Below are 144,179 nucleotides of genomic sequence, written 5' to 3'. Positions count from 1 at the left end.
TCATGAGTCTATCCGCCTGTAGTTCAGCTGTTAGATTACCAAGGGCATTTGCAGTAATATTAGCAGTCGACTCAACTACACGGGTCAACTGTCTTAGGTTCCTACTATTAACCATAGGTCCCCAAAACGGCAAGAAACCTTTAAAGAAGTCTCCTGCTTCTTGACCAGCAGTGTCCTCTTTGCTAATAACGCCTCTCACGACTCTAGTTCTGTGGTAGTCTGAAGCAACTGTGAAAGTCGGAGGTAAAAGATTCGCAATATAACAGGTACCCGAAAAGTCGCGGGGTAACCATGTATATGCGCGTTCATAACATACAAAATAGGTGCCCTTAGCAGTCAGAAAAACAGGGGAGGAGAGCATGGGTAGAACATACGTATCAGTGCAAGCACTGTTCCCAAGTTGTGCTCTCGGATTTCGACCCAAACCTTTCAGGCAGAAATTACCAAGGTGCGGTACAATCCATATCGGGGACGAGCTCTTAAGCTGTCTATCACCCACTGACGTACTATACTCAGTCTCACTCAGATCCTTATAGGCCTGCACTTCTTCATCTGGAATGAGTGATGCATCAAAAACATCTCTATCCAGATCTGCTATGGCTATCGCCAAAGGCTTGTGGTACGGCCCAGGACCAAAATTGACAGACCGTGGCTCTCGACTAGGGTAGGAATCTAGTGCACTACGGAACATAGTTTGGAATGCTCGAGCTGAACCCTGGGAGCTGTAAGGAAGGACCAAATACGGAATACCCCTATCCATAGTGTGTGGCATTAAACCACATACCCAACAATTGGTAGTATTCACCACCAACTGATGCTGATGTAGAAGTTGAACAAAGGAATTATTCATGAATTCCGCACGTCTAACCTGCTCATGCTGAGGCAAAGGATGAAAGGAATGTGGGGAGACAGTGGTGAGGGAACTTAGGTTAGGAGAAAAGGTAGGTGAAACAGAAGGCAAGAACAACGATACTCCAAAATACACTCCACCCACCAATAGCATAGATAAAGTCAGAAACAGTAGAAACACCTGAAACAAAAAACATTTTGTTCGTACAACCCTCCATAACTCTAATCTCTGTGCCGACACCCTTTCTTCTTCCAACAGCTTAGAGAATGCCATCCTCTACAAACCGTCCGTGACGTACTTGACGCACTTCGTTCTGAATAGCGATTATCAATCCCCAGGAGTTCCCAGAGATCGACAAAAGTAACCGACCTAGCGTCAGAAACCTGCTAAACAGAAAGAAGTACCCGCACGGCCCTACGGTAACCCGGATGGAGAGGTTTCCTCGAAACTTTCAAATTTATTACAAATCTCTTAGCAGTGGAAAGGCACATAAAAACTCAAAAAGAAAGGAGGTAATTGTCCATAATATTCGTAACGTCAAAACCATCATACTATTAATTTTTATTAGTCCTTGAACGAAGAAAGTATCGATTTCTTCCTGGTCGAGTTTGCTCTACAAACAATTGTTCAGCTGGCGCAACAGGATTCGATGAAGTGGACAACGAGTCAGACCTTGGGTTTTCTGCTACTGATGACTCCACATATGGGTTTGGCAGTGACGAATCCTCATCCACAAGTTGAGCGTCACTAAACGGTACAAAGTGCAAAGGAGTCTCAGTTTCTGTGGCCGAAATCCCAGTCCTCACCCAACCGTCAGTTGGTAAAGGGATCGGTACCTTCTTTGTGTGGCTGGCATGGACCCAGTTTTTCCGGCCCTCCAGTCGAACCGCTGTCCTCGTCGTCAACAAAACTTGAAAGGGTCCAACGAATCTTGGCTCCAAGTTACGTTTCCGACCAAAATTTCGGGTAACCACCCAGTCCCCTGGCCGGAGCTGGTGTCCAGAACCCTCTGTCTGCGCCGGTAGAGCTTCAAAGACCTGTTGATGGATTAACCGTAGTTTAGTGGTCAAATCATGCAGATAATCAATCAACATTGGATACTCAAGACTATCAAAAGCCCTAGGCCTCGGGACTCCCCAAATATTCGCAGGGCGACCGAACACAATCTCATATGGGCTAAGCCCTACTCGAGAGTGTACGGTTGCTCTGGTCGATAGGAGAGCCAGAGGCAAGGCATCAGGCCATGACAGACCAGTCGTAGCTTGAATCTTAGCGAGTTTCAGCTTCAGGGTACCATTGTACCCTTCAACCAAACCCGCTGCCTGAGGATGATTAGCACTGTGGAATTTCTGCCGAATTCCAAGGCCCTTACACACACTCTGCATCACACTTCCCACAAACTCGCTTCCATTATCCGACCACACAATCCGTGGCATTCCGTACCTAGGAAAGTACTCCTTCAGCAGGATTTTTGCTGTGGACAGGGCAGTATTATCCTTAAGAGGATAGGCCTCAATCCATCTGGAGAACGCGCAAACCACAACCAAAACATACTTCAGGTTATTGCATCTCTCCATATGGATAAAATCCAACTGGATAACCTCAAAGGGACAAGCAGGAGGAGCGAAATGACCAGGCGGAGTGGGGGTACCTTTTCCGGGATTGTGCATCAAACACACCATACAATTCTTAACCACTCTTTCGGCACACTTAGCAATACCCTCATTCCTCCATACAGGGGACAAGAACTTACATATTCCTTTCGCACTAATATGTGACAACCCATGAGCCATCGTCACAACAGCTAATACATACGCATCTGGTAACATCCACCTCTGACATTCCGTCAGGTCAACCCAACATCCATGCATATCCAATTTTCCTGTACTTTCTTCCCACTTGGTCTTTTCAGCTTCAGTAGCTTCATTCTGAATTGCTTTCACACTCTCAACAGTATTCTCACACATACCAGTCTCCGTCGGCCACCTCACTGAACTCGTGACATACATTCGAGTCGCAAAATTCTTAGCCGTTTCCTTAGCAATCTCATCCGCAAACGCATTACCACGACCAACATCATCCGTCACTTTCCGATGTGCACTACATTTAACGATCGCCACTTGTTTAGGCAATGTAAGTGCATCCAAAAGATCATTCACAAGCTGCCCGTGTTGGATCTTCGTACCATGCGATGTCATAAATCCTCTTTCTCTCCACAATCTTCCAAAATTATGCGCAACACCAAACGCGTACTGACTGTCAGTAAACACATTCACTCGCTTTCCCTTCGACAAAACACACGCTCTTGTCAATGCAATTAACTCTGCCGCTTGTGCGGAATTCTGATTCAATCTCGCGGTTTCCACAACCGTGCTCAACGTCACTACAGCATACGCAGTCGTCACATCGCCATTCGGCAATTTGAAGCAAGAACCATCCACATACAAAGTACCATCGGGATCTGCCAAGGGAGTGTTTTTCAGGTCCACACGACCTTTTGTTTCTTCCTCAGTCCGTAAATAACAATCATGTGGCAGCACATCATCTGATTCCATATTAATCGGCAACAATGTCGCCGGATTCAGTACATTACAACGTTTAATCTGTATATGACTTGCCAAAAGGGTCAGCTCGTACCCAGACAACCTTGCACTCGCCAGATGTTGAGTCTTTGTCCGATTCAAGAGCGTATCAACTGCATGCGGAACCATTACTATGAGCATATTATCCATGACCAGGCCTGCGGACTGTCGAATAGACGCCGCCGCTGCCGCTGTCGCCCTCAAGCAACTCGGCAACGCTCTAGCTACCGGGTCTAAGGTCGAGGAAAAATATGCACACGGACGCTGTTTATCACCAAATTGTTGCGTTAAAACACTCAACGCACAACCGTCCCTCTCATGGACGTATAATGTGAAAGGCTTACTGTAATCAGGAGTACCTAACACAGGAGCCGAACACAATGAATCACGTAACTCAGAAAAACTTTTCTGACATTCCTCCGTCCAAGGCAAAGGAGTCGAAACGTCCTTGCACGTGAGAGCTACCAATGGCTTCGCTAACAGTGAAAAGTTCGGGATCCACTGTCTGCAGTATGACGTGATACCTAGAAAGGCACGCACATCTCTCTGATTTGTTGGCACAGACATTCGAGCAATTGCTGCAATTCTTTCAGGGGTCAACCTTCTTCCCGCCTTTGACAATAAGTGACCTAGATAGGTTACTTCTTGACAACAATATTGCAGTTTGGAAGGTGACACTTTATGATGTAAGTCACAAAGATGCTGTAACAGTGACACTGTAGCAGTCCTACAAAGCTGTTCGGTGTCAGCAGCGATCAACAGATCGTCAACGTACTGAATCAAGGCTGCACCAGCCGGTAACACAAACGCATCAAGTTGGCTCTTAAGAGCTTGGCTGTAGATTGATGGACTCTCACAGTAGCCCTGTGGTGCGCGCTTGAATCTGAAGCTGCGACCACCTAATGAGAAACCGAACAAATCTCTGCTTTCCTCAGCAATCGGAATGCTAAAGAACGCATTCTTCAGATCGATGACCGAGAACCATGACGCAGTGGCTGGAATCAGAGTCAGTAAAGCTGTAATGTCTGGCACCACAGGAAACTGCGGAACAACGACCTTATTCACCTCCCGTAAGTCGATAACTAGACGGTACACAGGAGGCTTGGAGGGATCCGTTCGTTTCAGAATAGGCAACACGGGACTATTGCACACATTACCCCGTGTCTCCTCAATAACATCTTTACCGATCAAGTCGTAAATGATCGCTAATAGTGCCCTTTCACCATCAAGGGAAATACGATACTGGGGTATGCGTGGCAAACGCGCACCAACTTTCAGTTGGACAACATAAGGTGGTATATCCAACAGGCCCACGTCATTGGGACCTGTCGCCCACAAGGAGTCCGGAAGAGATCTCAATTCTGGTGGGAGCTTGTCGATCGATAAATACATAGGGGAAATCACGCTCTTACCCAACGTAAGCTCCACACCCGTAGGAGAACAGTACAAAGTCGCATGTAACCTTTTCAACAAATCCAGACCCAAAAGATTCTCACCACAACCAGTAGTCAAAATCAAAGGAGCCTCTAGCTCATGAGACCCAATTGTAAGGGGCAAAGGGCTAGAAACTGGATTGCTAACGGGGGCGCCAGAAAATCCAACGGAAACATTTGTTAAGCCAGACAAAGGCGCGCCAGGGAGTTTCGAATGCATGATGGAACTTTTTGCTGCACCAGTGTCCAACAGAAAAGGCTCAACGACGCCCAAAGTGGCTACTGCAACATAAGGCCCTCTCTGATCAATCGGAACTGATACTTCTCCCTTCCTTTGTCTATGGCTGTCCTAGTAGATACCATCCGTATCAACATCACACTCAACATAACAGTCATCCACATGATACTGTGCAGACCGACCGGACGATGGTTCGCGCCTATCGAAACAATTTTGCGAGTCCGAAGACGTTGCAAAGCGTTCGGCCTGATTCTGGGTAACTCCACGACCTCTACCACGGGAAGCCTGTTGAGGGCCACTACGTCCTCCTCGAGCCGACACACCATTGTTCCTATCACGGAGAACCGGACAATCAAACTTCAGATGGCCCTCCCCACGACAATATGCGCATTGATTATATCCCAGCACAAAACGAGGTGCGGGGGAAGCATTTCGCGTCTGCGATCTGGAGAACTGTGATTGTGATCTATTTTGCTGTTGTGTATCACTGAAATGCGAACGCGGAGGATAGGCTTGCTGCAATAAGACCTTAGTTTTAAGATCCTTCGTTTTCTTATCTGCACGCTCACTTTCCTCTTTTTCTCTGTTTTCGTAATATTGGGCCGTAGCCAATATTTGGGCAGTGGTAGAAATAGCCCACGAACTCTCAGAATTCTTCAACTTGTTGCTAAGGTCGGGCAGCAAGTTCGATACAAACTTATCAACAAACAGCCGCTGACCACCCTCAGATCCCATGTCCTGACCACTATGATCAACAAACGCTTCCTCGAATCTCGTAAAGAAATCAGAAACGCTTTCATCCCTCTTTTGCTTGCATGCTGATAATTTGTCCCAATTGACGCGCATCGCTGGCATAAGCGTTTTCATGAGGGTAATTATCCTCTGAGGCAAAGCCACAATAAGCTGTTCAGGTTTAGCCCCACCGACCTGCTGGGCATCTGCCGCCGTAAGGGCAGCCCAGTCACCGCCTAACTCGGCTGCGTGATTCTCGTGACGAATTTTCGCCCAAATCGGCTGAGGCACCACATTGCCAAACAACATATCAATATCGGCTAGGTTCATAACAGTAGCATCCACCAATTGGGACAGCTCCTTATAATAACCTGCAGGATTCTTACGGGGATCGGGCAAAGATTGCTTCACTTGTAAAACTTCCGATCGTTTCCAAGGGAGGTGTATCCACACTCTCTGGAAACGGCCTGGAACAGGAGGGTTAGCAGCAGGATCACCTGGCATCCATACCGGAGGAACTTCTCGCATAGGATATTGACCAGGTTGTGCCATCCATTCTGCAGTCTCGTCCTTAAACAACGCACGAGGTTGCACTGTACATCGAAAGGATAACAAGCGCTCTAAAGCCTCTCGAACTTTGTCGCCTACGATTACACCCGAGGCAAACCGATGCTGCAGCTCAGAAACCTCTGACGGTACATTATCTGTCACATCATCGTCCCACTCCTCCTTCAACGAGTTACACAGTTCTTCAAACACAAATCGTTGCGTAGGCACATTAAACTGGGAGAACGTTTCAAACACTACACGTGAGGTGTATTTAACAGGGTTACGAATCCATCTACGTGCCGTTTTCACCAACGATTCACGTTCCCTACCATCAGGAAGCTGACTGCGCCTTTGAGCGACATCTGAAAGAGTCGAGCCAAGTATCGGCCCAAAAAGCGGAGAATAAAGAGAAGCAACAGCAGTCAAAAGACGACTACGAACAGAAGGAGAAGAGGAAGAAGATGCGGGCGCAGCAACAATAGGGGTGGAAACAGTAGAAGTAGACGCAGCAGCAGGAGCAGCGGGAACAACAGGCTGTGGAGGGACTTGGAAAGCCGCAGTAGGGAGAGAAGCCGGAACAAGAGGATGTATGATCTGGGGCCCAAGGGGATTCGGGAGTACGAGAGGAACGGCGGGCTGACCAGCAGCCGCAAAAACAGCGGGTTGAGGAAGAGGTGGACGCACGGGACCCATAACATCGGGAGCATAGGGAGGTGGCGATTTCATCAGATAAGACAAGAGCGGATCCTCCATCGCTTCTTCTCCTGTCTTATCGATATTAGAAGGTAGCACCGGATAACACTTATCCACTGCCATATGGTGTAGCCGAGCACTAACTTCCTGCTCTTTCTCATCTTTGTCTAATTGATATTGTTCTGCATTTCGCATCACTGTAATAACACCTTCTCTTTTATTTTTCTTATTCGGTTTGATTTCTTTCTGCTTGGCCTCTTTCCGCCACAACCGGAAGGAATCAAACATGGCCGGCCTAGCTTTCTTTTTAAACAATTTAGCTTCCAAATTATCTAAAACGGCAGTCTCGAAACTACCATGAGATGGCCAACTGAGGACGCCATCCTTTTTAGTGTAGCGGACCCAATATTCATTATATACGATAGGACCCACGCCATGACGACTATAGAGCTCGTAAATCGGAGTTCCAACCGGAGGTATCGGACATGAATCCTCCAGCCGGGAATCCATGCTGCAACATTTGAGAAACCCAAACAAAGTACTACGGCCAGGCATCGTGCACACTAACCGAGTTTACAAACTTCAAGGGTTATCGAATTACGATGTCCTCACAAAAATGCAAGACCCTCGGTTTTGGCAATTGCAATCGTCAAATAAACCCAACTACTAAGAACCATGAATGCTATGGAACCATGCAAACAACAAAGCAACACTGGGAGCGACCCACAAATACTTAACTGAGAGAACAATGGCGTCACCAGGAAGGTCCGTCGATCGTCTCGCCGTACAAAGGACTACGCCAGGCGCCAAAACAGGTCGACAGTCAGGGCATCGGTCCGTCGCAGCCGTCAGGAGGCGGGGATCTTCGCGGGAAAAGACGTCGGGCCACTTATTTCGACAACTGGATCGATGAAGCGGGGTGCACCTTCCCTCGGAGATTTCACACGAAGTTCCTCACGATCGTCGGGCTTTGGACCGGTACCGTTGATGTCGCCCCACGTTGGGCGCCAACTGAAGGACTGGGTTATTCTTAAGACCCAGCGGTGCCAGGGAACAACACCTGAAACCTTCGTGGGTTACCTGTTCTGGCGTACTAAACACAGAGACACGGAACACTTCCAGCGACGTCAGAGATCAGCGTTTATTTACTGCAGGGATACAGAGGTCACAAGAAGTACACAACGTGTAGGTTCTCGGAGACTGCTTCAAATTCGTAGAAGTGGGTCGGTCCTTTTATACAGGTTTTTGCCATAGCGCAGTATGGCGAACAAAGGTTACAACTCAGTTCCCACAATAAACTTCAAAAGGGTCGCGTTCATGTCTCAAGAGGCCGGAACATAATTACGACAGTCTTGCCGGTTCCCAACTGTAAAAACATATTTCCTCCGCAATAAACACATTCCATCCTAACCATAAACACATTAAGAGGAAGGACGAAAAACAGATGCAAGGAAAGGACAAGGATGCACAACAGGTTAGAAAAGAGTGTTGGGGGCAATAAAGGAAACTTGATAGAGGGGTCAAAGACCCCATGTCTAATGCATGCATGGCTGAAACAATAGACCGGAGCGGCAAGATGAGCCTCGAGCGGGGCCATCTGCCTTAGTCGTGTCGTTTCCCTCATCGTAAAAGTCACCTCAAAGAAACACGTGTCCTTCGTGTAAGCTTGAGAGTCCCAGGGTCACGGAGCGGACAAGAAGCCCGTTCGCTGGCTACCTGAGGGCAAGAAACAAAATGGATGCCGTATCTAAAATGGAACCCGAGGGTCCAGATGAACGAACCCAAAAATGAGACGAACCATACGTGGCTGTATAGCGAAACTGCGTACACCCATTATACTCGTCATTTGCGGTTCGTAGATACCAAACTCATCCATATTCGTTACCACTCAAAACTGCGGTCCCGTGTCATACGGAACCTCAGTACCCCCACCCGCGTATGCATGGAGCGTACCCCCACCCAAACCATGCATGTATGGCCCATACCCCCACCCGCGTATGCATGGAGCGTACCCCCACCCCAACAGTGGACGTACGGACTGTAACACCACCCCCTGTATGCATGGAGCGTACCCCAACCCCAACAGTGGACGTACGGACCGTAACACCACCCCCGTATGCATGGAGCGTACCCCCACCCCAACCGTGTATGTACGGCCCGTACCCCCACCCGCGTATGCATGGAGCGTACCCCCAACCCAACCGTGCATTTACGGCCCGTACCCCCACCCGCGTATGCATGGAGCATACCCCCACCCCAACAGTGGACGTACGGACCATAACACCGCCCCCGTATGCATGGAGCGTACCCCCACCCCAACAGTGTACGTACAGCCCGTACCCCCACCCGCGTATGCATGGAGCGTACCCCCACCCCAACAGTGTACGTACGGACCGTAACACCACCCCCGTATGCATGGAGCGTACCCCCACCCCAACAGTGTACATACAGCCCATACCCCCACCCGCGTATGCATGGAGCGTACCCCCACCCCAACCATGTATGTACGGCCCGTACCCCCACCCGCGTATGCATGGAGCGTACCCCCACCCAAACCATGCATGTATGGCCCGTACCCCCACCCGCGTATGCATGGAGCGTACCCCCACCCCAACAGTGGACGTACGGACTGTAACACCACCCCCTGTATGCATGGAGCGTACCCCAACCCCAACAGTGGACGTACGGACCGTAACACCACCCCCGTATGCATGGAGCGTACCCCCACCCCAACCGTGTATGTACGGCCCGTACCCCCACCCGCGTATGCATGGAGCGTACCCCCAACCCAACCGTGCATTTACGGCCCGTACCCCCACCCGCGTATGCATGGAGCGTACCCCCACCCCAACAGTGGACGTACGGACCATAACACCACCCCCGTATGCATGGAGCGTACCCCCACCCCAACAGTGTACGTACAGCCCGTACCCCCACCCGCGTATGCATGGAGCGTACCCCCACCCCAACCGTGTATGTACAGCCCGTACCCCCACCCACGTATGCATGGAGCGTACCCCCACCCCAACAGTGTACGTACAGCCCGTACCCCCACCCGCGTATGCATGGAGCATACCCCCACCCCAACAGTGTACGTACGGACCGTAACACCACCCCCGTATGCATGGAGCGTACCCCCACCCCAACAGTGTACGTACAGCCCGTACCCCCACCCGCGTATGCATGGAGCGTACCCCCACCCCAACCGTGTATGTACGGCCCGTACCCCCACCCGCGTATGCATGGAGCGTACCCCCACCCAAACCATGCATGTATGGCCCGTACCCCCACCCGCGTATGCATGGAGCGTACCCCCACCCCAACAGTGGACGTACGGACTGTAACACCACCCCCTGTATGCATGGAGCGTACCCCAACCCCAACAGTGGACGTACGGACCGTAACACCACCCCGTATGCATGGAGCGTACCCCCACCCCAACAGTGGACGTACGGCCCGTACCCCCACCCACGTATGCATGGAGCGAACCCACACCCGTGTATGTTCCAAGCATACATATCCTGAAATAGGAGGGTTGGGTGCAGAGTCCTCCCAGCAGTGCCCAGACACAGGAGGGGTGTGTGCAGAGTCCTCCCAGCAGTGCCCAGACACAGGAGGGGTGGGTGCAGAGTCCTCCCAGCAGTGCCCAGACACAGGAGGGGTGGGTGCCTATCACTCCCAGCAGTGCCCAGACACAGGAGGGGTGGGTGCAGAGTCCTCCCAGCAGTGCCCAGACACAGGAGGGGTGGGTGCCTATCACTCCCAGCAGTGCCCAGACACAGGAGGGGTGTGTGCAGAGTCCTCCCAGCAGTGCTCAGACACAGGAGAGGTGTGTGCAGAGTCCTCCCAGCAGTGCCCAGACACAGGAGGGGTGTGTGCAGAGTCCTCCCAGCAGTGCCCAGACACAGGAGGGGTGGGTGCAGAGTCCTCTCAGCAGTGCCCAGACACAGGAGGGGTGGGTGCCTATCACTCCCAGCAGTGCCCAGACACAGGAGGGGTGGGTGCAGAGTCCTCCCAGCAGTGCCCAGACACAGGAGGGGTGGGTGCCTATCACTCCCAGCAGTGCCCAGACACAGGAGGGGTGTGTGCAGAGTCCTCCCAGCAGTGCCCAGACACAGGAGGGGTGGGTGCAGAGTCCTCCCAGCAGTGCCCAGACACAGGAGGGGTGGGTGCCTATCACTCCCAGCAGTGCCCAGACACAGGAGGGGTGTGTGCTGAGTCCTCCCTGCAGTGCCCAGACACAGGAGGGGTGTGTGCAGAGTCCTCCCAGCAGTGCCCAGACACAGGAGGGGTGGGTGCAGAGTCCTCCCAGCAGTGCCCAGACACAGGAGGGGTGGGTGCCTAACACTCCCAGCAGTGCCCAGACACAGGAGGGGTGGGTGCCTAACACTCCCAGCAGTGCCCAGACATAAGAGGGGTGTGTGCAGAGTCCTCCCAGCAGTGCCCAGACACAGGAGGGGTGGGTGCCTAACACTCCCAGCAGTGCCCAGACATAAGAGGGGTGTGTGCAGAGTCCTCCCAGCAGTGCCCAGACACAGGAGGGGTGGGTGCCTAACACTCACAGCAGTGCCCCTGCAAAGAAAAGGGTGGAGTACCCACAGATCCAATGCCCACAAATGTCAGTCAGGTGTACAAAGATCCTGCAGTACATGTACCACATGTGTGCAAGGCTGGGAGTATACACATGCATAGCGCCGAAAAGAAAACATGTCCACATGAAGTCATGTCAACAGTCTACATACACAAGTACAGTGACCACCAAGGACGCCACGAATGATGCAGGTGGAGACATCGCTCAGCATGCATGGCCAAAGTCTAACGAGTCCGTCACACACCCAGCCAATGTAGACACAGCTCAGCACCACATATTGGAATGACCCTGCAGGGAAGATGTCAGGTTACACAGAGGAAGGAACACACCTTGGGACAATGTCACCATGCAGTAACTGCTCACATGAACAAAGTTATGTAGCCAACAGCTTGTGATGGCACACAGATACCAGGGTCCACCCTATGACCAGCACAAGACGACAATTTCCACACACCCAAAACATTATCACCACCCAAAATAATGGAGCAGGTCCACCAACAGCAATACCAGATAGACAGTAGTGTACTAAGGAAAAATAAATTGCTTTATTCAGCATCCAAAAATCTGTTTGTCCCTTGAAAGTTTAAAATGTACAATGCCCATAGGCCAATCCAAAGTCCAAATCCAGGTGGGGGACACAGTGGGACGCGTGTCCCCTAGCTTGTCTGCACAGTCAGACTCCTTTGTCTTCCAGAGGGGGGGGGGCATCATGTGGGGGGGAAGGACCAGGCACCGCAGGGACATGAGGGCGAAGGGTAGGCGTCGTGGGTGCAGGGACGGAGGACTCCACCACAGGGGGTGGGGCAGCACCAAAGGCGGAGGTCAGGATGGCGCTGCACACCTTAGCAAGGTCCTCCAGCGACTCCCCTGCACCCGAAGGAACCACAGGCCCCAAGGAGGGGGGGGGGGAGGGTGGAATGGGTCGCAGCGCCACTGGGGGAGGGTGTGGACAGGGGGAGGCACTCAACTCCCCTGCCGGTGTCCTGCCTCCACCGCTTGCGGGGTGGTGCCACACTGGGGCTGATGGACAGACTGGGCAGGACTGACCCTGTATCCGAATTTTTGCCAGGAGAGCTGAGGGGAGGGGATTTGGAGGGAGTGGATTTTGTGGAATGCGGACTCCCACTCTGGCTGCGTGTCCTACGTTTGCCCCCTGACCCAGTGGGTGTGCCTACTTCACCCTGTGTGTGCGTGCCAGGAGGTGTGCGTTTGACCTTCCCTGCTGGTGCGGTGCCTGTGTCTGTTGTGGTGAGTGCATGCTGACGTCTGGGTGTACGTGGGACAGGCATGGGAGTGGGAAGTGTGGATGGGTCAGGGGTAGGGGGTTGGACGAAGCACTGCAGGATACCCACTGCTGCAGTCAGTGTCGAGTCTATGGACCTCAGCAAGTTGCGTTGGTCAGCCTGCGATGAGAAAATGCCCTCCAAGTATGCCTCCATGTTGTTCAGCACTTGGCTGTGGCCATGGAGGACATTAAGCATCGCAGCCTGGCCAACCTGCAACTGCCGCTGGATGTCCACAGACTCGGCATTGGCGGCAGCAGTGGAGACAGGGGCAGGGGGTGCGGTGCCTGGCAGGAAGGAGACATGTGGTGACCGGGCACGCTGGGTAGGGACACGAACAAGTGGGAGGCGGCTGATGGTAATGGAGGGGGCGGGGAGAGATGTTGCTCCGCTGTCAGCTGGTGGTGCAGCCTCCGCCCACTCGGAGAGCTCAGCCTCGGACCCGTCAGCTTCATATTCCATGGTGGCAGTGGACAGGTCCTCCGCCTCACTCTCCTCCGCCTCAGTTCCACTCAATGTGCCAGCCAAGATGTCACCGCTGGCACTGGTGCTCGGTCCCTCCGCTCGGTCTGTGCTGATGTCTCCATCCGTGTCCCCCGACGATGCTATGGGCAAGGCGAAGAGACAGGAATTAATCATACACCTGTATACATATGTCACATGAGTCCAATCTACATAGGTTACAGTGCATAGCCTGAAAAGAAAGATGAGTAATATCTACAAAACAAGGTACATATGTAGGCCCTGCAACACACAGTTGGTTGACCCACCATGCCACAGATAAACTATGGAGAGCATGACACAATAGCAAATGACATGAAATGGATTTAGACAGAGGAGCTAGGCTCTGGGGACAATCCAGCACTGCATCTGCACCACACAGCGTTGCCGAAACTAGGGATGAGCAGGGGCCATATCCATGAACTTTAGGCACATGCTGCCTAGGTAATACTGAAAACATGCCCACCATGACTGGCTCACTGCACCTTGAGTGTATGTCCAGACAAACATCACACACTGGCCAGACCTAGCAAGGAGATTTCAGGTTTGACATGTAGGTTTTGCCCGCACCAACCACCCCCTACATGAGACAATTTTTTGAGACACAGGAAGCACTTACATCTCTTAGTCTGGGTGAAATACACTGGGCTGGAAAAATGCAAGATTGGACACAAAATACTCACGGTGCGCCTGTCCAAATAATCATGTACAAATGGGCATCATCAGATGATTGTAACAAGACACACAGGCACTGGCCACCGTGAGTATGAACAAGGAAATCAGGTCAGGCTGTACAGTGGACACTTGTACTACATTTTACGTCAATATACATGGTGCCAGGGGACAATGGCACAGAGCACAACCTATGCTGTAGACACTGAGAGTGTCCACATTTTGTGATGACACACATGACACCTAGGAAAATATGCCCCAGGGGACAGTAGTGGCCACACAACTCCATGGTCCTGAATGGTAATGACTGCAACACACGCCACCATCCCTGCACTATGCGTATCGCACACTCATGCACATCATGTAACAGGCCACAACATAGGACATGCGTGCTGTAAGGCATGACACTTGAGAGACTAACTCCCATGTCTGGACTCAGCATCAGTGCCAACTGACATGGAACCCACAAGTTCTGAACTGGACAGGGCACAGGCAAGGTCCCAAAACCTGTCACACACCACCCCCACACATGATGCTACAGGCATTGTTCACATGGATAAACTGCCAGCCTAGATAACCTTGTGAAGGAGTGACTACACACAGACCAGGGAACACATTGCAAGGAGGGGAAGGGAGGCAGGAGAGCACCGCTATACTGTGGGTAACAGGATCTGCACAGCACCTTTAAACCCTGGCAGTGTATCCATGCAACTGCGCACTTACAAATGCTGGTGACACACAACAAACACACATGTACCTACCCCCTTCCTGCTGCTGCTTCTCCTGTAAGTGCCTGTCCAAGTCTGGAAAGACCACGGCCAGCACACGCTTGTGGATGTGGGTCAGACGGCGGCGCCCACGGTTCCTATGGGTCTCAGGTGAGTCCCCCAGCAGGACCCGTGCGATCCTCCACGTCCAGCACCGGATATCCTGCCAGCGTTTTCTCACCTGGGCTAGGCGCCGCTTGCGACCCTCCGTCCTCCTCACGGCACTGACGGCGTTCATCCAGATCTGCTTCTTGGCAGAGGCGCCTACCTGTGAGGATGAACAAGTGACACTACATCAATACACCTGGCACATGTCACAGAGACACATATTAGAACAAATTTGCTGGTTACAACAAGGCATAGTATGCATCCAACGCATTGCACCTTTGTCATAGGGACATTATCCTCTGGGGAAGGGCAAAAGCAGTACGTGCCATTGAAAGTACACAGGTGGAATGAGGGCAACGACACAATCAATGATCCAGGCTCACACCGTGCATCAGAAGGTACACCAGGATTATGTGCAACACCTCAAAGCAGTCACATGCCACAGGCCACTGACGCTACCTCAGCAGAGTACACAGACACACACAGGCACAGGACATTCACCTGCCATTGCCAACTGCAGCTACAAACCTCACTCTGCACATGTGCCACTAGACGGGGGGGGGGGGCTCACAGGTGTGGGGCTGGCTCTGCACGTCAGACACACAGCACTGCTCCCTGCTCACATCAGATGGGCAGGGTACATCCATCCCTCATGCAGCTTAGGTGCTACACTCCACATATGCACCCACCCACATGACAGGGGACTTACACACACACCGATGTCCAGGGTACGAACACATCATGTGGACACTCTCAGCACAGGTACAGAGAACTAACACACATCTGTGGGCACAGTCACCTGTCACACCTGGACACAATGCCAGAAGTCACAGTCACCAAAAAGGGACACAGTCTGTGCTAGTGGACTATGCACTCACTTGATACCCTGGTCGCCCATACAGCAGGGGGTACTGTGGGAGGATCACATTCAGCAATGCCAGGTTCTCCTCCAGGGTGAAAGGCTGTGCCCTCTCCACAGCCCTTGACATGGTGCCAGGGAATCACGAGCAGCAGCAGTGTAGTGGAATCAATAGATGTGCAGGCAAGTGCTCTCTCATGGGACCTGGCTGCCTTATATCTGCCTTGCTGGCCTGTTTCATGCACAGGAGTGCAGAGTGATTGATCACTCACATTTGCATCCTATGTTTCCTCCAATCCATTTAAACCTACCCCTGTGAGCGGCTTAGGATTTTTTTGAATTCAGCATGATGTAATGTCAACAACAACTTTGCAACAATGTGGATTCTTCCAAACCGACTTTTGCTGGGCACCTGATGAAAAAAATTCAAACTTAAAACTTGGTCTCCATGACAACCAGCATGCATGTAGGGCTTTTTACTCGTCCCTCATGTGTCCCCTATGTAATTTGTAGATTCACACACAGGTATGGTGCGTTCAGGGGCCCTAGGGTACCTCAAATGCATTGTAACAGGTCGTACAGGCGTGTGTACGGTCCGTATCACTATGGGTACGCATACGCAAGCACACCCATAGTGATAGTGAGCGTACATGCGTATGTACGGTCCGTATCACTATGGGTACGCATACGCGAGCACACCCATAGTGATAGTGAGCGTACACGCGTATGTACGGTCCGTATCACTATGGGTGCGCATACGCGAGCACCCCCATAGTGATAGTGAGCGTACACGCGTATGTACGGTCCATATCACTATGGGTACGCATACGCGAGCACACCCATAGTGATAGTGAGCGTACATGCGTATGTACAGTCCGTATCACTATGGGTTTGCTCGCGTATGCATACCCATGGTGATACGGACCGTACATACGCGTGTACGCTCACTATCACTATGGGTGTGCTCGCGTATGCGTACTCATAGTGATACGGACTGTACATACGCGTGTACGCTCACTATCACTATGGGTGTGCTCGCGTATGCGTACCCATAGTGATACGGACCGTACATACGCGTGTACGCTCACTATCACTATGGGTGTGCTCGCGTATGCATACCCATAGTGATACGGACCGTACATACGCGTGTACGCTCACTATCACTATGGGTAGGCCTACGGCACAACTCCCATAGTGATAGGGAACGTACACATGCCCTCTGAGCGAATGTACGGTGCCTTTCACACATAACTGTGGTGACAGGCAGCACACAGAAGGGAATAGAGCTGACATACTTGTCCATGGATGGACATCAAGGCATTGTCTGTGCAGTACTACATGTGTGGGGCACAGGTGTGAAAGTCTGTGATGTGGCACATTACTCCTGAGTTGTGAATGCAATAGATGTATGAAGAGATGTGTAAAGATGTTATGTGTGATGGTGCACTATGTGCCAGACATGCCCTCCACTCCTTTGACATGTGTGCATGTCGTACAGAACACTTGAGATGAGCGTCACTAGCACGGCACAGTCAACAACACACGCAAGTGTCCCCTGATGGCCGCTACAGGGGTTACCACACCTGACATGTGACTACCCACATTGCAGGATGTGACTATGTCATGTATGTGTGGTGTGTTCCCATTAGCTTGATGTTGGTGTTCCCTCAAATGCATCTGCAGTTGCTGCAACCAACATGTGTCTGTGTGTAGATGGCCATGGCACACTGTTACGCACACCAGGCCACATGTGGTATCGGATGTAAGGTGTGTATGTATGCATGGGACACGGAGTAGCGTAACAAGGACCTGTCTGCATCCTCTCAATGTATGTGTGGTCAGTCATGACATGTACACCTTCATGGCAAGGTGTGTGGGCTGTCCTAGTGTAATGTCATGTGACCTGTGGCTCTAGTGTTCCGCTACCTGTCTCTGCAATCAACATCCTACTTCTGCTGATATGTTGATGTATGTCACTCCTGTATTGCGTCTGGCTGTTCACTTACACTGGGACACAGTTAGTCCCCATGCCATGGGATGTGGAGGTTCACAATCTCCGTGTGTAGCTGGGTCTTGGTAGGAGTGTCACCTGTCAGCCATACGTGTCCAGGCCATGTAGCACATACCTGACTCCGTATGTAGCATATGTGTATTGACAGATTAACATGTGCTCAGTACATATAAATTGTTGTTGTAGTGCACTCACTCTTCCTTGTCACTTCCAAATTACTGCAGAGCGCCGCCTCTTCCCCGAGCAATTCCGGACTTGGCTGACATGCGGGAGAATGACTGTATACGCTGCTACCGCTTCCCCCAACCGTTGATTGAGGAGTTGACGGCAAGGCTGGCACCACACCTGCAACCGCTGCACAGGTATCCTATGGCACTGACACCCAAGCTGAAGGTAATGGCAGCCCTACATTTTCTTGCCACGGGTACCTTTCAATATACCATAGCTCATGTTGGTGGCATGTCCCAGAGCATGTTCAGCCGTGTGCTGCATGATTTTTTAGAGGCCATGTTGCTTCACCTGGATGAGTTCATCCATTTCCCAACTCCTGAACAGTTGACTGGGGTCAAGCGTGGATTCTATGCCCTGGGAGGGATGCCCCATGTCATTGGGTCCATAGATGGGACACATGTGGCTTTGGTACCACCACAGGCACAGGAGGTAGCGTACAGGAATCGCAAACACTACCACTCCATCAATGCCCTTGTGGTGTGTTTGTCCAACATGGTGATTTCACATGTCTGTGCTCGTTTTCCAGGATCAGCACACGATGCCTACATCATGAGGCGTAGCAGGGTGCCTGAAATGATGACGCAGCTGCGCAACGAACGAGCATGTGTTGTTGGTGGGTACACTCTGTCTGTCCTGTATTTTGCGTAGACTTCCAGCCCAACTGCTTCTCCTAACCTACTTATGTCCATGTGGTTTCCATGTAGGGGACGCTGGCTATCCCAACATGCCATGGCTGCTCACACCTCTCCGCAACCCCAGCACGACGGCCCAGCTCCGCTACAACCCCGCCCATGGCCGGACAAGGCGATTGATAGAGAGGACATTTGGCCTCCTGAAGAGCCGCTTCAGGTGCCTCCACAAGACCGGCGGCGCCCTCCCATATGCCCCGGCGAAGGTCTGCAAAATCTTCATGGTCTGCTGCATGCTGCACAACATGGCAGTTGAGAAAGCTGTGCCACTCATCCTGGATCAAAATGATCAGGACCATCCACCCGTGGAGGACGAAGGGCTTGGCAATGGGGCTAGTGATGTGGAGGATGTGGTTCCGCAAGAGGACATCCGGAGTCGGCTCATACGCAACTTCTTTGCTTAGTGGTGAGTACCTGTGTCTGAGTGTGCACGCATTGGTCCCCGTGTGGCATGTGTTGCGATTTGTGTGTCCATCTGCATGTATGCCACGTGAGTCAGAGGTGTGTGTGGATGTGTCACTCGAGTGATGGTGCCAGTGATGAGTGTATTTCCACAGTCATAATTGTGACCTAGCATGTTGTCATCCTTACATGTGTCGAGTACATGCACATGCAAGTGGCTGTGCTTTTTGTGGCTGACTTCTTGTGTGTCTCTCATCCCCAGGTACTTGCGCATGCCGTCTGCTGGTTGCATTGGTGTGGCACTGCTATTCCTCATGGACACGTCATCGTGTGCTGACTCAGCGTTACACGCACGGACAAGTTTGGAAGTCTTCTTAGGGTAAGGGATGCATCAGGGGTGTATTGGGTGTGGCAGTTGTTTACGATGTGTGCACACTGTCCCTGTCGATGTTTGGTTCCTCTGCAGACATGTCGCATCACCATAGGACACATTACATGTAGCTGGATACACCTGAATAGATGGTCAAACTTGTTGACAGTCATCTGTGATGGGATAGTGGATTGTGATGATGGCATCAATGTGTGTAACACTGCCCTCGGACACATACGGTTTGCATTGGCTTGACATGTTGTGTAACTTCCACATCAGAGGATCGATGGTGTATGGCAGCCTCTCCGTGAGCAGCAGGGGGTGTTTAGCTGTTACCCGACACTTGTGTGCCAGTTCCATGGCTATCACGCATTTGTGCTGCAGAAGGGGGGTTCCAGTGTTGGACCCACATGTTACTCCACATGACCTGTGTATGTGTACTCCGAGTTGCCTCTGCATTCCGGAATACATGACTAATAAAGGTGTCCCTATGCCTCCAAGGTGCCTCTTCTCAGTCAATGCTGGTGTGTTGCCACGGTGCATACGGCATGTCTGGCATGGTTTTCCGTGATAGTGGCTATGTGTAGAGTAGCAAGATGCAAGCTGTTTGTGTGGGATTAGACTCTGTATTGTGCATGATGTCCATGACTGTGTGGGTATTGTGACATGTGCCATCCCCATGCATCCAACGTTGGCCAGGCCACCATTCTCTGCATCCACCTGACTCAAGCTTGCAGGACATGGTTCTGCCACCTGTCTACACATACCTGGGTGCCCCCCAGGACACTCCACATGATCCCTGACCTCTGCGCATAACTGTTGCTGTATTCAATATGTCTGTCGGCACGGTTGTGCGGCTACCCCCTCAGCTGGTTGGGCCCATCACAGGTGTGTATGGTGCTCCATGTCTGTCTTGCCTAATACATTGTGACCCATGTGTGTCCTGTGCCAGACTCAGGCCCCAGGGTATGGATGGTTGAAGTCATATGAGAACTCAGGCATGGTTAGACTTTACAAGACACATGTACGTTAATAATGCAAAATGTAGCCATCATCTCTTGATCGTGTAACTTTTTATTTGTGTTGGGGTACGTGTTGGGGGGGGGGTATGACAAGAGGGGCTTTCCGGGTGTGTGGAATCCAAAGTTCACTGGGGGAGTTGGTGTCCTTGCCATTGGAAATCATCAGAGTCCATGCCACAGTCTTTGTCAACATTGGTCAGACAGTGACCAGCAAGTCCATGTGGCAGGGAATGTCTTTTGCTGATGTGCTGCTGTTGGTCCAGTGGGCCAGGTGCCAGGCCAGGTGTCCTGGGAGATGGTGCTGTTGCGCCGACCCTCACGGTCTTTTCCGTGGACGACCCGCCCTCCTGCGGGAACCCTCAGAAGCAGGCCGTGACGATGTTTGGGATGCTCCGTCGGATGTCTCCTCCTCCTCCTGATCACTCCCTGTGGGTGGTGATGTTCTTGGCCTGGTGGCACAGGGAGGGTTGCCCATGTTGTCGGCTATCCGACGGAGAGTACGGTGAATTCCCGTGAACACTGTCACGAGCTCAGCCTGTCTGTCCTCCATCCGCCCTTGGTGTCCCAGTAGACAGGCATGTTGCTCCGCATGTTGCTGGGCCTGCTGGGTCTTGATCTCCTCGAGGGTCCCTTTCATCTCGTTGAGGGTGGACACAACCTGGCTCATGCCGGTGGTGTCCTGCCGGTATGTGTCCAGGATGTTTCTTACATGGGCATATACCGGTTCCGCAGCCAACTGGTCAGGCTCACGCCTCCGCGGTCCTCCACTCCCACCACCCCTGCCCACTTGCACCTGGCCTACCCTTGTGGGCACATCGGGTCTCCTGAGGGGTGGCATTTGCGTTGTCGCCTGCCTCCTCCTGGGTGCCCGGTACACCGTGTCCCTCCTGGTCAGCCTGGCTGCGTTGTGTTGGTGGGGCAGGGATCCTGGGTGTCTCCTGGGATGTGGCAGGAGTGGGGGTGGTGGTTGGCCCAGTTGAACCTGACGCAGGTGCTGCAGGTGGTTGGACACCAGAGGGGCCAGGTTGGTCGGGGTCGTCCACAGAGTGGTGAGAGTCGTCGCTGCCGGTGGGGTCGTCATCCCGCAGAGCCGGGTCCTGTGAGTCTTCCCCCCCGTGTTGGGGGGTGATCCAAGACGTTGACCTGTGTGTGAGAGAGACAATGTTATTTTTGTTCCATGCAACATCCATGTTTCATTTGTTTCAAAGTTGGCACATTTCCTCTGGGTATTTGGATATGTCTTGCATTCCACTCACAGTGCACTTGTGCATGGGTATGTCCCTTGGCCATAGCTTTTGAGACTTTACCTATGTGTGACACAGTCTTACTTGCTGCGTCAATTGTGACTGCAGTCAGCAGTGGAGTGAGCAGGTGTGGCGAGCCATGCATTGGCGCCTTCCGTGTTGCACTGTACGTGGGCACATGGAGTTGTTCCACACACTTATATAATGCAGGTAGCTGTCGTTGTGCTCGTGCACAGGTTGAGACATGGCCCAGTGTTTTGCCATGGAGAAGAGAGAGGGATTCAGGCACTGGCCACCCTTGTCTACATGCACGCAGTCCACCTGCTGACGAGCAGACATTCCCACACCACCCAAGGCTGAATTGGTCTCCCTGTGTCTCCCTTTCTCACTCCCTCTCTGTCCCCCTCTCCCTCCCTCCCTGTGTCAGCCTCCTCCCTCTGTCCGTCTCCCTGTGTCTCCCTCCCTCTCTCTCCCCCTCTCCCTCCCTCTGTGTGTCACCCTCTGTCACCTCAGGCCAGCTTCCTAGGCACACACTTTTTGCAGATCTTTGAATGGCCCTTGGCTTGTTCATGTGAGTTTGTTTCTGATCTCCAGGCACCCATTGGGTGTAGTGTCTGTGTCTGCGCTGCTGCTGTGGTGGTGTGTGCTGCCACTCTTTCACAGTGTTGGCTGTTCATTAGCTGCTGTGATGTGCAAAAAGTGCCTTCACCCCCATGTCTTCATGCAAGGCGTCCGCCATTTGCTGGCAAGTCTTTCCTGTGTGGGGACACACTGTTTGTCTGGCTGTGACCTAGGCCATATGGGCAGAGGGCATTGTTGTCTGCTTCTGAGTTGCACTATGTGATTTTTGAGGCCCACACTCCCGCCATCCGGGTTACCGTGTCTTGTGTTGGTGTTTTCTGTGGCCTGTGACTTGGGATTGTCCAGCTGGGTGCATGGGGCATGGTGGCGCTAGTGGCATGTGCGTGTTTATGGAGTGTGGTTGAGTCATGCGATAGCTTGGGGTGGTTGCGTGCATGATTGTGAGTTTGGCTGTGGATGACGTTCCCCCCATGTGAGGTGAGTTGTTTGTGTACTCACCAGGCTCTCGGAGTCCTTCTACTCCGTCCACTGCCACCACCGGCAGTATGGCCATCACCCTCTCCTCCCAGGGATGGTATTGTACGCGTCTGCGGGGCGGCCCTCCTCCAGTGATGTTGGCCTGGTTGTGGTCGTCGGTCATTTTGGCTCGGACCCTCCTCCGCAGATCGTACCACCTGACTTTGCATTCATGCCTGGTCCTTCTGGTGGACGCAACAGCATTCACAGCATCAACAATCGTCTGCCACATGGCTGTTTTTTCAGAAATGCTGATCTGTCTGACCAATGTTCCAAAGAGGTGTGGCTCGACTCTGAGGATTTCGTCGACAAGGACCTCCAACTCTTGGCTAGTGAACTTTGGATTCTTGTTAGTGGGCATGGTGAGGGGTGTGGGTGTGGATGGTTGTGGGAGGTGTGGGTGTGTATGGTTGTGGGTGTGTGGGTGTGGTTGTGCGGGTGTATTTGTGAATGTGATGAGGGGGTGTTTGTGAAGGTGGTTGTGTGAAGGTGTGCAAGTGTAAGGTGTAGTAAAGGTTCAAGTATGGTGCTGTGGGTTGTCTGTGGGGTCTGGCAGCAGTGAGTCTGTTGCAAAGGCTCATGGTTTGTGTCTGTGGGCCCTTTTTATTGGTCCATTGGTGGGTGTGGTTGTGTTTGAACTTTGGGTGGGTGTGTTATAAGGAGTGGTTGTGTTTTTGGCCTCTGTTTGGGAGTTTGCAGGTCAGTGAATTTGTTGTATTTGTGCTTGTTGGACATGTTTTGTGGCTTTGTGCGATTCGAATAGAGTATTCTTGTGTCGTGTTGCTTTGTCCTGGTTGTGTACGTGTGTTTTTTGCGTGTGTACGGTGTGTACATCGGCCATTTTGTTGTACAGTGCTGTCCTTGTCTCTGGCTTGGTACGACTCCTACATGCGCGATGTTGGGTGAAGGTGCTGGTGTTGGGGCCTGGGGTGCGCTCCGTACTTAGACTGTTGGGGTCGGGGTACGCTCAATACATACGCGGGTGGGGGTACGGGCCGTACATACACGGGTGGGGGTACGGGCCGTACATACATGGTTGGGGTGGGGGTACGCTCCATGCATACGCGGGTGGGGGTGCGGTCCGTACGTACACTGTTGGGGTGGGGGTACGCTCCATGCATACGCGGGTGGGGGTACGGTCGGTACGTACACTGTTGGGGTGGGGGTATGCTCCATACATACGGGGGTGGTGTTACGGTCCGTACGTCCACTGTTGGGGTGGGGGTATGATCCATGCATACGCGGGTGGGGGTACGGTCCGTACGTACACTGTAGGGGTGGGGGGTATGCTCCATACATACGCGGGTGGGGGTACGGTCCGTACATACAGGGTTGGGGTGGGGGTACGCTCCATGCATACGCGGGCGGGGGTACGGTCCGTACGTACACTGTAGGGGTGGGGGGTACGCTCCATACATACGCGGGTGGGGGTACGGGCCGTACATACACGGTTGGGGTGGGGGTACGCTCCATGCATACGCGGGTGGGGGTATGGGCCGGACGTACACTGTAGGGGTGGGGGGTACGCTCCATACATACGCGAGTGGGGGTACGGTCCGTACATACACGGTTGGGGTCGGGGTACGCTCCATGCATACGCGGGTGGGGGTACGGTCCGTACGTACACTGTAGGGGTGGGGGGTACGCTCCATACATACGCGGGTGGGGGTACGGGCCGTACATACACGGTTGGGGTGGGGGTACGCTCCATGCATACGCGGGTGGGGGTACGGTCCGTACGTACACTGTAGGGGTGGGGGTACGCTCCATACATACGCGGGTGGGGGTACGGGCCATACATACACGGTTGGGGTGGGGGTACACTCTATGCATACGCGGGTGGCGGTACAGTCCGTACGTACACTGTAGGGGTGGGGGGTACGCTCCATACATACGCGGGTGGGGGTACGGGCCGTACATACACGGTTGGGGTGGGGGTACGCTCCATGCATACGCGGGTGGGGGTACGGTCCGTACGTACACTGTAGGGGTGGGGGGTATGCTCCATACATACGTGGGTGGGGGTACGGGCCGTACATACACGGTTGGGGTGGGGGTACGCTCCATGCATACGCGGGTGGGGGTATGGGCCGTACGTACAGGGGTGTACATACACGGGTGGGGGTTCGACTCGTACATAGGAGGGCTGGGGGGGTGGTTGGGAGCGTACATACGGGGGCTGGGTGGAGTGTTGGGCGCGTATGCGGGCACATGTCTCCATGGTTGCTATGGGAGTTCGGTGCGGATGGTGCTTTCTCCATCCGGTTGTAACATCGGACGCACGGGATGGATCGTACTTGCGCGGTCGGACTTCACTTTTCACATTTGTACGGTAAATCATCCGGGGACGTGTCGGACACATTTTCCGACCCGAGGACGTGTGGGGAATTATTCCCAATGCGATTCGTATGGACTTTTTCCCATGCGAATCGTACTTGGCAGTTTGTACGGCACTTGTACAATTCGTACGGTAAAAAGACCGGATACGAGTCGTACGGGGAAATTTTTTCCAGGATCCGAATCGGCACCTTAATGTTTAGCATTGTACACTCTCAGAGTTGATACGGTTGCTCAATCTCTGAACCTCACGGAAAATCTCTTCAGAACACAGCGGCATATCAACAAGCGGCAGCGATAATTATCGCTGGCCGCCCTTAGCGTGAGGAATTTTATCGCCGGCTATCACAGATAATCATCGCCATGCTAGCGCTGTATTACCAACGCATAGCGCAATGGCGATAATTATTCCTGTGATAGCGATTTTTTCCATGGAACATCGCTGGTTTTCCAGCGATGTTCCATGGAAAACGGCGATATCCTTGTTGATAGGACTGGGTGGTCTCAACCCTATATTCCACCACCCATTGGCTAACGTTGTTTAGTCAAAGGAAAAGCAGGCGTAAGGAAAGCAGCGATAACCAAGGTTAGCGCTACTTTTCATATCCCTATGCTTGTTAGCGTGCCCATTGATAATTGGAGAAATGTTGGTTAGCGACATTTCTCCAGTTATTTTGGGACAGAACGCCCACTTTGCATCTCATTAGAAATGCAAAGGTGGACGTTACGGGAAAGGGTGCTAAGGCAAGGATTCACGCGATGGCGTGACCTTGCTGATACAACGATAAAATTATCGCCACTTTTCGTCCGAAAACGGATGCAAAAGCGGCGATCATTTTTCAACTCCCCTTTGTTGATATGTCCCACAATCTTTTGTGAAAGTTTCACCAAACGAGTCTGCTTCAGCTTCAACTTTAAAGCCATCTAGAGATTCAAGGACTGGACCCAAAAAGACCTAATCAAGGAAGGTGTCTAATATGAGCGAAGAACAATATATTTTAAGGTCTTTAAGATACTAGCTCCATCACGGCCAAATAAAGGAGCGGTGACTAATTCCTCACCTAACCATTGTGCATGTGCCGCATCAAAATGCATTCTGCCTGTCAGATTATTCATAAGTAAGTAAATCTAGGCCTGTGTGAGCACAGGGCATTGACTGTATCCACTTTAAGTAATAATGTAATTGTGACTTTAACAGTGGTGTCCTAACTTACCCAGGCATAATTCTCTGAGCAGTGGGAACTCATTGCTTCCGGGTGACTGGCAGCACTTTCATACGCCAACACATCCCATTACCTGAGTCAGAAAATACTGTAAAAGGCAAATTTGAGGTCCACAGTAGAACAAATAAGGGTGATTTTCTATCGGACACATATTTAGAGATCAGTACACTGAGTCGTGAGACTAGGTCAGAACTGACTTTAGCCTAGAAGAACCCCTGAAACAAACATATAATATAAATGAGCTACTTTCATTCTTCTAGTTTAAATAATAATTACTTTTCATATATTTTTCTTCAGAACCTATCACACATATTGGGCAGTAATCTGACAGGTCATTCATTGTGAGCTCACTTTTTATATGAATTAGAACTAAGCTCTTATATTTTATCCTTATTTATGTATTTTTTAATACTTAAGAGGGACATTTATGTAACTGTGACAGTGTGAGTTAATATGGCAGAAGCACATCAGATATATGTTAAAAAAATCTTTAGTAACATACATTTGAATCTGAGAGGCTGTGGCCTAAAACTACATGAGTAGAATGACCTGAGAAGATGTGGGATAGATAACAGTGATTTTCTAAGGGACACAAATTTAGATATAAGTGCACCTAGACAGAAAACTTGGTCAATCCTGACTTCAGCCTGGAAGTCCCTCTGAGACAGATATATATTGTTAATTAACTGCATACATTTCTCTAGTCAGGATAATGTTATGTTATGTGTAAATAAATTATAAAGGGCTAAAATACCCATATGTGTCTTGTCACTAGCTGAATTTAAGCATGCAGAATTAGGACCGTTTAAGGGCTTAATTACGTCATTGTTGCGAACTCAGGACCGACCAACCTCCTGTCACTGGTCCTGACACCCCCATTACAATGGGACCGCACAAAGCACGGTTGCATACCCCCATTTGTCCATGGGAGCTTGTGCTACTGCTGTAAACCGGCCGTAGCGCAACCTCCCATAGACAAATGGGGGAATCTGTTCATCCCTGCACCATGATGCAGGCACCAACTGGAGAAAGCAGGGTGAAGGGGCCTCTGCTAGGGGCCCTTAATATTGCTTCCAAACAGGCTTTCCATGTCAGAACGACTGACATGGAAAGCCTGTCGGAAACCGACATTGTAATCCCTACAATGGAAATGAGGCCCATAGGGATTAAGTGCCAGTCTTCAGCTGGCCGACGGGAGGAATAACCGTCCGGTTTCACTTTTGACCACCTGGGTTGTAATTCGGCGTTCCAAACTGAAATCGCAATGAGGCTCAGAAAGCCTCTGAACTGTGGTTGGAAACTTTCTGCCTTTCATCGTAAGGAGGGCTATTGTTGTTAAAGAGCCTTGTCTTGATCTCCTTCCTTAAATGCAAGAAGGATGGTATAGGTCTGAGGTGGACAGGAAGACTATGCCATAACTTGGATTTAAAGGCAAAAAAACTCCCCAGTTAGCTTTCCTGACTCTGGGGATCATCTGCATTGTACATGCAGCGGAACGCAGGGGTCTGTTGGGAATGTACCACTGGAAGGAGTGCAATAGGAGTTCAGGTCCTGCGTGGTGCAGGCCTTTCTGCACCAAGCAAAAGGCTTTAAATTATGACACGGGTGTGGACCAGGAGCTAATGCAGCTTTCGGATTCCGGAGGCAATCAAGTGAAATTTCGGGAGGTCAATAATCATTTATATAATGATATATATATTTATGAATAATAATTACTTTTCATAGATTTTTACTTAGAATCTATCAACCTCGGTTAGTGATAATTTGCCAGGTCAATGTGTGCTCAGGTTTTATATGAATTGGAATTAAACTCGTATATTTTATCGTTATTTTTACATACCTAAGAGGGACATTTATGTAACTTTGACATTGTAAGTTAATATGACAGAAGCACCTCAGATCTATATTAAAAAAAATATTTAGCAATATAAATTTGAATTTGAGAGGTGGTGTATCTAAGGCAATAGGAGAAGGGTGACATAAGAAGATATAGCTTAGTGGATATTTTGAAAATTTCAGTTTCAGCACAATATCGTTGGCTCTTCACTCCTCACTTGACAAAATTGTGTGATCCTTGGGAAATCACGTTGTCAATTTTATTTAATTTGGAGCAGCGAGAAGGGCATCAGCTTGAAGTATGTACTTTACAATGATTAACAATCATTTAGGCAAGAAGCATGTATAATACAAATGGTTAAGTGCAGAAAGGTAAAAAGAATATTTTGCAATAGTCTTGCTTGCTGCATATATGGCATTTTAGCTAATGATAACAAGATTAGGGAGTGTAGAGGGAAGACCCAACGCGGGCTCTAGTGATGGATGCGTCCTCCACTCTGAATTAGTTACTAGACATAAGAATCCATCTCTTTGGAGGAAAAAACAGAAAAACAAAAAACCTGGGTCCAAAAAACTGAAATAAATGGGTTTATGTGTCTCACATTGGTTGGACACACACAAAGGTGTTTAAATACCCCTCACACACCAAGAATGACCCATGGTGTCATGCTTCATCATAGGGTTCTTCCCGCCCCGCTGCGGGACGGGGCGTGCTACTACCTGCAAGTATGCGGGAGCACTGATGGTAAAGTGCTATGTGTAATGCAGAGGGAGGGTCTGGGGTAAATGTGAATGTGAAATTAAAAAGGACCTGGCCCCTTTGGACAAAAAAACTTTAATAAGTCTAGGGGGGCTGGTACGAATAAAAAGGTGGTGCGGAGACTCCCTACTTAATGTGTGGTTACTTCTAATATGTTGTCAACATGTTTCGATGCAAAGCATCTTCGTCAGGACAGAGTTAAGATCCCTCCTTTATGTATGGTATATACTTATGAAGGTACTACAAACATAAGTGAAAAATGCAATTAATCATGCATAGATATACAATATCTAATAGTATGCATAAATATTCTGTAGAGGGAAGAAGGACATGTACTGGTTTAGTGTCCCAGGAAATACGAACATTGTACCTGCAAACATAAGAAGTGCGCCACAAATGTGACAAAAACGTGATAATTTAGCCAATAATCTTAATTTGCAGAAAAAGTGCAGTGACCTGTAAGGAAATAAAGACAATACAAGACACTATAAACAGATAACAAAAAACACACACTCTATAAAATGCGTGGACTATTCTCAAAACTAGAGAACGACCCTGTGGTTATATGAATACATACTTAAGTGTATGTGAGGTTTTAGCCTCATGAACTTCGCGAGTGGAGGAGTCTCAATGCTAAATAAACAAAAGAGAAAATGGACAAAGGAGAAGTAGCTGTTATCTCCTGAATGCTACTAGAAAAAATGCCTTGTCGGTCTCCTCGAATCGCTGCGCAGTACTCACGTATCCTTGTACTGCCAATAGCTTAGTGTGCATCCATCCCGTGGTTCCGCCGATATGCGGGACACTACCAAGCGTGCTCTATTTAACTACAACCAAACATTGGGGAACTCGTTACACCTGGTGCACTGCACTGGCTTCCGGTGTCGAGGACAAAGGGAGACTAGCCTCGTATGAGTAGCATTTTACGGGAACCGGAAGTGAGGACCGGTAGTGAGTGGTCGGCATAGTAACTTCAATGTAAACATCGAGACCAAAGTTATTCCGATGGTGCCAAAAATAACACTGACTGTGAAAATATAGGAATTAAACCACTCACGAGGTATGTTACCAACCATCGATTGACACAGAGGGTGGTTGCGGGCAGTGTTTACGAACGTGCTCACGGAGTTAAATAGTCATATGGACGATTGAGAGCAAAGTTACACGGATGTTGCCAGGAGTGATACTGACTGTGGAAAAATAGAAATTTTAAACACGTGTCAATCCAAGGAGTTCCGTTGCCAGCCATTGAATAACACGGAAGGTAAATGCGGGCAGTATTTAAGAAAGTGCTCATAGAGTTGAATAGTCATTCGGTCAATTGAAAAGGGAGCGGTGAATGTTAACGCCCACTGCGTATTGTGTTAAAGGAAACGATCCTGACAACAGACTCGTGGGGAACTACATAATACAGTGGAAAAAATAAAAATAAAAATAATAATAATACAGTCTGTGGTTGACACTGGTAGTCAGAAAAGACAGATAGACTGGTTCTGAGCGTCCTGATGGTTATATTAGAAAAAACAAAAATAAAAATAAAAAATAAAAAATAAAAACAAAAATCCACATTTTTGGTAAAGGGTGGTACCAATATTAAGATTATGTTGCTCACATAGTATCAAAAAAGGAAAGTCGCTGTTTCTGATTAGGTGAGTCATTCAGAAAAGAGTGATCTCGCAGAATGTTTTGAGGGAACTAGAGATGGTACTATGTCAACTGTGACCATGGTATCTCATCGTTCAGACCCATCACATGTGTGCCCAGACGGAACACCCACCGTTGTTCTTTCTCGAAGAGTCCATGGACGGTGAGTAGTTGTTCTATGACCGTCCATTTAAGGTCATTCACCCCATGGTTCTGAGTCAAAAAATGGGTTGCCATCTTTGTCGTGCTCTTCTTACAGCGAATATTGCTCCTGTGTTCGCCAATTCGGATTTTTAAATGTCTCATGGTCATGCCTACATATTCCATCTTACAGGGGCAAGTGATAAGGTACACAACATTTTTGCTGTTGCAATTGGTAAACTTCCTTTGTTCCCATGAAGTGCCATTAACGAAGGTAATGTGGGTACTCTTTGCAGTTAGAGCACTTGCGCTCACTTGCAACCCATTTTTTGACTCAGAACCATGGGGGGAATGACCTTAAATGGACGGTCATAGAACAACTACTCACCGACCATGGACTCTTCGAGAAAGAACAACGGTGGGTGTTCCGTCTGGGCACATATGTGATGGGTCTGAACGATGAGATACCATGGTCACAGTTGACATAGTACCATCTCTAGTTCCCTCAAAACATTCTGCGAGATCACTCTTTTCTGAATGACTCACCTAATCAGAAACAGCGACTTTCCTTTTTTGATACTATGTGAGCAACATAATCTTAACATTGGTACCACCCTTTACCAAAAATGTAGATTTTTGTTTTTATTTTTTATTTTTTATTTTTATTTTTGTTTTTTCTAATATAACCATCAGGACGCTCAGAACCAGTCTATCTGTCTTTTCTGACTACCAGTGTCAACCACAGACTGTATTATTATTATTTTTATTTTTTCCACTGTATTATGTAGTTCCCCACGAGTCTGTTGTCAGGATCGTTTCCTTTAACACAATACACTGTGGGCGTTAACATTCACCGCTCCCTTTTCAATTGACCGAATGACTATTCAACTCTATGAGCACTTTCTTAAATACTGCCCGCATTTACCTTCCGTGTTATTCAATGGCTGGCAACGGAACTCATTGGCTTGACACGTGTTTAAAATTTCTATTTTTCCACAGTCAGTATCACTCCTGGCAACATCCGTATAACTTTGCTCTCAATCGTCCATATGACTATTTAACTCCGTGAGCACGTTCGTAAACACTGCCCGCAACCACCCTCCGTGTCAATCGATGGTTGGTAACATACCTCGTGAGTGGTTTAATTCCTATATTTTCACAGTCAGTGTTATTTTTGGCACCATCGGAATAACTTTGGTCTCGATGTTTACATTGAAGTTACTATGCCGACCACTCACTACCGGTCCTCACTTCCGGCTCCTGTAAAATGCTACTCATACGAGTCTAGTCTCCCTTTGTCCTCGACACCGGAAGCCAGTGCAGTGCACCAGGTGTAATGAGTTCCCCAATGTTTGGTTGTAGTTAAATAGAGCACGCTTGGTAGTGTCCCGCATATCGGCGGAACCACGGGATGGAGGCACACTAAGCTATTGGCAGTACAAGGATACGTGAGTACGGCGCAGCCGTTCGAGGATACCGACAAGGCATTTTTTCTAGTAGCATTCAGGAGATAACAGCTACTTCTCCTTTGTCCATTTTCTCTTTTGTTTATTTAGCATTGAGACTCCTCCACTCGCGAAGTTCATGAGGCTAAAACCTCACATACACTTAAGTATGTATTCATATAACCACAGGGTCGTTCTCTAGTTTTGAGAATAGTCCACGCATTTTATAGAGTGTGTGTTTTTTGTTATCTGTTTGTAGTGTCTTGTACTGTCTTTATTTCCTTACAGGTCACTGCACTTTTTCTGCAAATTAAGATTTATGGCTAAATTATCACGTTTTTGTCACATTTGTGGCGCACTTCTTATGTTTGCAGGTACAATGTTCGTATTTCCTGGGACACTAAACCAGTACATGTCCTTCTTCCCTCTACAGAATATTTATGCATACTATTAGGTATTGTATATCTATGCATGATTAATTGCATTTTTCACTTATGTTTGTAGTACCTTCATAAGTATATACCATACATAAAGGAGGGATCTTAACCTCTTCAGTGCCCCGCCCTTTCCCCGCCCTCTGCCGGGCGTTGAATTAGCGGGCGGGTTTCATGACGAGATAGTCTCGTCATGGGCACAGCGCAACCGCGCTCCATGACGAGACTATCTCGTCATGGGCACTGAAGGGGTTAACTCTGTCCTGACGAAGATGCTTTGCATCGAAACATGTTGACAACATATTAGGAGTAACCACACATTAAGAAGGGAGTCTCCGCACCACCTTTTTATTAGTACCAGCCCCCCTAGACTTATTAAAGTTTTTTTGTCCAAAGGGGCCAGGTCCTTTTTAATTTCACAGTCACATTTACCCCAGACCCTCCCTCTGCATTACACATAGCACTTTACCATCAGTGCTCCCACATACTTCAGGTAGTAGCACGCCCCGTCCCGCAGCGGGGCGGGAAGACCCCTATGATGAAGCATGACACCATGGGTCATTCTTGGTGTGTGAGGGGTATTTAAACACCTTTGTGTGTGTCCAACCAATGTGAGACAAATAAACCCATTTATTTCAGTTTTTTGGACCCAGGTTTTTTATATGGCATTTTATTCAGGCTACCTGAAAGTTACCAGGAGAGCGGTTGAAGATTGAGGTTTGCATCTCTGTAATATTTAAACTTTTTTTAAACTTTATTTCGTCATATGACCTGCCACAATAAATTTGGTTCATATTTTTGAGGATGTATTTGTGCATTTTTTCCCTCTCACGTTGGTGTCAAATTAAAATTGGCGATAATATATTATCATGCTTCATCTAGATAAAGTGGGTCATTCAGATTATGGAAGGTGGAGCACAATCAAGAGGCAGTTGGTTGACTCTCGCTATTTTTAGTTGACTGGCATAAGAGTGGCCTATTGCTGGTGGACGTGGTCTTACTGAGTCTGCGGACGTCCAGCCATCAGAAAAGAATGCTGAGTGGGCGCCATGTTTTTGGCCCTCTCTGCTTTTATTATTTGTTTTTCACAAACACACTCCCAGACCTGCCAACTCATAAGGTGCGACCGTGTGTCACACGATTTTAGCTCTCAAGACATGAGGACACTGAGGAGCTAAAATCACACAGGCAAGAGAAACTGGGAACCACAGAAAAGTGTGGAATTCTAGCATCTCTTTGGAGGCTCTAAGGAGCCTAATCAGTTAAGAGGTGTAAAAACACCCCAGGACATCAGCTGCAGTCCCAGAAACCTTTGTGTTTTTATTTGAGGAGAAAGGAGGTCGATGGGTGTCGAGCGCTGGGGCAGACGGGTCTCAAAGGTAGTTCTCAGCAAAAGTCCCCCACCCTTCTCACACCTCAAATTTTATTTTCAATTTGGTATATCTGCACTCCCAATTCGAGAGTTTGTTTGAGGACACCAAAACAACAGAACAGTCTTGGTTGCCTGTTATGCATTTTCTCATTCAAGGCTTCATTTACTAAGCTATTTTTGTAAATTCTACATGTTACCATTCAATAGCCTATACACTTCACGTTTTATGTTATTACATTTCAAGATCCTAACACTTCATGTTAACACGGGAAAGGGTTATACGCGGGTGCGCTCTAAATGTGTGATTATTTTGCACCCCTACAATTAAGACGTGTTTTCCGCTACATCAGTGTCATTTTAAAGACAAAAATATTTTCTATTTTTATAAATTGGTGTAGGATTTTTATAGTGTGTCGTTCCTTTATTATTTACTGAATTGGTGTTTTTAAATGCTTTACATATCTGTCTTTGAAGTTAAGCCTGCCTGCCTGCTCACTGCCAAGCTACCAAGGATTGAGCATGGGAATCATTTTCTAAGACCTATTCTGAGCCCTATATTATGTTAGTGGCCTTATTGCCTGTGGTATATGCATATTTACTACTGCTACTAACCCACTTTCCAATATATGGGAAGAGCAGTAAAACATGCCTGGGGACCAAGCCAAGGAAGAGGAAATAATGGATAAGACAAGACACATTGCAATCTATGTAAGAGTTGAGGACAGAAAAAAAGAAACTCACTGAGGCCAAATTTGAGAAGCTTTAGAAGCAAACAAAAGAATGACAAAAGAATGACACGAGCAGAAAAGCGGGTGCATCTGGATAACCTTGCAAACCAAGCAGAGGAGGCAGCCAATAAAGGAGAATCTGAGAAGATCTTCAAGATCACAAGGATAGTCTGTATTAACACTCATGCAGCATACTACTCCCCTATCATGGATAAGCAAGTCAACTATCCACAACATAGAAAGAGTCAACTATCCAACTGCATAGAAATAGCAGGAAACATGCTGGGTGAAGCATTTCAAAGAAGTCTTGAACAGACCAGTACCAACAAGCGCAGTGGACATCCAAGAAGCAGAGATAGACTTGAATATAAACATTGTCCCACCATGGAAAGACAAAATCACGAATGCCATCCAACCTCTCAAGAATGGAAAAGCTCCTGGCACAGACAACCAAAATGCCAAAATGATTAAGGCAGACCCTGAAAAACAAGCCAAGATCCTCCATCCACTGTTTACATCAATTTGGGATGGAAAGAAAGTATCATACGGCTGAAACCAAGGCATCATCATCAAGAGTTCAAAGAAGGAAGTGTTATCCAACTGTAACAACTGGTGCGGAATCACCATCTGTTAATCCAAAATTAAATCCTGGTGAAAGTCATTATACAGCACATTTGTGATGCAGTGGACAAGCAGTTGAGAAAAGAACAGTCTGGGTTCTGCAAGGGTTGATGGTGTTTTGATGAGATCCTTTAGGAAGCTGGCTCTGTATATGCTATACCAAAGTGAGGTATAGTGTGGACAGAGTCCAGTGGAACCCAAAAGGTAGGCAGAGGTAAATTAGATAGCACCTCACTCTCTATTTGTGGTAGTGTGGTCTAGCAGTAAGGCTTTATCAGAGGACAGTGTTAAGCATTTGTTGTACACACTCAGTCAGCAAATGAATTCACACACAGCGACTGAACTTCAGACCAATTGTTTTTGTAGAAAAATATTGTTTTAGTTATTTTATTTTCTAGAACCAAGCAAGCTTGGCACAGGTAAGTGATAAAGGCTTTTCAATAGTAATGTGGTTGTAACACAGTTTGGATTGCAATTGTAAATGTACTTTGATTTGATAACACTAGTGTTACTGATAATGCAAGTCTTTTCAGAATACAGTACATATGCTTTGTATAGGATTTTGAGTAACATATCATGTGAGTTACTTTTCAGATTACTTTTCTTACACAGTGCAGTATACCTGGATACTGCACTGGGACATTTCATGTGAACAGGTAAGTAGAAGCGTTTTGGTTAGTTAGTACAATTTTAAAGGATTTCTTTAGATTTTGCAACTCCACACTTAGAAACTTTTCATAGAAAAACAGTCACTGTTAACCTATGGAGGAAAATATTGTTATTGGTTCAAAGGTATGTAGGGGCATATTACAAACAACGAGCGATAAATATCATTATCGCCGGATCACATCGCCATGTTAGCGGCGTATTTGCAACGATTTGCCAACAGTTGTCAAATCCGGTGATATACGGCGATTTCCATCTATATCGCATGAAAACCAGCGATGTTAGAACTGCGCAGAAGAAAATGCTGTAAATAGGGAGAAGTGGATTTAACCTTATAATCCACCTCCCATCATGCACATGGCTAAGTCGAGAATTTTGCAGACGTTATTTTTCGGCGATATCCGTGGTTAGAGGGAGTTTTGATATTGCTCCTCAAGTCCAGGGCCGCCTTGAAAATACAGCGCTGTTGTGGTGGCGCCCTCTTCCACGTTGTATTTTCATAGGAATGCCTACTTTGCCTCTGAGAATGCCTACTTTGCATCTCATTGGAGATGCGAGGCGAGGCGTTAGGAATCCGGCTGCTAACATGCGCTAATGCATGTTAGCGCCACCTAGTAAATAGGGCGATGTAATTTTCGCTGCTTTTTTGGCTTTTAAAGCCAAAAAAGCGGCGAAATGGCCCTTGATAATATGCCCCGTACTTTGTTGTGAGAATTGGTGTTCTGGGGTTAGACTCAGGGGTCCCCCAAGGTCAAGGATGCACTCTTATTACACCCTCAGCTGCACTAGGGCGGCAGGGTGCAGAGTGCTGAGGCCTAATTTTATCCGATAGAGGATAGGGGGTCTCCAGTTGGTGGCTGCTGACGGGCAGGCCACTGGGTTGTGGGAGCAAAGCTCATGGAATTAAGCACAGGGCAAATGGGGGTTTAGGCCAGCACAAATGTTGCATCCTCAGTGGCACTGGGGGCCAGGTGCAGAGTGCTGTTTTGATGTTGGATGCCCTGTAGCTTTCAATGGGGAGTCTCCAGTTTGCAAAAGCACAGAAGGCTCAGGGACGAAGGTCGTCTGGGTGCGACCACCACTTGGAGAGGTAAGTTGGGATCTTGGGGGTTGGTTAGGCACCATTGGTTGGGCTACCCAAGGCTGTGGGTTGTCTGGTGCAGGGGTGCCTTTTAGGGTCAGATCTTCTTACCAGCTCTTGGTCGTGGTTGGGGGGACCTTCCGGTTTGAGGCTTCAAGTATCGGCTGGAGGCTTGAGGCAGGTCAGGGGTCATATGATCCTGAGTCAGGATTGCCAAGAAGACCTCCGCTTGGTGTTGGACCACTCGAACTCGGGCTGTGGGCGTCAGGTGCAGAGTGGTGCAAACTCGCTGATTCTAGCAGAGCTGGAGTCTGTTGTTTGAATAAATCCGATGTTCATGGGAGACAGAGTCTTTGGGATTGAAGGCAGGCAGGTCCTCCGGGTTTCTCAAGGTTGCTGGCTGCAGGCCACACCAGGATTTTCCTGAAACAGGTTTGAGGTGGGGACAGGCCGGTAGGGCTGGGGCCAAGTCAGTGGGCGTCCTCCTCTTGTTAGCTTCGGCACGGCTGTTAGGTCCTTCTTCTTCTTTTCTTCTTGTAGTTTCTTGTCTGACTGCTTGGTTCAGGGCTGCCCCCTAAATACTGTATTTAGGTGGCTTTTTAGTGGTCTCAAGATCAGTAGCCAATGGGCTACTGACCTTAGGGTGACTACACCGTTGGTGTGCTCACCCCACGTGGGGGAGTGAGCACAAACCCTAATCCTGATTGGGGAGTGGCTGCCATCTTCAAGATGGCTGGAACTAAAGAGTGGGCTTCACCTCGTCCCCCCCACCTGAGGGGTCGGGTTGGTAGAGGTGGGCACACCTTCTGGGCTGGCTAATTTTTCCTGCCCATTTTCCCGCCGAAAAGGATGGGAGACAGGAAGGAGTCCTGCTCCTGATAGCAGGAGAGTCTGGGGTTCGCAGTACAAAGGCAGCAAGGCCTTTGAAGCTCCCCTGACACAGATGGATCTTCCTGGCCTAGGGGAGGTGCGAACACCTCTGCCCAGGAAGGGCTTTGTTTCTGGACTCAAGGAGTGAAGCTTCCAACCCTAGGGGTCCAGAAACATGTCTTGTGATGGCAGGCTGGTGTGTACCAGTCAGGGAACCCACCAGAGGCTAGTCGTTTTTCAAGGGGCATCTCTAGGTTGCCCTCTGAGTGCATTTTTCATTAAATCCCACAATGGCATCAGTGTGGGTTTAATGTGCTGAGAAGTTTGATACCAAACTTCTCAGTTTTTAGTGTAGCCATTATGGTGCCGTGGAGTTCATAATGACAAACTCCCAGCACAATATACTCTTAATAGCAGCACTGCACTTACAATGCCTAATAATGGAATAGCCAGAAACCGGTCCCAGGATGCTTGTTTACGGTCCAGGGAAGACATTGCTTGGCAGTTCGGGCTGGACTGTTCCCATGAGGCACAGGGTCAGACTGATTTGCATATGGCCATGTCTGAACTGGGGTGGCGGAGTGAGCTAAAGAATGATGATGGATTAAACCCAGATCAGTTGACTGGGGGTGAGTGCTTGCAATGTTCAACACTCCGTCCATCATCCCCTTTGATTTGCCCTAATAATGGACTTAGTCACTTTAGGGGTACAGGGCTCATGCACCTGTACCCTCACCACTGGTATAGGGCACCCAGATGGAGGGGTGACTGATCTATGCCAGGGCAGTGGGTTGTAGGCATGGTACACAGGGATGTGTGCCATGTCGACTCTTCACTTTGTTCTGCACCAAAACAAGCAGCCTGCAAAAGCAGTGTGTGAGTGTAAAGGTGCAGGACCTCTAAGGGTGGCACAATAAGTGCTGCAGCCCTTAGAGACCTTTCCTGGTCACAGTGCACTGGGTACCTGAGGTACCATTTACCAGGGGTTGACCTTTGGCCAGAGAGTGCCAATTGGGTGTACAAGGTACAGTTTTGGGAAAAGAACACAGGCCCTTGGAACCTGATTGGCAGGGACCCAGGGAACATCAAGTCAAAGTGCATCAGTAGTCTGGCAAAGAAGTGGAGGGTTACTGCAACAGAAACCCAGCTTCCTACAGGTCCTTACTATATACAACATCATAAAGCAGTGCACAAGGTGGCAGAGACAACTATACATCAACATCATTGACTTTGAGAATGCTTTTAACAGTATCCACTGTGACAGTCTCTGGCTTATAGTGAGAGGCTATGCATACTGCAGTAGATAGTTCTCCTCCTCAAGAGCTTCTATTAAAATTTTACCTGCAAGGTAGTTATCAACTGGATGATGTGACACACAACAGAAGACCAAGCCAGAGAAAACAGATGGACCTTTTTCTCTACAATGGAGGACTTTGACTATGCCGCTGGCCCGGAGTCTGATTACGAGTTTGGCGGATGGGATACTCCATCACAAACGTGATGGATATACTGTCCGCTGTATTACAAGTTCCATAAATTATAATGGAATAGTAATACAACAGACAGGATATCAGTCACGTTTGTGACAGAGCAATCCTGTCCACCAAACTCATAATCAGGCACCGAGGCTTGTTCTTTCACACCCACCAGCATATGTAGGAAAGGACGTCTTCACTAAAAAATCATGCACAGCAAGTGGGCAGGAATATCAACTGGAAAAAATCAGAAATCATGCTACTCAACATCCCAATCCCTTTGCCAATCAAGGGGGATGGAGTAAACATAGCCAGGACTGAAGGGTTAACCTAGTTAGGCAGTGCTATCAGACATCATGGTGAGCAGGCAGTGACATCAAGAGCATATGTATATATATAACTCTAACCACTTGTATATGTAGTACACCTTTGTCCTTTCTACCACTCCTATGTGATCTTAGAATTCATCTGTTTGTATCTCTTCCTTGAGTGACTTTACAACTTGTACATTTGCAATTTTTTCTGTTTGTATCTCTTATGTAACTCATGCAATCCAAAGTCCTTATGTAACGCAACTGGTTCTTTTATAAAGTCCTCTGACACCTTCGGGTAATGTTCACGCTATATATAATCTCATTAAATCAAAAAAATAAAAAATAAAATACTGAAGCTCGAAATTCTTTCAAGCTGCTGAACAATGTTGAAAAGTCATCTCCAAACACCACAAACACTAAGTTGATGCTTTTCCACAGCTGCGTTCTGTCCACATTCTTGTGTGGATCAGAATGCTGGCAGATGACAAAAAGGGACATCATCAAACTGTCAGTCGTCCACACCAGTAACCTGAGAAGAATCTTGTGCATTTTATGGCCACAAACTATCTCCAATCAGGAACTGCTCACAAGATGAAAGGAAGTCAGCACCCACATCAAGGCAAGAAGATCAAGATCTCCACTGGATCCCAGAAGACAAACTTTGAACTGTAGAAATAGAAATGAAACCGTGAACCATAGCTGCGGCACCATACAAAAATGCGCCCAAGACACATAGAAGTGAAGGTTCTTCATTGCTGCCCCACATGCCAGTGAGCATAAGGGGTAATAAGTAAGTAGGTAATCTATGTATGTTGTACCTTCCAGTTGCTGGTGAAAATTCTTGGTTGCCTGATATACGAGTAATTGGGAAGGAAATTGTCTTCAGGTCCTTATATATAGTTACTCTTTCTAATCTCTCCATAGTGGCTCTTAGTACCGGGGTAGGAGTGTGCACCCCACAGTCGGTGCTTCTTGGCCAGCCAGGGGACCTTCCAAATATGGATACATGCAACTGTCTTGTCCATAAAGCACCAATATTTTTCCGAGGATGGATGGTACCGTTCTATAATATGTCTAAACAGTGTAGCGTGGTAATATTTTAGTAGGTGAGGGATCCCCAATTGACCTCTATCCAGAGCAAGATGTACAGTCTTTTTTTTCAATTTGAAGCATCTTACCCTTCTATATTAAATGCTCTATGTGTCTCTGTATTTTATCTATTTTGCGTGGAGGAGGCTGCAAGGGCACCATTAGCATCACATGCAACATTTTAGGTGACAAGGTAATCTTGATTGCTTCAATGAGGCCCCACAAAGAATGCACCGGCATTTGCCAGCTCTGTAGGTCTCTATGTGTGGTTTCCAAGGTGGCATTATAGTTCTGAGAGGCAGTTTTCTGTGTGGTGGGAAAAGGATAATACCAAGCTGGTGACTTTAATGTTGTTTCCAGGCTAGGGGAAAGAGGCTTTGTAATGTGTTGCGCATATAGATCAGTCAGTTTAGCGAGTCGCAAATTGCGCAGAATTGCAACTCACAATTTGCGACTCGCTAAATTGGATGTTCAACAGTGTCTCAGACAAATTGCATGCCTCATCAATATTCATTAGGCAAGTGCAATTTGCTCCCCCCTTGGGAATGGCTACCACTCACAGGGATGGTGGCCTGCTGGGGTCAGCAGACCACCATGTCTGTGACTGCTTTTTGAATAATATTCAAAAAATAAGTAGGGGTTTACCCAAATTTCCCTCCTATACCTGGGCAAAATACTACACAAAGGTAAAGAAGAAAAGAATAGCAAGGAGGAAAAGATATATTCATATCTATTTAACCATAGGGATCTTCTTATTAACCTATTAACAGTACATAGTCCTGTTGTTAGTTCATGTTCCTTATTCCAAACAACAAATCATACCACAGATACATTTTTCTACGAAATTTTAGTTATCGTTGTATTGATTTTTTTAATCATCATTATGTTGATATTATCTTTTCGAACATACAAACATATATGCAAACAACAGATATATACAAATCACAAAACAACACAATTCATAAATTCCTTCTACCCACTTGATAGAAAAAACAGTGTTCGCCTATTAAGTAAAGGAAATACACTTTGAGGTCGTCTTATACGCACACGTGGCTATTACCCCTCTAAAGACCTTAATTCAAAAATGTGCATTCAATCGTCAAAAGATTTATCAATTATAGTCGGACTCCGCTAGTCAAAAACTGTCGATGCAGATGCATTTCGGCATTCATATACATCTTGGCCTCCTCAGGACAAGGGTGAGGAAACAAACTTGATGAACAAAGTCCAGATGCCCTGCAGTCAGAACCCAGTTCAAACCGTATGTCAATGTACAGGGTATATCGCTTCACTACTTGTTTTCAATTCAAAATTGACTGTTGAACGCAAATTCCTTTCTTAATACCCACTCCTGGGTATATACGACGTTCCCCGCTCTATCTGCTTCAACACGCGTATTGTCATCAATCTCCTTATATTCTGCCGGCATGATTTGAACTGGTTTCTGACTGCAGGGCATCTGGACTTTGTTCATCAAATAACGACGATTACAAAAATCTATACAACGATAACTAAAATTTCGTAAAAACTTTATCTGTGGTGTGTGATTTGTTGTTTGGAATAAGGAACATGAACTAATGACAGAACTATGTACTGTTAATAGGGTAATATGAAGTTCCCTACGGTTAATTAGATATAAATATATCTTTTCCTCCTTGCCATTCTTTTCTTCTTTACCTTTGCTTTTTGAATAAAGCAGTTTTTTACAAAAAATGCAGCCTGTTTTCCTTAAAGGAAAACGGGATGCGTTTTAAAAAGAAAACAAACTTTTCAGTTTCATTTTTTAAGGACAGGCAGTGGTCCCTGGGACCACTGCCTGCTCTAAAAAAAAATTTTTGCACCCATTTGCAAAGGGGAAGGGGTCTCCTTGGAACCCCTTCCCGTTTGCGAGTGGTTTACTACCTACTTGAAGTAGGTGGTAAACTGCGATTGTTTTGCGACCGCAAACAATCATACATTGGCCCTTGGCACGCCCCTTCCTAATACTGAGTTGCAAACCATATTTTGCGAGTCGCTAATAGGTTAGCTACTCACAAAATATGGTTTGTGCATGGGGCAGCCCAATTTTGCGATCACAAATGGGCCGAATTCCTGTTTGCGACCGCAAAAAAACAGCCGTACATCTGCCCCATAGTGCGTTGTGCATATCCTGTGGAATGTTAATATTCATGAATTGTGACTTTTGCATGTTCATCCTAAACCCAGAATTTTGACCAATATATATATATATATATATATATATATATATATATATATATATATATATATATATATATATATATATATATATATATATATATGCCACAAGGAATCGCCTCACCAGAGCACGGATGGTATGTGCAAGAGACGAACACGGACCCAGAGTAAGTGCTGGTGGTTTTTATTGAATCCAAAACCCAAAAGCCGCCATGACGCGTTTCGGCCTACCAGAGGCCTTGATCACATGGCGCTGTTTCGGGAAGCCTGAGCTTTTAAAGTGCAAGTGCAAAGGTTAATCATGACATCATCACTATGAACATAGTAGACAGAATAACATATCATGTAAAATCCATCTGTGCAAATACGCCAATAATTGTAAACATAATTTCATACTTCCTCCATTTAACTTGTAAAGCCTGCCAATGCGTGTAAAATACAAAGACATGTATAACAGCACAAGTAATGAAAAGGAACGAAAAGTAAATAGGCCTTTAAGGAAATAATGGTATCTGAAACATTTCTTGCATCAAAGAATAGGACAGAATGTGCCGTACAATCAGACCAATGAAATAGCCCACAGTTTTAGTTTTTTTGTGTTTATGTGTACAAGTGCCCGTGTCGGAGGTCCGTCTGTAAATGTAATACATAGATGTCACATGGACTCCCGAAATTGTTCGTAATCAAGACGAAGGCATAAATTAAAGAGCCTACATCGGGTCTTATCATGAGTGGTCTATCTTTTGACATTTAACTGTCAACGGCGTCAATAGTTAGCAGCTTCCTGCATGTGTAGATCTGAATAGCTGGATCAATCCGTTTAGAATCTACACTGTTATGTCTCCTATCAACTTCGTGAAAAGGAAAGCATTAAAAAGGCCCTATGTGCGTGATAATGTACAAAGTGATGGTCCAATCATGATAAAAAGAATACTTAATAGCTATGTGCAATAGTGGTGACTTGTGTAGAGGAGGAAACACAAAAGTTAAACGACAACGTTTATAAAACATATGACAGACAGATGGAATTTACTGTCATTAAAATCAATGTATCAGGAGGAAGATATTTCTTGTCAAAGATTTGGAAATTGAGAAACCAAAATCAACAAAATGTAACGATAGTCAAGCGCAAACAAATGAACGAATGAGCAGTCAAACAAAGCACTCAGAGCCAGGTATAAAAGTCTTCACTTGAGTTTAACCCGTTGGGTACCTTAGAGTCAAGCTCAAGGATATACCTTGTCTCCAATCTTCTGAGCATCGCTTCCCTGTCCCCTCCCCGCCTAAGTGGGGGTACTGTGTCGATGACAAAGTAGCTGAGGTCGTCTAAATTATTGTTGTGTTTTTCATTAAAGTGCCTCGCTACCGGGTAATCTGCATCATGGTTAATGATGGCTCTCATGTGCTGGAGTACTCGTTTGTGCGCCTGCAATTTGGTGCTCCCAACATATTGCAGGCCACACGTGCACTCCAGCACATAAACTGCAAAATCGGTCTTACAGGTGAGTTTCTTGAGGATTTTGCAGGGAATGCTGGAGAATGGAGAGATGTAATTTGACATGCTTTTACCTAAGGAACAAGCCTTGCAAGAGGAGCATTTGATGAATCCCTTGCTGGCTTGTAACCAGTTACCTGTGTTGCTTTTGAGCTCAGGACTACTTTTGACCAACATGTTGCTCATAGAGCGCGCCCTGCGGAAAGTAATGGCGGGGTTATTTGCCACACTTTTGCCAATCACCGGGTCTTGTCGAATCAACGACCAATTGTTCTTGATAATTTTACGTAAGATGTTGTGTTGACGACTATAGGTGACAATTAGTCTAGGTGTATCATCTTGGGTACGTGCCGTACTTGGACTACTCTCAGGATTCGAACTGGTGGTATTGAGATCCAGAATCTGATCCCTGGCTAGAGCCCTAGTCCGGGATATAGCTTTCTCAATGATGGTTAGTGAATAGCCCCTGGCGAGAAACCTGAACTTGCTATGTTCCTGAGCAATCCTACAATGTTCATCAGTACTGCAGATCCGTTTTATGCGCAGCATCTCCCCATAGGGAATGCTGCATATAAGATGGTCGGGGTGATGGCTGAGTGCGTGCAACACGGTGTTACCCGCAGTTGCTTTACGAAACAGTTTAGTCTGTAGTTCGCCCTCCGAGATAAAGACCTCCACATCTAGAAAATTGACTCGGATTTGACTTAACTCGGCTGTGAAATGAAGATTAAGCTGATTGACATTGATGGCTTGGATGAACTCAGAGGCTGCAGTCTCTGACCCATTCCAGACCACGAAAAGATCATCTATATAGCGATGCCAGGCAATGATGTTATTAGCCATGACATCTCTATATTCTTTATGAAGGACTTGCTCTTCCCACATGCCCATGTGCAAACACGCGTAGCTTGGGGAAAAGCAAGCCCCCATTGCCACACCTCTCAGTTGCTGGAATACAATGTTCTGAAACAAAAAGTAGTTGTTATTGAGGCAGATGTTAATCATGGCCAATATCATTTTGCAATGGTCCATCATGTAAATGGGTTCAGTTTTGAGGAAGTGTTCCACCGCCTTAATACCGTCTTGATGATGGATACTGGTATATAGTGCGGTTACATCCAACGTGATAAGCCAATATTCATCCTGCCATTCGATCTCACTAATTTTCCTCAAAAAGTCATTGGTGTCCTGTATATAGGAAGGTAGTTTCTTCACGTGTTTTTGCAGGAAAAAATCGATGTATAGTGAGGTCCTTTCCAAAACGCTCCCCCTAGCCGAAATAATTGGTCTTCCCGGCGGTTTTGCTGCGTCCTTATGTATTTTGGGGATCAAGTAGAAAACCGGCATGATGGGATGATTGACCTTCAGAAATTTCAATTCCTCAATACTGAGGAGACCTGCACTCTTCCAAGCCAATAACATGTTAAAAAAGTCACTCCAAGCTGCTTTTACCACTTTCCACTCGGTTCTCTTGTAACATGTTCTGTCATTTAAGTGTAGAAAAGCCTCTTCAACATACAGCTGTCTTGGCTATAGCACCACGTTGCCTCCTTTGTCCGATTGACGGACGATGATGTTGTCATCATTTTGGATTTTCTTCATCAGTTGTCCATAGCCATGGTTCCAATGTTGTTGTATATTCACTGAAAAAACCATAGGTTTCACACATGTTATAGTTAGCTGGACATTTTACTGATAAAAAACCAATGAAATTCCCCCGTTATAGTTACTGCAGGCAACTATAACTCACGCGACCGCAATCCTCTGCTGATGCTAATACTGTATTTAGACACTTATTTGCCCATGTCTTCTTCCATTAAATTTTAGCTTTACATATATTACAAATATTTTTTTTTCATAAAGACACATATGTCATCAGCAGAAGATTGCGGTCGTGTGAGTTATAGTTGCCTGCAGTAACTATAACGGGGGAATTTCATTGGTTTTTATCAGTAAAATGTCCAGCTAACTATAACATGTGTGAAATCTATGGTTTTTTCAGTGAATTTGCAAGGTTTTTTAAATGCTAAGTTACTTTACGCCATTCGTGGCGTGCGCGCCCAGTTAACGCAGTTCGTTCTGTGCGCGCACGGTGCGCCCGCGCGCCCACTTTACGCAGTTAGTGCCGTGCACTCACCGCGTGCCCACGTTAAGCGGGATGGGCCATGTACGAACGATGCGCTTCGCGCACCGTGCGCACATGGGGTACATATTTTGCGCATCTTTGTGAAATGTATTCTTTGTTAACTTCTTACATGTTTTATGCCATACACAAATGGTGCCCTTCGGGCACCATTTGCACACGGGGTGGGGAGAATGTGGATAATTATTTTTTTTTTACAATTTTTTACCGTACGCGTACGGTAAGCGTAATCGGCGATTTTCCGAAAAAAAAAATTTTTTTTTTTTTGGGCTTGGGGGTGGTTTGGGGACCCCTGTATCAATGCTGGGTGGTTAGGATCTCATGAAACTGCCTCTTTACACATTTTTGGGGTTCGTTTTTGCTGCCCAACTCAGGAAGCGAGAGAGAAAATGGCGGCCGCCGCTTCCTGGTTTCGACCGATTCGAATGTTTACTAAGATCTAAGAGCCAATCAGAATCGCGCTCGCGCACGCCACCGTACGCATACGGTAAGCTTACGGTAAGCGCACCGTAAGCGCACCGTAAGCTGCCACAGATATATATTGATTTAAAGGCTATTTTCTCAGAATCTACTGAACAGATTTACACCAAACCTACAAAAGGCACTTCCTTGACCTGGGGACTACCTCTCTGCCAAATTTCATTAAATTCTGTTCAGCCGTTCGGGCTGTAGCCCTGTCTAAAGGTCCTATGGAAAAATGCATGGGAAAAACGTGTTTTGGGACCCCCTTTTATCTCAGCCCCCGCTTGACGAATCCCCCCGAGACTTTCAGGGTAGGAGCGGAGCGTAGCGCCCCACCTATTTTGAAAAATTTGCGAGGATTCGTCGACCGGCGCCAAAGTTATTCAAAATAGAATGTTGCGGATTTCCTATGGAAACGTGGTCCTAACTATAACTACCTACTGGCGACCGCCAGTAGGTAATATATATATATATATATATATATATATATATATATATATACTATATATATATATATATATATATATATATATATATATATATATATATATATATATATATATATATATATATATAATGTTTGTAGAAGAGTCTGAACTGATTGAGCTCAGTGAGTCAGACAGCATACCAGGCACATTGTCTGCATGTAAAGCCACTGAATGCTCTTGATTCCACATTTGTGTTCTCTTAATACGGGTGTTCACTCGAACACTCTCCGTTGGTGGCTCCATGTATTGGGTGAAAAGTGAAAAGAAGTGGAGGCATTTGGCATCCTCATACCTTTGTGTACCCCAAAGGAGGGTTACAACATTCCATAAAATCTGACTTTTGCCACAGGGTCAGAAAAAGCATTCAATTCTCAAGCTTTAAATTTAGGTCTGAGGCCAAATCTATTCAGGACTACTTACATAACAAGCATTTGCAATGCAATAGGTCTCGCATTTGTGAGAGTTTGAGCTATTGGCATTGAAAATGACAATGCCTTTTATGTATGTGTTTTAAAAACTTGCAAGCGGTCGTAAACACGCACTTTTCTACTTATAGTCGTTGCTTACGAGAACCAAGGCTGCCAGTTACTGCTCCTTGTTTACTGACAGACTTGCTTGTCGTAAGCAAGGACTACAAGTACAAAGGGCCTCATTTATGAGGCCCCTTGCACCATTGGAGCGTCACTCTTTGTGACGTTCCTTGGCGCAGAAGCCTGCGTGATATTTATCAGGCAGCACTAAGTCACTTTTTTTTACTTAATGCTGCCTGATAAATATCAGTCCCTTTAACGCAGTGTTCTGCGTTAAAGGGGCGTGAAATGGGTGTTGCTAGGGGTGTTCCCAGCAACATCCATGGCCTTTTGACACTGCCCCAGATTTACGAGAAATCGTAAATCTGAGGCAGTGCCAAAAGCTTACGCCTCCCAAGGGGAGGCATAAGGGAGGCGCAACTGGGAGAAATAACTTTATTTCTCCTCGTTTTTCCTTTTTATGTGTGTGCTGAATTCTGCAGCACACATAGAAAGAGGAAAAGCCTCTTGTGATTATTTTTTAACAGAAAGGTTTCCGTTCCTGTACAAAAATAATCATCCCTGCAACGCAGGCACCCTTGCACCCTTGTGCAAAGGTGCCTGCGTTGGCGCAGGCAGCCTATTGTGCACTGGTGCAGGGGAAAAGGACAGGAATGCGCTGCATCTTATAGATACGGTGCATTCCTGCCCTTTTCTTTTGCCGCAGGGAAGCGCAGCAGGCCTTCCTGTTGCGCTTCCCTACGGCAAAACCTCATAAATGAGGCCCAAAGTGCTTATTTACACACCGCTTTCAGGTTTTCAAAACACATAAATAAAAGGTATTGGGCCTTATGTAGGTGGGCTGGCATTTACCACTTCATAAATACCGAATCATACCGATTTGGTATTTATGAAGTGGTAAATGCTATGTAGGTAATTGGTCGGTAAATATTACCGAATCGGAAAAATTCGGTAATTACCGAATCGGTATTTACCGATTCGGTAATGAGGCATACCTTCCCATTGATGGGAAGGTATGCCTCATTACCGAATCGGTAAATACCGATTCGGTAATGGGGGAGCACATGCAAGGGTGGCAGGGTGTCAGATTGACACCCTGTTGCACCCCTGATTCGGCCATGTGTGCACATGTGGCACACATACATGCCCTGAGGGCATGTGTGTCTGCCACATTGCACACATCTACGGGCAAAATATTGCATTTACACACATATTCGTCATTTACCACCAACTATTAGTTGGTGGTAAATAACGAATCCCCACACACACCACACAGTCCCCCTACATCTCATTTCTGTAGTCGGAATTTACCGAATCGGTAAAATTACCGAATCGGTAATTTTACCGATTCGGTAATTTTACCGATGCGGTAAATTCCGAATACAGAAATTCTCCCCCTACATCTCAAAAGCCAAAATACCGGCCGGTAACGGTATAATTACCGAAAATCGGCCGTTACCGACCGGTATTTGGCTACCTACATGAGGCCCATTGTCATTTACAATGCCAATAGCTCAAACTCTCACAAATGCGAGACCTATTACACTGACAACTCTTGCAAATCCTTGTTTTTTCCTGCCTTGCTTTCACTGTCTGGCTTTGCTGTGCTCTGAAGTCTAATTGGGTGGAGTCTGCGTTATATATAAAATAATATATATAAATAAATGCACATAAAAAAGCAGACATATTGGGTGGAAGTTTATCTAGAGGATGTCTTAAAGGCTCTACCTACCCCTCTGCTGTAGACCCATGCTTCTCTAACCAGCCCTGCTTTTTAGGAAGAAAAGGCTGATCCTGCCTCATAGGGTCCTGGAACAGACTGGAGCCTAAGGAGGAGCTACTGTTCAGTGCACTGGCATTATCTTGGCATACATGCCAACTCTCCTGATTCAAGCGGAAGACTCCCGATTTGAGACCTAGTCTTCTGTCTCCCGATTCATGGTTTCAGATTTTAAGGAATCTGCTGCTTGTAGACAAGTAAGCACGGAATTTATTTGTGACCTCTGTCAAGCAATTGTCACCTTGTACCTTGAGCCTGCCCTAAAGCCACATACGAGCCTCTATCACAGGTATAACACAAGCCTCTGTAACCCCTGTGGTGCAGGGTGGCCCCCTAACCAATCAGGGTGCCCGAATCGACCATGGTCAATGAATATTTGTGAGTTATGGGGCCCCTCAGCACATTCAAAAAGGGGGGCATAATGTTGTGTTACACCACAGGCCTCTGTAGGTTTAGATGTGGGGCATGGACTGGTGCACGGGCGGGCACTGACGGTGACATCAAGTGTCTGCTTATGTGCTGCCCATGCCTCCACTTGGCAGGATTCAGGTGACTGGGAGTGGTCCGACTCATCCGTGTGTGCTGCCTGTGTCCTGCTGCTGTGGCCTACCGGCCTGCCTGGAGGGTTTCAATGCGCTGTGACATTCAAGCACTTGTCACCCTCTCCGACAGGCACTGTCCATGCTCCTGCCAATGCCACCCTACAGAAGCATACTCTATCTGTTGTGAGGAGCCCACATGTGCCACCTTGTTATATCGCTTGGCTTGGAAACAATGAATTTGTTGGTGTATGGCGAGACACCTGGATCCCATAGCTTGTAAAGCGCAAATATATCACCCCTTAAGGTTTCGATGCTCTGGGGGTCATTGGGGAGATTAAGTGAGCTATTGCCCAGAGTCACATGATGTTGAACTGCCACCAGAGCTGGGGAGAGGACCGGAAACCCCACACGCCAGAGTCAGCCGCTGTGGCCACTGCGCCACACCTTTCCCACAATTTAGGATTATCGTTGAAAGCTGGATAGGAGACAAACCAGATTAGTTCTCTGCGACACTGTAAATGTCACACTCCCTGGTGTGAACACACACCCAGGTCTACCTTAATGCTTCAATTGATGCTTTATTGTTTCATGACTAAAGTTAGGATGCTATTTTCCATTATGATGGACATGTATCATGCAATCTTACTTGCTCGCATTAAAGTGGAACAATAATTTGCATGAAAGATTTGGATAACGGTTTTTGATTTAATACTTTAAGGTAACGAACAGAAAAGTCAACAATGAAAGACCTAACGGGTAACTTCAATGCATAAAGAAGTGGAACAGGAAGGCCATCACAGGGTTATATACAAGGACCCATGTTATGATTGGAGGGCTGTTGCTAATGGTTACCGATTTCCAGAGGTTGCTGAGATGTGGTTTATTTACTCTGCTGTTTTTACGAAGTTATCTTTAAGACAACTGCTATTTAATAAAAGTTATGCATAATGCTCTCCTTAGAGTCCTTAATAAAACTGATATTTATTTTCTAAGTGCAACATGCTTGAAAAATAAGTACAGCATTTACCACTTGGTTCCTACCAGCTGAACTAGTTTAAGGAACGCGACAGCAGTCCACAAGCACACAATGCACAGCAGATCAGTTCTGCACTGTAGCACAAGAGAACGTCCCCACGTACTCCTAGTACCACAGGATTTTCCTAACAGAGAGTGAATGATTGAGTCCGGTGGAGATGTTAGCTGCAAATCTATGACAAGATAGGGCGCTTCAGATAATGCCATCTCTAATTCACTTTATAACAGTTATGTAACGTTAGCATGTAAATACTTTGAATGAAGTTAAAAAAGCAATATTCTTAATTAAGCAAGAACTAACAAGACCCATGAGGCGAGAACCAAAGGGATTTGTATGCCCCAATGCATGCCATTTCTCAGTGATAGTTTGCCTCAGCCTTAACACCTCATAGTAGCTTCACCTTTGTCTGACCATACCCTGCCCCCATCCGGCTCCCATCACCACCCCCAACTCTTTTGCAACTCGAACAAGAACCGCTGCTCACAATCATTGCATCCATCCACAATGGACCGCCTCTTGCACCACCCCCTCCCCCCACACACCAGCACATAGGTCACCCATCAACCTCCATTCACTCCCCCAATGCTCAATGCCACAGAACATCAAATCAAATCCCCTCTGTGTTCCACAGACATCATAATCCCAAATTACACCCTCCCTTTATTCAGCATTTGTCCGGTCCACTGCCCGGCAGCCACTGAGCCCCTCTCACCGTGATGCAACCTTCGCTGAGCTTGGTCCCTGCCATGTCGGATTCCCTGAAGGTTAGTGTATGCGCTGCTAGGCCTGTCTACGAAACCAAGTCTCTTCTCCCCGTCTTCCCTTCCCAGTCTTGTGGTCCTACTCTCAGCAGTTCCCGCTCGCGCCAAACGTTCAGTACTCAGACAGAGAGGACGGACAGTGGTGTAAGGGGTAAGTATCAGAGAAGACGGGCTAGGCGTCTAGTCCAGTTTGATTTCTTGGCATAGATGAAGGACTAAGAGCTAAGTCTTTAGAGAGAACAGTCCAGCGCCCTAGTCACGAACGGATAATTGAAAGAGAGAACGGACCACAAGATTGTGCTAAAAAAAACTAGAACGCACACTTGAGTGCTGTGCTAACAAAAACTAGAACGCGCATTTGTCTGTTATGTTGAAAGAAAGGTGAGCCACATGTAGTCGAGATGCCGTTTGCAAGTTGTACAGAGCCGTGCAACTGTTTGCGCTGACGGGCAGTGTGCATGATCTCTTCACAATCTTCTGTATGCAGCTAGTGGGAACAGAGAGAAGCAGCGATTGAATAGTTGAAGCCACGCATCAACGGTCTAGGAGTTTAGGTGAGATACAACATCCCCAGTAGTACAGGTGAAAGGTTTAAGATGTTCCCGGGTTTAGGTCCTTGAGATTTGTTGTAACTGAAAAATATGGGGCATAACGACCAGAGCTCACAACTTGGAAACGGGGGAAACAGGTTTGTAGTCCGGGCTCAATCTCCCTCTGACTGAAAAAACAAACAAGCACACGCCATGACGTATTCGCTGGGCTTTTTCTGCCGTTCCACTTGGACGGCCTCGCCTGCAAAAAGGTTCCTTGTCTCTTTATGGGGCCATGTGTTTGGCCCCATAAAGATAAGAAACCTTTTACGACGAATGCAAAGCAGGCCAGGCCCTCCAAATGGGACGGCTCAGAAAGCCAAGCAAATACGTCACCGACACCTCTTTTCCAATGGCTGGCCACCGTTTAGCATAAACGGTGACGCCAGCCAATGGAAAAGAGGGGCGGGGCTTAATGCCCCTTAAAGAAAATACCCACATCTCATTAAATCTCGCCAGAGAGATTGCGCATGCGCGCAGCCTACGCCAGGCGAGACCTAAAAAGGGCAAATGGACCTTGTTAAAGTCCTTCTGGATGTTGACAGAAAGAAAGAATGTGGGGGCATATTATCAAGAAACGGTGTTAACATTATCGCCGCTTTAGCAGCAGAAAACTGCTGCTAAAGCGGCGATAATGGGCTTGATAATATGCCCTTGGGAATTCCAATAGAAGCCCATGTTATGGTGTCAACATGGGCGTCTATTGGAATTCTCTGCGGCATATTATCAAGCCCATTATCGCCGCTTTAGCGGCAGTTTTCTGCCGCACGGCGATAATGTTAAAGCCATGCTTGATAATATGTCCCGTGGCTATTGTTGTCTCTACAGTTTATTTCGCTCAATTATGTGCTTCATGTTATCACTACACCCCCCTCGAGAAGAAAGCCTGTTTGGTCCGGGTCCACTAATCCCTGCATATAAGGCCCTAGGGGGTCTTAATAGAATACCTGTAAAGACATTTACATCAACGTTTAGCAATGGCCGATATGATGCCCACTGTGTAGGGTCCTTGCCAGATTGATGGGTCACGGTTATTATCGCCTCGCGCTTAGATGGCGCGTCAGAGGAGGTTAATGTCGACTTGTAAAGCCCTGATTTACCTGCTGGGATTAGTTCAGTCGAGCATAAATCTCTGTAGAATTGTCTGAAGGCTTCTCCTATCTTTTCGTTTTTACACAGAAGAGAAAAGAAACGGTTAAGAGCGAGCAAGTCCTACTTCTTTTAATCTTTTTCTCACAAGCCTTCGAAATTGGGCATAGGCCTGTTATTTCAGTCAAGTGTAATGTCCAGGAATTAAGCCAAGCACGCATTTCCTGAATTCCCACAGTTGCGTGTACGTTTTCCAAGTTCTATCATTGTTTCACTTTTGATACGTCTATCTTTAGACAACAATCAGTACAACCAGGGGAATCCGAAGGATGCCAGTTTCCTTTTTGGCACACCTCCATCTCCTGCTTGGTACCTTTGTGCGCCTGCAGCCATTGTGGCAGTCGTTGGTCAAGTCAAGAAGAAAACGCTGTGATACCTCAGAGGTCGCCGCTCCAGGGTTACTGCTGGGTGAAGAGTGACTGCTCATACAGCAACAAAATAGTAAGTAAGTGAAACCTACCATGTAGATATAGGAACGTTTTATATCTTACGATTGCCTTTTTTACTCATTACCTCTCATGTCCCTCATTACAAATGTGTTTATGCCCAGGGGGGGGAGCGGGAAATTCGGTAGTCCCTGACCATATTATGTTCCTGCAATGAACCTGGGGTGTTTGACCTGGTCATTCTGTGCCCGGCTGCTTGTTCGCAGCCTGCATGCTGCTATTATACAGAGACTCCTTAAAAAATGGGCAAAATGAGCAATCGCTCAGGGGCACCACCCTCTTAGAGGCTCCCTGGGAAAGAGAGTGAAACAGACGAAATTTTTGCTATAACAGCCTTGCTTATAAAAACAGCTTTTAGAAAAATGTGACGGCCTAGAATGCTTAAGAGAAACGTAGAACCACATGGTTTGCGCGGGGCAAAGTGACACAGAGCAAGTTTATTTACATTCCTGCACAAACGTTATTTGCTTTACACTGCTTAGTGCCACTATGTATCAAGGAAACATTATTTGGGCGTAACATGGAGAGATTAGAGCAAACACCCATGCTTTTGTTGATGATCCAAATCTACTAGAATAGACAATCCGGCCTTTGAGTCAACAAATAATGCTTCTTTGAAGAAGGTGCTGAAATAGAGACATTCTTTTAATTTCTGCAAACATTTTACATGTTGAATGTGTGCTGCACAGTACAGCACATTTCCAATGTGTGGAAAATGTGTCTAGGAGTAGGATTTTGTACTGGAAGGGTGAGCTTCAAGTACAAATCATAATGGTGACAGCACACATGCACACCTCTGCAACATGGTGCAAAGGTTGTGCGTGGTGCTAGCGATCCTTCGGCAGATTTACAAGCCCCTTGCGCCAATTTTGCGTCACTTTTTTTTACCATGTTAAAAGTGACGCAAAAGTGGCGCAAGGGCCTTGTAAATCTGCCCCCCTGTTTGTGTGCCAGTGCAGGGGTAGTGGGCAGCCTGGGGTCAGTTTTTCTTAACAAATATGGTTCTGCAATGCTTTCTGCCTGTTGTGCAATTCAATGCAACAACTTGGAATGCTTCTTTGTGGCAACAAAGAAATCGGCGCCTTAGTGCCCATTCTTTGCTGGGCCAGCCTTAACCCTCTCTTCCCCAAGTAGTCGGTGGTATACATTGCAAAATTATTTTCCCATGTATTTTCTCTCTATTTACTTTATTTACATCATTTCTTCTACCTTAACCCTCTCTTTTAACCTCACTCTCTCTCTACTTGACTATGTATCTTCATATTTTCTCTCTTTCTTAGCTCTGTCTTCCTCACCTTTGTCTACCTCATGTCTCTTTCATTATACCCATTATACCTCAGTCCACTCCACTTCATCCCTCTATCATGACCTTGACACTCTCTCTATCACTATGAAATGAATGGCTCAGGACTCAAAATTAGCAGTAAGGGATGGTGAAATGCTTTTGCTTTATGCATAGATTCCTATACACAGTATAATGACAGTATTCATGACAATTTGGCACTGAATCAGAAAAGTTGCATATGAAGAAGGTTTTTTTCTTTCAATACATCTTTATTCATCTTTATCTTCTAAAACACCACATCAGCGAACATTAGCTTGTTTGTTTTGGAAAATATTTTCCATTTATGAGTATAGAAGGCTTGTACTCCGGGTTTGTTGCACCATCAGTATCATCTGAACTTATTCTAATATACTGCTGCCAAGTGCGGGTCATTAGTGCCTCGACCCTTCTTCCTCTTTGCACTCTCTCTAGCACTGTGTGTGCCTACATCTGTATCTATCACTCTTGATTCCTTCTCTCTACCTCAACTCACTCTCTACCTTATTCCTCTTTCTGTACTCAGTGCTCTTTTTTCCATCTGATTTCTCTGTATCTCTCCTCCTTATTTTTCTCTTCTTACATAACCTCTGGTCTCAAAATGCAGGCAATTTGCAACCAGTATTTTGATGGCCAATTAAGGAATTTTAAGAACTGACTGATGTACTAATGGGTCAGTTCTTAAATGTCCTAATCATAGTGGGTTGGAATCTGACCTACCTCATGAATACTAATGAAGTAGATTTGCAATTTGCAACTTACTACGACTGGAGACCATCACAGGGATAGTGGTCTACCGTGGTCAGCGGCCCACTATGCCTGTGATTGATTTATAAATAAGGCTCCCTCTTTTCTATTTTTACGGATTTTTACAGATAAATACAGTCAGAAAACAATGCGTTTTCTGTCTGCATTTATTTTTAAAAGATGATAAATACAGAAAATGTGCTTCTTTTAAGTGCCTCTCCATGCTGTCTTTCATGAAATGTAGCCCAACAGCTGAGCAGATGGACAGCCTTGGAAATTAAATACAGGATGACATTTCTTTAAATAAAGGCATATGTCAACATACTTTTGTAGTATAAATTTAGTAGATGTATTGTTACACAATATTTGTGCCTCCCAGTAAATCACGCACCCCATCGGGTCGAAACGTCGACGTGCCCTTGATAATCCTAACCCTACTTTCTCCACCCCTCGTGAAATGGAAATTTAAACAATATTTGGCAGCTTAAATGGCTAAATCATGATAGACATCAAAGTATGAGTGCACGTCGATCAGTTAAATAAATATGGAAATGTACAGTTTTGCAACTTCACTTATACACAAAACAAAAAATTAATATGGATAAAATGGGCAAAAAATGAATATGGATGAATACAAACAGAAATGGTAAACAAATAAATGTCATAAAACCGGGGACCCTATTTATAAATACATCAAGTATAATGAGGTGACCCAATGCCCCTCAGAACCTGGGTGTACGAGAATGTGGAGAATATTGGTTCTGTCGGGTACAGAATTGATTTTAGGTTAACTGAATAACAATACTCAAACCTTTCAATAATAATCAATGAAAAGCGAAGGGAAAAAAAGGCAAATACCATGAATGAAAGAAACAAGAGATAAAACAAAAACACACCTAAATTAAATCAATCAAGGTCTGTATTTAAGGATAAATCCATATGTTCTTTATATTTTATGGTGTTGAAATTACAATAATAGGCTCTAAAGGTTCATGAACATGTAATTTTTTCCAACAACGCAAGTGATATGGTGAAAAAAGTGCGAAACAAAGTGCTGAATGTGAACACGATATACACAGTGCTGTATGCAATGATGAAACTGGCAATTCAAAATACACCCATCCCTTGGTACACAAAACTCTGCGCCGCTTGGAGGTTAAAAGTTTCCGTTTCACGAGAGGCGGAGAAAGTAGGGTCAGGATATCAAGGGCATGGCGACGTTTCGACCCAATGGGGTGCGTGATTTACTGATAGGCATGGCGGGTCTTCCTCAGGACAAGGTGTTAAAAGGGACTCTCGGGAGACGGATGACCAACTGCCTATCTCCGTACAAGAGTATACGACCAACACACAGTTATATCACTGGAAGCTCTGTCTAAAGATGTATGAGAACTGGAAGTGCAGTTTCCTCTTTTACAGAATGAATTGTAATCCTTGATTATCTCTCATCGAAAGGCAAAGTTCTAATCTTGCCTTGAGGACCTTGTACAGGAAGCTCATGGTCGCTTTCTAATTCTTGCCATCCAAGCAAGATCTCTGGGCAATGATTTAGGGTTTGGCCTCTATGTAAAGCATATATTCAAACAAGGGTTAAATTTGCCAACTGTTAATGCATTTTGCTTCAAATAATAAACCACTTGATTTCACCATTAACCTTGAAAATTAGATTCAAATCCTGGAGCTTTCTCCTCTGGACTCTGATATTGTTGTTATTCAGTGTCTCCCTATATCCACTCTACTGTTTCATAAGGCCTTGCAATCTTTGTTTAATAAAAGTTATTCCGTTTTTAACATCTTGAACAGTAGCATCTTTATACCAGTACACCCGCATCATTTTCAGCAATTACATCACATGTGCAGTTATCACTTGTTGTTTTCATATATTGACCCATTCAATTTCCGGCCCGTATTTGTTTTGTCTCCTGTTAAGCTCCATCATCACTAAATCTTACATGCACCATTCATTTCGAAGCCCATGCATTCTTTAGTGCAGTTTGCTATTTTATCTTTCATTTACGTGTTTTGTCTTCATGTGAATGCGATGCAAATCCCAGATGTCCGTCTACAGACTTATTTCATGCTTCATAAAACTTTCACTGGCTGGCAGGGTGCCAACAAGCTTATGTGGTGAAGGAGGCAAATGGCATGAACTTTGACATCGTGATAAACCAGTTTCAAGAGATGTGATTGCTAGATTTATTACCACGTTTAGCAGTGTTTGTAGGAATTATTGACACATTTCTGGCTAGATGTGAACAAATGCATTGTGCAAAGTTATATGCCCTATGACCCCGGAACTGATCATCTTTGCAGGTCTGACAGGCTAAAGCAACCATGCCTCTTCTCCAGTCCAGCACATTCTTCCTGCTGGGAGCATCACTGGTCATAGCTGTAAGTGCTGAAGTGATGAAGGACTCGGAAAGCCCCAACAGCTGCTCGTTGATTGCTTGTGGAACACCTGGGAACAATGGGCTGCCGGGCAGAGATGGCAGGGATGGCAAAGAAGGAACCAAAGGAGAGAAAGGAGACCCAGGTACTGTTCACTTAGAGACCATCTTATTTTCCCAGTGGAATATATTTTCAATAATCTTGCTTCCATTTTAAGATGCTCCTCTACACCTTTCTAATATTAGGGCACCAGTTGTGGTATTTTTAAAGGAGGCCATCCTTTCAGCAACCTAAAAAGGGAAATGTGTCAGTTCCACTAGCAACAGCCTCTGATAAAAAAAAAAACATTGTCTTCATTTAGAATGTTCAATGCCTCTTGTATCCCTATGAAGAATGGAAAATAGTTAAAGTATGCATTTACTGACTGACTGACCTACACATCAAGCAGGTTACTTACTTGATCCCTTTTTCTCGAACCTTCTGGCCCCCCGCTGCCCAGCCCTTGGTCGTTACTTGGACAGATTGTTACGCATTGTCTTTATAAATTGCAGTTTTCTTCAAAGGCGCTGGAAATAGAGGGGAGTGGCGCAGCAGACCCCCAAAATAACAATGCTAAGTGACAATCTTGCCGAGTGTGAAAGGAAAGTCTGTAGCATGTTAAATGTTTCTAAACACAGCAAAACTTGAACTGTACAAGTATTTGAAACTCACAGCAGTTAGGTAAGTACAAACGAAGCACTTTGATTTGTAATTCTGAAGTGTGGTGGAAACAGACATTTCAAAACAGAATCAAAAAACTAATTAAGACACTTTACTCGGTGATGTGCAAATCACCAAAAATGTTCACTGAAGCCTCCAACACCCTCAAAGCTAAAAAACAGTCATGAACCTCTAAAAGGAACTACCAGCATTTAGCCCTCAAGGCTTGCTTAGACTATTACATTAAAAAGGCATTTTGGCAATTCTTCTGTGGAATTTTTCCCTATTGTTAAGAGTCTCTTAAACCCAGGGGCATATTTATAAGAAGTGACGGAGAGCGGCTTAGCCTTGTTGGCTTATCGCCACGCTCCGGCAGTTCAGAAACGCAGGGCTGCACCCTATAAGCAACAATATGGTGCAGCCCTGTATTCCCCCCTGCGCTGGTGCTATATTTAGCTGCCTTGCGCCAACGCAAGCATCCTTGCACCATAGCGCAAGGGTGTCTGCGTTAAAGGGGAAGATGGTTTATGTGCAGGCAGGTTTCCCTTCCTGCACATAAACAATCTTTGAAAGGCGTTTTGTAACTATTATGTGTGCAGAACTTAATTTTTTAATGATTGTTTTTGTGCAGGAAGGAACACCTTCCTGCACATAAACAATCAAGGGCCTTCTGGTGTTTTTATGTTTGCTGCACAATGCAGCACACGTTGAAACAGCAAAAACAAGGAGAAATTAAACATTTCTCCTCGTTTCACCAGGGTAAAAACCACGTTTTCCCTGGTCTTAATTTTGGTGCTGCCTCCTATTTACACCACCCTTGTAAATAGGGGGCATCGTCAAAATCAATGGATACTGTGGTGGAACGCCCACTGCAACGCCCATTGCCTACCCCTTTCATGCTAAGTATAGCATAAAATGGTCCCTTATTTAAAAGGCTGCATTAAGTCACGTTAAGTGGCTTAACGCTGCCTTGTAAACAAGGCGAAGACCCTATCGCCACCACAACGTGCAAAAAAGTGACATTGTGGTGGCCATAGGGGCATCCAAGTTATATTTTATCCTGAACTTTCTCCCATCAGTTTACCCTCTACTTCAGTGCAGGCTCAGCCTAGTGGAGGCTGTTTTCTCACTACTTTCAGAGCTTTATTACTAGAAAAAACTAACATGCTCATCTCCCTATCAAATGGGGGCTCTTCTTCTGACCCAGAACTTTCTTATGTTATTGGCAATGATTTCTGTCACATCTAGCTCCTTTTCTGATGGACCTGTCTAATCTCATTATTAGATAAATCTGCTTTGGCCCCAGAGACCTGAAGCATGAACATGTGATAACACTTTTGAAAAACCCCAATGCCAACCACTCGGTTCTGAATAACTATCAGCCAAGGATTCTTCTTCTGGCACCAACAAGATCTTGGAGAAACATATTAATATCCAACTTTTACGCTATCTGGAAAGCAGGCCTTTACGTGACTCATCTCAGTCAGGGTTTCACCCTTTCCACAGAACCAAGCCAGCTCTGTTCTCTGTGGTTGATGACCTCTGAATGCTGCTGGATAAAGGCAGTTATTCAGCCCTATTCTTACTCGACTTGTCGGCAGCACTCGATAATGTATCACACGTTGTTCTGATTGAGCGTTTTTTTCAACATGGAGTCTGTGAATACTTAATTACATTGAAGTGGCTCCTAGACAGATCTCAATCTACCTGCCTGGCTTTTTTCAAGTCCAGCTCAGTAGTTGTGCCCTGGTGAGACCCCCAGTACTTATCTCTTAGCCCTACACATTCCATTGTGTACAAGTGTCGTCCTGCTTGGCTCACTGGATATGAGACAACTGCCTCTAGCTCACTCCAGACAAGACAAAACATTTCTGTATGGTATCCAACTCAACTGCTGGTCTTTATCCTAGTGGCCTCCAAAACTTGAGTCCCCTCCTGTTCCTTCCACTCATGCAAAGAACTTAGGGTTTCTTATTGATCGCAAGCTTGTCTTCTGCAAACCAATTAACTATGTCTCTACCTTCTGCTTCAATATCTTATGTTTGCTGAGAAATATCCTCCCTCTTTTACCTGGCTCAGTGAAAACAATGCAGTACTCTCACTTATCACTTCTCCATTAGATTATGGCAATGCAGTCTACAGACCCCTGAGGTCTCCGAGCAATGTCACAAGAGACAGGGGAAGTAAGCGACGTGCAGAGATAGCCTCAGAGATATGTCCCAGAGGAGGTGGTGCAGTGCGAAGGCTCACTTTTTGTTCAGAAATGTTTAAAGGCAGCTTCCTTGGAAAGAAGGGAGCAGGATGCGGGGAATTTGTTTAAGCAGCACTCATTATCAGTGCTTCAGGTGTAGGGGCACTATGCTCCAGGTGGGTCAGGACCACTGCATTCCAGTTATGGCTTGCTATCCAAAAGTATACTTGCTTGTATAGGACCCACGCACCCTTGCTGTGCTAGTGTTGCTAAGTGCCTTGGAGCGATGGTCCCAGGGGGTGGAAAATAAGAACAGAAGAGACCTTAGGCTTTGGGCCTTAAACTAATGGCCTAGTGTAGTCAGTGGGATAATTTGGGGCATATTTAATTTAACAGAGAGCACATGACACAGCCAGCTAAACAAGGGAACAACTAGCATTAGTGAAGCAGTGCAGTGGCACTGGTGCCTATGGTCCCAGAGGTGTAAGTGGCCCCTCCACACCCCAGGTATGGCTGTCTTGGTTTACAGAAGGGGCACTGAGGTCCATTTTCCTTGCTAGCATTAGGGCAGAGTGCACCCTTACTGTAGAGGGGTGGTCAAGGTATTGGAGCTCACTTTCTTTCTCAAAGCGACAGAAACAGTCTGCTTCAAAGTCAGAGGGATGACCTGGGGTGATGGGAAAGGGTTCCAGCTATCATCGATGCAGCAAGTAAGTTTTCAATGAAGCCCAGGAGCACGATGATCTCAGTCTCCCAGTAATGGGGCGCAGTGTTTTTTGGTCCACTTCTCTTTTTGTTTGATGCATTTCCTCTTTATAAATCTCACATTTAGTGTGACTTTTGTGTTACATAAAAAACATGCCTAAAAAAACATAAAGTGAGCGACTCTTACATAGGTGCCAATTAAGGAGGAATTTCATACATGTGTATAGTACCTACCATTGTTCCTAGCAGGGAAGCGACAAAGTGCACATATAAGAAATGCGAAGTCACAGCCATGCTGCTGCAATGAAATAAGGAAAGAGGATGATGTCAATAGACATAAATGGGATGGACATTGTGAGGTACTGACAGTGACCGACGAATATACATCCACTTTTGTGGATCCTAACAGAGACATTTGAGACAACATATGTTTGCAGCACCTCAATGAGGCAGTAACTGTTGAACATGAAACATACCCATGCTCTCGTAGAGTGATGGAGCACAGCACACAGTCAGAGGAGGGTTAAAACAGCTACATGCCAGACCGGCTATCCAGAGGAATGGGGCCCCTTGGCAGTTGCCACAAGAAGGAGAGAGAAGGTAACTTGGTCACGGGAACACACCCATTAGATTAGGCACACAGTAATCAAAAGAGAAAGATGCTCCAGGACCAACCGAGCCACTGCCTCTGCGTTGAATGCCCCAGAAGCTAGAGACTGTCTAAGATAACCCTTACCACACAGCACCTGGGCACATGGACCAGCCCAGGAGGCACATGCATTCCCCAATCCTACAAACATTCTGACAAGCTAAAGCCAAGTTAATCAATGGAATGGGTCACTAAAGGAGCAGCTCGTTCAGGGTTTGTCCAGAGATAATCCCACAAGGGAAGGAAGAGGGTGCACTGACAGGGAAGTGGAAAAGCCCAAGTTCAATTCGACTCAGAGGTCATAAAGTTGTGAGCATCAGGACACATGAATAAAAGGGAAGCTGGAGGCTGCCTGAAATGGGGATCCAAAACTCCTGCGAGACACAAGAGTGAATCCCGGGCTTTTGGTTCTTTTATTCTCCATTACTGCTCCTGCAATGCTGTTGATTGCCCTAGGACCTCACTAGACAGGAGGGTGGCATGTCTGGAGCAGTAATCTGGTGACAACATGGCCCTTTACATCAGGATTGACAAAATGTTCACTTGTAACCTGGACACATGACTATGGCAGGCCTTTTCTTCTGTATAGCATTTCCCAGATAATGGCATACAAGGTAAAGGGGCACTGTCTATATCAACTCCTGTCTTTGGTCCTTCAAACCTGGAAGAGGTTATTGTAATACTCCTTTGTCCACCTTGCCACATCCCATGAATATCTCTCATGAAAGAGACCCTGCACCAATTCTTGTAGACGTCTGATATCGCGGGGAATCAATCGATGTCCTTTTCTCTCCTACTTGAAACTTTTTCCTCAGTCATTCTCCTGCACTTAGCAATCAGAAAGCCGTGGCTGCAATTATTTTAAACTGTAGCCTCAGATGACTCAATTTTATCCTTTCAAATAAGAGTGATGTGGTGTGAATAATCCATAGCTACACGTGTGATGGAGCATTGGGCCCTTTTAGGATCAGTGTCTACTTTCATAGTTTTTTTTGTAGAATTCAACACACATACTTTACTTTGGTCCAGATCATTTTTTTGTTTGGTATCCGCCAATTCCTTAACATATTGAGAAGTATTTTCAATACGCTTGGCAATCTCCAATGACCTATCTAATGTGGAATCCTTCAAATCTAACAATTTTTCTTGAATCTTCATATTGTTGGTTCTATTAATTAACTGGCCCCTAATAATTTCATCTCTTAAGTCTTTAAATTTACAGGTTACTGTCAACCTCCTCAAAGCAGCTACATATTGTTCTATTTTCTCACCTTGTTTTTGAGTACGTGAGAAGAACTTATGTCTTTCAACCACAATACTTAACTTTTTTCCAAAATTTTCAGCTAATGCTGACATGGCATTTTCATACACATCATACTGATCATCATCATCAGAATCTGAATCAACATTTCTTACTCTTGGCTGAAAATTAGGCAATGTGCTTAAAACCTTTCTACTTTCCACACCCAGACTGAGTTTCAATATGGTAAACTTTCTCTTCGCTATAAATACGTCACCTCCAATAGCTTCTAAACATGTGACAAAAGCTTCTTTCCAAACTTCCCGTTCCATACAAGTGGGACCAGGTTCTTGTAAGAATGTAGGAGGTGGAGGAATATTCTGTGTTGCCATAATTGATATGAAAAATGTACAAAATTACACTGACCATAAGCATGTAACTGTCATATAAGATGAAATGAAGCAATGCACAACACAACCTATATTGCGCAGAAATGCACAGTCTTAGTCCAAGACGTAGTTCCAACTCACTGTTCCACGACGCGTAGATGGGCTCAGTCAATTGTAGATTCGCACGATATGCGTGGTGCAATTACCTTTGATCGAGAAACAGTCGTGGGGAACTAGGTAACGAAATTGACAAAATTCAAAATGGCAGCACGCACGTATTTGCGTCACCACGCTGCCTCCAATCACTCAGTAGCCGCTGTCTAGATGATGAGAATGACGGTATCACATTCGTTACCTCTCGTGACGTCCATGCTTAGATGCGTAGGGTCGCGAAAATCACTAAACCGTCCCTACGTAGGGTTACCAAGAAACAACGAGAAGCTCTCCGCACGCTCTTGGACTTCACACTTCATTTCTAGGTAAGATCAGACGCTCTTCGCACGCTCTTCGCACACTCCAAGACTCCGCACCTCGTTGCCGGGGAAATTACATCACAAGACTCTCCACGCAACAGAAATCGGTACAAGTCTCGAGCATCTCAATCATCGATCTTGAAATTGTTTAGTTATACACTCCAACCGCCAATTCTATTATCACTCGATGAACTCAACAAAATTAGTCCAAATACCTTGTTTAAAAGGCATACGTTTCACAGCCGGCAAACCGCAGGTCTCCTGCACGATGGTCACAGCTGGGGGTCAACAGATGATAAAAGGTCCAGATAACTCAGAGCAGTGGAAATCTTCACGATATATAAATCCTTCCAGAAATCCTTTCTGATGCTTGTCCTCTTCAAAGGTATCCCACCCTCGTCGCCAATTTTGGTATCACAGGACATAGTGGATTTATTGAAGAGTAGTACAAAGACCCCCAGAAGTCACCCTCTCAGCTCCTCAGCCAAGCTTCACTGCTGGACTCTACAATCCAGATTCCAGCAGTAGAACCCTGTTGCTAAGTGATGGAGAGAAGCAAAGAGATCACATGCTAATTGAAAACATAACATGCCCGTCTTACCATTTATCCTGCGATGAACCTTTTATAGTTGCCTGAGTGTAACCCATTTGGCCACACATTAAGTACCAGGAATCGATAAGTATGGTAAATGAGCTTTATTACTAATTAAATACCAAACTGATATATATGAATCTCAAGCACATATTGTGAAGATACAGAATCACCAAAGGTAAATTAAAAAATCAAATAAAATTAAGACTTAGTGGCATAGGCATACCAAAATTTCAGTTGTAGCAATACAAAAGATAAGAAATAGAATTTGATGATCAGTGTACAGGTTTTGATTCTCCCATCTATGCATGAAGAAATCTAAAGTAACCTAAACTAGTCCTAAACTAAAGTTGAAAAACTAGAGAAACCTAATTAAATCAGGGAAAGCAGGAAGGTGTAAGCATAGTGGAGACTTCAATAAAAGTGCTGTAAATCAGGACAATATATAGCATTTAAGTTACACCCAGAGAACATTCAAGAATTCCATGTAATCAATTCCAGTAATTTCCCACCTTATCACAGTGGAAATTAGCAAATTCATTTGATTTTCTCATCATGTGGTTTGAACATCAAGACAAGCTTGGATGGACGTCTCCCTACTCTTGATACGACATGAATAGGAGGCATGTGTGAACGAACCAGGCATGTGTTTACCACGCATGCTGGTTCCAGGTAGTCTTTCTTATGAAAGTCTTAACCATGAATATGCCATTACCACGCATGCCTTTACAATGAATTATGCCTTGTTAAGGCATGTATGGTAAACACATATCTGTGATTGAGACTTGACAGGTAAGTCTTAACCCCGACCGCTGCCCCTACCATGAGTCTTAAAACTACCCCCTCTCCCTCCTGAAAACAAACACCCTCCCACGAGCCCTAGAAACTTCCCTGCCTCCAGTCCTAAAAACTACCCCACCCTCCCCTAAACTCTGAAAACTGCCCGGCCTCCCCCTGAGCCCTAAAAGCTACTCCACCCTTCCCTAATCCATAAAAACTACTCGACCCCCCTGAGCCCTAAAAACTACCCTGCCCCCTAAGCAGTAAAAACTATTACTAACCCTGCCCCCCTCCCTGAGCCCTAAAACTACCCCCACCCCAGCTCTGAAAACTACTCACCCAGCCCTGAAAATGACCCAACCCCTGGCCCTGAAAACTACCCTAACCCCCAAGCCCTGAAAACTACACCGACACCCCTAGCCCTGAAAACAACCCCCAAGCCCCGAAAACTACCCCCAAACACCCCCAGTACTAAATACAACCCTGAATCCCCCAGTCCTGAAAAGAACCCAAACCCCTCCAGCCCTGAAGCTACCCCGAACCACTCAGCCCTGAAAACTACCCAGAACCCCCAGCCCTGAAAACTACCCGAACAACCCAAGCACTGAAAACTTAACTGAACCCCTCCAGCCCTGAAAACTACCCCGATCCCCCGATCCCCCTGCCCCAAACCATACAAACTACCCCCCAAAACCTAGCCCCACTTAACTCACTGCGTCGCGTCCTCTCCCGATCCTTTCTGCTGCTTGGCTGCTTCCTGCTTCTGCCAGTCAGCAACTAGCCGCTAGATCATGCACTGCCTTAACCACGCATATGCGTGGTTAAGGCTTATGCATGATTAAGGCAAGTGTGGTAGAGCTTGCGTAGTCAGAACACGCGTGGCTGAGGCTGCAGTGTTCCGACTGTTTCTCGAATAGGAGTCTTCTTTTAGTTTGTTAGCGCCTCTCATTCTTGCAAAAAGTTCTCCATCCTGACCTCACTATCTCTACATCACAATATGCCTTTCACTAGCTATGAAATCATGTGAATGCATAAGCCAAAGATGGAAAATTGCAGCACAAGCAAAACTTTCACATTAAAGGTTAAACATTAGGGACCAAGTGCTTAAGGCCTTGGGTTAAACTAGATTAATAAAATAGCCTGTGCACACGGTAAAAACATAATCATATGTGCACCTATGATTACAGAATAAATGCAAAACATTAATAAATGAATACATGAGTACATAAGAATTAAAGTTCAGTAAAAGCAGTATAACTCGAAATGCACAAGTGTATTGTGAACGAAAACTACAATTTGTAACATTATAATGAAGGTATTAGAGCACACTCTTATATGAATGACTACTCTCTACAGTGAATACACCTCAGCAGTATATTTGGTTGCTCACTTTACACTAATATGGTTAAGGCACACAGTAGATATATTGCACAAATGCACGTAAGTATTTCTCCCTAGTGATGCATGGGGTAAAGCTTAAATTGAGCGTCCATGCGTGACATTTCAGTATTTCATTGTGCTTTATGTGTGACATTTCAAAACCTTATGCATGACTCTTAGGAAGACACTTTACAATGAGTACAATGAAGCAGTTATATCCATGTAATAAGAGTTTCAGAAATTAACTTCTTAAAGAAAGCTGAAGAAAGCCAATTTAAATTACATTAAAACAGTATGAAGCCTGTCGGAAAATGTTGGCTTTCACTGTACAGAAGTATTATGTCATGACAAGGCGGGACCAATCGGTTTAGACTTTGCCCCCCTCTTCTTCTGAGATACTTTTAACCAGTGCTAGCCTTTTTTAACAAAAGTCCATTGCATTGTGGGACTGGTTGTTTTGATTTTATATTTGGGCTGTTGGCTAGAAAAGCACAACTTGTTGAAAGTGTTTTATACATATTTCATCCTAAGTAATAACAGGATAAACAATGGTGAATTTTAGGGGTACAGAGCCAGCAAACAAGATACAAAAACAGCCTATCACACATTTTGCAGCAGGGTCTAATCACCTATTTATAATATTCTACAATTAGAAAGTATATATTTTTCTTAAAACTGACTAATACTAATTGCATGACCTACATTTCTTGGTGGGGTCACTGCTGAGCAGCCTAGCCAACACAGCACCAGCCCTAATGCTCTGATTAGCATTTTGTCTTATTGCTGACAGTATTTCTTGCTTTTGGTACTGTCTTTGCCTGCGTAGCACCAATTGCCACAGAGGATGGCCCTCGCCTGGTTGTGGGCGCTGGAGAGACAGTTGTTAAGTCTCCTTGGTCCTGTATAACCACATACAGAAGCTCATTTCATGTCACCTGCTTCTCGCTCAGTGTCATGTGGGTGATGCAGTGAACAAAGTGGACTGCCTTTTACTCATTAAAAAAAGTCCAGCATTTTACCTTCAGAGTAGTTTCAAAGTGCTAATCTGCAAGAGCATAGGGATCTTGTGTTTTTTATCACCGCCTGCTCAGTGCAATCTTGACCTTGCTGGGAACAAGTGTTGTATGGTTCATAAATGTCAAAACTGTGCAAGACTAATTCAATGCACACCATCAGGGTATGCAGCCACGGTACGTATAGGGCGTGCCACTGGGCGGTGACGTGGGGGATTGTAAAATTCGGCAAATGGACGATTTCAGGTAAGTAACGGAAAAAATAAATAAAACAAATTTTGTTGCGCGTGCTGCATCGCATTTGGTGATGCAGCACACTCAACGAAATTCGTTTTATTTATTTTTTCCGTGACTTACCTGAAATCGTGCGTTTGCCGAATTTTACAACCTCCCACCCTGCCCCTCCCCCGCCCCACATCACCGCCCGGTGGCACGCCCTATACGGGCCGTGGCTGAGAGTGTGTTGGCCTTAATCCTGTTAGCTCACAATGCACCACCTGTACCCATAACCGGGCAAGGTAACAGGTCTGCTATGCAACCACCAAAGATGAAAACGCTGACTCCCCAAGGAAATCGAGGAAAAAGATTTAGAACTCTTTTGTTTGGTTACTTATGCACACCCAGAGAAATACACAAGGAATACACAACAGGGCTTTTAAATATTTATTAAATCATTATGATTCTAGTGTAAAATACTTGTGTTGCAATAATCAATAGAAGGAAACAGAAAAGCGTGATCAGCATTACAAGAATGGTGAAGAATATAAACAATTCAACCATTGTGCTGTCAAATTAGATATATGCTTGCATGTAAGTAATTGTTATATTTTGTGCTCCTACCTAGCGCTGCATATCCTAGAGTACCTCGGGTGGTTAAATTTGCCAGAATGGCTATGGGTTGATCTAACTTCCCTATTACCTGCGGCATTTGGGGGCCCCTCTTGGTCTAGCTCCAGGCACCATCCCTCCCAGGAGGTAAACAGGAATCAGCTGGGCTTGAATTCTGGCATGGGCAACCTCAACCATGTCAGCAAAGTGCTCCTCTCCCAGTAAGGGCGCTATCGTTGATTCTTGTTTGATAGCTCTGTTGCCGAATGGACAATCACAACAACATTTTGCACAGTCAACTTAGCCCTTGTGCAGAATGTTCAAGGCACTTGATAATATACCTCTGAAGAAATGCAAATGTAAGCAAAGCCATTTCAGTGAATATTATCATGTACAGGCATGCAAGCAAATGTGTGCCAAATGCCAGCATTCAGGGAAAAATGGCAACTTTAGAACATGAGCATGTAAAATGGTGGTGTTCCATACCTGGGCCTAATATGACCATATGACACAAGGGAGCTTGGGGGACTGGCACTGGGTGGTTGGGTTTCATTCAAGCAACTGAGTCTGGGCAGCTATGGGAACATGGTTAAACAACTAGGACAATGTGTGGGTGATCGACTTAAACTGGAGAAGACTACTTGGCCCGAACGCTTATGTTGTGACTTACATTCCTGTGTTCCTGCGAGGACACCTTAATTGTCTATGCATCCCTGTTTCCCTGCGCGGACACCATACCATCTGTGCTGTCACCAGCGGTCAACTGACGACTTTGACAGTTGACAGCTGATAACTCACGGAGCAGCCTCGTACCTTGCGCTCCGCCTACAAGGAGCCTGTGTTGGTGAATTTATATATTAAAGAACTTATTTGAAATAAATCTACATGACTACAGAGAGTTCTTTACAATTTGGCAACGATCACCAACACGAGAACCCAGCGTGTACACATTTTAAGAAAACGGAAAATTACACTACGCCGTGAAAATACACATAAAAGAATTTTAAAGGAAGATTACAAGCATACGCAACTTCAACAGAGGCAAAGCAAGAAATACCCACAAATTTAAAAAAGGAATATTTTACATGGAAGAACAAAGGTCAGTCAGACTGAAAGCGATGCGTGTAATCTGTGCTTAAAGGGCTGTGTTATTTACAGAATTGCCATTAAAGTATACACTGTGTGTGATTCTTGGACAATCTTGTGACTGTTCGATTACGACAAATAAGTCTCAAATCAACAAAAAAATATCACCGGAACATGTGTGAGACTTTATCAACCACATTGGATACGCTGCGCACTAAAAATACGCATATATATACAAGTGGATAGATAACAGCTCCATTTACAAGCAACGTTAAAAATTTCTGTCAGCTTACTTCAAAAACACGCACTACGCAGCACTGTTCTACACCAACGGTTCTTCTAAATTGTCGGTTAAACAGATTAATACCCCTTCAACGGTTTCATTCAACCGTCAGCTGCCTCTGTCGTCATCATCAGCTGAAGCATCAAGTGGCTTTGACAACGTAATCACGCCAACGTGCCAGCAGCCATTTTGAAGGAAGGAAACTCTTCAGTCTAGCTTATTGGTGACGTGACACGCACGTAACGCAGCACCATTTTGAATACAGGAAAGGTTTTAATACACTTCAGGAATGGACGTTGGAAAATAAATAAAGCAAAATCATTCCGAGTGCCCTGCATGCCGCATTGTAACAACATATAAGGTACTGTGTCGCATGTGCATATGTTATAATCGCCAAATACAAAGAATAAAATAAAATACGGGCTGCTCATAAAAACGTGCACATAACGAGCACATTTGTCAAAACGATCATAAGTTAATGTCAGACAGGTAAGCTACTTTTAGGCATAGGTTGAGAACAACAAACATAAACTGGCATTATGAGTATCGACACAGGTGTGCGTCTACCAAGTCAAGCATACTTCTCTCTTGTCATGGCATCAGGGTATGTGTGGAACCTTTCGCTTCCTGAAACATTCTTGCGAGCTGGGGGTGAACCCTCACTCAAATGGAAGGAGTGGAGAGAGTACTTCATGAAATACATTTCCACATTGGATGAGGAGTTAAAAGCAGAAAAAAATTTCAAAATGCTTATGTATTGTCTCGGCGCAGAAGGAATAAAGTTTTATAATACAATAAACAAGAAAGTGAGAGCTGAAAATGAAGGTGATGTATATCTAAATGCTATAGATGACTTCAATACATACTACAAACCCACAGTCTGCGTATGTGTAGATAGGTATAAATTCTTCCACAGAAAACAGGGAAAGGAAGAATCGATCGATGACTATGTATCTGCCCTAAAAAACCTTGCCCTCAATTGCTGTTTTGGTGGTCTACACTGCGAGTTTATAAGAAACCAAATAGCTATGCAAGGGTCAAATTCCAACATCCAGTCTGTGGGCCAAGGGCGAATAACCCCTTCAAAATATAATAGACATTGTGAGAAAAGCAGAGCTCACTGGCTGATGCGCAAAGGCAGTCCTGACAGAGAATAAAGAGAAGAAGGAAGGGGACTCTGTTAGTAACGTTACAAAGCCCAAACAGAATCCAAAACAAACCTGGAACAAGAAAGGTGCCAAGTCTACATACAACAAACCTCAGTCTAGCAACAAGGGGCATTGTCACAGGTGTGGGAACATGTCCCACATGGCAGTTGACTTGAATTGTCCAGCACATGGAGTTAGGTGTTCATATTGTGGGGTCATTGGGCATTTCCTCGAAGCATGACGAAAACGAAACACACGTTCAGTCAAACTGGTGGCTGAAGGTGAAAAAATTTAGCAAGACATGTCTGACGATGTCTATATGTTTGTGTTTAACATAGATGATGAGCAAGTGGATAGAATCGATGGAACTAGTACCACCAAGTCAAAGAAACCAGTATGTAATATGACCATTGGAGGCGTTGACATCAGTATCATTGCTGACTCTGGTTCACCATATACAATTGTAAATAGAAAAGTCTGGGAAGAGAATTTCAAACCCAGCATAGGTGAACAACTTGATACGGTTGACATCACCATCAAGTCATTCACAGATGACCCCATAGACGTATGTAGTTTCAGAGAGCTTAGCTTTGCATTCAAGGGGAGAGAGTCTAATGGAAAATTATATGTGGCTAAAGTGGGTCCCTCTGTACTTGGGTGGATGGACCAGGGCAATCTGGGAATTACACTCGTCCCAAGCAAAGCTGACCCCATGTTAGTTGTAGCAAGCAATGAAGACTATGCCAAATCCTTATTGAGTAGATACCCCAGAGTATTTAGTGGGGAGGTGGGTGCTCTTAGAGGGTACCAACATAGGATCAAAGTTAAGCCGTTAGCCAATCCTGTGGTACATAAAGCGAGAAACCTCCCTGAAATAAACTGTACATCCAGTTGAAGTAAATTGATTTATTGTACAAAAATGCAGCACAGCAACAGGAACAACCGATGCCTAGACAGCTCCAGTGCAACTAGCTCAGTCTCAGCTCAGGTTCTACCAGATGGTTCCAAATGGAACTAGAATGTGTAACAGATGATAACCTATGTGGCACACAGTAAAAATGAGAATGTAACATATCTCCCTTATATACAGAAAAGAAAACAGGAAATAAAATAAACTAACAAAGATTAGTAAGCTGGAACTATCTAACAAAGTTTAACAACTTCATGGGAAAACATCTTGAACGAGTGGAATCTTTAACTCTAAGAGCAACAGAATCATTGTGTGAACCTGTGGTATCCAGACCATTGGAAGGTACCTGTTGGGAGCCATCGGAAACATATACATTAGAAGATGAAGGATGACTATCACTATACCCAAATTCAGGTCTGGACCTAAAATATGTAGGACACCTAGAAACCCGTCTAATATTCCAAAGCTTACCATCCTGAGTTATAAGAGAATTCTTGAACACTTTGGTGATCTTAATGGGTTTAGAAAACTTACTCATGCATTTCCCTAGAAAACCAGGTTTTTTAATTCTCACCCATTCCCCTACCTTAAAATTGTGTTCCTTAACATTCCATTTCCGGTCATACCATTCTTTTTGTTTTTCCTTAACTCTAATGCTGGTATCTCTTATATCATGAACATTCCTTATTTTATTGTCACACTTCTCTTTAAACCACCATGGACAAATATAAGAGGCTGGATCTCTGCCCTTCAAAAGGCAAAATGGACTGACTTCAGTAACCGAATGTGGAGTAATTCTATACATCCATAATCTCTCCCTTAATGCACCCTTCCAATCCTGAGTATGTTTAAGAACCTCCGAAATGTAACCCTTTAAAACACGATTGAAACGTTCAACCTGACCATTTTCATGTGGTGCATACAATGCTGTGGTATCATGTTTGATATGGTGACATTTAAGATATTCCTCCATATCTTTTGTAGTCAATTGCACACCATTATCAGTCACAATGATCGAAGGACAACCTTCCCTTCCAAAGATTTCTTTAAAGAAATCCAAAACTCTAGTGGTAGTGGCCATTGATACAAACTTGACCTCTGGCCATTTTGAATGGTAATCTACCAAAACAAGAGCATACCGTGAATCCAACGGCAGATTTAGGAAAGGGCCAGAAATATCAAAGGCCAGTTTCTTCCAGGGTTCCTCTGGCCAATCTGTATTTTTAAGAGGAGGAACATTGATCGTAAGCATTTTCTCATTTGAGATGCAAACATCACATTCTCTAACCACCCGATCAGCCATGCGGTCCATCCCTGGCCACCAAAAATAAGATCTGATTAAGCGCTTCATAGCAGACATTCCTGGATGTGATTTATGAGCTAACTTAAGAATCACCTCTCGAACTTCAAAGGGTGGTACACATTTACCTACTTTATAAACAAAATCTCCTTCTAATTCTAAATCATCTGCAACATTATACAGTGGCATAAGTTCTTCTGAAACATCTCTCCTCTTAGGCCTCCTTCCACAATAAATTTCTTCACTAATTCCCATAAGGAATCATTCTCCTCACTTGATTTCCATGACTCCTCTGAAATATCAGCAAATGCGCCTACTACAACATCCTGAATGGTTGTTACAATATCTACTTCATTATCTTTTTTTTCAGGATATGAGTCCCATGGATGACGTGACATAAAATCAGCTGTTACATTTTTTTTTTCCTGGTACAAATTCTGTCTTAAAAAAATATTCTTGCAATCTAGAGGTTAACCTTGCAATCCTGGCTGTGGAATTCCATCCTCCTCCTGGTGAAAGTATATTAACCAAGGGTTTGTGATCTGTCCTCAACGTGAACCTTCCGCCCCAAATGTAGTTTCTATAATGCTCAATAGCCCATACACATGCCAATAACTCCTTTTCTATAACTGCATATCGCCTTTCAGTTTCATTTAGGGTTCTAGACGCAAAACATACATTCCATTCTTCATTACCTGATTTTTGTGACAGGACACCCCCAATTCCATACAAGCTAGCATCCACCGTAATAACACAATGTTTGTTAATGCAAAACGGTCTTAAAATAGGAGCATTCCCAATATCGTGCTATAAAAGCATGTTGTTGCTCTTCTGACCATTCAAACATGGCATTTTGACGCAATAACCTCCTTAAAGGCTCCATTTTATTCGCAAAATTTGATACAAACTTAGAATAATACTCGCACATCCCTGTGAAAGAAAATAATTGTTCCTTAGTCTTGGGAGAGGGAGCATTTAAAATTCCATCTACATTGGATTTTTTCGGAATTACCCCATCACCCGTCAGGGTATGACCCAAATACTCCACACTTTTTTTAAACATATTACATTTATGAGCTTTAAGAGTTAAACCATTTCTTTTTAATCTAAGACAGACCTCCTCCAGATGTTTTAAGTGCTCTTCATTATTGTGTGAAAAGATTAAAATGTCATCCTGAAAGCACTTCACGAAATCATCAATGTCCTTGAAGATGTTAAACATGATTCTTTGGAATACCGATGCCGCAGAGGCCAAGCCAAACAACATTCTGTTATATTGGTATAAACCCTGTGGAGTTATAAATGCTGTTAACATTTTTGAATCCTTAGTAAGAGGGACTTGGTGATATGCCGACCTTAAGTCGAAGGTAGAGAAAATTTTTGCACCTTCCAATAATGACACCACTTCATTTATATTCGGTAATGGGTGACAATCCACAATTATTTCCGAATTCAAAGCTCTCAAATCCACACACAATCTCAATTTTTGTATCTGGTTTTCGGAACAAAACAATGGGAGAGACCCATTCAGATGAGTTAATAGGCTCAATTATACCTTCTAATACCAGATCTTTTAACATCTCTTTTAACTCGTCTCTTACATTTATCGGTACTGGTCTAATCCTTTGTCTAACCTGTGTGGCATTACTCTTAAATTTAATCTGATGAGAATAATCTTGAAGTCTTCCCAACGAGTCAGAAAAAACTTCTTTGTACGAGTCTTTTATGAATTTTTCCATATTCTCACGTCCTGTAACTGAGATGTAATTATTGTTTATAGGCTCATCCAAAACCACCGGTTCCTTAAGTCTTGGATTCAACATTATTCCAAGCTTCCATTGATCCTTCCAGCCTAATACGTTTATGCCCTTGACTGCAATATATAGATGTATGTCAGCCCACCTGTTTTTAAAAGTCACTGATGTTTTAAAATACCCCACCATGTCTATACGTGAACCATCATAACTCACCGGGTATATGTCTGGTGGCAACATCTTATTGACATCAAAGACCCTAGTAAGCTTTTCTTCAAAATACTGTTTACCAATAACAGTCCATGGTGATCCTGAATCAGCCATAAGATCTAAATCCAAATCGGAAATGTGAACCACACACATGGGAGGATATTTTATCGAAATGTCCTCATTCCCCTCAAGGTTAGCCATGCCACCCAAGACAGACACCACAAAACCTGAATTTTGTGGCATGTCTACATTACCTCCCTCATTTAGATCCTGTGCAGGTCCTCGTAATGTACATGATATTCTGGGGCGATATTGAGTGGAAAATTTTCTCTGATCCCTGCACATGTTAGCGAAATGACCAATCCTACCACAATTCTTACACTCTTTCTTTATGGCTGGACAACCAGCAAATGATGCCATGTGGTTCCTGTTCCCACATCTGTAACAAGCCACATTCTTCCCCATTCTATCCAACCTTTTAGATATATTGAAATTAGTATTATGGGCTGACAGTTAATTAAAATTATGCGGTTCATTCTTAACTTCATCTTGGCGTTTGACAGCAGCAATCTCTTCCGCTTTATCTACCCTGCTATTATTCTTTACCACATGCATCCATTTTTTAGTTTGTTCAAAAGCTTTTGCTGTCGAAATTGCTTCTGATAATTTGGGATCCCCCATCACCCATAGTTGTTTTTGTGTTTCTTTACATCTCACATGGACTATGATCTGGTCTCTTATCATTTCATCTGAAATGTTACCAAAACCGCAATGTAAACTTAAGTTGCGTAAAGCTGTTAAAAAATCATCAAACGACTCACCTTCTTCTTGTACCCTAGTATAAAACTTAAACCTATTCAATGCTATATTGCTTCTAGGTTTAAATCTCTTTTCTATTCTAAGCAACGCTTCATTGTACACATTCGTTGCTTCTCCATTTTCTGCAATGGTTATTTGTGGTAAAGCTCTAAAAACCATTTGTCCCTCAGAGCCTAAACAGTGTAGTAAAATACTTTTCTTTCGTTCTGCTCCCATCCTCTCCCCATCGATGGCTTTCATGTAATTTATAAACTCTTCCTTCCATCTAGTCCATGGAAGAGGTGGATCACCTTTCGTTTGCAAAAACTTTGCTGGTGGTTCAAACTGCATTTTTTTTTTTAACTAAAACCGTGTGAACACTGTTAGTTAGCCTTTGGAACCCCTCTTGTCCAGCACCTAATATACCACCTTTTTGTTATTTCCTTCTTTGAAATTCTACCTGAAAATAAACCTTGAAATTAACCTAAAACGAACAAAAGAAAAATCACCGGCATAAGTAAGTATTTCCTTGTCTTGAACCAAAAGTAACTTCAATAAAAGGGGCACCGAGTCTAAAGTTATAAAGTTTCTCCCCTTTAAATGTTCTAGTATTTTCTTATCTTGTGCTCGAACAAAAATTAGTCCAATAAAAAAAAAAACAGCAAGTTTAAAGTTATAAAGTTTCTCCCCCTTAAAATCTTTTAATTTCTTCTCCAAAATCGAACTCCTCCCAAAAATATATATTTTTTCCACTTACAAGTGTCCATTCCTTGTAATCACCATGACCTGACACAAAAGGTAAATTCGTTGTGCAGCGCTGTCACACCTACCGCTGAATCAAGGTCCGTGGTGAGTTTTCTTTATCTTTTAACGCGTTAGATTGCCAAGTCTGTAGCTATCCAGATCCAAAATGGCCGCCACGCAATCCACGTTCATCACGTACCCGTACGCTCCCAGAATTCAGTCCAGTTCCCAGCATACACTGTGCACTCACCAGGAGAAGAAAGGATGTTTGTTGATCGTGCAGCGGAGACCATGCGCCACCGTTCCAAGAAGGCTCGCGAAGTCCATGCACCCGCTTTCAAAAGATGCAGGGAGCGTTGCAGCCTCCAATCTCGTAGGTAGCTAATGCTCGTAATTACCTTTTGTTACTGTGTAACGGGGCAACTTCCAGTGTAGAGCGTCGGCCTTACATTTACCTCATTAATAAAGTTGATTTACGATCTTTTCACGGCTAAAATCCTTGTTTACGTTAAGCTTGGCCATCCTTTTACAAATATCCTGGTGAATGATTTGCTTGAAAAAAATATTCGAAGTATTCTTTGGCAATATTATGGTTTCGTTGTTCCCTCTTCCTTTTTGGTTCAAATAAAAAAATGTTCTCCTTTGTAAATCATATAAATCCTTAAAGTTGGGTTCAGGAACATCAATCTTCTGTGCTGCTTCTTATTGTTGAGATAAATGTTCCTCCGCTCGTCGCCATTGAAATAAACTGTACATCCAGTTGAAGTAAATTGATTTATTGTACAAAAATGCAGCACAGCAACAGGAACAACCAATGCCTAGACAACTCCAGTGCAACTGGCTCAGTCTCAGCTCAGGTTCTACCAGATGGTTCCAAATGGAACTAGAATGTGTAACAAATGATAACCTATGTGGCACACAGTAAAAATGAGAATGTAACACTCCCATTTTCAATAAAAGATGAGGTGAAGGCACAACTCGACAAACATCTAGAGAACGGCATCATCAAAAAGGTTAAAGCTTCGGAGTCGGTCGCGCCTTTAGTTGTAGCCAAACGACCAAATGGAAAATTGAGGTTATGTTTGGACCTGCATGACCTCAACGACAATATAGTTGTGGAACAGTTTCCTCTCCCCAAAACCAGCAAAATGTTGTCTACAACTAAATGAGTTAAATGGTTCTCTACAATTGATTTGAAGTCTGCATACCACCAGGTGCCCCTACATCGTGACAGTAAGAAGCTAACCACCTTCATCACGCCGTTTGGGTGTTTCCGGTTTACTAGGGTACACTTTGGCTTGGCTTCTGCTGCTGCGATGTTTCAGAGACTTATGCATAATATCTTTGAGGGTGTTTCTGGCATATTATTGTTTCAGGATGATATCCTGGTGATGGGCAAAACTAGAGAAGAACACAACAGTAAGGTCAACCAAGTGTTAACAATCCTGGATGAAAAGGGTTTGACTGCAGAGCACTTGAAATGCAATTTTGCTTGCAATTCAGTCAGCTATCTCGGGCATGAGATCACTGGCGACGGCATCAGCCCTAAAAGAGAACTCCTACAAGCCATTAAAGATGCCCCGGTGCCCAACAACAAGGATGAACTGCGATCCTTCCTGGGACTAGTCAAATTCTACGCTAAATTTATCAAAAACGTTTCGCACAAGACTTATGTGTTGCGGCAACTTCTCAAACTTAAAAACAAGTTTGAATGGACAGGTGAATGCCAGCAGGCCTTCAAGTCCCTCAAAAAGGAAATGTGCACAGCGTTACCCCTACAAGGCTTCGACCCCTTACAGGAAAACTTTGTTAATACGGATGCCAGTTCAAAGGGTTTGGGTGCTGTACTTACCCAGAGAGATGCCAAAGGTATGGATTATACCATAGCTTTTGCTTCACGTTCATTGACCCCCGCCGAGGAAAAATTATCGGTCATAGAGCGTGAAGCACTAGCGTGCGTATGGGCCTTGGAACATTTTAGAAAATTTGTTTGGGGCAACAGAGTCACCTTATGTACGGATCACAAACCTCTAACGGAAGTATTCACTACAGAGGGAGTATATGGAGCATCTCCCAGATTAGCTATGCTATCTGTACGCTTGTTTGATTATATGTATAACATTCAGTATGTGTCAGGGGTGAAAAATGTTGTGGCAGACTTTTTGATCAGGATGCCAGTGGAACCACATGACAGAGACCAAATTACCGAGACTGAAGAGTCATGCATTGCCAACGTGCTTGAAAAATTCAACGGCATCTCAGAAGAGGAATGGCTCACTGATCAGGGCAAGGGCATGTTTTTATGCCAGGTCATAAAAATGTTAACCGAAGGGTGGTCATGCAAGAACAAATTAACTGAATCATTATGACACTTTTGGGAGGTTAAAAATGAGCTATCCTACGAAAACGGATTGTTATTAAGGGGAGGAAGAGTGGTACCACCCAGCAGCCTTAGAATGAGGATACTTAGTTTGTGTCACAAGGGCCATTTAGGCATAGGGAAGAAAAAAAACAGGGTCAAAAACATGTACTGGTGGCCCGGCAACAGTTTAGCAGTAGAGAGGATGGTCAGAGATTGTTCTCTTTGCCTTAATTCTGATAAAACCCAGGTCACGCTCAGACCTCCACTGCACGCCATTCCTTGCCCATCCATGTCATGGGAGAGGATTGGTGTTGATATCATGGGTCCCATATCAGAATGTTTGGAGCAGTGCTACGTTATAGTCATCATCGACCATTTTACCAAGTGGCCCAAGCCTAAATTTGTCACTAAACCTGATGCCTTGAGCATAGTCAAGTTTCTTGACGATGTATTCACGCGTGAGGGCCTTCCCAAACTGATAGTGACAACGGGGCACAATTCATGTCCGATAATTTTAAAACCTATATTGGCCACCAGCAACAACCTTTGCTGGAAACAAGAGATACAAAAAACACTTTGGGCATATAGTATTACACCAAGCGACACCACAGGTCCATTTGAACTTATGAGGGCCAGGACGCCATTGTCCAAGGACGCCATTGTCCAAGGACAATGTGGATTGGGCCAAAGCTGCCAAAAGAGTACATTGGTCAGCCGACCATGTCAGAGAAAGGTTAGTGCTAGCACAGTCTAGTTGCAAGGCCAGGTACAACCTCAAGTATGGGTGTAAACCGGTGGAGGTCAAGGAAGGGGACACTGTCAAGGTCAAAAGATGAGGGCATATAAGCAAGGGGCAGGACAGAGTCACTCCACCCCTATCGGTGCGCAAGGTGTACTGCAATTCCGCTCTCCGCCCTCTCCACCTGCAGACAGGCCACAAAGGACCTCAACGAGATCTTACCTTCTGATCACTCAAAAGAATTTCCCTCAAACGACAAACACAGCAAAGCACGCCATTGTGCTTCAGACTATGATTCCGACTATGAACTTCCAAACCCCTACACCACAGCTCACAGCACCGTCACGTAGCTCAATTCTGCACCCGTGCACGCTTTACCTGATCGCGACACTGCAGAAAGAGTCAGAAGACAGTTGCCATCTACACCCCTGCATGACAGTCCTCTCTCCATCAACATGAGCAGGGCAGGTAGAAGGTTGTTGCAACCGGTTGAACTTTCATATTACATTTGTGAGTATCCTTTCACCTTTGTTCTTAGCCTGCTGTTGTTTTTCATCATCCAGGGTTTTCAGTCTCTCTTATTCTTTCCATCCTCTGTTCTTTCTCTCTCTCTCCCTTCTTCTCTCTCTTCTCCTACAGGGGAGGATGTGTGGTGACTTACATTTCTGTGTCCCTGCGAGGACACCGTAATTGTCTATGAATCCCTGTGTCCCTGCGCGGCCACCGTACCATCTGTGCTGTCACCAGCTGTCAACTGACGACTTTGACAGTTGACAGCTGATAACTCACGAAGCAGCCTCGTACCTTGCGCTCCGCCTACAAGGAGTCTGTGTGGGTGAATTTATATATTAAAGAACTTGTTTGAAATAAATCTACATGACTGCAGAGAGTTCTTTAGAGCTTATTGCGCAGATTTGAACACTGCAAGTTACCATTGACTCAGTGAGCAGAACAAGCAGCAGAGAGGAGGGGGCCAGGCAAGCCATGAAAACGGGAAACACTGTAACCTGGTTCCCATGCCTGGATCTGTGGCACTGGCAGCAACTAAATGCTAACAGGAATTCAGCACAGAAAAGTTAACTCTTGCAGAGCTGGGCGCACGATTGCTTGATGAACTAGAGTAGGCTGACCTCTAAGAAAGCATGTTTGTTTGCGTGACGCTTCAGGGCAGTGCGGCCATAACAAAAATAACACATTTGCATTACTTTAATCCTTGATGATTGGCACTGGCAGGACTGTCTAGGATTGGGAATTTGACTCTGAAACATTTTGGACCCCACACATGGGAAGCATGCAAAATCTACCCGCCAGGGACGTTTTAAGAATTTTGGGGACCCAGGGCAAAATGTATTTCGGGGGCCCCTGTGCGGAACAGCTTTGATTTTATGATCCAGTTTAATGTCTTTCATGTCCTCTTTGGTCAAATTCTAAATGTGTGTAGGTCTGATATTCAAGGATAGTGATGTGTGTTTTCAGTATTGTAACACATCAGCAGCTCACTAATGTTACTGAAAATAATCTCTGTCACACCCTCCCATTTCTCATATGTGATGTCCTGTGTTGATCTAAATGAAACTTTTTAAATGAATGTTGAAACCAATTTTGCAAAATGTCTGTCATAAACATTCACACCTTAAAAATAAATGATTAAAAAAACGATATTCACAAAAATCTGTTTACAAATTATTCAAGGTCAGCAGGGCAACACTCTCTGCAAAACATAGCTGGCTCTATCAGGGGGCCCGCTGAAAGAGTGGGGCCTTGGCCAGGTCCACTTTGGCCAAACGTTTCTGCTACCAGCCTTCAAAAGAGCACTGAAAACAAAGGTTTTCAAGGAAGCTATCAAAATTACAACTATCTGCTGGGGACCCCGCCTCCTATGGGAAAGGACCCCCTCGGCCCACCTTCCCCACATGCAAGATGGTGTTCTCCACTTTATCCTTCCTTATCCACTGTGCTTTGAAGTGGCCATGGTGACATGTTGGCACATTAAGTAAATAAATGAATATACATATCTCCTACATTTTCAAATTGCAAAATGTAATAGGTGTATCTTCTATCTATTGACACAATTTCAGGATTGCCAGGACTTAGGGGGATGCAGGGGCCACCAGGAAAGGCCGGTCCACAGGGCATCACAGGATCAGCAGACTCAACTGGAGCACAAGGGTACCATGGCCAAAAGGGACAGAAGGGAGACAGCTCAGTACAAGGTAAGTGAATCTTTGTGTTTTGATTGGCACTGGAACTGCACATTGAAGGATACCAGTTACACTTGTAAAGTAAGCTTTACCAGTGTACTTACCCCAGGAAAAGGTAGCTTTGCAGATTAATTCCCTTTCTGCAAGATCAAACTCTTTTTTAAATGTTTGGTTGATAAAGTGACTGTGATTGTATGAAATCATGCTATTGATATTTGTGTGAGTCGCCTAGATGCACACTAGGGGCAATTATGCTTTTGATCATACAGGTTTGTGGAGTTAAACAGGATAGAATGAGTTTGGATGTGCTTAGGATCAGAACACATGGGGTGCTGTGTCTCAATTATGCAAAGCTAATTAGTTGCACAATGAATGCTAATCATAAGAGTCCATTGTTGTATTTTGAAAGCTGAGCATCATCAGAGATCATCAGAGGTGAAAATAAAGGCCTAGTGTGCAATAATTGTGTGATTTGTGTGATTAGATGTGCATTTGTACAGAGTAGGCTCAGTTGTGATGAAAAATTATGTTTTGATGAAAAGCAAGTAACGAGAGTTCATCAAAGTTTGATCAAACTCTAAAGTGTCTACTGCCCTAAACACTGCCCTACACACATCGATGTTCATTCAGTACCATGCCAATTCCATGGTCCACGCCCCATTTAGAATATATTCTAATGCTGTCATTCAGACAATTGCCCAGGCTCGAAATGAGATACGATTTTCGGGGTTTGGTGATTCTGTGGCCTATCTTGACTATGCTACGTTAAAGGCATCCTTATCCAATCCAATTCCAACTATGAGGATTTTGTGGAATCCTCACACTGATTGACAATATGTCTGCTATGGCCCTCACTACAGGTCAGGTAGAAATCCGCTATGTCTGATCACGAGTGGGCTGGTGTTTCCACACCCAGTTTCCCCAGAACCTGCTTTTACAACCAGAAAAACTGTTTGATAAAATCACCTGAGGCTTTCACTGAAACAGCAGCAATGCCGCTGTTTCCATCACTGCCAAGTGTTTTTATTGGCAAGCATGGGGAGCTACCAGGTCCACCCAAAGAGCACCTTTTTCCATTCCACCTACACTTTCAAATCCCTTACCTCCCCCCCTTCCCAGCATTATCCCCGCAGCTCACATATACCATTTCCTCGGAGTAGGTGGTAAATGTGAGTGTTAACACCCAAGAAACAGAGATTTCCATGTTGGTTTGCGCCTGGTAAAAGAGGCTCCACATGGTTATTCCCCATTCCATGGGGTTTAACTTGTAATTTCACAGTCATGACGGGATGCTACCACATGGTACCGGTAGGTTCAGGAGCAGAGATGGCACCGCACTAGCACCATGAAACTCAAAATAATGGCTTTAGTGATGTTGCTTTCGTCTGCAATCGTGTTGTTTATTCGTGCATAAAGGAAGCCCTGATATTGTGAGGTTCATATGGCACTGGATAAATCTGCAGAGGGTCAGAGAAGCTATCATTATCATGTGGTATTGGGGAGCAAATGCCAAAAGGGCATGTCCTCACAATCTGATGCTTCATTCCACCATTTATGATGGTTGGAACACCCCATTTAGCTCCATGTGGATTCAAAGGTTCACTGAGCCCAGTGGTGCGAGTGGCCAAATAAAGCTCTGCCCTTCACCAAGGTCAGTTAGTCCAGGAACATCTTCTGAATATAAAAGTATTGAAGCTGCCGCTAGAGCACACAAGTTAAGTGATGTGAGATTTTCTGTCATTGTAGTATTCCTAGTCCAACCACTATGACAAGTTCAAGTCTGAATGCAGTGAAGGTCTTCCTAATTTCCTTCTTGATTGCCAAAGGAAAGGGTGGCTCTTTCCCTTACCCTTCAAAGTAATATATGTGACTGGTGTCAACTGTCTTCCTAGTAGTGCTCCAGTTTTGAGAAAAAAGACCACAAAAGGCAGGGACAACACTCGCTGGCAAAAGTCCTAATTATTCATTGAAGATGATGGATGGTAGGAGTTGAAAAGCTTGCACCAAAACCACCCTAAATCAGAGTTGAGTAAGAACCCAACACAGATCTCCTAGAGACAATGAAATTCAAAAGGAATTCAGCTGTAGAAAAAGTAAATTCAAAATCAGGGATAAAAAGACTGCTGAGTAGCAGAACACATGGCAGAAATAAGGGAACATATGTGTTGTGATACATCCATTTCCAAGGAAGGCCTCCTTATACATGATTTAATTGGAAATTACATCACAGAAACAATGGATCTTGTATTGAGAAATGTAGTCCCATCTTGGGATGGAAAAATCAGTCAACAGTCACTTTTAAAAACAACCATTTTGCATAGCATTATATGTAAATCTAGCAACAAACTACATCTTGAGGAATATCATGCATTTGAGATCCGAAACAAAGAACTCCATGTTTGACATCTTTCAAGCATCCTTTCCTTTACCGCCACCTTCCCTGGTTGATGCTCAACGCAAGCCAAGGTACACTCATCCAGCTGACTGCCACCATGGATATGCTGACACTGATCGAGCAGCATGGGGAAAATGCCTGCCCATGCGCTGAGCTTGAAGACCAGAGACAGGCTGCCTTATTGTATGCTGAGCATAAAGAGCAGAGAGGCGCTATCCTATTCTCACAGGATGCAGATTCCAACTATGAAATCTCTGTATCCAGTGAGTAACCACTCTTTGTATGTGCTTAACTTAAAAAATCCTATTGTTCCTTGTACAGTTTCGGGCTATATATTAGGCAATGGGATGTTTACTTTGCATGCACCTGCATACAGGGGCAAACACATTGACGATGATGATAGCAATATGTAGCGCACACAGCTACTTCAAGGAGTGTTCCCAACATTAATTAATAATTTATCACTTTCTAAACATCTGTAGCAGAGTAACACCAATTATAGTTGTTGAAATCATGTTGGACTTATTTTGTATGATTTTTCAGAACATGGAGGGTTTCTATAATGCGGAACACCAGCATAATTAGATCATAACAGATCATAAACAAGTCTAGATGCTGTAGAGGATCACAGTTTCTAGAATGTAATATGCAGGTAACAGACAACAAGGCTGATTCATATGTTGGTGGAAGGTGGAAAGGGCTCTGTTCCTCAAGGGTGTATCCTTACCGCTACTATAATGGTTCGCCCTCCTGATTTTAATGTGGGTGGACCTTAGGTGTAACTACGACTGAGGCTACTCTGTCTCTGCCATGGCAACACCCCTTTGATGGCCTGACGGATTAAGTGCTTTCAGAGGTCGACTTCTATGTCCACCCACATGGACAGATGTAAAGGTCAGTTTCAACTGGCCATCGCCACCTGGAAAACCCTGGAGTTAATTGCCAGTGAAAACTGTCTAATTACTCCTCATCGTGGGAGATAACTCTTGTAGCAAGAGGGATTCTTTTTTTTTTTCATAAATAAAATCCTGCTTAAAAAAATATATTTGATAGACAGCTCCGTCATGTTAACGGAGCGATGTGTCAATCTTAAAAAAACATTGAGAGGAACTGACGTGACTGTGGCCCATGCAAATACATCAGAGATGACAGCCGGCTTGGCAGTCTATTTCAAATTTGGCAAGTGGTTACTCCATCAAGGCGGTGAAGTAATCTACTCCATTGCTTTGATAGAGCAAACTGCATCCACCACTTGATAAATGAGGCCTTTAGTTCCACAGGAGAGGCAAGTGTAGGTGGAGGGTCTGAATTAGAATTCTGAGCCCTGATGTCTGTAAAATCACTGCTTTATGGGTAGGATAACTTCAAAAGACATTGCAGATTATTCATTCTTTGTGCTATTTTTTAATTCATTTAAATCTTCAAAAAGAATCAAACAAGTTCAAAGAAATCCATGAACAGGCTGTAATGTGTCACAGCAACATATGTGTGAAAGAAACAAGGCCAATAATGTTTTTCTTGGATTAAGGCTGCTCAACCCTAAAGTCTATTTGAGTGATGTAAGTGGAAAAAAAGGGTTAAAATGAAATCCATGATAGGTTGTGATATTTTATTTTGCCAATTTTCAGGAAGAAGAAGAAGGTCTAGGTCAAGATGGTGTCCGATAATTATATTTCTGCAGTTTTATATAGCACAAACTTTGCCCAAGTACATTATAGAACTTCAGAAGAGAACCAGGCTAGTGACTTTTTAGTTTTTTAGATACAGGGAAATTAAGTGTTTTCCCAGAATCACTGGATGTTGAGCCAAGGTTGTGATTCAAACCGGGTTCCCCAGTTTCAAAGATGGCAGATCTATCTGCTAAGTTCCATAGTTAAATGCAGAGGGCAACCACTGATCTGCATTTATAAAGGAAGTAAGAAAGATTGGGAGTACTAATTTTTTTAGTAGGTCTGAATTTATTAACTTCAGCCATAATAAAAGTGGAAATAACAAAGACTCTACCTCAGCACACTCAACACACTCACAAAATAATTTCACACTAGTCTTTGGTGCCCCCGGACAAGCTAGGGTCAGGGCAGGGAGGCAGGAAATTCTACACATCTCTAGATGGGGAGGATTCTAGAAGCATCTCCCAGTTCAAAGTGTGCACCAGGTATAAACAGTGGACCCTCAGACCCATCTCCTCAGTACACTTCTGGCCCTGATTACTACGAAGAAGGACTTCCATGCTACTCTGCTGCCTTGCTTCCCTTCTTCCTGAGGGAGATGGACTAGACCTGCATCTTGAACCCAGGACCCCCAGAGTGACTGACTGGCCTCCAGATCTGGACCACAGGAGCAGAAAAGGATCCCACCACCTTGACCCTTTCCCCTGGACTCTGCTGGCTGTGAGTCCTAACACCCTAAGGGCCTCATGTAGGTAAATTAATTTTACCGTTTCTTAAATACCGAGCCGTACCGAATCGGTAAATTAGAATCGGAAAGTTATATGTAGGTAAAAATTCGGTAACAGTTACCGATTCGGTAACATTCGGTAATCACGAATCGGAATTCACCGAATCGGTAAATACCGAGGTGGTATTTACCGAATCGGTAAATACCGAGGTGGTAGTTACCGAATCGGAAAATACCGAGGTGGTATTTACCGAATCGGAAAATACCGAGGATACTACCACCTTCCCTTTACTAAGAAGCTAATATTATTATAATGCTAATAGAAGGTTTCTTAGGCTTGAATAGGGGACCCCATACCTCAAAGATCAGCTAAGTGAAATCACATCACAGGAGCATCAGGAGTCTTCTCGCAGGAAGGCTCGTCTTCGGTCTGAATAATAAACATGATGTCTGTGATATTAAAAGCACCAACTTTCAGGTATTTGCAGCTGCGCGTGTGTCATGGCTAAATAGTGGGTCGATCAACCTAGAGTGGAAAACATGCATTGTGTAATATTCCAGACTGTTTGTCACACCATGTACAGACCAAGGTCGCTGCGCAGAGCTTGGGATGGTAACAACAGATTGCTCTCGTGTGAAGCAAGTCTCGAGTCAGCAGTTTATTTAAGAAATAACATGTAAACGCAGTGTCGTGTGCAAAGACAAAAAAATGGCTGTCTAACATTTAACGTGGTTATGCGAACTTAACAATGTATGTACGTATTCAGGGAGAACTCACTACACGCCCCCTTGATCGAAGCACTATTTAATAGGCAAGAAAAGAGAGAACGCAGAGTTCAGTTTCGTCAGAGCAGAACAAGGCGTAATCAATGCTGCGCCAAAGTCCGAAACTACAAAAAATAGCAGCATAGAATTCTAAAAAAAATGCAAGTAGATAAAAAAACTCAAAACGACCATCAGGAAGAGAAAAAAGAGAAATAAAAGAAATAAATGTTGCGCCAGGGTGCTGTCCAGTAGCACAGGCGCAATGGACGACAGTCCAGTTAATCCATGAATGTATAGGCAGCATATGTGGCCACTGCTTCCAACAAAAAATCGTTTGCAGGGCCACTAAAAGTCTCAGCCATCCAATTAAGTAAAGAAAAGGAACATACGTGTTCTCCAACCATCGGAGCCTCTAGCACAATCAGAGGGCACCCGGAATGTTCCTCCAAATAGCTCATAGCCAAGAAGTCGTAGGCGGCCGCAGAGATGTCCCAATTACCCAGGATACCATGCGCCGCACCACAGGCCATAATCCGGACACCAGAACAGGCCAACTCGTGAGACACTAAGGGCCTCATCAGTCGATCGAAATCCGGCACCGGAGACACCATGTTGGTCAAGCACAAATCCAGAGGCCATTCAAAGGGACAATCCAGGCAGTGAAATACAGGTTGTACGCAGGTGAAGTAGGAATACCTGAAGGATAATCCATAAGCCAGGCTCAAAGTCGCCAATGGCAAAGTACCATAAAAGTCAAGCATCCTATCACGAAGAAGATGCAGACGGGACAGGTGCTCGTGTGGCACAGAAGGAGCAGCCATTCCGGAGTATAAAAAGGAAAAGCAGCACACCTGCCACTAGCGCCAGAAGCAGCGGGACACCTCCAAAGATGCTCGAGAAAAGTGAATGAAAAAATGCCGGAATCACACCAAAAATAGTTTGGAAAGAGGTCACGAGACCCGAGCCCACAAGTTTAAAAAAATGAGCCAGGCCGGTCGTGGACGAGGCATTGAAAATAGTTTGGATCAAAGAGCCGAAATGCAGGGGGAGGTCAGTATTCAGAAGCGCCTGTACCTCAGTGCGCGTATTAGCAACGTGAAGGACAAATGTTTCACAAGAGGAAGTCAAAGGCACCTCTTTTTGGGACAATAGCGCTCTTATTCTGCTCAACTTGTTGAACTCTGCTTTCAAGGTTGGAATCGAAGGCCAGATGGAAACATCCAGCCGCCCATGCGGGGGTGGAAAAAGAACATCATTGCAGCATTCAACTTTCTGCGAGACAGTTACTATGTACGGGATTCCCACTAACATCCCGCAGCAAGCTTCATTATTCAAAATTAAATAACTACCGTTTGCAAGCAGCGTGAAAGAAGGTGTAATCACAGGCACTGGGATACCTCGTAGGACGCACGCCAAATTCGGGGCTTGTACATTGCATGCGCCGTGTAATTGAATGTGCCTACATACCAAGGAATGGTCTGGTGTAGTGGTACATTCCTCGCCTTTCAAATAAACCTCAGTTCCGTCCCTAGTACATCTATACGTAAAGGGGAGGGACCAAACCTCATGCATGAAAGCGGTGCCCAGCGGTTCATACCTACCCAAAGCATAATGTTTCATACAAGACGTAAACTTAAAAAGCGCGAAAGGGAGAGTTATCAATCCGTGTACTAACCACGTAGCTGAATTGATCTCCGCTACAGAGAAAGGCAACGGTTCTAACTTTTCAATCTGTAACAATGAATATGTAGCATCCTTCATGCACATAAATCGCTGCTTGTCAGTAAGGTTGTAGGGAAGGAATAACGATGTAGTGGTCAGATAGTCCCAAGGGACCCTCCCTGCCTTTAACGTCTGCAACGTCCATGCAAACTGCATAACAGAACGCAACTGGTTTTGACCATGATATAACACAGACATATCATCATGCACAATATCAACAACCGAAGAAACAATATTGTCTAATGTATAAATCCTAGAAGAGAGAGTGCTAATGCTATTATCTATAACGGCTAAAACCTTCTCCATGTTTGCTTGATCAATAGCTCTCAATCTGGAAGCCGCCTCAATCTGCGACAACTTCCAGACTTCGTTGTAAATAGCATACGCCCACCTTTTGGTTCTGCCACCCACAGGACCCTTAACAAAATCATTCAAATCGGTATGCACATTGATGGAGTGGGTGGACTTCCTGTTCCTGTAGATGTGCTCTGTGTCAGCTGGTGGACAGATTGGGATGTGTGTACCATCAATACAGCCGATGACATGGGGGAACTGTGCCATGTGATAAAAGTCTGTTTTTGTTTTCTGCAGTGCAGCCTGTGTGTTGGGGAAGCTGATGTAGTGGTGCATTCTCTGCATCATGGCATCCAGGAACTTCCTGAAGAAACGTGACAGGCAACTCTGGGATACACCACCCACCGCAGCTATCACCACCTGATAACTGCCGGATGCCAGCAGATGTAGGCTGCAGAGCACCTGCACATGTGGGGGTATGGCGTGCGCCCTTCTTATTGGCTGGTCCAGGAGTGGGTGAAGGTCCCTGATTAAGTCCATGATGGTTTCGGGGTGTAGCCTGTACCTCTCATGTATCTCTGCATCAGTCAGCTGGAATAGTGTGATGCGCTGTCTGTAGATGCGTTCCTCCCGTCGCCAAACCCTCAGTCCTGCTGCCTGTAGACGTAGGCGCCTTGCAATGACATACATAGCGGCCATGTTGTCCACGCTGTTGCATTTTGGGATTGCTTATATGCACTGTTGATGGTTACCACCTGCTTTCAATCCGTGTTAATTACCGACTCTTATTTACCGATTTTCTTGGATTTCTTAATTACCGAGTGCTCCTACATGTCATTTTAATTTTTACCACTTCATATTTACCACTTCATATTTACCGATTCGTTAAGTATGTATTCGGTAAATCTGATTCGGTATTTTAGAATTCGGTAAATATGAATCGGTATTTACCGCCTCATATTTACCGAAAAGTCGTTTTTGGACTCCTACATCTCACTTGCCTGAATACCGGTCGGTAACGGCATATTTACCGAAAATCGGCCGTTACCGACCGGTATTTGGCTACCTACATGAGGCCCTAAGTGTTGCTGCCCAAGTCCTGGACCCTTGGAAGTGGGCATGAAGTTTTTCTCCCAGTCCAGCTGTGGCTCTAGCAGAACAAACGCATCACAGCCTCTCATTGGAACCGCGGCTATGCAACGCATCCTTGACGTGTGACCTTACAACCAGGATTTAAGGTACCTTTTTCTTCAGGCCGTCACGGTTGGTGCCTTGTGCTTTTGTTTTACTTAAACCTTTAAAATTGCATATCTCTGGTCTACTAATTGGTGGCAAACAACTTATTCCATTTTCCTCTGTTTTTCTAAATTGGTGCAGGATTTTTCCTGTGTTGTGTTTTTTTTACTTTATTACTACTCAAAATGCTGCATAAATACTTTACACATTGCCTCTACCTTAACCCTGGCTGCTGTTGTGCCAAGCTACCAGATGACTGAGCACTGGTTAATTTGGGGGTTTGCTTGTATTTCACCCTGACATGAAATACGGTTTCTGTTTGAGTAGGATTGCACTCCCCTACCCCTACTAGTAACCCAATGTCTTATTGGTACCAATTCTGATTGCTGTGCAAGGGTCAAACTTTTTCACAGCCTTTAAGCCTAGCAACCTTCTTAAACACCAATCGTGTACTGGAACCAAGAATATTATAGTATATATTCCATGTCTTCTCTGTCACTACGGTATTAGATTATCATCACTTTCTGGGTCACGGTCTGTACACCTTTCCACATGGCTTGCTTCTCACAGTTTGATTTTGCTACATTAGTTACCCTGCAAAGTTAAGCTAGAGGTAAGGTGCAAGCTCTATCCTGCAGCCATTTCGTACAGTGTTTATTACCCACTTGTCTTTATCAAAAGTTCCTACTGGGGATAGAAATTCATGATCCTTCCCCCAACTGCTCTGTCCATATAGTCAGGCTTTCGAGTTTTGCTGTTGTGGATTAGCTGACGGTGATTAGGCTTTTATGGCATTGTGGCCACCTAACAACAGTCCTGGCCACAAAAGAGGCGTTGCTTTCTTTTCAAAGCTGTTGGTTTTCTTTGTTGAAGATAATCTCTCTACTGGAGCCCTGAGGGTTTAAAGCGTTTATTTCTTTCCCCTGCTGAATGTTTGAAAACATTGTTAAATTCCAGACCAAATAGCTTTTATCCCAAATGGGGCAGACCATGAATAAATTACCTTTGTCTCTGATCAATTTTCCACAATTTGAGCCACAATATTTTTCCTCCTGCCACTGAAGCTCCTGCTGCTGTATCAGAGGACTACGCCACTTCAAAGTAGGTGTTCAAAAGAAACTGGGAAAGTAGCTCAGTGTTTGCCAGACTCTTTGTGAAATCTATTCCTTCCAGAAAACAATCATACAGAGCCTGGGCATTCTTCAACAATGCCTTTGTTGGGGCCCTTTGCTCTGTGGAAATTCTGGTGCAAATTTTGGTTCAATAAGTGCCCACTGATTAATCTCTAGTTCCGTCTGATGCTGATTTCAAACTCAAAACACTTCAATAATGTGAAGCACATTTACCTCACAAGGACGAGATAGAATGTTTAAGTTCCAAACCATGAAGGTTTATTGAAATATTTGCAAAGTTACAGCTCAAAGAATCAGGATTAATTATGATACATTAGCCAATGCATACATGCATTATTCTATATATAGAGCAAAGACAATCTATTATAAGTTGGATCAAATTGAATAGAGCAAATCCGTTCTCCCATGAAGGGGAACTTGCTACACTGCCAAGCTGGGAGAGATCACAGAAACCTGAAGAGAAGCCTGAATAGGAGAATTCTGCCGCAAAGCCTGTGAATGGCTGTAGCAAGCATCTGCTGCAAACACATTCTTAAAAGGACAGAATTCTAACATTATCAGTAACTCCTAATTTCTCCAACAGCCAACCAACCAAGTGAAGACAGACAGGATACAGTTTCAGTCTCATTAAAATATACAAAACTTTCTCACAATCAATCTTCGACTGTGACCATCAAAATAGCAGATAAGACATATGGGCTGCTTGCACTCACTGGTACAGCTTAAAGGCCTCCATTCAATTAAGACATTTCACCACAATCTCTAAGAACAAGACATTCATTCTACATGAGAAACAAGAAAAATAAGCATTACTTGCTTTCAATCTTACTTCAGCTTTTCGAAGAGAAAATAAAAGTTAACGTTTCGCAAAGTGGCAACTACCATGAGCTCTTTCAAAATACCGGCCTACATTAAATATGATCCGTTTAAACATGAAAAAATACACTTTCAATACTTTCAATGTGTGTTGCATGTTGATATATGTACACAATATTTAATTATATATTTTTTTTAACCAAATCCTCCCTCTGGCGACTCTGGCAGTCACGACACATTACACCACATTTTCTAATACCCACCCTTCACACAAGAGTTATCGACTTTTGCAGCTTGTGTTGGAACTCTTCCAGATCTCTCAGCTCTTCAAATGTGTGACTCTGCAACTCCTCCAACTCCATCTCAGCCTGTTTTCTTTTCCTCCAATTCAATTCAGACAGCTGCTTTCCTCAATCGCATTTTGACCCACTCTTTGCAGCAAGAAATTTCACCTCCACTATAAGTAAAAATAGACGTATTGTTCAAATTGCAATGTTTAGTATAGGGGTTATAATTTTCCAAGTAATCCACTACCAATACCACTAAGCCGTTTACCAACCAGAAAATCCTTACTTTATGAGTTCCCAGGCACCAAACCTTCCACTCACTAGAAATATGGGTCTTGTTGTGAATATTCATGCAAATCTTGTTACTGGTGCCTGGGATGTACAAAGCGAACACAAGGAGATGATGGACGGAGCACTGAAACTTTTCAGACACTCAACCCCAGTCACAGACCAGGGTTGAATCCATCATCGTTCTTTAGCTCACTTCACCACCCCAGTTCAGACAAAGCTATATGCAAATCAGTCTTGATCCTGTGCCTCATGGGAACAGTCCAGCCTGAACTGCCAAGCCATGTCTTCCCTGGACCGGAATCAAGCATCTTGGGACTGGTTTTGGGCTAACAGCACTGCTGAACATGTAACATGTTACCGACTCAACCCTCCTACATAAGTAAGATATCTAAAGCAAACCAATTCTGCAAAACCATCACTCTTATTGTTACAAGCATTGAGTTAATAGCAGTAAAAATATTAGCTGTGTTAGTAGAGAGCCAGTCAACCAATGCTGACAGCTTTCTAATCTTCAAGTCACCTTATGAAGAAATCATAACAGCAAAAACATGACCTACTACTTATTAAGCACTCTGTGCAGCTCCGCCCTAAATCACTATCCCCTTATCATCAATTTCTTCTATATTATATTATACTAAAGCTCAATAACAGCTACCAATCAAACTCGCTGGAAGCTGGATATAAGCAATCTGTTACAAATCAAAGAAAGCTAGGTAGTCCAGAGATGTGGTCCAAGATCTTAGCTTTATTCTTTGGTTAGGATCCACAACAAGGCCTTGATCAGTGCCCAGCAATGCCCCACCAGGAGCAGCCTCCCTGCTGCTCAGCCCATCTCACCAACTGATCTTGCTTCCACTCAAACACACTCAACATTCCGAATGACATCACACAGACTGAGCAGCAAGGCAAGGACAGCAACAGAGAAGATGCATCATTAACTTCCTAGATTATAACACATCCCCCCCTCATCAAATTAGTGAAAATAGGAACAAGTAAGAACAATGTACCTATGCAGTTTGTGAAGCTAGGAAAATGCAAAAACAATGTACTTTCATGCAATATGTGAGGATAGTAAAATGCAAGAACAATGTACATTTATGCAACAAGGCTAAATAAATAAATTGTGCGATGATAGAAAAACACACCTAGCCAAAAACTTATGAGCTACAAGTATAACACTAAGATAAAAAGATAATAAGTTTCTACACGTGCGCTCCTGTGACGCACAGACCAACCATTCTCACCAGGTAACTTATTAAATGGTACAACCAGACATAAGTCTGAGAAGGCTCACAATCAGGAGTCTTCTAACGTGCATACTGATAACACGCAGACCAACACCTCACACGAGGTAACAACCAACCCAAAGGTAAAACCAGACAGATAAGTCTGAGAAGCCTTAAGAAAGGTCTTCTTATGTGCGCACCCCCCACGCACAGGCCAACACTTCACACAAGTAACCAACACTTGTGGGTAAAACCAGACAAATAAGTCTGAGAAGCCTCCGTGTCTCGCCGCTCCATTTCATGCGAAACTGCGTTACCCCGCTCCACTGCATGCGCCTCTGCCTTGCCCCTAGTAACCACGGGAAAGTCTCCTCTCCTTCAATTGGACCCTGAATCCAAAATGGTGGCACGTAGGCGACGACGCGTCGGGTGGCTCACGGCACGTTGTTGCATGCAGGCTATGCGCAGTGACCCTCAACGCGTCACAAAGGATCCATGGCAACCTCACAGTGAAACAGGTACTGCTGCGCGCGCTAATAAGGGCACGAGCGTCGCTTTCAAACTTTAATGCCACAGCCAACCTATGTTAAAGTGACGCTTGAAAGTGTTTAAAAAAATAGTATCGTAAAAGTACCTCCAATGTTCAATAAATCCAGCACACCTCCTTTCAGACACCCGCCGGTTCCTCCCTTGACATGCATCCAATACATCCAATGCACTACGGGGAATGTACTTCGAGCAGCGGCACGTCGGCTCTCTCCTCCAAGCCCCACAAGGAAGGTGCGGGGAAACGATCATGCGCCAGACCGCCCAGACCACAAATAGGCTCAAACAGGCTCCATTATAGCCAAAAAATTCCCCACTGGGAGACACATCCAAGGCTAAACACTCCAATCTTGACGCTCACCTCCACACGCAGGCAATTTACAGCTAAACGCCTACAGCGCCTCTCTTGGTGTGTAATCTAAATCAAGCTTGAGTCTCAGGCCAAATTATCCTCTGATGTCCAGTGTCCACAGCAGGTTACAGCAGGCCAAAACAAACAATGTAGCAGGAACTGGCACCTTGAGTTGTGGGCGACCGTTGACAGGGTCACTGGTGGGGCATTAGGGGTGCCAGGTTCCTTCAAATCCAGATGATTAACTTACTGAAAATTGATTTCTTCAGTTTTAATAGTCCAAACAGCACGCAGGTTCTTAAAAATAGATTCCTTCACTTTAAAAGTCCAATCAGCACGCAGGTTCTTATAACTCGTCGCCAGTGTTACAAATCAAAGAAAGCTAGGTAGTCCAGAGATGTGGTCCAAGATCTTAGCTTTATTCTTTGGTTAGGATCCGCAACAAGGCCTTGATCAGTGCCCAGCAATGCCCCACCAGGAGCAGCCTCCCTGCTGCTCAGCCCATCTCACCAACTGATCTTTCTTCCACTCAAACACACTCAACATTCCGAAAAACATCACACAGACTGAGCAGCAAGGCAAGGACAGCAACAGAGAAGATGCATCATTAACTTCCTAGATTATAACACAATCCTTCCACATACATAATTAACTTCCCTAATAAAAGGTTCCTTTACTGTCAAAAATTAAACTCCCCAGGGGGCGTGGCTAGCGACCGGCAAAGATGGCCGCAGCTTAAGAGAGCTCCGGCTCTCGTCCAACATTCCCCACAAATCCTGACACTAATCCGATACCTACACCGTAATTAAACGAAGGCGGAGGCACCGCAATTACCCGCGCAGCCGCTGCTGCAATTTCAGTGAGAAAAACACGACCGGGGACGCCGGGGGGCGGAGTCACGGCCTGGGACCAGAAGTCAAGCCGAGACCTAGCGTGCCTTTAGAAGCCACCCGCGACGGAGACGAGACCGGCCAGATTTACGGAGGGCCTGATAGAGCATCGGGACGGGCTGTGAGTGAAGCGGCGTGATAACACCTGACCCGCCTGATAGATAACCGGCACTGATGCGCTATTGCCCAAAGCCCGCTAAGCAGCACCATTATTGAGGTAACCGGAGGGCGGGAGAAGAGCGAAGCGAGCGCCCCCCGACGGAGCCAGATTAAGTCTGCACAGAGCAGCCGGCACCGCTGAGAAGACACGGGTGCTCGCATACTGAGCCCCTTACTGGAGTGCACTGACACTACGGCCATTTGCACACAGAGGGATAGATGATGATCCGCTGACGAGGGAATCGGCTGAAGGGACAACGGAGCAGCCCTCAGAAACCACGCAATAAGACCTGACAGGCTCTATATGCACTGAACACTCCAGAATATTACGGTGGGACACACCACAGTGCAAGCGGTAAGGGAATCGACCGCACTTAGTGCAGCGCTAGCGCATAAAGCCATAACGCTCCACCTGAACTGATCTGGTTCAAATATCGGACACCCAACCCCACGAGAAGCGCCACCCAAACTACAAACGGCGTGAAGTAAAACGCAGTGCCCTGGAAGAACCACGGGGGCAAGCACAGCCTCCACTGACACCAGTTGCCCTAGATAGTGGTGGAACGGGACAGAAAAACCGATAGGCCGCACGAGGGAGTCACTCCAAGCTGGCAGGCAGCGGTGAATACTGTCTCCCCCGCCAATTAAAAGGTCATACCCCCCAGAGTTCGAGGGGCCATGGGAGGCAGAGGACAGCGATCGGTGCAAAATAACTGACTAGATAAGTACGTCTTTAATAAAGAACAATCAGACATGCCAGTTCTGGTCCCAGGCACTGACAGTGGCCGAAAGGCAGCAAAAACCAAAGAGGTCACGTTGCAAGATGTGATGACCACCCTACAGCAAATGCAAACTTCCATCGGCACTATATCTTGCGACATAATGCTGCTGCGAGCAGACATCTCCAAAATTAACATGAGAATGTCAGAGGTAGAAACCACCACTGCAGCTCTCCCGACTGACACTGCGACGCTGCAATGACAAGTACGTCACCTGGAGCTAGCTACCAAGCATATGGCGGAAAAGCTAGATGATGAAGAAGATCGCTCACGATGCAACAACATTCGCCTGGTGGGAGTACCGGAAAGCATCAAAGGGCCAGCATTGGATCTCTTCATGGAAGAACTGGTGCAAACACAACTGCATCCTTGTGGCCTCTCTAACTTCTTTTCAGTGGAAAGAGCCCACCGAGTATCGGGAGGAAAACTTAGACCGGGAGCCCCCCCACAACATATTCTAGCATGAATATTCAACTTCAGAGACCGAGACGCAATTCTGCTGGTGGCCCGAATTGCGCCCCCCTTGCGGGTGGGCAACAGTAACGTGATAATTTACCCTGACTACACAGCGGCCGTAATAAAGCAACAACTTATTTTTATAGACATCAAAAGAGAGCTGCGCAAACGAGAACTCAAATACGCAATGCTCTTCCCAGCAAAACTGAGAGTCGAAGCAGAAGAGAAGAGCTGGTTCTTCACGACACCGGAGGAAGCCCAAGAATGGTTGAAAGGATGGCGTCTAGCCAAAGGGTATAACAGGCAAGGGACAAAACAAAGGCACCAACTCACTAAATTAGCTCTACCAACAGAGACAGAGACCGAAACAGGGGCAGGCACCGGCACGAGGACAAACAGCAACTCAGAATGATACCCCATATAGTACACTCAGAACGTGGGATGACCCCAAGGCGGTGTTGCCACACCTCAGACAGAACTCCACATCATGACAGGATGGTGCCGACCTACAGACAAGGAGTCAGTTTGATGGGGTAACTTTGGACCCCGCAGACTAAGGGATATACACCACAGATAATGCGTAAAGGCCTGTTTGGAAATTGAAACTTGGGCTGGAAGGTGCAGAATGTTCACAACAGTCTGTGAGGACACAAAGGGAATGAACGGGGGTGCGGAGTGACTCTTCCCCTTACACAAGTACAAAGTTATGGTACTAAAGCACTCTGCTGAGTTGGGGTGGCGGGTAGTTTTAAATCTGCTATGCAGGGAGGCAGGGAGGGGGAGGAGGGTTGGGTACAGTTAATTGGTTTATTTTTAGTTTTTTGGTTGTCTTTTTGATGACAGGTGTTACAACAAGGTTCAGACCAGAAGACGCTACGGGGAATATCACACAAACAGCCCAAGGGTGGCTAAACATTAATGAAGATCATGCCAAACACAAATTTGGAGATGAGTGACGCCGGTTCCCAGACACAGACCTCTCGACCGTCCGGTCATCCATTGAGGGTGATATCATGAAATGTAAATGGTCTGGGGGATAAAATTAAATGGGACCTGGTCTTTCAATACCTCAGGCGTAAAAATCCCACGGTTGCACTCCTCCAGGAATCTCATCTGCAGGGGACGACCTGTTAAGCCCTAGACAGATGGGGCTTCAAAATGATAGTGCACTCTGATTTTACTTCGGGTTTCAGAGGGGTGGGGATCCTAGTAAATAGATGTTTCCCATTGATTGTAACCGGGACAAACGAGGATGACCAAGGGCGCTTTGCAGCAATCACATGTCAATGGGACGGTAGAATATATAGCATAGGGTCAGTTTACATCCCACCGACGTTACATCAGACTGCCTTCCTGGACCTGAGAAAATTCCTGCTTACACTCCCACGTGGAGAACTAATTATGGGGGGTGACTTTAATGCCACCATGAATGCATCCATAGATCGACAGCCCCCTAGAGACCCCAGTGGTGCCAACCTCAAGTTAGTAGAATTCGTAGAAGCATCTCGGCTTGTTAGATGTCTGGAGGACCAGATACCCGACCGAACGGCAATATACATTTCACTCTAGAGTACATAATAGCCTCTCCAGGCTAGACTACATCTTTACATTAGGCACAGGGATGCTAGGAATGACGGAGATTACACACGTATCAAGGGGTATATCGGACCACTCACCAATACTCATTGCATACACAACCTTTGCCCCGCGACGGCGAAGATTGTTCCCAATACGCCCCGGATATCTTAAAAATCATAAAACCAGTTGGGACCTCATTAAGGCGACAAAAAGCTATTTTGAAGAAAACCAACACTCGGTCCCCTCTCCAATGACTCTATGGGAGGCGTACAAGACAGTACTCTGCGGGCACGCAATCTCCCTAATTGTGGGACAAAAAAGGCAGAGGCAGCACATATGGCAGACACTAATGAGGAGACGACACATAAGCTGCAACTTGCACAACAGGCATATAAAGCATACGTACGGGAGGAGGCGAATAATACACTCACAAAACACAACACACCGTCTCCAAACTGGGCGATAAAGCGGGTAAGCTACTGGCTTGGTTGGAAAAGAAGGAAAGGGCAAGTAAATGGGTGGCTCAGATCCGTTTAGATGATGGACAAATAACAGCTGCACCGGAACAAATCACTGAAGCGTTAGTGGCACATTATAAAATTATATATACACAAACCGCCACAGCCTCAAAGGATGACAATCTTGCATTCCTCCAAGACATACACATGCCCACACTAACTCCAGATGCAGCAGCAGCTCTGGAAGAAGATTTAACACCAGAGGAACTCACACAGGGAATAGGAGCACCATACACGGGGAAGGCCATAGGGCCCAACGAAATTCGGGTGGAATTCTATAAAAAAGCAGCACCCTAGCTTGTACCACACTTTCTAGCCATGTTCACAGATAGCTTAGAGAAGGGGATCCTTCCTAGGGATCAGCGCCTGGCTACCATAGTCGCGATACACAAACCTGGCAAACCACCACAGGAGTGTGTGTCCTATAGGCCAATTTTCCTCATAAACGCTGAAGCAAAAATACTGGCTAAGACGCTGGCCACAATATTACAACCACCTCTCTCCACGGTGATTCATCCGGATCAGTCCAGACTTATGCCAAACCGCAATACTGCGCTCAATCTGAGGAGGTTCCATAGTGTTATAGAGTGTAGGTCCACCATAGAAGAGAACGCAGTTATACTCTCCCTAGATGCAAGGATGGCGTTCGATTTAGTCGAATGGACTATCCTTTTTGCAGTCCTCGGCCACATGGGATTTGGGACAAGACAGGGCGGCCCACTATCACCACTCCTGTTCGCACAAGTGCTGGAGCCCCTGGCCACATGGATTAGGCAAGACCCAGTGATACATGGATTAAGATGTGCACTGGACTGGGAAGACCGAATCTCGCTATATGCGGACGACATACTTTTATACTTAATGTCCCCAGCACGCTCCATTAATTGCCTCTGAGATGTTTGCACAGCTTATGGGTGAGTCTCTGGATATACCATAAACTGGCCAAAATCACTTCTCTGTAGCTTACACGGTTGCCTGCCACGGCTCCAACGTGGATGTCCACTTCAGGTAGCAGATAATGGCTTTAAATATCTAGGAATATTCATAACACATGATGGACCACAGTTCATTGTGCAAAACCTAACACAGCCCTTGACTCTGGCGCACACTGCCACTGACGCTGCTGGGTAGGGCAGCCCTCTTTAAAATGATGGCACTTCCCAGATTTCTCTATGCACTACAAAATACACCGTTCCCTGTGCCCCCAGCATACTTCACAGTGATAAATGCAGAAGTGACAACTCTGCTTTGGGATGGGAAAAATCCCCTTATAGCTCTGCACAAACTTACAAGAAGTTGGTATGATGGTGGTATCGCCCTCCCTGATATTAAAATATATTATTGGGCTTCCCAGTTGGTTGCCATCAACCAATGGCTGCATATATCTCAAGAGGACCCAGCATAATGAATGGATAGGCACCTACTAGACGCTCCGGGGATTGTGGGAGCACTATACAACAGGGTGAGAAGAAACAACCTCACAGGTCCAACTTCACACACAATACATGTCTGGTTCAAGGCACAGAGAGCACAAGGATGGGAGGGAGTAATAACACAAGCTATGCCACTATGTGACACTAAGAGACTGGGCATGCTGCGTAACACCAAAGGTTTTAGCCAATGGGATTTGATAGGAATATCAAAAGTTGGAGATCTCTGGAAGAAAGGGGAAATGGTCACATTTGCCCAGCTGCAGATCACCTCCAGATTAGCAAAGTCAGAAATATTCCGCTACATGCAGGTCAGGCACGCGCTCCAGTCTTTGATCCCACCAGGAACATGACCCGAAGAATCCTCACCATTAGATGATAGGCTCCTAACACACCACCTTCTCAAAAAGGAAAATTCCCAAACCTATTGGAAAATTGTGCATAACCGCCCGGACCCCACGACGACGTTGAAGGCCAGATGGGAACTAGAAGTAGGTGACATAGATGAAGCTGACTGGCGAGAGGCACGGGCGTTCCATAGGGAGGCAGTGATACTGTTGAGGCTTAGATTGGTGCAATTAAAAATTCCACACCGCACGTACGATACTAGGACACTATTACACACAAGACACCGAGCAAACACACCACTTTGTCTCAGGCAATGTGGAGAATCAGGTACACTTTACCATACTATCTGGCTCTGTCCGGAGATAGTGCGCTATTGGTGAGCAGTGATGCATACGCTCTCACAAGTCACTACAGTCACGATTGTCCCAGAACCAAAACGGTGTCTTCTCAATATCTGGGAACCTACAGATTTAAACAATACAGCTCAAGACAGGGTAACACTGGGCATGAAAATGGCAAAACGAAATATAGCACAACGTTGGGGCTCCAGGCTTAACCCTAACCTCAGTCAATGGTGCAACGATATGGACATGGCAATGGTGGCAGAGAAGTCAGTATACACTCACAGGGGCTGCCCAAAAAAATGGACAAGGGTATGGGGGAAGTGGAACGCCTACCGTGGAAATATATGTGAACCCCCACAGGATGAGCCTGGGTCAGACATTAGTGAATAAACACACTTTGGCACACGATGATTACAGGATATGTTGCAGTTGGTCTATTAGCACCACTACCCTAGATGGCCGAGTTTCTGCTGTATCTTTACAGCGCGAAAGTTAATGTAGACCATTTCATCTTTGTTTGTACACCATGAAAGATTACTGTACTGAAAGGCACTGTAATAATAAACGAAATGGCAATAAAATTGTTTATAAAATGGAAAAAAAACTCCCTTAGACTACAATGCCCAATCACAATCACTGCATTCCACACATTTTGAATTTTGAACTACATGTGTCTTCCGCACAGTACCAAAGGTTCCTTTCTTCTTCCAGTCCAACCTCTATTTTGAATGTACCTCTAAGTTCTTCACCACTTCTTTCTCTTTTCCCAAACCTTACCTTTCCGTAATTCCTTTCTTCTTCTTAAGTTTGCATCTTCTCTCATTTAATTCTTCTATAACATCTTTCTTATCCCTGCTTCATTTACATGAAGCATTAGAACTACACAAGTTAGTAGGCTTAATTTGTGTGCTAGTTGTCATGTAAGGCAACATTCAAAGCTTATTTTTGAAAAATTCAAAACCCTAACCATAGATAAATTATCTATAGACAGATGTCATAAATATGGCATAGGTGAAAGCATAGGTCAATGACAGATGATGATAAATCACACCAGCTGCTGTTGAGGAGTGTAAATATGTGAAAATATAGCATCCCTTTGTATTAATCACATTTAACCCTTTCGATGCGCATGACGGAGCGGTTCCGTCATGCGCATCGGTCGCGCTGTGCGGATGACGGAACCGCTCCGTCACGGCCCCACCTGCGCAACGAACCTTCAGCACGGCCCGGTAATCCGCGCCGCGCTGAAGGGGTTAAATACTCATGAAATAGTCAACAGAAAACATTCTCAGATGAATTTCCCTCAGAGCCATCTCTAATTTAATGTCATAATGTTAAATTGATGTTGCTCTTTTGCTCTTCTAAATAAGCAAAGTCAGACTTAGGTTCGGTAGAAGCAAGCTCAACAGAAGAATTGAGATCCACCAACAGGCCAATAAGTAATGCAACTAATGCAATTGTGCGTATTATTAGAAACACTACATCTTTTCGGTGTATTAGACTCCATGGTTTCACTCAAATGAGATTTTTTAAAAGAGGATAAGTCATGATCAATAAGCAAAACTCTAGTTGTTTCTTCTACTGTGCAAATTCAGCAAAATGCTCAATGTATAAGTTCAGTTACCTTCTGAATCAGAACTTAATCATACCGTGGGTTTCTTTTTAAAAGAAGACTAACCAAGCATGGGCCTTATTCCTAAGTTCACAAGCTTTTCAGGATTTAAAGCATGAATCTTCAGTGTTTGGGTATATGTCACTTGAATTCCGTCAGTCAAAACAAAAAAATTGATTAACCTTCACTGTGGTGGCACTATTAATGGAGGTATTTCAAAAACTCTCTGTTTGTTCTCAATCTCTTGTGTTCTCAAGTCAGTCCCACTTTCAGCAAATCAAGTCCATTCAGGCATGGTGCCCGCTGTCTCTTCGATCTTCTGATTACTGACTGTTAACTGCCACCTGTAACTTTACTCACTTGTCTCTGATTCTTCTGCGATTGTTTCTTGGATGCGTTCCTCTGACACAACTGCTCTTAGTTTCTCACCACTTTTTCAGCCACCTTTCTCTTCTCAGTTTCTGTTGCTTGGTTCACTGTCGCTACTTTTGATTCACTCACCACAAGCTCTGCACTGGTCTACACTTGACTTTGAGACACTTGTGCACAATTTTCTCCACTCTATGAATGTTTGTTCTGTGCCGGAGTTTGACTCTGTGAGTCAGTGGTTTTTGTCACCACTTCTTCAGTGGCTTGTCTCAATCTCTTGATATGGAAGGCATGAACCTCGTTTGGAAGGCCTCCTCACTTGATAGTGCTATTTGTAACAAGAATGACTTAGGAAGGGCCACATGAGCAGGGCTTCAGATGACTTTTCCTGGCATCTTTCTTCACCAAGACTCAATTCCCAGAAATGTGGTCATGGCACTGTTTTTGTATTGGAAGTGGAGTTGCCAACAAAACCTAATAAGAGGCAGAACTCATCACATCAGCCAGTCCTTTGCAGTAGTCAAAATTATATCACCTGCTATATTCACAAGCACAGTTGCAGGCACAGCAGGAATCTCATGGCTCTCTCTGCAGTAGAATCCATTGGGGGGAGTGCAGTTCTCCAATCAATAATGAATGGGAGACTCATTAGAACAATGGAAGGGTGTCAGGACATTTCAGTAAAGTGGATGCAAACACATTATCAAGTCAAGACTTCAGAATCCAGTTCACATGCATCACAATTCCAGACGCCTCAGTCCTATAGCTACAATGAACCACTGCTCCACTTGCACAACATTTTCATTACTTTATTTTTTTAAATGTGTCCTATGATCTGGCTCCAGAGAAACCGGTAGGCCAAACGAGGGATCATCTCCCTTAGCAATAGATTTGGCCACTGTGATGTTGTAATTTCTCCTAGTTGGATAGACCTCTACCCAATGAGAAAAGAGACAGCCTACCACCAAGATAGTCTGTTGCAAATGGGCATTTCCACAAAGTCAAGGAATAAGCAATTGAAAGGACAACCTGATCTCCTTATGTGACTCATTGTAGGAAAGTGGAATATTATGTGATATGGCTGCAAATGCCAAACCATGTCATATTATCACAAAACCCCAAAGATTGTCCTTGGATTCACACTAATAAATCCTTAGCACAGTCCTGGTAGAGTGGAAAAGAGCAGTCAGGCTTTACTCGAGGAACATGTGTTCAGCATTTCAGAGAACCAACATGTACAATAAGTAATTAACATGACTTCAGAGAAATCCAACACCAATTTATAAAAACAGGGTGTATTTTTATCTTGATCTAGATACCAAAATGAATGGAATAGCGTACATATAACTGGAGTTATAGATTTGTGAAGCAATATTAAATCAGTGCCGAAAAATGACCAGACTAATAAAATTGAGATCAATTGCAAAATCCACTGGTGACAATCGGTCACTTGCAGGTTGAGTTACTTGGAACCCTTATAGGCTTAATGTCATGCGGGCACCAAGCCACAACAGTCTGATCAATTTTACCCAGCCCGTGGAGTCCGGGTGGAGAGTTGTTCTGGTTGTCCTTGGTGCTGAAAGGGAGCCGCAGGTCGTGCTGTTTTTACCGCTCATACGGTGCTGCAAGAAACAAAATGCAAAAACACAGCAGGTACACAGCTGCTGATAATGGTTGCACAATATTCTCTGTAGATGGAGCGTTGAGTGTGGGAGATGGTTACCAGACAGGTGACCAACAAGCACAACGAAAAGATGCTGGAACTTCACTGGGTTCAGGGGAGTAATGTAGTAGTCTACAACTCTGGGGCAGGTGAGACTACAACTCCCACAATGCACTAAACCACCTGGTTTTGGGCAATCCCTCGGAGGGCCCGATGGCCAGTGATCCTTTGGATCTGGTAAGTGTTTTTACCTGCAGTTTTCAGGGGACTAGTGCCACTAGTTCAGGGGAGACTGAGGCTGTTTCTGGCTTCCAAAAGGATCCTTATCTTCGGGATTGTTGAGTTTTGGCCGCAGACAAGGGTCCTTACTCAATTCCAAGTCATCCCTCTTTTGTTTTTTGCTGGTGGGCAGAGTCCTGTTGTCGGTGACATGGGTCTCTATTGGTCCTTCTTTGAAGTAACTGTTCAGATCTTAGGCTCTGGTGCCAGTGGAGTCCCTTAAATCCTAGATTTAGGTGAATTAGGGGTGTGGGAGCTAGTAGCCAATGAGCAGTAAGTCCCTGCAGCTAGTCCGCCCCTGAGGTGACCACATCCTGTGGTGTAGATCACCTTTTCTACCCAGAACCCAGAATTCTCTTCTAGGTGCACAGATCAGGCTGCTCACACGGGAAGTGCTGCCAGCCTTCCTGGAGGTGTACAGCTCCTGCATACCTATTTTCCGTGCTTGCCCGAGTGCAAGTGCACCTGGGGCAAGGGGAAGGCTATTTTCTCCTCAGGGGGACAGCCCAGATGCATTTCAGAAGCGATGCAGCCTTTGAAGCTAACTGCTCTGATGTGTCACTTCACTAGACTACTGGGGAGGAGGGAGGTGTGATCTCCTTCCTGCTCAGCCTTTGCCCTTGACTCCTGAGAGTGATCACACTGCCTGGCAGGAGGTAAGAATCCTGTCTTGGTGGCACCAGGTGTGGGAAAGCACAAGCTGGTCAGTCAGAGCACAGTGAAGCTTGGGCAACCTCTGAGGTGCCATCTGGGTGCATGCCACACTTCCATGGACACCATATCCGTGTCTGAGAGAGAGAAGGCATGTTCTTTGACACCAAACTCAACATATTTAGGTGGTACCATAATAGAGATAGCAACCTGGGGCTGCTCAGGTGCAAGTCTCATGTTATCCTATGGAACGCCTATCACTTATAGCGTACTTTAATGGTTAAGACACTGTAGATACATCTAAGCTCACAATTATATGTCTACACTCTTAATATACTGCACCCTGCATCCTAGGCACAGGAGGCCTTCTCTAGGGGTGATTGACATATATTAAAAGCAGTGCATTTGACTGTGTCACACATGGTGAGGGCACAGTCGAGTTAGAGCAGTTTGCACTGTTTCTGCAGTCTGCAATGGCAGGCCTTCTGTCAGTAGTTTGTGAGGGTCCTCCAGGGTGGCATGAAACCATGCTGCAGCCCTGGGGACCCCTTTACCACCTATATCCTGGGCCCACCTTGCAACATACACTAAGGACTTATAAGGGGGTAAAGTCTGTATCAATTGGGATTGCCAATTCACACATAACATTTTTAGGGCGAGAGCACTGGCACTGGAGCCTGGTTAGCAGGCATCGGGGCACTGTCTGAGTCAAAAAGCACCATCTAGTAGTTCAAATAGAGGGCAAAAAGCGGGGGGACATCTGGAAAAAGCCCTGTTTTCTTATACTCATGGTTACAACTGTATTCTTCCCTGTGTTTCACTGCTGGCAATTAACACATCTGTGGCACACGTGTTCTGCATTGATACGGAAATGAGGGTTAACAGAGCAGCCAGTAGGACTGGTCTCTCATCTGTAGAAGCCCAAACCTCATCCTGAGGCTTCCTCCTCTTCCTCTATAGACTTTAGTACTTGGCAGGTATCAGTATTATTTAGAAACATACATGCTGGCCATAAAAGAAGTGTCTTACTCTACTGCAACGTCACATTTGCTTTGGCTGAGCTAGAACCGCCCGTGAGACCCTCCTCATTGGTCAACGCTAGTGGTACTCTAATGATGTGCAGGGGCCTGAACCAGGAGACTGCACAACCCACTCATGACTTACAACGAGGGAAAGAAGCCACCGGAGCTGGTGGAAGACTGCTCGTCCGATGCCTGGAAATAGAGCCTGAATCATCAGCCACTCGCCGCCCATATATTTGAGGCATCACTTCACCTTCCATGCTATTGTTAGGAAAAGAACACCGTAACGTGATCCAGGGAGATACACAGTAGCTAGGTTCCACAGGAGCTGATAGGCCGCTGCAGAGCACCCATACTCACCACAGCTGCTGTCAGGACTGAAAGCAGATCTCACTAGATACAATTGTACTCTTTTATGATAAATGAAACAGAGGCATGTGGGGGTGGCTTCCAAAAGGGAGTCTTTATTTCAGCAATACTGACATTGATGCCCGCCCCTGTGGGAGTCTGTATGGTGTTTTTTGATAGGGACCTTCTCCATTATGTCTGCTTAAATACACATGCAGAACACCAGTGACATATTATATATGTTTCAGGTAGCTAACCATAATAAAAGCAAACACGTCTATAATTGTATTTTTACAATGTGTCAATGCAGCGTGATCAAATAGGGCTCACCAATTTCAAGAAACAACATGCTTCAAAACCTAGCAAGTTAACTCAGTTCTTTCCAAATAAACTATTTTCCTTTTTTTCGGATGGGGGCTCGCTGGGGAATGCTTTTATGAAGCAGCAAAAGCTGTGCGCGAAGGCACTGAAAAAGACCTGATCATTGTGAACAATGCTGTTGTTTATAAGCCTCTGTAAACACTGGAGAATTCCAATAGAAGCTCATGTTGACACCAGAACATGGACTTCTATTGGAATTCTCAAGGGCATATTATCAAGCCCATTATCGCTGCTTTAGCGGCAGTTTTCTGCCGCTAAACCGGCGATCATTTTTAATGTTCTTGATAATATGCCCCAAAGGTGCCTAGATGCAGCGCAGGATAAGAGGAGCCCCATTTGTTGCGTTAGTTATACAGGTGTTTCAATTCCTCACAGCTAGAAGACTCTCAATAGCGCTCTTTATTCGATGTGGAAATATTGCCGATAAAGGGTTCTTTGAGGGTCTTCAGCACTTGCTGTCCGTATGGACCTATGTACTGAAAGCTGGAACCCAAAAACCGTGTACGAGTCAGGTACAGCAACATGGGCATAAAAGGGCATGGAATATCAAACCTGGCAGTGCAAGGCTCCTACTTGCCTAGTGGTGCTGCACCTACTTTTAAAGCTTCTACAAATGTGCCTGAAAAAAGGATCTTGACAATATCAGCACGAGAGATGTGCACACGGTGCAACATCACCTCCAGTGCACGATTTCTCCAGTCAGAGACAAACTAGGGCACCTTCCATGGCTGAGGAACTAGGTCCAGGAGGCATGTTTCTCATACCGAGGAACCTCCTGCAGGGAGGTAACCTTCCTAGGGGTGAGGAACCTCTTGCACCAGGGGACCTTAGTGCGAACAAGACACTCGTGCATGATACTTTGCTGCACTCTGAGATGGTTCCTGCAGTTATCTTTAGTGCAGGAGGGGATACTCATTCAAGGCACTTTGGTGCATTCTGAGGAACCTCCTGTCTCAGTGTCAGTGAGAAGCCTTCAGCTGTCACCTTGTTGTGGGAGATGGGCTGCTTGTGAAGAAGCTGCATGTGGGGGTCCCCTCTCACAATGCTCATCCCCGCGCCTGAGACCTCTTTTGTGGGGATACATGCCTGGGCACACAAGCTGCATGAAGGACCCCTTGCACTGGTAAGGGTACCCCCGTAGTCCTCATTCCAGCTTGTTAAGTTCTTCTGTATGGCCAGGGGGGGCTCCTCCACTAAGGTGGATGCCCATCGTCCCACTGCTCTTTGAGCAGGAAAAATAGCATGATAATAACGTAGTTATTATAAATTAATTTTTTCGCAGATGTGAGGTTGGGTTAGGGCATGGCAGGGGGGCTGGAGGCACAGGGGGGAGGAGTGGTTTTTAAACTACAAGTGGGCATGGCTGCTTAGCCGGCCATCCTGGCACTACCAAACAGTCATGGGCACTTTGCATGTTCCCCACCAGACTGTATTACACAGCCTATTGGGGGAAATGCCCAGGCCCACAATCACAACACTGCATTGCAGCTTTGTGATTGGCTATGGGGAGCCTGGGTGCTTCCTGGTTCCGTAGAAGTGGAGAGACGGGGCCAGCGGGCGAGGTAAGTGGTATTATTTTTTTTTAAATCATTTTGTGCATAAAAATAAATTTTCACATTTCACAAAGCAAAGTGACAACTAACATGTATCATTTTAAAATACAAGCTATGATCAATTTAAACATGGAAAAATACACTTTCAGTTCATCTGCATGTTAATGTCGACATTAAATTAAAAAAATGTTTTACCTCCTTTAGGCATAAGCTGCGTAGGTCTTTCTTCTTAATGATACATTTGCTGCAGCATACGCCCTTTTAAAGGATGCATCTACTCTCCTTTCTGCTCCATCAGGAAGTGATGCTTCTTCTGAAGCCTAATATGAGGAGGCGGAGGACGCCATTTTTGATAATAAAGAGTTAACTTTGAAGAAACTGATGCTCAGAGCACTTTAATATAAATCGTTTTTAAATTTAAAAAAACGGGAATTAGGTTATATCAATGTCCCTCCATATTTTAACAATAAATTATTTTATGATGTCGAGTAGAGGGAGATCATTTGTATTTCTTGAAGTATATTAAGAAAACAACCTATCTACTTATTGCTGGGGCTTAAGCTGAAAATTTAAAACCTCTTTAATGTGTTTTAAATGCTCTAGAAATGATTGCCTCTGGAAATGTTTTCCTTTAGAACCTTTCTCCGGGTCCACATCCATGACTAAATTCACTTTCTGCCTCTTCTCTGGTAGATCATTTAAACCGGCATTCACTGCATCCTTAATGAGGTCCTCCAGATAACTTTTGGACAAAGTAATAAACTCCACCACCTCTTGATCAGGAAGTCTTTTACTTTTATAGTGCTTAGAAGACTCCATAGCGGCTCTGTATTACCACAGGACCGCAGTGGTTGTTTATGTAGATTTGTTAGGAAGTAATTATGATCTCACAAGATGAGGATCCGGGCTAAGGATCCGTGTGCCTGCCTAGTTTCAAGTGTGCACAAACCACCAAGCAGAGCTGTAACCAGGACTGCCACCTTAAACGAGCATCCACATGGCAAACCTAGGAAAACACAACCCCGCTCTGCCCCAAAAAGAAAAAAAAACACTTGCTGCTTCTGCACTAGCATGGATGTACCATTAAAATTAGTAATAAACATTTAACAACACCATATTATCAAGGAACGGCGATAACATTATCGCTGCTTTAGCGGCAGGATGCGGCGATAATGGGCTTGATAATATGCCCTTGAGAATTCCCATAGAGGCCCAGGTTTTGGCCTTCAGTTTTATGCATCGGGAGAAGCCCTTCTTAGTGAGTAAAGAATCAGTGGGCCTCACTATGGGAGTGTCGGAGAAGGGCTTTTAAATGGGTTGGTTGACTAAAATAGAAAGAGGCCTAATATACTTTTTAAATGAAAAAGCTTGCGAGAGGGTCTGTTTTGAGTGTGGGGCCACCTCGTAAAGTAGGGATTGGGATAAGGAACATAAACCGAAGGGTAATATCTGAATTTACGATTCAGCCTCCTGATTCTGCTACATTTAGAAGCCAATCTAGTCAGTAAGCTCACTTTATGAGTTGGGTTTTCATTATGCAATGTGAGGAGATCATGTGAGTGAGCTCAGTGAGATGTCAGCTCCTTTAAAACCTGAATGTGTGAGTGAGCGCTCACCATGAGCTGTCATTTAACCGCCTTTACAACTACATTTAAGAGAGTACATGATTGATTTACTGTTTTGGATCAATTAAAGCCTTTCCTGACAAAGTTTCATATCAGTGATTAATTTTTTAAAAAGAAAATGCAGGGGTCCACCACAGGTGCTGCCAGATGCTGGGGTTACCGAATACCAAGGCTGCCTAGTTTTATTCCACTTTGTGCCTCTTCCTTCCACCACCCGTCTCTTAATCTTGCTATTGAAGCTTCTCTTTCCCATCTACCTTCTCTCTTTGTCATTCATTTTCTTTAACTTCCTCCTTCTTTCTCTTTTTCTGCCTTTCTCTCTTCTCCTCTGAGTGAAAGTCTGATGATGAAAATGAGCAACGCTGCCAGCCACTTCCAACCACCTGCACAAAGCACTGGCTTCAATAAATTATTATGCATTTAACGACATACAGTATAACTATGTTATCTTTGATATCGTGACCTCATGAGATTCTACTCTGAATATATCCTTGATTGAAATTACCATACAGACAGTAAATTAAAGTGGTTTTGGATTCCCTGCTGAGTGCGACACTCACACTCAATCACTCCCTGGTAGTTATCATGAAGTGATCGCACAGGTAATCCGATAGTCTTAAATCTGTCTTCCTCTCCTCAGAACTGGACCAGTTTAAGCAACAGTTAACTGACCTGGATGCACAAGTGAGATCTCTGCAGGCAGCCACTGACAGACTGTGGAAAGGTAATATATACGCTGCAATCATGTTTGTACTTGGTATTGTTTGCCTTTTGTTTACACAAAGCTTTACATCCACTGAAAACACACATAAACTGGACATAAAATGATGTATATATCCATCAATAAATTGTAGCTACCGATCTTTAAAAGCTCGTTAAGTAAACTGAGTTTTTCTCTAAGTCAACTATTCACCTTGCTTTGAACTTTGGGCCCTATTCACTAAATGCATTTTAGATTCTGTAAAGTAGTATTTCAGTATAATATACCTCATGTACTACAAAATGCAGTTTACAAACCCAAGGCCACAGCTCTCCGCCTTTGCCACTCCTGTCTTTTCATTAATGGGATCTCCACCTCGGTGACGATGATCTTCCCACCCATAGGAATATAATTTACTAGTAAATGTGGGAGTGACAAGGCAGAGTGCTGGGAAAATGGGAAATCATTACTGGAAAATGGGAAATCATTACTACAAAATGGGTGTGCTTAAGGTAAATTTAAGTAGGGGTTTAGGGAGGAACATGCTAACACAAAAAGCACACCCACATAAGCGTAAGACAATTACAGTTGACAAAATACACTTTTAATTCTACTTCAGCCCTAACAGTGACAAAAGAGACTTAAATGTAATACATCACTGTCTTGGAGCAGGTCAAGCAGTAGACACTGCCAGCCACTAGTACTGCAGCTCAATCTCACCGAACCATATAGGGACAGGCTATAACACTAACTCCCCATAGGCAATAATTAAAAATGAATAAATTATCCCTAAAATAAAAAATATAAGAATACATTTTTAAGTTAAAAAGTAAGTATATTTGATGTCAAATTGATTTTTTAACTTAATAATATGCTCACAGCTAAAATAAATTAATATTATTTTGAACTATGTTTAAAAAGTCTAAAAATATTGAAAGTTTAAAATGGTATTAAAAATGCTAAATTATTTTTCTGAATGGGGTTCTTCCGTTATACATTTACTGTTTTTTACAGAGTACGATGTCAATGTTACATACTTCTAAATTTTAGACACATTTTAAGGAATTCACGAATTACAATTATGTGGTAATAGGATAGTGTATCAGTGATGGGAGAATTACAACTACAGGACATAACTTTCTAATGTTGGGCCCAATTCACAAAGATACATTTGCATTCCAGATCAACTCAGGTGTAGATCGAATCTTATACCTAAGTGTACCTCGCAACTTTTATTTTGTCATACACCATTTCCAAGTGTAGATCCACGCCTAAATGTAAACATAAGTATTTCCACCTACTCAAATGAGGGGGTGGAGACTCAAACAAAGTGTACAAAAAACTAAGTGTACCTCGCAACTTTTATTTTGTCATACACCATTTCCAAGTGTAGATCCACGCCTAAATGTAAACATAAGTATTTCCACCTACTCAAATGAGGGGGTGGAGACTCAAACAAATTCAGTGCAATTTACTAAAGTTTCGTATTTAAAAATAAATACATGAATATAATTAATTTAATGTTAAACTAAAATTGAAAATAAATTTAGAAAAATATTATTAACCCAGGTCTACTGAAAGAAAAAAACACAATAAACTACCTCCTAAAATTAACTGTGTGGATCCTTCCTCCACCAGGGTGGAGATCTCAGTGCAGAAAAGATAGAAGAGACTGAGCAGGAGATCTCTGGCACTAGATTTGTGAATTGCATTATGGTGCCGATTACGATGCCGTGGGAAAAGGCTCCGACCCTCGGACCTATGGCATCGTAATATCCTGTTTGGGTTAATTTCCGACCAACCCATTTTTCATGGAGTCGGTCGGAAATGAATCCAAACAGGATTTCCGAGTGGCTTATGATGGGCTCAGAGAGCCTGACTGCCATTTGGAAAGCCTCCTGTAACCCCAAGGGCGGCTCTTTCCCCCCCGAGGGATTACAGTATTGGATTCCGACAGCCTTTCTGCGCTGGCCTTTCCGACACAGAAATGCTGTGTGAAGTCGACTTTGGGGGCCCCCATGGGTGCAAGGCCTCCTGATGGCAGCCGAGATGGCACCTATGATGCCCCCCTGTTGATCCCTGCACCCCATGGCAGTCACCTGAACTGCACCTTAGCTCTTTACAATGAGAATATACATTCCAGTCGGAATGCATGCTCCCATTGTAAAGAATAGGAGTGCGACCGAACAGTGTTCAGTTGCATCCTAATTGCTGGTTTGGGACTGCCGACAGGAGGTTGGTCAGTCCCAGTTCCAGATCGATGTCAGACGGACTCAGGTCGGTCCAGCATCAAAATCAGCCCCTAAGTATTATATATATTTACAATACTGGAGTACTATTTCACTACTTTAATATGTCTTTTTTAAATCAGGTCTAAAGTGTACAAAGAAAATGATATAGCTTTGCTAGTTAATTCATATATTTTTGTGATGTTTTTCCTTCTAGCAATAGCATATACCCTGGGATTGACTTCAAGTTTATCTCATATTAGTACGGACGCTGTTATGGTTCTTTCTGTTGGGGTAGCTGCACACTGCCTACCTGCATCCAGGAAATGACCACTAGACCTAATTCACAACTCTATAATTCATTGAAAAAAACATAGGTTTCAGGCACGTTATAGTTAGAAATTAGCATTTAAAAAACCTTAGAAATTCACTGAAAAAAATCATAGGTTTCAGGGACGTTATAGTTAGTTGGACATTTCACTCGTACAAAACCATAGAAATCCCCCGTTATAGTTAGTTCAGCTAACTATAACTCGCACCCCCGCAATGCACTGCTGATGACGTCACATATTACATCACTTATGACATGGTCAGTGACATCATTGATGATATCTCAAATGACCTCACTGATGACATCACTGATGACATTATCCAGTGACTGTGTGTTTCAGTAAAGTTTAAATATGTTTAATATATATAGGGAAAGGCGTATTGAAGATTGAGTGGGTGTATAAGTATCTGGATGGATGATTTAGTAGGTGCGTGACTGACTCTATAAGTGAGTGATTAAACGTATCTTACTGAATGCATGGGATAGTGACTAAACTGTGTGAATGTCTGTATCCGTCTGTCTGTTGGTGTGTAAGCGGCTGCATGGGTTTGTGAATAGCTACATGAGTGTCTATATGGGTTATTGATTGGTTGTCTGAGTATCTGTATGGGTGCCTAAGTGTTTGTGCGGGTGGGGTGTGTGTGACTCTGTGCATAAATGTGTGAGTCTGTGATTCACTGGGAGCATGGTTTCAAGAGTGCATCTGTGATGGACTGTATGGGTGGGTGAGTGTGTGTATGGGTGTGTTAGTGAGTGAATGTATATCTCAGTGGTACATGTGTGAGTAACTACATATGTGAAAGGCAGAATATATGTGTGTTGGAGTATATAAATGGCTATAAGTTAGAGTGTGTGATTGTGAGAGTGGCTGTATGGATGAGTGTGTGCTGGTATCAGTGATTGTATAAGAGCGTAAGAATGTGCTAGTATTTGTATGAGTAAGTGAGCTGGTGTGTGTATAACTGTATAGGTGAATAAATGGCAATGTGATTAATTATTTGCATGACTGACCAGGTGTGTGAGTAGTGAATACCTCTATGGATGAGTGGCGATGTGTGAGTGTCTATATGAAATGAGTGCATTTGATATTCCTGTACTGAGTGACCATAAGTATGAGTGACTGACTGTAAGGATGAGTGAGTAGATATGTGTGTAAACCTAAGAATCAGTGTGTGGGTATGTTGTTATTGGTGTTGGAGTGTCTATGGTTTTGAGAATGGCAGTCTGTAATTTAGAGTGGGTGTATCAAAGGTTATATTAGGGTGTGAGAAGATGCATCAAATTATCACATGGATAATGTCATCAGTGATGTCATTTGAGATGTCATCAATGATGTCATCAGTGATGTCACAGACCATGTCATGAGTGATGTAATATGTGACGTCATCAGCAGTGCATTGTGGGGGCACGAGTTATAGTTAGCTGAACTAACTATAACGGGGGAATTTCTCTGGTTTTGTACGAGTGAAATGTCTAACTAACTATAACGTCCCTGAAACCTATGGTTGTTCAGTAAGTTTCTAAGGTTTTTTAAATGCTAATTTCTAATTATAACGTGCCTGAAACTTATGGTTTTTTCAGTGACTTTCAATGGCTTTTTAAATGCTAATTTCTAACTATAACGTGCCTGAAACCAATGTTTTTTTCTGTTAATTTCAAAGGTTTTTTAAATGCTAGTTTCTAACTATGCCTACAGAGGTAGGACATGTGAAGAAAGAAGAAAAAACGCAGAAAGAAGCAAAAGAAATGCAGAAAGAAGCAACAGAAGTCAACAGAGATGAAGAAAAGTGCAGGAAGAAGCAAAACATGTGCAGAAAGAACCAACAGAGAAGCAGAAAGAGGCCTTGTTGCAAAATCATCCTGTGCCCACAACTTTTTCAGACGGGTACTGGTGGTAACTGACTCTGACTAACCAGGCCTAGAGCCAGTGCTATGCTAAAAGACACTTACAATACAGTGAAAACACCTACATACACTAAGGAACACTGTGCGTTGGGGTTCCCCTGTGATTAGCATGATCTCCTCTGTAAGGCCCTAGTACATAATAGGGCAAGGGGATTAAAACTACCTCTAAGTCAGAGGTGCATAATTATGCTACTTTAACTAGTAGTCGCGTTTGCAGAGTGGTGGAGAAATGGTGCTGGGCGTCCAACCAGCGCTCAAGAATTCCGCTGCGTAGGATTTACAGGAGGTACCAGGAGGGATTCTTGGCCCCCAAACTCCCTCAGGACTAAATTGGACTTCATCCCCCATTCCATAGTCTGCCGTGAGGCAAGTTTGCAGAGTGGTAGAGAAAGGGGGCCATGGCCTCCAAAGATGTCTTAACAATCCCACTGTGTGGGACTCACTGGAGGTAACAAGAGGGGTAGTTGGCCCCCAAGGACATCCTTGGGGGCCAACGTCCCACACTATTACCTCCCAGTCAGTCCCACACAGCAGCACTGGTAAGTACTCATACCAGGCCACACCCACTTTGCCCACCACTCTACAAACGCGCTCCCTGGCACGCTCTTGAATGGGGATTGAAGTCCCCTTCACTGCTGGGTGTCCTTTAGGGGCCCACTAGCCTACCTTTTACCTCCAGTAAGCCCCACACAGTGGGATTGGTGATAGGTAGACAAAGGCCATGCCCCTTTTGTCCACCCCTCTGCAAACGCACCCCCTGGTGCGTTGTAAGTTGGGGGATTAGGTCCCCTTGAATCCTGAGGGTCCCTGGGGTCCAACTAGCCCACCAGGTACCTCCAGGAAGTGCCAGAGCGCTCCATTGCTGTGAGGTGGAAAAAGGGGTGTGACCTGGACTACCTCTCTGCAATGCAGCACAGTGGCGCTTACTGGAAGCACCTGGTGGGCTAGTTGGCCCCCAGGGGCCCTCAGGATTGAAAGGGAATTAATTCTCCAACTTAAAAGGCACCACAGGGCGTTTGCACACATGTCACCTCAGGCCCCGCCCCCCTCCCTTCACCACTGTGCAAACACGCCCTGTGGCGCATTTTAAGTTGCGGGATAAAGTCCCCTTGAATCCTGATGGTCCCTGGGGTCCAACTAGCCCACCAGGTACGTCCAGTAAGCGCCACAGAGCTGTGTTGGAGAGAGGAGTAAAAAGGGGCTTGGCCTGGACCACCTCTCTGCAACGCAGTCCTGTGGCACTTACTGGAGATACCTGGTGGGCTAGTTGGACCCCAGGGACCCTCAGGATTGAAGGGGAATTAATTTGCCAACTTAAAACGTGCCACTGGGCGTGTTTGCACACATATCACCTCAGGCCCCACCCCTTCCCTTCACCACTGTGCAAGCACTCCCTGTGGCATGTTTTAAGTTAGGGGATAAAGTCCCTTTCAATCCTGAGGGTCTCTGGGGTCCAACTAGCCCACCAGGTACCTCCAGTAAGCGCCACAGAGCTGCGTTGCAGAGAGGTGTAAAAAGGGAACATGGCCTGGATCACCTCTCTGCAACGCAGCCCTGTGGCACTTACTGGAAGTACCTGGTGGGCTAGTTGGCCCCCAGGGTCCCTCAGGATTGAAGGGGAAATAATTTCCCAACTTAAAACGCGCATCAGGGCATGTTTGCACACATGTCACCTCAGGTCCCACCCCCTCCCTTCACCACTGTGCAAACGCGCCCTGTGGCGTGTTTTAAGTTAGGGGATAAAGTTCCTTTCAATCCTGAGGGTCCCTGGGGTCCAACTAGCCCACCAGGTACCTCCAGTAAGCGCCACAGAGCTGCGTTGCAGAGAGGTGTAAAAAGGGGCATGGCCTGGACCACCTCTCTGCAACGCAGCCCTGTGGCGCTTACTGGAAGTACCTGGTGGACTAGTTGCCCCCAGGGTCCCTCAGGATTGAAGGGGAAATAATTCCCCAACTTAAAACACGCCACAGGGCGTGTTTGCACACATGTCACATCAGGCCCCACCCCCTCCTTCACCACTGTGCAAACGCGCCCCGTGGTGCGTTTTAAGTTGGGGATTAAGTCCCCTTGAATCCTGAGGGTCCCTGAAGTCCAACTAGCCCACCAGGTACCTCCAGTAAGGGCCACAGAGCTGCGTTGCAGAGAGGTGTAAAAAGGGGCATGGCCTGGACCACCTCTCTGCAACACAGCCCTGTGGCACTTACTGGAGGTACCTGGTGGGCTAGTTGGCCCCCAGGGACCCGCAGTATTGAAGGGTAATTAATTCCCCAACTTAAAACGTGCCACAGGGCGCATTTGCAGAGTGTTGCTGGGAGGGGGCGGGCCCTCTGGCACGATCACGAGTTAAAAAAAAAAGATTGGGGGGAAGGGGGGCGTCGTAGCCCCCCCTTGTTTTTACTTTTTTTGGGCACCCCATCCCCCAGGGACTGACCCCCATTTAAAAAAAATATATTAACAGAAAGGGTGCCGTGTGGGCCCCCATCCCGTAGCCATTTCTGGCCCCAGGGACCCCATCCCCCAGTGCATGGCCAAATATTTTTTTTTATTATTATGGAGGGGGGCTGCGTGGCCCCCCTCCTCAGTCCATTTATGGCCCCGGGGACCCCATCCTCCGGGGCCGGCCTGTGAGTGATTTATTAATTTAAAAAAAAAAAAATTATTATTATTGGGGAGGAGGTCCGCGTGGCCCCCCTCCCGGGCCACTCATTGCACCGGGGACCCCATCCCCCGGGGCCTGGCCTCTCATTGGGGACCATGGAGGGAGCCCCTGTGCTCCCACGGTCCCAGTCGGCTCCTCGCCTCCTGCGGGAGCCGGCATTGCTTTTCCACACAGGGAGCTGCTAACATGCAGCTCCCTGTGTGGAAAGCAATCTGGTTTGGACTTTGGAAGAGAGAGCAGGTTTCCTGATCTCTCTTCCAAAATCCAAACCACAGTTTTCTATGACAGGGCGGTAGCCATGAGGCTCCCGCCCTGCCATAGCAAACAGCAGTGTCCCGGGGGTCGGCACCCCCGGACACTGCAGGAGTCAGCTCTGGCAGTCCCCAGGGCCATCACTGGCTCCAGGAGGGGGCCGCGCGGCCCCCCTCTCATCCAAAGCACAGCCCCAGGGAGGTGGAGGTCCCCGGGGCTTGGGGGACCATAACGGACCCCCAAATTTGCATTTTAGTGCCCCGAGGAGGTGGCAGTCCCCGGAGCGTGTGGGGGGGCTTGAGCCCCCCCCACACAGGTTTAATTATTTATTTTAAAAGCCCCGGGGTGGCGGTCCCCGGGGCAGCGGGGGAACCGTGTGCCCCCCGCAAATAATTAATAAAAGCCCCGGTGGTGGCAGTTCCCGGGGCTTGGGGGGCTTTGAGGCACCCCCACACTATTTAATCCCCACACATTTTGTTCACTGCCCCGGGACCTGGCCCACCCGGGGGCTTCAATACCATGAAGGGTGGGAGGCCGCGCTTCCTTTTTTGTCCGGATTCGCGCACCCAGCGCGAATTCAGCCGATTTTTTTTTTTTAAATGCCTTTTTTGGGCCATGAGCAGGCCTAGGGGGTCAGGGTGTTCCTACCCTGCCCCCTTTTTTTTTGTTTTTTTGCGCTTTCTCTTTTCTAGCGAGTCGGTTCTACCGAGTCAGAAGATGGCTGCCAATACTCGGTGTGTTGACAGCCAATTAGAATAAAGCTTGTGGTCGGGAGGGTGCGGGGATCCACCGTGCCTCTATATATCAAAACTTTTATTTTTTGATTTTCTCATCAACTACTGAATGGATTTACACCATTTATGAAAAGGGTGCTTTCTGAAGCAAGCCCTACCTTTTTGCCAAATTTGGTGTAATTCCGTTCAGCAGTTCCAGCTGTAGCCATGTCTAAAGTTTTCTATGGGAAATTCATTTTTCGACCTCTTTTTTTTAAAATTTCTCAGGAACTACTGAACAGATTTACACCATTTAACTAAAAGAATTCTTTCTGAAGCAAGGACTACCTTTTTGCTAAATTTGGTGTAATTCCGTTCAGCAAATCGGGCTGTAGCGGTGTCTAAAGCTTCCTATGGAAAATAACATGGAGAAAACACGTTTTGGGACTCCCCTTTTTTCTCGGCCCCCGCTTGGTAAATCACCTCCACTTTCAGGATAGGAGCTGACCGGAGCGGGCCACATGTTTTGAAAGTTTCGTGAAGATTCACCAACCGGCGCCAAAGTTAAATGGAAAAGAAAAAACGTTTTTCCTATGGAAACTAGGTCCTAACTATAACTATCTACTTGCGACCGCCAGTAGATAATGTTTATTGTCTGTATCTCCCTACAGTTTGTAAGCATGTTTTCCTCGACGATTGATCCCAGAATTGATCCCAGAATGCAGTGCGTTCTGCAGACCACTCGAGGCCCCTCCAAGGCATGCTGCTTTATGGAGCAGGTTTAATAAACATCTGGGTGCTAAAGCTAATAGATGACTCATCAAAGTGTCTTTGCTGAGCAGTTCCTGCTTTGTTATTGCTAAAGAGTGTGATAATGATGCATCTGCCAGAAATGTTAGAGTATCATATGCCAGCATCAGTATTCTTCCACTATGGAATTCAGCTAAATTACTGGAGAAAATATATTGTAAAACAAAAATATAGTATCAAAAATATTATCACCTCAAAAATAATTTAGGATAGAATATAGAAGACAAGAATATCGCTTTAGGTATATAATATTGATTTCTAAATAACATTCAGTTTAATATAATTTTCTGTATAGCAGTTGTATGAAATATCATGTTTTATTAATTTCATATATATTAGTTATTATATGATTATTAGGTATTAGTGTTATTATAGTTTCTTAGTGTAGTTTGTCATTTTTAATGTTAAATCATTTGTATCATTTAATTAATCATGTTTAATTCAGTAGTGGGTTGCAGGGGTATAGTTCAGTAGGGTGGGAAGTTATTTAGAATGCTAATTATTGGGTTTTTTATTGTTTGTTAATTTATGTGTTAATTAACTTTTTAATTGATAATTAACTATGCAAATTATTTGCTTGAATAATTGGTATTTCAATTATTTGTTGTTTTATTTAAGTGTTAATTCATTGATCAGTTTATGTAAATATAAAAAGTTTCATTTTTTTTTTTTAATTGTTTTATTTCATAATTAGTCTAATATCAGTAATGTTTAATTTAGATTTTTTAATTGTTTGTATTGATTTTTGTTTGGTGCGTTGTAGGGTGGGAGGTGTTTTTAGTCCAAATATGTGCAATTTCTACTACATATATTAAATAAATTGTGTAATGTGAAAATTGTATGTTTTATTTTAAATATGAAGAAATAATTTTACTTTGTTGAGTGGTTGAATGTTTTAATGTTCAGTTTTGGAATGGTATATCTAACGCTTGAAAAATCCAACACCGTCCTTACTGTTGCTTACATTGGAGAAGGAATTTTAAATGTAATTACATTTAAGTCCAACAGTTTTCCTGCTTTTGCTTGTGTTCGAGTGGGAATAGTAAATTAAATCCCCCTCCAGAGTCCAACACTTTTGCTATTTTTGTTCAAATTGGAGTATGCGTAGTAAATCTAACCCCACCAAACTCCAGCACTTTCCTATTGTTGCTCAGATTGGAGTGAGAATAGCAAATCAAACCTCTCCAAAGTCCAATACTTTTCCTGCTTTTGCTTATGTTGGCATGGGAATAGTAAACCAAACCCTTCCACACTCTTTCCCTGCAGTTGATTAGATTAGAGCGAAAATAGTTATTCTTACTCCCCCAAAGGCCATTACCTTTCCTGCCATTGCTTATGCTGGAGTTCAAAGTTCCTCTACAGACAAATGGAGCTTGTTTTCCAGCGAGGAGCTAGGTCCAAAAGAATGAGAGGAAAGGGGGCTGTCAACATATGCTTCCTCCCGATTTAAGCACAACAAAAACAAAGGAAAACCTGACCAAACTTGAAAGAAAGTAAGGTCTCACTGATAGGGAATTGCCCACTGTACAGGATTCCCCATGTCATGTGTCACAATGTGTGAAGGACCAACTGAATTCACAAAAAATTGACAGGTGGTGCCTAACACTCCCCCTTGGGTGTCATGCTTCATCATTGACCATACAACATTCACCAGAGAACATTCTAGTGGTGAATTGGCTCCTGTGGCTATAGGGAGTAGTTTTGGTGGCAGATATCTATGGAACCAGGAACTAGACACAAGAAAATCCCTTCGCCTTAAATACAAGTATTTCCTTTGTTAAGGATGAGCTTAAGGGATTGTTCACAACAAAGGTGATGCACAGGACTGACCATTATCCCTGAGTCAGAATGGGTCAACATGTTTCAGCCTTTAGAACGGCCCTATTTGGGGACCCAGGCATTCTTAGGACCTAGATTATAATGCTCCCATCTCCATTTTATAGCAGTGTTCATTCATCCATCAGCATGCATCCACACTATACTTAAGTATCGCCCTTATGGACAATGTTCGATGAGTCTGTGATTTATGATGGCCTTGTGAATTGTGTAAAACATAAAATAAAAATGATAATTGAGCTAGAACAATACACAAAATTGAAGACACAACAGGATAGAAAAAATGATAAAATTTAAAAAACACAGATGGTAGCTTCTTTACTTTCCATGCTAATGAGGACTATTTGTGTAACTGTGTTGCAGCACATGTGTTAAGCACACGCTGCAAACCACTGCAAATCCATGCAGACGACCAACAACATGCTTGATACACTCATATGTGTTTAAGAATATCTTACCCTAAGTTAAATTATTATTGTCACACTCTAAACAAATGAACATATATGAGAACAAGTGTTTAGTAAAATTGATGGTCAATTAAAAACTACATTTTTCTGTCCCTCACGTCTCTGCTCGGGGTGCCCCGTACACATACCTTCATTATATGTGTTTCTCTCAGGATTACCTTTATGCTGCTGCGACCTCCTTGAATGTTAATGAGTCCTTCATAGGAGGACACTAATAAGCATCTTTTGTTCGGTATTCTGAGAATAGTGCATGCTGTGTGATGATATCATTGAGAGAGCGGGCCACTGGGAAATGTAGGCTAAGCATCCCGCTTGTTTCTAACTCATAATGTTAAGACACATTGCCCTAAATAAGGGCTGGATCGTGTTTTCCTCATTATTTATATTTCAATAAAATTGGAATAAATTAGTAAACATATGGCACAACATATGGAGTTTTTGACACAGTCCAAATTTAACAAACGACATAAGGATATCCATAGGTTTAGCCACAAAACCACCTTTCCCAACACAAATGATGAACACTACTAATACAAGACCTCCCCAGGGTCAGAGACAAAATGGGAAGAGTCGACCAACATCTCAGAATTGGTCATTCAGTTCAGATGACATGAGCAGCAGTAGCGATGAAGTTGAGGAGGGGCAAATATAATACATTTGTAATACCCATGATACCACAACTGGGTTACCTTTATGGGTTCCGGCCAAATCATTCCCAGCAAATTCCAACCAGTTTCCGTTTCTGACACCAAGACATTTTTTAGGATGGGGCAAAGAACGAGGCAGAGGAAAACAAAAAGACAATACCAGGGTAGAGTGGACAGAAGGCCACAAATGGTAATGCGGTGCAAAGGCCAACCCAACACAATCAATAACAATGTAGTGGTCAATTTTAGCTCCACTGCTCTGTTCGAGAATTACATCAAAGTTCTCAGTAAAGTACTGAGTTTCAAACCCACTCTGCAGTTGGACTAGCTGAATTTTCTCACCAAGTACACCTAGAAACATTAATTCAGAATATTCCAGACCCCTGGCAGCTCAGAACACAGGATTTAGCAATACATTGACTTTTGTAATCCCCAACTAATCCATACCTGCAGAGGTACTGTCATTTGAGCAGGTGTAATTCATGATGTGGAGGGCCTCAGTGTAACCAAGAGAAGGGGAGGGCAGGTTTAATGGTGCTACAGGACTGGGGTGGGGAAGAAGAATTGGCGTCTCAAAGGACAAGAACTGTGGGGGTGTAGCATGTGAGGTGGAGTCAAAAAGGAATAGTATAATGGATTGAATGTAGGGGTAGTGTCATGTAGAGGAAAGAGCAAGGGACACTTTCTGACAAGGCAGCTTCTATTTTGCAGGCACAAACTGCTATGGAGAAAAATCAACAGTAGGCTTTGCTTTTTGGATATCTATCTCGTATTTTCAATGCGTGTTTCAGTCAACCTTATCTGTACTTTCTTCAGCCATGAACTTTGGATAAGCTCTAGGCTACTGATCTATGTACATTGTAAGACTCTAGGCTTTATGAGTATCTCTAAAGGACAGCAGGGAGCAAACATTATGTTGACGTGTCCAAGGTTGGGACAAAAGTTTCAGTCCTTTTCATTACTGTAACATGCTGTATCCTATTGTGAGGGGAAGAGTGTTTTTACTGTGAATTAAACTATCCTGCACTTTAAGAAACAAACTGAAGGCTGGCTATGATTGACCTCTTTGGAGACATCCGGGGTCATGTGGGTCATAGGGTTTCTTTAGGTAAGTTAACAAAAGGAAAATTCCACAACCAATTTGAGAAATAATCAAATCCTGCAACAGTGTGAATGTTTTGCCAATGTGCAACATTCCGTCCATCATCTTGTGTGTTATGCTGTTCGCCCTGTGTGGGAAGGGTATGCCCAGACATGGGTCCCGTGCTCACTACGCCACTGGAGTCAAGCTATCCTGGCTGAAGAGGGGTGAAACCCGGAAACCGGTCCTAGGATGCTTGTTTTCGGTCCATGGAAGATATGGCTTGGCAGTTCGGGCTGGACTGTTTCCTTGAGGCACAGGGTCAAGACTGATTTGCATATGCCATGTCTGAACTTGGGTGGCGTGGTGAGCAAAATAATGATGGATTAAACCCAGATCTGTGACTGGGGGTGAATGTTTTGCAATGTGCAACATTCTGTCCATCATCTTGTGTGTTTTGCCTTGTGAATAAGGCCCAGTGTGAAAGGGGAGGGCAATGGGTGTTGCAGTGGGCGTTCCACAGCAACACCCATTGATTTTGATGCTGACCCATATTTACAAGGGCGGCGTAAATATGGGGCAGCGCCAGAATAAAGACCAGGGAAAACCTGTTCTTACCCTAGTGCAATGAGGTAGAAATGTTTAATTTTGCCTCGTTTTCGCTGTTTGCATGTGTTCTGTGTTGTGGAGTACACATGGACACATCAAAATGCCATTGATTGTTTATGTGCCGGATGTTATCCCTATCTGCCATAAACAATCCTTAGAAAATGACGTTTTGCAACTTGTATGTGTGCTGCATTAAACAACACGTATAGAAGTTACAAAACGCCATTTTAAGATAGTTTATTTGAAGGGAGGACATAAACAATCTTCCCCTGCAAGGCAGAAACCCTTGCATTATGGTGCAAGTGTGCCTGTGTTGTTGCTAGGCAGCTGAAATTAGCGCCTGCACAGGGGGAAAAGCAGGCCTGCATCATATTGTTGAAAATATGGTACAGCCCTGCCTTTCATAAATGGTGGAGCGTGGCTTTAACCCATGGAGACTCTGCCAGTTCTTTTGTAAATATGCTCCTTAATGTCCGAGTGACAAATCCTGCTGAACCCGATTTCCATACAGAAATGCACCATCTCCCAATTCAGTTTCCTCCTTGCCCTCTCTATCGCTGCCGGTTTGGCAGCCCCTCTCCAGGAACGCAGCAGAATGAACTCCGTCTATAACACAAACATGCCGGACCACTGTGCTTAATTTCCATCATATCCCTCTTCATGGTTCCACTGCTTTTCCCTGACCAAGTCATTCTCAGATCAAAACATCCGGGCACCGAGACCCTAACATCATCCAGTTTAATGTGTGTAACAATTCCTTCCATAACATACCCCCTTTCCATGTAACTTGAAATAAGAGTTCATGAAAACCCAAATTGGCTGGCACAGCCACAATTCAGAGAGAATGCTTGCCATACTCAGCAGCCCGCACCCCAAGCATACTCAGCCCATCCCGAATCATTGCCAGTAGCTGATATGCTGACACCCTTTCACCTTGCATATGTAGGAAAACCACCCCTATCCCTGCCAGAACCTTCCAACCAGTGCTTGCCCCATGCCACAGGGCACGGTACCGAAGCAACCATGTCGCTCAAAACAAACCGCTTCCCTTAGGCCCTCTGGTCAGACTTGGATTGCCGAATTACTACCTCCCATCTACCTGGCGTTTGAATCACTTCCTCCCAGAAAAGTCCTTTCCTACCTCTGAGCACCAGGAGCTCAGATACTTTGGAAGCCCCATAGAACATCCAGACCATTATCGTAAAAAACAGACATCAACAAATTGTCGTCAACTGGTCAAGCACCCTCAGCAACAAATTCTATGAAAGAGGTTTCCTAACCCTCCACCGCTGGCCCTGCTCCCTTGCCCATTCCTCCAAAATCCGGCCGCCCAACTCCCCTGCTGATGCGGGGGAACCCTACAACAATTTTCCCATGAAGGCTAAACCAACCAATTTCCCAGCAATAGTCACCCGAGACAAACCTTTGTTGATCAACCCCAAAATGTATTGCATTACTATATCTTCGCAGCTCGACCATCCTGCTGCCCTGCACCCCGCCCCTGACACCAAAAGCTCTTTCCAAGCCTGCAAGTATGCCCTGCGCGTTGAGTCTGCTAATGACTCCACCACCAGTTGCACCATCCGGTGTTGCCGACGGACCAAAACTTCTCCAGCATGGGTGTCGGGTATCTGTCCACTTCCTTGGTTAACCCACGGAATCTCCCCCACTGTGAATGAGACAAAGTATCCACAATGTCTTTGTCCACCCCTGGAATGTGGTGTGCTCTGAAAGTTATTTTATGGCACAAACAACACAGCATGAACACCCGCAACAGTTTCAGTACCTGCATGTCCCTGGCCGGCTGTCTGGTTACCACCTGTACCACGGCCAAGCTGTCCATCCGTCTGTGTGCCAACTCTGCGCCCCAGAGAGTCACTGCTACCAGCAAAGACAAGAGTTCCAGGAAGGCGATGCTCCTTCCTCCGTGAGCCCAAGCCACCAGCCACTGCTCCGTGCACCATCTACCCTGCAAATACATGCCACAACCAGGCTCCTGTCCGCATCAGAGAAAATGTGCACGTCCCACTCAAGATCCCCGTCTCACCAAAGAAATCCCATTAAAAACCCAAAAGAACATGCACTACATCCTCAGATCCTTTTTAACTCCTACTGCAAATCATATATGATGTGAGGAAGAGCCTCCCCAGCCTCCTGCAAAAAGAGCCTCCCACCTGTACGACTCTGCACGTGAAATGGAGATGACCCGGCAGAACCTGAACTTCCTTCACTTTGACCCTCTCCCTCCCCAGCATGCACCTTATTAGCTTCATTTCCCTTTCATCCTCTGGTAGTCCGGCTTCCATTCGCACAGAATCAACTTTGATGCCTAAGACCTGTAGCACATTGTCGTGGCTCACTGTCTTTTCCAGTGCCAACGGCACCCTCAGGTCACCCATGAGCTCCTTGACACTAGCCAGCAACCTCTGGCAGTTCACTGAACCAGGTGTCCCCACCAAAAGGAAATCATCCAAGTAATGCGTCACCAGCTGATGGCGCATCTGCCATTAGAATACCCATTGCAAAAAAGTGCTAAAGCACTCAATCAATGCACGGGATATTGAGCAGCCCATCGACAGCACTTTATCCACGTACCATTTGCCTTCAAAATGCATACCCAGTAGCTGAAAACCCTCTGGGTGTACTAGAAGTAGCTGAAAAGCTGACTTCACGTTGCATTTTGCCATCAATGCACCTGGGTCCGCTTCCACTATGGGTAACATGGCCTCATCCACTGACGAATATGACACTGATGTCACCTCCTCCGCAATAAAGTCACTTACTGACTGACCACTGGCCACAACAATTGCCCTTCCTCCTTCTTGGGAACAACCCTGATTGGAGACACAATGAGGTTCTCCGTAGGCCAATCACTAAAGGGACTCGCCATTCTGCCTTCCCGATCCTCCTTTTCCAACTTGTCAATCACCACTTGCTTGTGCTCCACAGCCGAATGTAAAATACCTGCCCAGTGACGGATCCTCGACCCTCATACTCCAGCCTGAATCCCCAACGAAACCCCACCCACAGTAACTCTGCATCCTCTGTTCGCCCATAGAATCCCAACCAATACTCCAACCTCTTGAGGTTAACCGGAGTATAAGCACTTTGCACCAGGTCCTTGCCCCCCCTCTGCCCCCTCTTGGGCCCATAGCTTGCTGCTGATGTCTGCCATGTCCTCCCCCATACTGCTCCCACTGACTCCCGCCCTGACTGTTATACATACCCCCTGCCCCATAGCAGTTGACCAGGGGGTGTCTACCAGAACACCTTGAATGTTAGTGGTGGAATTTGCAATACTCCAGCGTGCACAACCCCCTTTGCTAAAATCCCAACAAGTCCCTCCTGTCCCCGGCAAAGATTTTGAGCGTCCACCCACCCCTCCCCGGTTGGGACGCCCTTGAAAGGAACGATATACAAGGCAGACCACTTGCCGTGGATATAGTCTTCCCCCCCTTTGGTGCCCCCATAGTGTGCTACCACATATCAGAATCCAATACCCCGCACCTGGCTTCCGGGTCCCACGCTAAATGTACCCAAAACTTTGTACTGCACCCAAACATGCCCACCTCCCCCTGTCATTTGGGCCTTCTGAATCACGTTCATGTACTTAAACAGAGCCACACAGTGAAATGGATATTTCCTGAAATATACGCTAGCATATCTTAGGAACGCCACCATCCAATTCTCTATCATAAGGGGAAGTTTTGGTCACTTGGCCAATCCATATTCTTCCTCCTTTGAACCTTCCTTCGACCTCACTTCTCAATGCAGGAGTTTTGACGTTTTCATGTACGCTTCTTTCCAAATGTGCTCCTTTGTAGCCAACATCAAATGGGCGCCCAACGGTTTTGTCATCCCTATATAAGGTAATTTCTTACACTTCAACTCCTTACTGTCCGGCCTGTCCTTCTTTCTTTCTCCCCTGCGGCCACCACCAAGTCTTCCATTTTACTGGAGCCCCCCAGGTGCACCCAGTACCCCCCGTCTCATCCGTGCCCACTTCCACATCAGTCACGTATTTGCCCCAGCGCAGCCTCTAGCTTCCTTCGAACCATGTGCTAGCATCCACGCCCGTGGAAACCATTGTAGGAATGTAAACCTTTATTATGGCCTTACCTGGTGCCAAGGTCAGTGCCAATGCTGATGCCATCCGCCTCGCAAGCCCTTCCCCGACTTGTCCTCCTGCATCAGCCTTAGGCACGTGCAATACACTAAACACCTTGCTAGAAGGCCCCACCCCCACTATCGTCCGGCTCCTTTTCCTGGAGCTTGACCTCTTCCAAACTGTCTACATCATAATCCAACATAACCTCACCCAACGGGTAATCCAAATACTCGCATTCATTACCTGGCACCACCGGTGCCTTATACTCTCCAAACTTCAAAGCAGCACCGCCATGCCCAGTGCCGGGGGGGCGAAGCGACCCTGCCCTGCAAACCCTTGCCATATCTCAGTTTACGACCTACCGGCTGCTGGGGCTAACAAGGTTGTTGTGGACCTTTTTGTGTTGGCCGCGTCGGGATCCCTAGCCGATTTCAGGTGGACCGTGCGGGGCCCAGCCTTCTTGTCACCTCGGTGTGATGGAACCGCCCCCAGCTCTACCGAGTCCACTTCGATGCCCCACTCCTGTCCCTGAAATAAAGAAGACAGGACTAGTGTGCTGGCACCCCGAAACCTGCTCCTCTCCACTCTCTGAGCCCTAGGATGTATTCCCCTCATGAATACCGCCAGGGGGAACCCCCGAAACAGACCTTCACCCAAGAGACCAGCCCCGATGGGGAGGTCCCTTAAACACACCAAAATCCTTGTCCCCCTAATCCTTGCTCCCCAGGTCCTCTTTCCCCAGGCCCTTGCCCTCATCACTCCAATCTAACATAGCCGCCACTAAGGCCCCTCCCAGCCCCGATCCGCTACTCCCTCCTGTGCCTGACCTGGACCCCCCACTTGCAGGGACCCACCCTTTCCCAAATACTCACCTAGGCAGGACACCAAGTCTCCCCCATCCCTACCTGTGCCCCCTCCCAGTGGCCAAAAATGTCCAGGCCAGCTGAATCCAGGCTGGCACTCCCCCTCCTGCCCTTACCTCCCCCCAATCCAGCTCCATGTCATGGTCTCCATACCAGCCTCTTGTGTTCTACCTTCACCTCAACTGGCCAGCTCCCTCAGGCCCCTTCCCCACCTGGCCCCACCCTCCTCCTCTCTCCCGACATCAACGCTTGTTACCAATGGGGCCACTTTGGCCACGCTCCTTCTCGTGCCCTTCCCCTTTTCATATCTGGAGAAGGCGGGGGCTCCTCAGATGCCGCCCACTTATTTCCCTTGCTCATGCACGTGGCCCTGTATACTTGCCTCATGCTTGACGGTCCACCTCCCTCTGCCTTGCCCTCCTGGGCCCAGCCGCATCCTCTGCCTTCTCCGCGCATGGGCCGGCCGCCGGCCCAACAGGATCGGGTAAACCACCTGCATCCTTCCCCGTCCTCCTACACTCTGACCCTGACCTAGCGGAAGGGTGCAGCACCGCAGGCCCGGCCTCCGCTCTCTATACGGCCTCTCTCCTGAGGACCGAGCAGCCACGAAAACTCACCTCATGGGTCACGGCCCTCAATGTCCACCCAGCCCGCCGCGGCGCATGCACGAGCACCTCCGCCCTCACCCCCGCAGAGCCCAGCAAGGTACAAAAGCTGGGCTGGGTGGAGCCTCCCCAACCACCAGATCCATCCTGTCAGCTTCTTTCAGGAGAAGCATCGCCTCTGCCACCAGAATCGTGCTGCTAGGCATGGTAAGAGGATTTCCATGCAACATTAGCCTGAAACGCCTGAAGACCCACAAAGAAACAACCACTGATAAGGGTTATCAGCCACCAGGTCACCTAAACCTAAAATGGTGGCTGGTAGGCCAATTTGTACCCCTAAATAGGTATTGGGATATCTATGGGCTATTATATGGACCAACACAAAATGTCAGTCATTGGACTGCACCACCCTCCCAATCTGCCCGGGGAGCAGACCTCCCTTTGGTCAGCTGTGCCCCAAATTACCCTTCCAGCCTCCTGGGGCAAGGCAGTACATCCTTAGGGGCTGGTCCGTGAAAATTGCCAGGGCTGCTTTGAATTCCCCATCTGGGCCTGATGCCGGCACACGTTTAGCAGCTCTTTTAGCATTCATTGCTGCAGTATCCTTTTTGTGTGAGATGTATTTTAAAAGTCTTTTTACACTATGTTTGAAATCTAGGTAAAGAAAGTTTACCGAATCCCATTCATGAGTGCCCATGAGTGATTGATTCCAGATTATCATCTTCACCCTTTAAACACGAAAGCATTGGTTAGGTGTCTGCTGCACTTGCAGGCAATCAACCATCTACAACCCCTTCAGTAGGGTTTGCAAAGAGAATCCTGCCTCGGTAATATTTATGGAGCAGAACTCAGCGAGCCTTATTGAATGGTCTCTTTGCGCTAAGATGAATTAGCACCACCATTGAAGAGCAAATATTATTCGAGGGTTACACAACCGTCACCGCACATAAACAGTGACTGCTTTGTGACCTAGGTATGATGCACTGGGGCTGCACTTTCCATTAGCAGGATAATCGGGAAACGTCTGGCATATTGTTATTCCTCTGTATCTCATCTCACTCGCCTTTGGCTCCAGCACATTGCTGTGGGCCATATGAAAGGCCATCCTGTCAGACCACACTCTGAAATATCTATAGGTTTTTTCTACCTGCATCTTGGTAGCACCTAGATACCATCTTGTCTTATAGTTTTCCAACCAACGTAATAACTAACCTTTGTTTTAGTTCTGTTTATTCCCAAGTTATTTTGCTTGTGTTGCAAATTGCATGAAAAGACTAATGCAAAATGATGGGGCCCCCTCATATTGTGAAGAGTGGCCCCTGAGTCTCCCATGTCTCACAGTTAATCATTGGCCTTGTATGGATGAAGGCCCTTTGAAGAGTTGAGGGGCCCTGAAGGGAAGGGGCTCCCCTGTGCCACAGGGACTGCAGGGGCCTTCGTTCCACCCCTGATTACATACTCCACTCATATTTTTAGGCAGTACCATGACATGCAGCAAAAGACACTTACAACACTTAATTCAATTCACTAGACACCACCTCCCAAACCGAATTCCCTGATTCACACAGTTCTCTTTTACTGTCATTCTAACAAATTATCTTGTTTGCCTCCAGTAACACGTGGAAAGTCAATGTGAAGAGAACTCATTTTTCGAGCTCACGGCCCGGCATACAAGTCTAATTCAGTTTAGAGGCAGAAAGTGAAAATGCCTAGGGTATAGCTATCAATGGTGCAGCAGGTGCATCGTCACCGTAGTACAAGGCATGAGGGGCCCACTTCAAAACAATTGTGACTGTTGTTTGACTACTGGAACAGGTGACAGAGGGCATCAGGGACCATGCCAACCTGGCTCAGCCAGTGGGGAAGGCAGCAAGGTTGATGACCCGGAAGAAGTCACTCACAGGCTGCTGTGGGGGTTATCTCATTCCCCATGTCATTGAGTCTCAATTATTCCTTTGTTACATAGGTGTGTTTAATCATGAGTATAATTATTGGATTTATCTACGCTGAGATCTGAAATGGGGGGCCGAAGGGAAAAGTATGCGGGGCAGGATGAGAGATGGCCATAACAATATGTTGCTTAGAAGAACTGTATTTACCTGTCTATTTCCCTTTGCAGTTTCAGCTTTGCAGTCTGGGAGTACGAAAACAGTGGGTAGCAAAACGTTTGTGTCAAGTGACCGTGACGTCAATTACGAGACAGGAAAGGCGATATGTTCGAAAGCAGGAGGTATTCTGGCCGCGCCAAGAAATGAGGCGGAGAATGAAGCACTTTATGAAATCCTTGTCAAAAGTGATAAACGGATATTGCTTGGGATGGATGACTTGCAGAAAGAAGGCACATTCCAGTACTCAGGTGGAGGACAAATCACATACACAAAATGGCATCCCGGTGAACCTAATAATCACCAAGGATTGGAGGACTGTGTGTTGATGCTTTCCGATAGCAAATGGAACGATGGATCATGCAGCGACACCGGATTAGTTATTTGTGAATTTTAAAATCATCGATTTGTCATGTCATAACCCATATTCTGGATTACATTTGGAGAACAAAAGTCAAATTGTTAATATATATATTATATCTCATAAATACCTTATCTGAGTTTCTAGTAAATCACCTGCAGACATACACAAACTATAAAATAGATAGCATGAAATAGTAACAGTAGAAAACAATAACTGAATCCACAGGGCCTTAGAACAAACATATCACTAATGTTTTCTAAATATGCCGTTATATGTCATGCCAGTGAATATAAATGTGGTCCAATAACATGTAAAAAAGTGTTCTAATAAGTGCATATCCAGACATTTGTTTACTGTAGAGGAATGGCTACCTTACATGCTTAGACCAAAGTGCAGTAAAACTAACATGGTGATAATAGTGCTTAGTGTCTCACAGATTGCATGTTACAATGACTTTAAACCGGGAAAGAAATCAGTTAATAGTCATGAGGCCTCTGTTATTTTCTGTTATTTTACTTCACAGCACAAATTTAATCCATTGCATCTTGGTATTGGTTAAATGCATTTTTAAAGAAAATGTGTATGAAAAGACACAATACCATAAACTACAAGAGCAGAGGCATAGAATTTAATAAACAATGTAGTACCATTTATGAAGGAGAGAAGGGACATCGTGGCCCCTGTGAGTGATAATTTAATTTCCATTGAGCCATAGGCCCTATCCACTCTCTGAAATGGCAATAGATAGTATATTAAACCCAGTAGAGCTCCATCTATCCTATATCGTATCCACTTCTGCGAAAATTAATTGGAATTCACTTTTGTAGTCAAAGCCACTATACATAGGTATGGACAAAAAGAGATAGAGGGCCTGATTACGAGTTGAGTGGATGGCTTACTCCATTATATCCTTTGGAACTTGTGATACTGTGGACAGGATATCCGTCACGTTTGTGATGGAGCAACCCATCCACCAAACTCACAATAAGGCCCACAGTGTTTATATTAAGTCTAGCAGTCTTTGCATATCACAATTACAGGAAGCTCTACTTCCAGTTTACTTTTACCAACTAGATGTGTCTGGCAGCATTCCGAAATCTATTATTGATCCTAATCTACTCCACTGTCTTCAACTGAGCTCTCCACATTTAATTAATTAATATCACTTTAAAATTAAATCGATCTTCTATGGTTACGTTTTTATAGGGGTTTCAATGGAAGGTGATGAACACATCATTCAGTCCATAAATACCATAAACTAATAGTTAGCCATTCAATATGTTTCACCACAAATTATGTAAAATATTCCTTTTGATTTGGAATGTTTATAAATAATTCCCCTGTGTCAAAACATAATGATGCGGAGAAGATGTGGGGAGGATGTGGCCTAACAGCTAGAGTGGGTGACCTCAGAAATGGGGAACTAGGTCCGAGTCTCAGCAGTGGCGCTCAACACCCTGTGATTCTGGGCAAACCACCTTATCTCCTCGTGCCTAACAAAAAAATGAATGTATCCTGTCTATAACGCAGCACTCTGATACCTTTGGGTCTAGTTTGCGCTGCATAACACTAAAACATTTTTTTACAGCATCCTGCATGAATTTCTTCATCAGTAATGTATTTTTTTATCTTATAGTTTTTTTTCGTTTTTTTACATTTATTTCTTCTTCAAGTACACATATGGGATTTTGAACCATGTAGAGGTCATCCCAAAACTAATAACCACACAGAGCTGTGATCCTGGCGGACTGCAGGGGTTGCTAGGGTTGATTCTGTTCAGATCTAAAAAAACTAATTTATTTACCACAAAGTTATTAATGACATAAATGTGATCTTGTAAGACAACATTATATATGAAGATACAGATGGGTATATAAATATTTTTTTTACAAAGAGATTACACATTTGGAATCTTACCTTATTTGAATAATGGGACATATGTGTTTCTCTAAGTAGCTCTTTTCTTGAACACCACTTTTTGTTCTGGTTCTTGGGAGTGTTCTGAGCATTAGAAGAGCTGCGCACACAAATGCACTGCTTGCAAGCAGCAGGAGAAATGCTCATTAGAATCGTCCAATGAGGAACAGATAAACATTTGTTTCAGACAGTCACGGTAACAAAACATTAGGTCATGCCCCATGCATACACTGATAATAGAGCCCTAAGTTTATGATCAGGCATGAAGACCCACAAAACAAATGAAACCTAAACAACCTGCAAATGTAGGCTGAAAAAACACAAAAACATAATCCAAGGAGGTTATGGTTAAAACACCAGCTGCTATGGTTCACATTCAGCCATAATCGCTGCCGATTAGTCGCATCGGGCAAATGTATACTTTTACGCAGAGAGGTGGAGGCTTTATAGACTACCCCCAGGAGTGACAGCGGAGTGACCTGTAGGAAAGCATTGGTTAAGGTTGTTAGGAAAAGTACCAACTGATATCCATCAAAGAGACAGAGATACCCAAAATACTAAAATGGTTACAGGTAGGAATGGTAAATGCCTTTTGTGTGTCCATCCAGAAGTGAAAGTGGAGCAATCCACAAGCAAGCACTGGATACAGTAGGCCAAGGTAAATACTCTTCAAAGTACAACCACAAGTTATAGAAGAGTACCCAACAGGAGTGACCTGTCACTGTCAACCTTATTAATGCTCTTACGATCCAACTAGGAGTGCTGGAGAAGGAATCTATATGAGCGCCCTTGTTACTGTAATTGATCTAAGTGTTTTTATTGCCCCTTCAATCATCAGAGTACAGATCGCATGACATTTTTCCAATAAGATTTTAATGAAGCTTCAAATGTAAAAATCCACCTTTAATTCTTGACAATAAAACATACCCTAGAATGACTGAAAGAGTTTGCAGCTAGAACCTTTTTACCAAACGGGCGTGGTCCTGAGGCATTGCAGCAGAATATTCCACTTTCATTGAATTGTTCCAGAGAACAATAAGTCCAAATTACTGTATAACACATTATACAAGGCAACTATCAATAAAGTGAATCTGATTAGTATACATCAAAAAACAAAATAAAGGCATTTATAAAAAAGCTGAATTCATATTACCTTGAAGAAATGCAGTTTCCAAATTCTACTCTCTGCACACTGATTGATTAAGATTACGGCACTTTCATAAAATAAATTTTTAAAGGAGATTATGGAGCAGCACAATTTAGGCTCCACCCTTATATGTCACAATGATGCAATGATATACTCATACCTGACATTATATTCGCTGTGTGCCTTAACTTCATTAACGTGTGTGAACCATTTAAATGCAATAATGAAATGTAATTCTTGAAGGGATTAGAGATTTGTATACATGTATACTAATGCTTAACTGAAACATGTAAACAAGTACTCTTTTACTCATGTTTCACGCTTATTCTTCAAGTTACACATTTGTATGTATATCCATGTATTCAAAGTTCCTAATTACTGCTAACGTAACTTAGCCTGACTACAGGCCTCAATTTAAATGCATTTTGCATTGCCAGCATATTCTTTCTTTCTTTACAGGTGTATTATAATGATTCTCGTTAGTTAGAGACAGGCTTATTGCTTGTATTAGACTGCTCACAGTGAGGCCTGGAGGGAAGAACTTGGCAGTGAACGTGGAGAATTAATGCACTAAATAGGCCTTATGTTCATCATGTACCAGGACGGAAAGATGTTCAAGGCTGAGAACTACAGTCCAAATTTCGATGCAATGGGAAACTGAATGGAAATTCAAGATGCATACAAGTAACAATTTGGTTGGTGCCTGGTGATGTGAAAGGAGATAAGGATGTTTCTGAATCTTCTGTTACTTTAATTGGTGTTCTCACAGTTAGAGAGGGCAGATTCCCTTTAGACTTCGAGAGGACAGACCTCTCTGCTTACCTTATTCTTGCCAGTGTGAAGCTTTATGCTGAACACTTAGAGGCCCATTACGATGGTGGGTGGACAAAGTCCGCCCGCCATCGCAAGGGAGCCAGGGACTGACCACCAAAGGTGTGGCGGTCCAGCCAGTGGCATTAGGATACGCCCACCACACTGGCGGGCGCATCCTGCATTTTTTACATTGCGGCGGGCGGTGCTGCAAGCAGCACCCGCCGAAGGTAAAAAATGCATGTTGTGCATTTGAATGCACAATGTGACAGGGACCGGGCGATGCCTGCCACTTTGTGCATGCAAATGTAGGGGGGTACCATAGGTACCCCTGAGTGCACCCCCCACCGCCCGAACTATAAAGCAGAAACCGCATGCCTTTACATGGCAGCAACACCCCCATGGAAAGGCACGTCTCCTCATTCATCCTAATATGGATGACGGTGTCTTGCACATACCGCCACCATATTTTGTTGCCCCTTTCCGCCCGGTCACCTGTCCAACCGGCGAAAAACCAGCGGATGGTCTTTCCGTCCGATGGGGTCCCCTCGCCATCGTAATGTGGCGGGGGCGAAATGGTAGGCCTAATCGACAACTCATTCTTTTCGAAAACTTCTACTGAAGTCTGATCATGCTGACACCTTCTATGTTCCTTAAACAGAGATCCTTGATTAATGATCCTATATTTGACCAATGTTTTGGAAGTGATAGGGAAGATTCTTTATAGAACACCTGTTTGCTTTTATTTGTTTCTTTACTGTGTGGCTATCACAATTCTGTACCTCATTTTACTATGGCTCAACTTACTGAGATATTTCAGCTTATCTGCAGTATTGCTATACTCATTGAACTTATTATTGGTTTGCTTATATACTGGATTGACTGGTAATCCAAAATAAAATTGTTTTAACCATATATGGCAATTTCTAGTCCTTAATGTGGAGTCACAATGGCTTCACAAGTTAGAAATGTATTTTTGGTATCTTCTCCCTTCCAATGCTTCATGTCAACCAACATAGGACCATACGACTAATGAGGAAAAATCTATGATGACATTACTAATAAATTGTGGTGTAAGTACCAGTGCTCTTTCAAGTTAATTTTTCATTTAGGAATACATGTGTAACCACAAAGTCAAAAGAATAATTTAATTAAATAAGAAGATGGTGTTCTCTCTTCATGTGTTGTAGAACCTGAGAAGTCTTTCTTCCTTGAGATCCGGATTTGGTCAATATCAGCTTCTCTTTTGCCTTTTGCTGCTGAATACGAAAACAAAACACTAACATTTAAGATAATGATGCTACAAACCATTCCTATCAATCAATTGCCTGGTGTCCTGGTGACGGTGGTGTCAGAGTCCACAACTCATCAGTAAAAATGGGCTGGATTTTTGCACAAAGATGTAAAACTATAAAATCCCATCATTTGGACAGAATGTTGCTTTTTTGTTATTTTTACATGTATTAACACTCTGCCCACGGATAGATGAGCTACATTGAAAATTAAACATATAGGGGCTTCTTTACAAGCCCCTTCGCCGCCCATACGTCACTTTTCCCATGTTAAAAATTACACAAAAGTGACCAAGAGGCTTGCAAATAAGCCCCATAAGGTCTTAAACTATTTAATTTTGTTTACCAATTATATCCAATATTTAACATATGAAGGATGCAGTGAAATGTAGAGGACCAATCTGTGTGCTCCAATATGCAGGTTGAAAAGAAAAAATAGGTGCATTTCATTATTAAAATGTTTAACTCATTTAAGATTAAGGATAAATTACTGGTTTTTGAGATTAAGGATAAATTACAGTTAAGTGTAAGGTATTCAGTGCAAAACAATTGTCCCTTACCTTTCTATGAATATGTTGTACAAACGTCTTCAAGAACATTCTGACTTCAAAGAGAGACTACTGTAGGGGGCATATTTACAAGACCCCTTCGCCACCGGAGCTTCACTTTTTTTACGTTACGATTGCGTACAATGCTGAGCCATATTTACAAAGCCAGCGAAGCCACCCTGCGTGGCTTTTAATGGCTTTGTAAATATGGCCCCCTTTCACATTTTACTCTGAGTGAAAGGGGCTTTCCAAGGATGGTGCTGTGGGTGGTCCCACGCAACACCCAAGGATTCTGACGCATTCCAAGATTTACAAGGTTTCGTAAATCCAGTGGAGGCTTTAAAGTCACACCACTTAAGTAAGCTTAAGTGATCCAGAAAAATTCAATCTAGATCCTGGTTCAACTCTGACCTCAGCATAGCATGCAGACAATTAAGACAAACAGAAAGATTCTGGAGACAAAACCTCTCTTTGGCTCAAAAAACCACCTTCTTTTGCAACCAACTGGAACGCACGAAGAGCAGACCCAGGGAGCTCTTCAACATAATCAAACGACCACTACCTCACAACCAGATACACCAGTCACCATTAAACACTGCAAAAAAATCGCTAACTACCTCACTGACAAAGTTGCATAATTTCAGCAAACTCTTATCCATGATATTAGTCTGTCATCCCTGTCCAACTGTGTCATTGACCCCTCTGGCACCACTCTAACCCCCTTCCTGGGCTCAACCAATGACTAGCATATCCCAACAGAACCTGTATTTAATCAAGATTACCATCAGCTCAAAATCAATGTTAAGTGGTCAGATTTAAAACCTATGACTGAAAATGAAGTCTTCAAAATAACAGCACACTTTAAGCCTACTGCCCACACTTCTGACCCACTGCCCTCCACCTTAGTACAGAACCTCAACCACATCATCTCTACACTCTGGACCAAAAACATTAATTCCTCTCTCTCCTCAGGTTGTGTCCCCGACCCATTCCAACCAGGTCAAGTCACCCCCATTCCCCAAAAACCAGGAACGGACCCCAATGATTTTAACAACCTCAGGCCCATCATGAAACTACCCCTTCCTAGACAAAACACTGGGGAAAGGTTGTAGCATTGAAACCACTATGTTCAATATTTTGTACGACATTCACAGAAGCCTGGATGAAGGTGATGCCTGCCTCCTGATCCTATTCAATTTATCTGTGGCATTCGATACAGTAAATCGCCCAGCTCTACTTTAACCTCTCAGATGTTGCACATGTGTCAATGACACAGTCCTGAAAATGGTTTATGTCCTAAATGCAAGATCGCCGACAGCAAATAAAAATCCACAGCTGTCTCTCTAAACCAACTCCTGTGACACAGGGCATACCCCAAGGCTTTATCCTCTCCCAAGTCCTATTTAATCTCCTCATTGAACCCCTCAACGCCATCTTGATCCAAGCAGGGGTCAAATACCATCTATATGCCAACGGCATACAACTCTACTGCAAAATCAAGTCATCCAGTGACCTTTGACAACTGAACAACACACTTATTAATATACAATCATGGCTCCAAATCAACAATCCTAAACTGAACCCCAAAAAAGGCAGAACTGCTTCTTTTCTTTCCCAGAACAAATCTTTTGCCATCCTAGAATGGATCAAGAATCTGGATGCTCTTAATTGTGCCTTATTTCTCTCTAGCTCTGTTAAGCCCCCGGGCATCACCTTGGACAAAAACAAATCCATGGTGGAGCACATCAACAACTCTGACATAGGAGCGCTTTGCACACTCAGACACCTCAAAAAAGTAACGCTGTTTATCCCCCCCAGAGGATCATAAGACGGTAGTGCAATTGATCGTCATCTCAAAACCCGATTACGGCAATTCTCTCCTTACTGGAACCCTTAAATGCCACCTGCCACCCAATGAAGCAGATTTAACTCGGCGGCCAGACTCCTCACAGGTATCAAAGAATTTGACCACATCTCTCCTACCCTCAGTAGTCTTAAATGGCTTCCCATCGAAGGAAGATGCTTTTTCAAGCCAGCCTGCATCACCCACAAAGCGCTTCATACAAAAAAACACAAAACTAAGAAACCAGAACCCCAAGAGCTGGAAGAGCCCAAACACTGAGAAGCTCCGATGCCCTTCTTCTCATTCCTCCAAACTGCAAGAAGAAATCATCTGAGTCTTGCTCCTTCTCAGGTAATGCTCCGAAGATCTGGAACTCGCTACCTAAAGATCTCTGCTGTAACTCCTTCTTCCTCTCATTCAAACGTGATCCTAAATCTCTACTCCTCCACAGCTACCTCAACAAGCCCCAAAACTTTTTTTCGGTCTCCTCATTAATTAACACCCTCTTGATAGTCACGACTTGTTAAATTGCCTTTCATGTGACTTGCTCTTTCACCTTTTGTCCCTGATGCCTTTCTCCTCCCTATTCCCTGTGTTTTACCTTGTCACTATATAATCATTGAGTGCGGTACTGTCTTGTGATGTTCACATTACAAATTCCCTTTGTACCTCTTGTAAATGTATTTATATGTTCGCATAACCTGTAAAGTGCTCTGATACCCTTGGATCACGCAACTGCTATATAAAACTAAAATAAATAAATAAAGTGGCACAACGAGGAGAAATACCTTTATTCTTCCTCATTTTTTGATCTTTCTGTGGGAGGAAAATGTCATCAATAAATGTTTTTGTGTGGGAAGTTGTCCCTTCCGGCCCAAAAACTAAAATCCCATAGTGCAATAGTGCCTGCATTGGTTCTAGGCAGCCAATTGTGTGCCAGCGCAGAGGAACGCACACAGATGCGTTGTATTGCTGTAAATATGACACATCCCTGCACTTTCCTAATGGAGCAGCTTGATGCAGTAAGATGGCTTGCAGCGTTGCGCTGCTTCACTTTCTAGTAAATATGCCCCTAGGTGCCATTGATTACAGTGACAGAACCTTTCCCAAAATCTTTATCTCAACGGTATGTTGAGAAATTCTGTGAAACACATCTTAAAATATGTTCAGATGTGTGCTAACATGGATTCATTTATCGTGAACTTGAAATAAAGATAGAATGAGCATGTGTTTGATGCACATAGACCAGACTGTCACTAAGAAGAGATTGTTTACGAATTAAAAGGCTACAGTTTGTAAATATGGACATGTCTCAGCAAGGAAAATTGTGTGTGAAATATATTAGACTAGAGAAAGTTGCAAACT

General features: G+C 45.1%; 1 protein-coding gene across 2 annotated transcripts; it reads left to right on the top strand.

Moving 5' to 3' along the window:
• Positions 1-54,455: 54,455 nt before the first annotated feature.
• Positions 54,456-140,211, top strand: LOC146867377 (mannose-binding protein-like). 2 transcript variants are annotated; one of them, XM_085604683.1, is made up of 5 exons: positions 54,456-54,574; positions 58,961-59,180; positions 83,387-83,521; positions 113,615-113,698; positions 134,908-140,211. In XM_085604683.1, the coding sequence occupies exons 2-5, from the start codon at positions 58,982-58,984 to the stop codon at positions 135,288-135,290; spliced, it is 801 nt and encodes a 266-aa protein (XP_085460809.1). In that variant the 5' UTR covers positions 54,456-54,574; positions 58,961-58,981; the 3' UTR covers positions 135,291-140,211. The 2 variants fall into 2 exon arrangements, with proteins under 2 accessions (XP_085460809.1, XP_085460815.1); XM_085604689.1 differs by having other exon boundaries at positions 54,465-54,578; positions 134,908-140,046.
• The last annotated feature ends 3,968 nt before the right edge of the window (positions 140,212-144,179 follow it).

Source organism: Triturus cristatus, chromosome 1_2 (assembly GCF_964204655.1).
Source record: "Triturus cristatus chromosome 1_2, aTriCri1.1, whole genome shotgun sequence".
In the NCBI taxonomy this organism is placed as follows: Eukaryota; Metazoa; Chordata; class Amphibia; order Caudata; family Salamandridae; genus Triturus; species Triturus cristatus.
The sequence above is the reverse complement of the archived record's forward strand: the minus strand, read 5'-3'. Positions and strand labels throughout refer to the sequence as shown.

Bases quoted from the DNA above. Each gene is read 5' to 3' on its own strand.
- LOC146867377 (XM_085604683.1), top strand. From the start codon at position 58,982: ATGCCTCTTCTCCAGTCCAGCACATTCTTCCTGCTGGGAGCATCACTG. The intron at 59,181-83,386 runs GTACTGTTCACT...ACACAATTTCAG, and splicing joins AGGAGAGAAAGGAGACCCAG to GATTGCCAGGACTTAGGGGG. The intron at 83,522-113,614 runs GTAAGTGAATCT...TCCTCTCCTCAG, and splicing joins GGGAGACAGCTCAGTACAAG to AACTGGACCAGTTTAAGCAA.